Source organism: Prionailurus viverrinus, chromosome A2 (assembly GCF_022837055.1).
Source record: "Prionailurus viverrinus isolate Anna chromosome A2, UM_Priviv_1.0, whole genome shotgun sequence".
Taxonomy (NCBI): Eukaryota; Metazoa; Chordata; class Mammalia; order Carnivora; family Felidae; genus Prionailurus; species Prionailurus viverrinus.
The window spans coordinates 84,738,774-84,882,952 of NC_062562.1; the positions used below are offsets into that span (position 1 = coordinate 84,738,774).

Here is a 144,179-nt window from a genome sequence, read left to right on the forward strand (position 1 = left end):
TCATAGGTCCTCAGGATTATTGGGACCTTGCAGATGATCTAATTCAACAAACTCACTTTTATAGATAGGGATACTGCAGTTTACAAAGCTTAAGGGACTGTCAAATGTGCGAAAACAGAGCTCTGAACTGCTCTAAAGTTATCTGCTCACCTGCCTACAGCTTCTTCTACCATACCACTATTGTCAATTCTTTTCTTTACACTTGTCCCTGGGGATTTTTTCTGATGTATTTGAAATCACATTTTACCCTTTTTTCCTGAACCTCTTCCTCCTTCACTTATGTCCAATTATATTCCTCAATGTCCCTTGGCCTCATCAAAAATGACTTCAAGACTTACCTGCTTCAGCAGGAAATTAAGCCTCCTAAAAATGTTCCCCAAATATTTCGCTCTGCTCCTCCCCCACTCACACTGTCTCTCTCTTTCTCAAAAATAAATAAACATTAAAAAAATTGGGGTCACCTGGGTGGCTCAGTTAGTTGGGTGTCTGACTTTGGTTCAGGTCATGATCTCACAGTTCATGGGTTCGAGCCCCACGTTGGGCTCTGTGCTGACAGCTCAGAGTCTGGAGCCTGCTTTGGATTCTGTGTCTCCCTCTAACCCTGGTCCTCCCCCACTCATGCTCTGTCTCTCTCTCAAAAATAAATAAACATAAAAAAAATTTAGAAATGGTTTTGGTTTGGGCCTTTATATCTCTGGCTAAAGAGGGCTACAGATGCCATGCTAGCCCTTCTGTTTTTCTAAGTTTTTTTAGACTCTCCCCAAACCAAACTCTTTCCTTCTCACATAGAAGGCAAAAATCTCAATGTAGGCAATGGAAAAGTGTCTATGTGTCATGTCTGTTCTCAGTGAGCCAAAGATACACACAGCCCTTCTGATCTCCTTCTCTCTCCCTTTGTGTGTGTGTGTGTGTGTGTGTGTGTGTGTACACATGTCAGGTTGTCCTGACTCTTCTTTGGTTCCTCCTTACCCCTACACTAATCCATCAATGTACCAAGCAAACACATCTCAGATACACTCCCTTTCCCTACTTCTACACATTTCTCATATAGCAGGATAAGTAGGGAAAAGGTTGGAGGCCAGAAGGAATTTCTGAATTTTAATCTCATTTCTGACACTAATCCCATCTGACTTCTGAATAATATAAAATCTCAAAGTTGGAAGGGATCCTAAGAGTTTATCTATTTCTAGATCTTTCCCAATATGCAGTCATCCAGTCTAGATGTTTCTATCTTCATCAAGAATGAATATGTTTCAGGGAACCTGGATGGCTCAGTCCATTCTCAGTCCAACTCTTGATTTGGCTCAGGTCAGGACCCCAGGATGGTAGCATTGAGCCCTGGGATGGACTCTGTGCTGAGCATCAAACCTGGTTGGGATTCTCTCTCTCTCTCTCTCTCTCTCTCTCTCTCTCTCCCTCTCAAAAAAAGTGAATGAATGAATATGTTTCTAAGGTTGCCTATTCTCTTTGTGGGGGATTGTGCACCATTTTCCTCACATCAAATTCTTCCAATACTTTCTTCCAATACTTCTAAATGTACCACCTTATAGCCAGACAGTTTTGAGTTATAACACAGTTTTCAGACACTTTAAGACCTAAGTACTCTCAGCTGAATGTGTCCCAGTTGGTCTTAATATGTCTCTTTTTAAATTTAATTTTTAAAAACAATTTTTTTAACGCTTATTTATTTTTGAGACAGAGAGAGACAGAGCATAAATGGGGGAGGGGCAGAGAGAGAGGGAGACACAGAATCGGAAGCAGGCTCCAGGCTCTGAGCCATCAGCCCAGAGCCTGACGCAGGGCTCGAACTCACGGACCGCGAGATCGTGACCTGAGCCGAAGTCGGAGGCTCAACCGACTGAGCCACCCAGGCGCCCCTAAATTTAATTCTAATATAGGTAACATACAATGTTATATTAGTTTCAGGTGTATAATTAACTCTCTTAACATATGATGCTTATTAGTACTCAGCAGTAAACAGAAATGTAGTCCTGATACATGCTACAACATGGATGAACCTTGAAAACCTTATGCTAAATGAAAAGAAGCCAGTTGCAAGAGACCATATACTATATAGTTTCTTTTATATAAAATGTCCAGAATGGGCAACTCTATAGAGAAAGAAAGTATATTAGTGGCTGCCTAGGACTTGGGGTCAGGGATAGAAAAATTGGGGATAATGGCTATGGTTTATGGGATTTATTTGGGGGGTAATTAAAATATAATTGATTGCCATAATGGTTGTGCAACTCTGTTTATATGCTAAAAGCCCTTCGATTGTATACTTTAAATGGATAAATTATATGTACATGAATTATATCTCAATATAGTTGTTTAAAAATATCATGTCCAGAAGGGAAAACAGTATTCTGAAGTAGATTGCTTTAACCTTTGTATTTCAATTTCATTCTATAAAATAGATGAGTTAATAATATCTGCTCCACCTCCTTGACAAGGTTATTGAATCACACTTTGCAACCTCATAATTATGTAAGTTATTAGTCTGAGTGACTCTCACCACTTCATATCTGGATTACTAACACTATCCACTTACTGGAAACTCGTGTGTTTTGTAGGGTAAGAGATTATTTTTCTTTTAAACACGTGTTACCCAACTCAGGAGAATGTAAGGAACATTTAGTACCCATTGCATAAAGTCTAACACTTCACCTTAATATTTAAAGGTTTCTTCCAACTTTGTCCCACACTTCCTATCATTCTTCACAGCCAAACTACATTTCAATTATAAAACAATTGGCCTTCTCCAACATGTATTTTACCTATTAACCCTTTTAGCTGGTTATTCATGGCAAACAAAATACATTGTTTTACAGATTGTCTTCTCTTCCCCCTTTCCTCCAAATTCATTTGTTGAAGCCCTGACTCCAATATGATGGTATTTGGAGGTGGGCCTTTGGGAGGTGATTAGATTTGGAAGAGGTAATAAGGGTAAGACCTTATGGGATTAGGGTCCTTATAAGAAGAGAAAGGAGAGACTACAGCTCTACATGGAGGGCACCCATGTGGAAGAAGGTGACCACCTGCAAGCCAGGAAGAGAGTCCTCTTGGGAGACCTAAATTGTCTGGTGCTTTGATCTTAGACTTCTCAGCCTCCATAATGGTGAGAAATAAAGTCCTGTTATTTAAGCCACTCATTTGTCCTATTCTGTTATGGCAGCCTGAGCTGACCAATACTTACCCCTTGAACCCTTCACTAATTCCAGAAATGGCCTCCATTTTTTTTTTTTTTTTGCAGCTTTGTTTTCTTGGACTTTCCCTCCTTACTGATCACTCCACTACTCTGAATCCTCTAGGAAGTATAGCTTCATATAAAGCTAATTTTCAATTCTTATTCGCCTGTGTATTTTAACTCATCATCTACTTGACAAGATTGTCAAATGAGAGAAGGAATGTATATAATTCTGTTGCACCCTCTATTCTCTAAAATATGAGATTTATAGTCATTATCCCCACCATGGTTTCTTCCTCTTTTCCTGCAGTTGTTGGCCCTTCACTTGATATGGCCTGAAGCTTATAGAAAAGACCTAATAACCAATAATCTAAGATGGCTAATACACAAATACTATGTTGAAAGTTCATTCTGTCAAGTGTAGTTCCAGAGTTTCTGATGAACATCACCATTTAAAGTGGCAAGAAAGGGGCACCTGGGTGGCTGAGTTAGTTAAGGGTCCAACTGTTGGTTTCATGCTCAGGCATGATCTCACAGTTTGTGGGTTCAAGCCCCGCTTCTGGCTCTGCGCGGACAGTGCAAAGACTGCTTGGGATTCTGTCTCCCTCCCTTTCTCTCAAAATAAATAAGACTTAAAAAAATAAATTACCGAGAAAAACAAAGGGCATACAAGGTGATTAAGTACAATTTAAAGCTTGCTCCCTTTTGTTATGTTGCGAAACATCATAGGAAAAGTTGAGGCAGTTCTTGAAATTGCATCTCTTGAGCAGAGCAAGTTTGATAGTTGTAGAACAGGAGAGGATATGTCCAATAAGAAGGAGACTGATGATCTCTGCCAGCCAACAAGCCTGGCTTCAGTGACCCACTCTACAGCTGTTCTGCCTACAGCATCCGCTCAGCCTTACCTTCATGGAAAACTAAAGCCAGTTTGTTTGTTTGTTTGTTTGTTTAATTTATTTTTTACAAATACTTTTTAGAAAGGAAGACTTCCAGATGGAAAACAAAGAGCAATTTTCTAATTTTTACTACATCAAAGAAGATATTTTACTTTTTGCTCCCAGCCCATCTTCTAATCAATCAACATTTCCGGCGATGTCTGTAAGGGAAAAGTGTAGTGTAACTGACATAAGCCCAGACCTTAAACCTGTGCTCACTCACTCGTGGATGAAATAAATCCCCCGGAGAACCCGAGAGTAGTTAGCACTAGAAGGATGGAGTCATAATATGGATCAATTTAAACTCATTTTGGGGGCAAGTAAGGCCTTTAAAAAAGGAATGATATGCTTAGTGGCTTAATACTTACTAAATTGGTCAAAATTTGGCGTGGAAGCTTACATGCTGCCCCAGAGGAGGTAAGTTATGGTGCAGAGCAGATGTATCTGTGTAGGTGTGTTTTATTGCTCTTGTCATTTTAAAATATACTCTGAATATTGTCTCACATTTCCTCAATCCATTAAAATGTTCTGTGAAAAGAAACGAAAGAATGGATGGGAGGGAAGAGAAGGAAGGAAAGAAAAACCGGAAGGAAGAAAGTTAATCTCTTCACCCCCTCCCAGGCTTGTTCCCCCACTGTCTCCATCTCTGCTTTCGCTGTGGCTCCGTTCCCTTCCCAGCTCCCTCTATTTCCCACAACCCTGAAGGCCAGCCGACAGGGGTTTACATTTTGAACACCCGTGCGTGGCTGCCGGAGCTGGGCATGCTCAAACGCCCAGGACTGGCTTTTTTCAGCTTCCAACTTTGGCAGCTCTCCCACCCGCACCCCGAAGGGGCAGGTCCGCACAGATCCCTTGGTGTGAGTAAGCGGGAAGAAATTATCCCACTCTCGCGGAGGAAGCGAGGTAGGGGAGCCAGCTGGGCAGTTCAACGTTCCGGGGGCGCTTCCAAGGGCCGCGCGCGAGGGCGCCGGGCCCTGGGGGCTGCGCAGAGCCGGGGTCCGCGGATGCGCGGGCGCGCGCGCCCGTCCGAGGGGGCGCTGTCCGAGGGCACGTGCGCGGGAGCGCGCCCGGGGAGTGGTCGCGGAGTGGCTGGCTGGCTGGCTGGCTGGCTGGCGGGCGGGGCGGGTAGGGGCGGGGCCGCGGCGGCGCGCGGACGCCGAGCTCCGCCGGGCTTCTTGAGGCTGCGGCGCGGCCACCAGCTGGAGGGCGGTGGACGTTGTATCCAGAGCCCGAAAACCTGGGACTTGGGGGGCGCTGAGGGACGCAGGAGTGGAACCTGGCCGCGAGGAAGATCCGCGCGGTGCAGCTCGTTGCTTAGCAGACGGCGCTTTCCTCGCTCCATTTAGGAAGCGGGTGGGGGTGGTTCGTGGCCAGCGTCGGGAGGTATTCGAACGCCCGCGTCCGGAAAGAAAGAATTCACCTGTGTTTGAAGGCAGCGCGCCGGACGTGGAGGGAGCGGAGGCGAGCTCTCGCTTCTGGCACAATGGGCTGTACGCTGAGCGCCGAGGACAAGGCGGCGGTGGAGCGGAGTAAGATGATCGACCGGAACCTCCGCGAGGATGGCGAGAAGGCGGCGCGCGAGGTCAAGCTGCTGCTGCTCGGTGAGGGCGGCCGGGCGCGTCCCGGGGGGCCCTAGGGTCGGGCGGGTTGCTGGGCGCGGCGCCCCGTGGTGGCCGCTGCGGGCCCTTTGCGTTTGGAAACCCAGAGGGGACGTGTCTGAGCGGCCAAGAGCGCGACTTGGAGCGGTGGGGATGGTTTCCGGGCGAGAGCGGGGCTGGTGCGGTGCAGAGCCGAGGCGGGTGCTCCTTTCCCTGGTCTCCTGCTGCCCTCCTCCCTCCTCCCTGTCCAGTGAGAACCCGCCGGCCCTGGGCTGGCGCTTTACCTCACTCACAGGCGTTGGTGTGGACCCCGCAAGGAGCCGAGGAACGGGTCGCGAGTAAATGCTGTTTCTTTTAAGTTAGCTCAGCCTTCTGAAGATGAAGGGGCATTCGCGGCACACACACACACACCATCACCTCCACCCCTCCCCCCCCCCGAAAACCCTTCCTATGGGATGTCGTATCGCGGTTGTGGTTTTCCCGTGTCAAGCGTGCCACGTTTTGTGATATTAGTGCATCTTTTGTGGGGTTCCGTGGGATTGAAATGTGTCTTTCCTGTTAACTTCCTGTGGCGACACAGTAAGTGTTAAAGGAGCACAGATTATATTTACCTTGCCTAAGGAAGTAGGCTATGCTGGATGCTTGATTTTTTTTTATTACTGTGGAGACATGGAAACCATCAAAGTTGGGTAACGTTTGCTCTGGTAGTAGGTAAGACAGATACTCGAGCGGAGAAAACCTATGTGAAAGGTGCGAGAGGGTCACGCGGAAAACAGTTCTCTCCCAGCTGCCACGGTTTCTGATGAATGAGCTTTGCCAGGTACACGCCAGGCTTTTATTTGTTCTTAGTATTGTTCTCATGGTGAAACGCTATGTGGAGGTCTTTTCCAGGTTTTTGAAAGGAGAGACCAAAAAAGGAGTAAGCCAGGGTTTTGACTGAAGGATACCTTAGGAAAATATTAACAGCATAAGACTTGCACATCTATGAGTTAAGATTTTCTTTTGTTTGCTGCCCCCCCCCCCCGCGTCCACCACACATACACACACTATAGCTATTTATTAAAGATTTCTTAGAATCTTCATCTGCAATTCCAACGATTGCTTTTGTTTTATAACAGTTATAATAAAAGAGAAATATTGCACAGACCTGTTTTCAGTAAGCTTCTGTTTCATTGGTTTAATGACTGCAGGAAAAATGGTGGTTTTTTTTTCTCCATTACTAGTAGGCTTAGAAGCAGCAAACTTGGCATGACTAAAAGTAATAATGATCTGAGTCATTTTGCTAACAAACTGTGAAATAACTTTGCATTTTAAAGACCTGGGTGGCTTTCTTCACCCTTGCCACCAACACAAATCTTTCTCAGTTAATACTCTCCCTAAGTTTTTACGTTAATAAGAAATAATGTATTTTGCCTAGGTCAGTGTATTTTTAGCGTATTGAGCATAGAAGAGACGCACCTTGATGTGGAAACGTAGATATTCCTCTTAGGAAGTGGATGTGTTTGAGACAAACATGAGACAAAAGGAAGATTACAAAGTTCTTGGAGTTTCTGCACTCTTGCTCTTATGTATTCTTTTAGTGTATTTCGGTGTGACTCTAGTTTGAGCCAGCCATCCACCATGTTTAAAGCAACTGAAAAAAATGAGTCCTGTGGTGGTGTTTTAGGCTTTAATTAGATGTCTATTAGAGAGCGATGGACTAGGATAAAAGGTCAGAGGAGTTGGTTTTTGCTTATTTTGAGAAGAGATCAGTGTTTCTTAACTTTAGCACCATTGGCATTTGAGGCAGGATAATTCTTTGTTGTGCAGGCTGTCTTGTTCATCGTAGGATGTTTAGCATTGTAGGGTGTTCTTTGGCCTTTACCCATTAGATGCCAGGAACAGCCCCCTCAGCCTTTGATCCTTGAAAAATGTCTCCAGATAGTCCCCAAAGTCCCCAACCTCCAATGAGAGCCTAGATTAACAGGGTTGAATGTATAAATATAGAAGTCAAAGTTGTATCTCTACAACCAGCTATAGTGAGAGTTATGAGAAAAGTGTAGCAGAGTCATGATTTTTGGAAGAAACTGAGATTTTTGTTTTTCTATACCAGTAACATTAGAACGATTTCAAAATGATTTTTTAAAAATCTTTAGGTAACTGAGTTCCTTCAGCTGTCTTTTCTAGATTTGGTGTTTTGCTTTTCCCTACATCTCTCTCTGTAGAAATCCTTTAGCACCCCTGCCTTATTGGCCCAGCTGTCCCTCCCCTTCCTCCTTAGGTCTTACTCCTACTCTACCCTTTTGCCGCAGGGTCCCGGCACTCTAGGTCCTATAAACAAAATGCTGGCTTATTTCATAAATGTTATTCTTGGAATGTTTCAAAACATTTTTCTTTCCCAATTTGTCTTTAGCAGTGAAGTTCTGACCTTTGGTTCGTTTTTGAATGTTTAAAGTCATATGTGTAAGCAGCTCGATGAAATAATTCCATATAAAACAACTGAATCAACTAGAAATATAAAATGATTTCTAGGTAATCTATAACCACTGTCACTCCATTTATAAAAGGTCATCGTCTTCAATTATTTTGTTTTCTTTTTTTTCATCAAATGAATTTTTTCCATTTAAGACAAAAAGCCTCCAAAGATAAATAGTTCATTATATTGCATTTTTTCTTAAGGCATTTATGCATTGTCTTTTAGACATCTGGGTTGAGAGATTCAGGTATGAGATGAACATCATTAGTAAAAAAAAATTGGTACTGTGTTACAATTAAAACAATTTTTTTTTTTAAATCAGACATATTTCACTGTCCTTATTAGGAGCAGTGAATCAGGCTTTAAAAAGAGAGGACCTAATCTAATCATTGACCTAAAGAAAATTAGGACAGGGTTTGGGTGATTCAGGTCTTTAGGTTAGTTTTCAGGCATTGGTATTAGAATAATAATACTAAATAGTGGAACTTGTTTTTATAATCACAGTTTTCTTTCCATCATAGATGGCTCATTGTCTCAGGGGAAACATTTTTTTGTTGTCATACCTTTGAGGAGGTTGCAATTTATCATTTTTTAAATGGCAGGATGATTACGCTTTGCTGTTTTTTCAGTGAGACTATATTGTACATATGAGCACTTACTGAATATTATTTTATTATAATTTTCAAAGATGTAGAGGGTTAGATTATATGAAAGTAAAATTTTCATTTACGTAAGTTAGTCTAAAGGTGAGTTTTAATTCTTTACTCTGCCTCATTATTCTCTCCACTCATCCTCACAGACAAAAATCCACACCCTCTTTCTTTTGCTTGTTTTAAATATTATAGGTTGAGTGAAAATGAGGCGAGGGAATAAGATCTCTACTACTTAGTGAGTTTTTTCCATTGCTACCAGCAAGCAGCTATTTGAGAAGCTACATCATTAATCTTTTTTGTTCCCTGTGAACTTGCTGTGTGACTTCCTTAGTTGAGAAATTCTGGCGTTGCAGGATTTTGGATTTTGCATTGCTTTCGCTATTTCTTTAGCATTGGCTCAGGATCCTAAGTGTCAGAAAACCCATTTCCTTGAATAAATGGACCTGATATTTCAACATGGGTTATGTGCTTCTCTCTCCCTCACCTGCCTTAAGAACAGTTACTTTGATAGACACTGCAGGTGACATTAACGAGTGTTTTGAAAAGGCTGATTTTTCTGTATCTTACGTTTTTCATTCTTAAAATTTATAGTTCAAGTTCTCTGATGCCTCTGGCAGCTTAATTCCAGAAGGCTTCTGGTCTTTTGCTTCTAGGCTGTTCTTCTATCATGCAAATTCCTGGCTCTGAAACTTTGTTGATTTCTCCATTGCCTGCACAATAAAAACTTTCTCTATCCTTGTGCTCTTTTCCTCAGGGCACCCTCCTCCTCCAGACAGGAACAGTAGGCATATGGCGAAGCATATTGCACTCTGGTTTCTAGTGTTGTTTAGGCTTGTGCCCTGTTTTGCTACTAGTGTGAGCACTTCAGGGGCAGAATCATTGTAAGTTGTACTTGTATCCATCCCTAACAACCTTTAACTTTTTCATGTGCTTAATTAGTTCCTAATTATGTTAATATCTTGTGTAGAATTAGGACTTCCCTAGAATACAAGCCACATACTTTGCCATTCTCAGTGTTAATGGGAATAAATGACTACCTAGCCAAACAGAGTAGACAAAAAAGGAATAATAACAGTATATGATGACCAAAATAAGCACATGGTATCTAAAAGCAGATTGTTTGGTTTAAGAATACTTTTCCACTTTTGTGAGAACTTTTCACAGTCCTTATATTATTTGGTAAAATAGAGAAAATGACAGCAAATATTCATTGGAGGAAGGTCTGCTGTGTTGCAGTTGTAGTGTTCTTTCTTAATTTTTTTTTCTTTTTTCAAGATCTCATTTTCTAATATTACTGGCCTATTTTAACCATAAATAAAGACCATGAGTCTTGTTAAATTTGTCAGTGATAAGAAATACAATGCCTGTGTTAGAGAATTTAATAGAAGATATTAGGAAATATAATGCCTATCTTAAAGAGTTAGTGGGAGATGTTATTGAAACCTGAGAAAGATTCCTATAATTTTTTAAACAAAAAGTGAACATCCAACCATAATCTTAATGTTTTTGTTATGCATGTGTTGGCCTTGGAAAGTTCAAGCTACCACAAATTCCCATGGGAGGACCTGAATGTATTTGTTGCACTTCTAGGTCACATATTTCTTGGTCACATGTTTTGGCATGCAGTTACCCAATGTGTGACTTCCCGTAGTGTGACATTGGTGAAGCTCAGATCCCAGATGGCATTTGAGCTGTATGAACTAAGGTCAACAGCACCTAATCTTGTAGTGCTGAGGCTGCCTCTGTCATGACTTGTTAAATACTAATTAAAAGCGTTAGCAGAAATAGCGCAAAATAATTTTAAAGTGAACGTTCATTGCCATAAACTTAGTGGTTTAAAACAATGTAAAATTATTAACTTTACATTCCTGGGGGTCAGAAATTCAGAATGGGTTTCACCAGGCTAGAATCAGGAGGTCAGCAGGGCTAATTTTCCTTTAGAGGTGCCAGTGGAGAATCCATTTATTTGTCTTTTCCAGCTTCCATCTAGAGGCTACCTGCTTTCATTGGCTCATGGGACCTTTTTTCATCTTCACAACCCCAGTGGCTGGTAGTCTTTCCATGTAGCATTGCTCTTGGAAGCCTCCTTTCACTTAAAGGACCCTGTGATTACATTGGCCCCACCTGGATAATTCAGGGAACAGTCTCATCTCAAGATCCTTGTTTTAACCACATCTACACAGTTTCTTTTGCCATGTAGGATGGCGTGTTCACAGGTGCCAGGGATTGGGATGTGGGCATCTTTGGGAGTTATTACTCCGCCTCCCATAGTCTTCCCTTTGGCTGCTGAAGATGCATGTGCATCTTGCCTGCAAAATGCATTTACCAAATTCCACCATCTGCCAAAGTCTCAACCCATTGCCCTATCAACACAATGTCCCAAAATCTCATCCAAATCTCATAATCTAACTCAGGTATGGGTGAGATTCTCAGTGTAATTCATCCTGGGACAAAATTCCTCTCTACCTGTGATCCTGTACAGCTTGGAAACATGTCATGTGCTCCTATAATACAGCAGTGGAGCAAGCAACAGGGTATCAGTTATAGACAAACCTGTTAGAAAAGAAAGTGGAATGAAAAAAGGAGTCCTCGGTCCCTTGAGCTTCTCAAACTACATTAGGTTTCAGAGCCTGGGAATAATCCTCTGTGATCCTGTTCCACCTTCTGGGAGCTGGACTCCGCCCTTCCTTTTTAATGAAAGGTAACACAGGTCTGCCGCTGAGTCATTTTATCAGCCCGTTTCTTGCCTGTGGAATTATTGTGACCTGACAGCATTCTTCCATTTCGGACTCCCTTAATTTATCTTTCTTCTTTCCCATTTTACTGTAACCACAAGAAAGAAAACAGCTTGCACCTTGAACAAAACCAGTTTACTTAGAAATCTCCTTATCTAAATATTCAAGTTTATAGCTTGTAAGTTCTGTTTTCCACATAACCACAGGACATAATTCGCTTAAGCTTTCTGCTGTGAGGTGACAGGGATCCCCTTTCTGCTCGTTTATAATAACATGTTCCTCCTTTCCATCCAAGTCCTCGCCAGCAGCACATTTAATGTCCATATGTCTATTAGCAGACTGTTCATGACAGTGAAAATATTTTCTGGGATCACGTATGTTTCCTCCAACATATACTTATGTAGGTGTTAAAATTTGTATTTCTACTGTGTCAGGCAATTTAGGCTTTTTCTGTCTTATTCCTCAGAATTTTAGCCTCTGCCCGTTGCCTGATTCCAAAGCCATTTCTACAGTTTTAGTATTTTTTTGCAGCAGCACCCCACTTCTAGATATCCTTAACATCTCATGTATAACTTTGGGGCATACAGAATGATTGTAATTTTATTTTCTCAGTCCTTTGCAATTTATGTGACTATTATCATAACAGCAAAATCACCAGTTTCTAGTACTCCATATGAACCCATGGTTAGTATTTCACTGCAGTAAGTTAAAGAATAAGACTTTTTTTTTTTTTTTTGGTATGCCTCCTCATCAGTGAAGTTTTTCTTGACCATCTAGTCTAAATTTATCTTCCTTCTCCTCCCTGCCTAATTACACCATTTTGAAATCATCTTGTGCATTTACTTTTTTTTATTGTCTGTTGCGCCTCTCTGTGGGATTGGTTTCCTCTGAGCATGAATCCCGTCTGACTTGTTTATCACCTAATAGTGCAGAGTAGTCCTTCCATAAATGTTGATTAAATGAATGAGTGGTTACATTATTGAACATTAATTTTTGACTAGTAATCTTTTAAAGTGAAAAAGTTGATATATTTTCTTGTGCATTGGGCAATTTAAAAAAATTTTTTTTTTTTATATTTTATTTTTGAGAGAGAGAGTGCAAGTGGGGGAAGGGCAGAGAGTGAGGGAGAGAAAGAATCTGAAGCAGGCTCTAGGCTCCTGGCTGTCAGCACAGAGCTTGATGCGGGGCTGGAACTCACAGACTGCGAGATTATGACCTGAGCTGAAGTCAGACGCTTAACCAACTGAACCACCCAGGTGCCCCTGCATTGGGCAGTTTTCGTGAGTTTGGGCCCAATGTATGCTCTTTTATTTTTTTAATATCTTGCTGGTTAGAGTAACTAAAACCTACTGCATTATTACTCACTTCTAAAACCTGGAATTAATTTGAGGTACCTAATTCTTGTTGCAGGATCAGGAAAATATTATAACTCTTGGTAAATTAGGTGTAGAGTGAAATGTGATTTTTATATTTGTGTATTCTGGACAGTATTTTCAGCAGGATTGTTGCATTGCTGTTTCACATGTTATTTGAATACTTTCTTAAAATGCATGCAGTCATTCAACAAGGCATTAAATGTGTTCCCTGAGTCCTATCTACCACTGCAGGACAATGTGATTGTAACTTTGGCTTTCTGGAGCCAGCAGGGTGCTCAGAAATGGACCACAGTCTGTTCTTCATGTCTTGCCTGTCCTCATGTGGCAAGAATCATCATTGGTGACATTTTGCAAAGTGCATTCTATATTTTGGGTGTTGAGTTATGCCTTGGGTTTACCAAATCCTTAAGAAAATTTACAGTCTAATTCTTCAGAATGGCAAATAGGGAAGAAAGAAATGGTATAATAATAGATACTGGGGGAGGTGAGCTTTAATGGGGTCTTCATTGTTGATGTTGTGGGATGTGGGGTGGAGGTCACATATCTGTCAGAAATTACTGTGGTTATAAATCTGTTCATTTCTATGCATTTCTGAGGTTATTTTTTTAAATCATGATTGGCTGTAAGTGGTTTATTGTATAGAAACCTGCATTCTGAAAAGCCTTTGCTATCTATAAGTTTTCTTACATTCCCCCACATAGAAGGACTTCTGGTCTTCTGAGGTTTATTTAGCTCTGTCCAGAGACTTTCTACATGGGGAAAGGCAGTTGACCTAGGACTCTGGCAGTAAAATGTTCTCCTTGAGATCTTGGACATGTTATCCCAATTCTTTAAGGTTTAGTTTTCTTTTCCATAAATTCCAGATGATAAATGTACCTACCTCATAGGGGTTGAGGGCACAATAAACTAAAGCATCCAGAGTTCTCAGACTTGTACATGGTGCAGAAGTTCTCAATAAATATAAGCTGTTATGATAAATACTTTAGAGCCTCTTTGGGGTCAACCCTCCCTCTCTGCCTCCTTGCAGTTTGATCCACTTATGGTCATAGACATTAAATCCTTTTGTTGGCTCCTCTTAGCAAGGGGTATGTATATAGGGAAGACATAAGGAAGTATAAAATGAATCTTTTTTAAAAAGTTTATTTATTTTGAGAGCGCACACACTCAACAGGGGGAGCAGAGAGAGAGAATCCCAAGCAGGCTTCACGCTGTCAGCCCAGAGCTCAGGGGCTCCACCCCACAAACATGATCATGACCTGAGCCAGAATGAAGAGTTGGACACCCAATCCGCTAAGCCACCCAGCTGCCCCTAAAATCAATTTTGGTATCTAGTTTTTGATCCTACTATGGCTCCCTTGTGGGGCTTGGCTTTATGTTAATAGTTCCCCATTGGGAATAGACCAGGTAAATACATGTGTTATGTTAGGAATTCTAGAGAGTGGATTTTAACTAATGGGAAAACTTTATAAATGATTTAAAAGTAATTTTGTTCTCCTTTTTATTACCCATTTTTAGAACAAATGGAGTAATTTCCTGCAAACTTTCCTTTTATCTTTCTTGAAAATAAAACAAGGCTGTTAGTATAAGTTATGAAACATTATTTGAGTTGACTCAAATGAATGTGCCATTTCTCAGGGGAATTTACGATTACTTCCCACAAATTTAAAAACCGTTTGAAACTTTCTGCACTGATGACTCAAATTCCTAATAAAACTCCAAAATTATCATGAATTTACTTTTAAGAAAAGCATCTCTTGAAAAGTGGTAGTAACCCTGATAAACAATGAAGCATTGAATCTGTGGTAGTATTTATCTCTTTTAATAATATTTCAAAGGAGTCTTCTTAAGACTTAGCATTGAATTAACTTGGTGACATTTGCCTTTCTGTTTACTTTGCCTTTCGAAGGCACAGTCTAAAATCTTTTCTAGTAATTTATTTACCTAATCTTTATTGTATTTTTGTTTGCTTGGGCACATGTCTTTTATTTGACAGCCTTTCATGATACTTAAGAAGCATGGGACCGTGAGTAAACTGCATTTAAGATCAGTGTAATAGGAATTAGAAGATAACTAATTCTTATTGGTAGTTCTGAAGTTAACCTAATTTCATGAGTTACATTTATTTCTAGTGCAATTAAAAATTTATCTACTGAGTTTTCACAAACTGAACAGTGTTATCAGCAACAAGATGAAGAATTATATGCAAGAGGTGTTCTGTGACTGTAATAAGTCATCAGTCTGGTCAGTTAAGTTGCTGGAACCGATGAGATGATTCTCCTTGGAACCAGTGCTGTGCACCTGCTTCCACTCGTTCGTCCTCTCTTGCTTCCCAGAACCTTCTTCCGTCCACCCTGGTTCTCTCTGCTATCTTCACATTTCTCCAAAGACTCCTGCGTCCTCATCCATAAACACTGTCAGATCATGCCCAGCATTAAAAGTAATGAAATCTAAGCAGAAGTATCTACACTCTCCTTAAATCATTTTTAATTCCTCATTTTTCACCTAAACATTTTAAAATGTTAGGCTGCATTCCCATTTTTACTTTTTCATTTTCCTTTTGCTATTTAAATTGCTTTTTATTTTAAAATTGTGGACTCTTTCAATTATATAGAAGTATTGAGAAATAAAACGGGCACTCACATAACTCACACAAATATATATTTTTTACAGAGAGCTTATGGTTGATCTCTGTCTTCTGGATTTTCTTCTATAATTAGGTCAGGCTTCTCATTGTAACTTCCTATCTCTTACTTTGTCTCCATTTTTTTTCTTTTCTTTATCTCCTTATCTTTTTATGTTACTTATATATCATTTTACTTCACTTTTATCCATTTAGCCATAACCTCATCTGACTTTTAACATATTGAATTTTTTTTTTCAACGTTTATTTTATTTTTGGGACAGAGAGAGAGAGAGAGAGAGAGAGAGAGAGAGCATGAATGGGGGAGGGGCAGAGAGAGAGGGAGACACAGAATCGGAAACAGGCTCCAGGCTCTGAGCCATCAGCCCAGAGCCTGACGCGGGGCTCGAACTCACGGACCGCGAGATCGTGACCTGGCTGAAGTCGGACGCTTAACCGACTGCACCACCCAGGCGCCCCTAACATATTGAATTTTTAATTTTATTAGTAATATTTGTATTTCTAGAAACCATTTTTAATCTTTTGGAAATAGTTTATTCTTATATTTTCCACCTTTTTTAAAAAGCCACTTTCATCATTCTGTACTTTTATAGTCTCTTTGTGAAAAATTTATTATTTAAAATTCTTAAGGTTCAGATACTTGTAGTGTCTTGACTATTTTATAGTAGGTAGATTGTATCCTCTAGTAATTTTTTATTGTGAGCGTATATTAATGAGCACATTGTCTGCATGAATCCTGTGCACCCTGGTATCGTGGCTTGAGAGTAGAGGGCAGGTTTACTTCAAATATACCTTATTAACACAATATTCCAAAGCTGAAGGTGTCATCTCTCACCCACTTAATCACTTTCTTCTTCTCCCTGTTTCCTTTATTTTAGTTGGTGGCAAGAAATCAAGAGATCCTTGATTCCTTATTTGCTTTTACACCCAGGTAGTCCAAAGCTCCATTGAGTTTGTTTTCTAAATATTCCACTTATTTTCCTGTCTTGGTTTTTATCATCCAGCAACAGTGAAGTTATGGTTTCGCTTCATTCCTGTGCAGTTTTGTTTGTGTGTTTGTTTTTGCCTCCCTCTACCCTTTACTCGTGTGGTCTCTGCTTAGGATGAGAGGTATGTGATTATGTGATTGTGTGTGCATGTATGGTGGGTTGCGTCTCCCAGTACTGTTGTGGAGATCCTCATTAACTCCCATTGTGTCCCTGTCCCTGGCAGTCAGATTTTTTTCTTGCCTGCTAGCATCCACTGCTTATTGGTTTATTATGTCTCATTTTGTTCACAGCCAGGGTCATCTCCCCTTCTGTCTTGGCCCTCCTTTGTGTCTCATGGGTATGATTTTTCCTGGGCAACCCTTTGCTGCAGAGCCAATACTGGTAGCCAGACTCTTGGCTACCTTGAGTGCTCTGCCTTCTCTGGTCACACCCAGCACATGGAAAATCATGTCCTATCAGTGTTGCCGATATGCTGCAGAGAGATGAGCTCAGGTGTTCCCTCTACTCAGCTGCACTTCTCCACTAGGCTGCTTGGATGTGTTCCTGCCTAGGTGACTTTCTTCTCTTAGGATCCCAAATAGGCCTCTCTGCCGTTAGCAGTCTCTTCATCTTCTCTGACATACTGTTCACCTCTGAAACTATGGCTCCAAGAGGGATATCAAGATACAAGTGACTCTCTGCCTTTCTTATCTGTAGTTGCCTTCAGCAATTGCCACTGTGCCACTGATTGCCCTGTGGCTGCCAGGCTTACAGTCTCTGCCATGTGATGCCTGCAAAGTAAGCCACTTGTACTCCTCCGTTTTCATCTGATGGCTTTAATACAACCTGTCTGCCTCCTCTCCCATTATTCACGTAAATGCAGAGGAGAAAAAAGGAAACACATTTTCAAAATATTTCTCACATTACTTTCTCCATTGTTCTTTACATTCATGCTCTGAAGTTAGGTTTTTATCACACTTGTCTTTATTGTATGCTCTTGCTGGACCACATATGTTCACCTTATTTTCATAAAGCAACTCTTCTTAGATTTAAACTTTAATATGCATAAAAAAATAAGTTGGAATCTTTTAAAATGTGGATTTTCATTCTAGGTGTGGGATGGGGCCTGAGATTCTACATTTCTCACAGGCCCTTGGGGGCTGCCTTTGCCAATCCCCAGTCCAGTCCATGCCTCGGGAAGCAGAGTCCTAGAGTGGGTGATTCTCCTGGATGATTCCGTTTATCCATTGCGTAAGCATTTTTCACAATTCATCCCATCTTTGCCACCTTCATGAAATCTCCCTTAACCTCATCTGTAAAGTTTCTAAAACAGTGTTTTGCACAAAGTAAGTGCTCACTGTAATTTATACACTTGCATGTCTGTACATGTGCGTATGTGAAGCCTATCACACTTAGTAGTTACGCTTTTATGTTACTCTGGAATGGTTTTTTAATAGAGCATTTTGAGAAAAACTATTTGATATTATCTTGCATGGAAACATGCACTTCCTGGAGAGTGATCATAAAGTATAATTAGTCATAATGAATCTTCTGAGTATTTAGCCATATTTTTTAAAGTGAATTTCTTTTTTTAATGATAGGATTTTTCAGGTCAGGTTGAATGTGACCTTACAAATATGTTTTTATGAACACTCTCATCTGGTAATGTCCATGATGAAATTCCTTTCTCAGAAGTAAATAAAGGGTGATTGTAAACTCTGGGAAAGTTTATAGTCCTTGGTCTTGAAATAATCATACTATTTTTACATAACCTCAACTAATCTAATCTAAACCTAATCTAGCCGCATATACAACATGATGTCCATTCCCTTTAAAAGGCAATTCTGATCTTAGACACTATTCTTTACATTAATATTTACTGGCAAGTATTACAAAATATGTAACATTTTATGATTAAATATAGCATAAATGATTTACACTTTTTTCATTTGCTGGTTAGGCTCCGCTGTTAGGTAAGTTATGACACCTGGTTCTTATGAAACATGTAAATTCATTCAACAGATGTTTATAGAATGCCAACTCTGTGGCCTGCATTGTCTAAGTATCTGGAAATGGAACAATGCTTGGGAAGCCGATATTAACTCAAGTAGAGAAAACATTCTTTAAGTGTTTTAACCATAAGATGAAAGCAATACGCTTACTTTGACTTGTTTACTTACAATTTTAAGTATTTAAAACATGGGTTCTGGGTTTCTTTTCTCTCTCATTTATCATACTGTGCCTTTTCAGTAGATCATTTTAACTTTGTTTTGGATGATTGCATTTATACACAGGTTGAATTTTACTGCTTTTTGCCAAAAGCTATTCAAAAACTTACAGAGCAAAGAATAAGTAAGAAACTCCAAAGTAATTTACATTGTAAACCTGGTGATGATGCTTAGAATTTTAGAACTAACTTCTTAAAAAGTTATCAACCAACAGTGTGGCCCATGGTACACATCTGAGATAACTTAAACTCTAGTATCAAATGTAAGCAGTATAAAAAGTTCTGAAAAATAGAACACTCTTAACAGACTCTTAACAGTGGCTATCTTTGGAGAACCAGTCAACAGAACCTTTGCTTTATAATTCATAGACTGTGTAGATTTTTGAATTGTATTTGGGTGCATGTGGATGTTTTTGTTCATCAGTAAGAAAATGTTATTTTTTAAAAAAAGGTAGAAACTATAAGCATCAGACTGAGTCTTTCAGATGAAAGACTCATTTTTATATTTTTCTGAATAAAAGTAGAAAATGCTTTATAGTTTTTGTAGAATGAATCCATATACATGGGGGACTCAGTTGAGATCTCAACTTTAATATTTTCAGAATTGCATGATATTCTAGAAATCATTTGGCATAATGGTTTGTGTGGATTTTTGAAAGTTAAGATTAGTTATTTAGATTTATGATAGTTTTAACCATTAAATATTATGTGGATAAGTTTGCAACAGGGTATTCAGTGCATTTGATAGAACATTTTGAGTAAGCATATAGAGATGTCACTTCCTTGTCATGTTATTTCCTATGTATGTAGTCCGTGATTTAAGAAAGGTTGGTTTTTAATAATGTATCATTTCCATTTGGGGCATTTTCCAAGTTTAATTTACTGTTATTAAGATTCTAAAGCTTGATATGTGAGTGCCTTAAATTGAAGTATTCAACCAGAGCATTTCTGTTGTTATAGTAATATTCTGAATGTGTTTCTTCTACTAATAATGGATTATGTGGTATAGATCCAAGATTGTTTCATATTTTAATGCAATAGTAGTGTGATAACCTCAGTGTAGAGCCTTCATGAAAGATGCATTCTGCAACTTTCTTGGGCATAAAATATTCATAAAGTGTTTTTCTTCCTAATTATCTTTGTTTCTCTTATTTTATATTTAATATTCATATATTATTCTCTTATAAAAATGGCATCTGTGCTGGTAGATAAAGTAAACATTGGCATGGTGAGTGTGTGAAGAGTACTTCTGTTTATAGGCAAGGCTTTTTATGTGCTAGGAAGAGGTACTCCTCAGGCTAGCTCCAGCAAAGAACATATTATGACACAGACAGCTCAGAGGATACCCAAGGCTGAAACTTTAAAGCTGGTGGGTTGGGAACCAAGACTGTGCCTTTGGCTTTGGAGCTGCGTGGCATTGCAGTGGTGTCCTTCCAGCCTTCTGGTTTCCACACTCTGTAAGCTTTATGCTCAGTTTATACCACTCACTGCCTCAAACTCTCATTTAGTTTTCCAAAATCAGGCAGCTTTGATCTGCCCATCTCACCTTTTATCCCCAGCTATGGAGCCCCTGGACTACCTTTTGGTCAAATACTCAATCCTCTCTGGTCCAGGGACCTGTGGTAGGGGAACAGTTCAGAATCATGGAGCCTGCTCCTCAGAAAGCCAAGGAAAGGACTGTTAGGTTCTGTTTAAACAAACAAACAAACAAACAAACAAGTTTGGTGTTCCTTCCTTTGTACATCTAGTATCAAAAAATAGTTTATTTATTACCTTCTAAACAACAAAGAAGTGGCTTTTTCACCAGACTGTTCATCACCAATGGCACATATGTTCACTGTCTCACATGTTTTGTGTTGTTTAGTCTTGAGACTTACATGAGATGTTAGTCATATCTCTAAGTTGAAAATCTGCAGTTATATACAACATTATTTTATTATAGGAAGAAAATACAGGCATTGTTCTCTTGTGTTCTCGTTTCTAATTATTTTTGAAGGCTAAGTATTGCATGTGTTTTTTGAACATTTGGGAAAATAAACATTTGAGTAAGCTTCTTTTCTGTATGCATTTTGACATGATAGTGTATATGTATATAGCTGTATATTTTTTTGGCTCGTATAGTTACCTATCATTAAATAGCGCCTGTGTATTCTCATGTTTAGTGTCTACATAGTAATCCGTCTTATAGATGTGCCATAATTTATTGAGTCACACTAATGTTGAAAATTGAGGTCTTCCAGCTTTATAATCAGATATGCCGTGATGACCATATTTTGTGCATATATCTTTGCCTATATTCCTGATTATTTCCTAAGATTAGTGGCTTAGAATGTTTGAACTGTTTTTAGACTTACGATATGTACAGCTAGATTGCTTTCCCCACATGTTCCATTTTCCACCCCTGCAGGTGGCATGTGAGGCTGCTGTTTCGTCTTACCCTCATTAGCATTGAGGGTTCTTGTAATTATCTGTACTAAACTGGTGAGTAAAAATGCTTCACATTGTTACTTTAATCTGCAATCTGGAATTTGCTGAGGGGTGGTGGAAGGACTGTCTGTTCTAAAGAAGTGAGTCTGGTCCATTTTAAGATTCATCAGAACCTGTCCTGTGATACTTTGCATATTTGTTGCATATTATTTCCCCAGTTGTGTGCTTCTTGATTTTGTAACTTTTGGACATACATTCCTTGTTTTACTTCAAGTTCAGTAAGAAGATTTAGAATTGCTTGAATTGTTGGCTCTGTATCTGTGCCTTGAGTGATTTTGACAAACGACATTTTTGTGTTTGCTATATATGCCTTTTGAATATAAAACCTGCGAACTTTTCTCATCAGTAGTAGAGAAGACCTTCTTAAACAAGAAGGGAAAAATGCAAACTGTAGTAGACAAAATTGATTCATCCATGGCAACTTTGATGAAATAGGTACCATAAACAAAATGGAGCAAAAGCATACTATGTACCACCTATTATGATGGAAATGCAAATTAAAATGACATGCATTTTACACCTGTCAGAATCAGACAACACCAAATGCCGACTGGGATAACTTTAATACACTATTGGGTGGGAACAGCGGTTGCTAGAACCATTTTGGGTAAAGATACATATCCCTTGGATGTAATAATCCCACTCACAGGTATAGACTCCAGAGAATGTGTTGTATTTTACCAAGAAAAATGTTTCCTGCAATATTGCTAGTAGTAGCAAAATTTTGAAATACCTAAATTATTTACCATGAGGTGTGATTAAATGAGAATGAATAAATACATGTTGAACATTAAATACTATATACAATTACGCAAATTAAATATTAGAGAAAATGAATGTGTGATAAATCTCATTGACATTGTTAAATACGCAGTTTGCAAGAATAGTATGTTCTGTGACACATTCACATAAAGTTAAAAAATCTTCAAAACTGTTTCATGGTTATGTTTGTAGGTAGAGCAAATATAGCAAAAGTATAAGGAAATGCCTGGCGAGGCTACACATCAAATTGAGTGAGAGTGTTGGTTATTTTGAAGAAGGGAAAAAGGGAGGTAGAAGAGGGAGAGGTATCCAGGGTGTTGTAATGTTTTAATTCTTAATTTTTTTTAATGTTTGTTTATTTTTGAGACCGACAGAAAAAGAGTGCCAGTGGGGAGGGGCAGAAAGAGAGGGAGAGACAGAATTAAGAGTAGGCTCCAGGCTCTGGACTGATAGCACAGAGCCCACGTGGGGCTTGAACCCACGAACTGTGTTATCATGGCCTGAGCCGAAGTTGGACACTTAACCAACTAAGCCACCCAGGAGCCCCCTGTAATGTTTTAATTCTTAAGCAGGGTGCTGAATGCACACGTTTGTTCTCTTATTTTCTGGATACTTTTGTATGACTGAAGTATTTCATAAGTAAACAGAAGTTTTGTTATTGTAGGCTAAATCATGTCAATTTTGGCATCTTCTTTTTCTGTGCTCCCACATCTGGTTATTTCCCAACCCTGTTTACTCTCATTTCCATTGCCTTGTTCATCCCCTGCCTTCCATTTTCACAGAAATTAATCTGCTATAATACCCTCCTACCTGGTCATCCTACCTCCACACTTTCCGCCCTTCATTCTAAATTAGTCCTCCTGAATGAAGGCTTTGATCTTATCAGTAATTTCTCAGAAGTCTTTAGTAGTTGTGATTATTTACAGAGCATCACCTTGTTTATTAGTATGGTATTCAAGAGCTTCTTTGTTTCGGCTTCCACCCTGCCTTTCCATATTTCCTGTGACTGCCCCTTGGCAATTTCTGAGTATGTCTCATGCTTTCCCATCTCGATACCCTTGCTCCTGCTGTTCTTTCTAGGAATACCTTTCCATCCTTACCAGTTTCCAGTCCTGCCCACTTATGAGCAGAGTTTGGGACAGCGTTTATCAAAGTTGAATAATATCTGGGTCTTTAATAAAGAGGAAGCACTTCTTACAGATTCCTAATATTGATTTACGTTTATTGCAGTATCACTTAAATAGATACAATTATGCAATGCAATTATGCAATATGTATAAAAATCATACATATCTAAGTTCTAAGCACTCACAAAGCCAAAAATATTACAAACAAAAGTACAAACTATACAGTTCTTATGAACTTTACTTTTTCTGTGCTGATTGTGATATGAATGAAGTATTGACTGCTTTTGCATTTGGCATGCCTATACTACCAAATCCCACACGATGTCTCAATTCTCTCCTCCACTTTCTGTAATTGAGCTGTTGCAAAACCCTCATTCCTGTGGTGCTCCCACCTTCCTTGGAATAAATGCCTCATTGAAAAATCATCTGTGAGTATCATGAATCATAAGGCTCAGTAGTGTTCCTACCATGTAGCCTGATTTTATACATGAGGAAAATATCTCTGGACCTTAATGCAGTTATCATTCAGTAAATATTACTATGGGCTATGTCAGGTGTGTGGATCCAAACATGACTCAAACGTGGGTCCTGTCCTCAAGGAGTTTAGTGGCAAAATAAAACAAAAGGAAGCATTATTCGTGGGAGGAATAAATTCTGGGGGTGGGCTTTGAACTTATAAGGGGAGGCATAGTTTCAAGGTCAGAGCTGTTAACTATTCAGCCCTTCAGCTATTCAAGGGTACAAATAAGAATATTAAGTTGAAATGTTTGTATTGAGTTGATTACTTTTATATTTATGTTCTTCATTCTCCTTTCATTGCTCTCCTCATTTCTTTTTTCATGGACTCTGTTTCTTCGGTTTTTTAGAAGGAGGTAGGGAATATTAATGTCATATTGCAAGGTAGGAAATTGTGGCTTAGATAGACAGTAATTTGCCCAAGGTTATGTGACTGGTAAGTGGCCAGGCTAGGTCTTGTCTGTCTCATCTCCTCATCAAATTCCAGATTCTTAACTCTCTTGGTATTTGTCAAGTACTTTCTTAGGCTTACATCTAAAGTAAGCTCCCATCCTTATGTTATTAAGTGGGCTTTTGCATCTGTGAAAGTAAATGGATTTTTTTAAGGGAAGAATAACTCCTACCTATACATTAAAATAGTGTCAGTGTTTCATTTTTTAAAAATGAGAGAAACCAATTTCAGGGTACAATCTGGGCTTAGTATAGATTCGATCTTCTCTCTTACATCTTCTTTATGTAGGGTGGAAGTATTTCAAGTGAAAAATGAAATATGTATATTTTAAAAATACATGTACAATGAAATATCCTGAATCTTTGAAGAAAGAGTTAATTGTACTTACCAACTATATTCACCAAAGAATAAATGTGGATCATTATATTTTAGAAAGACCTTTTTTGTGTCAATTACTTGTCCATTAACCAAAGTAGCTAAAATATTATATGCTGCAATGTGAAAATAACCCTGTCATTGACAAGCTGGCCCCACCCAGCATGATGATGACAGAGACTCTACGTGGGAAGATTACATTAGACATGACAAGCTTGATTAATTTATCTGTTCATTTTAATTTTGCATCCTTTTTTCTTTGATATAGGCATAATATACAGTTTTACATCCCTGGTTTAAGTTTTTTATTTTTTAATTTTATTTTTACAGTTTATTTATTTTGATAGAGAGTGCATGTGCACACACGAGCAGGGGAGGAGCAGAAAGAAAATCCCAGGCAGGCTCCACACTGTCAGTGTGGAGCCTGATGAGGGGCTTAAACCCACAAACCTTGAGATGATGGCCTGAGCCGAAATCAAGAGTTGGCCGTCTAACCAACTGAGCCACCCAGGTGTCCCGCTGGTTTAAGGTTTTGATTATAATATCTGTATCTTAAAAATTGGGAAGCTGTAGTTAATGCTTGTATAGTATTTTTCTAATAACTTTGGAAGTATATTTGAATACTGATATGTCTAATTATCAAATTGAAGTTAAGACGATTTCCCTTTCTACAGGTTAACCAGGAATATGTTGGGAGTAGTTTTGCTCTGATATAATTGAAGAAAAAGAGTGAGATGGTTAATAACTCAGAGATGCCTGGGATAGATTGTTCCACCCAAACTGCTAAAATATAATAAACGTACAAAGGAGTGCTTCTGGTCAGCTTATTTTGAGGGTTCATATTAGTTAATGGTCTTATCCTGAAACAGAACCCTGGGTACTTTACTTAGAAACTACAAAAACAAAAACAAAAACAAAAAACAAAAGAAAAAGAGTTTTTGTGCCATGGGCAAAAAGGAGAAGAAAGAAAAATTAGTGAAATGAAAATAATACTTACTTTCCTTGCATTTAGAAAATTATTTAGTTTTATTAATCTTTTGTGATATCTGTTCTGTTTCCTGTACTATAATTCCTAGGAAGATTTCATGCAGCCAAACTACATAATTTTTTATGGAAATCTGGTTTATATACTCATTAAACTGATTTTTTTTAGGAAAGCAATAAAGAGGTATACCTTTATTTGATATTTTTATTATTATAATGTCTTGTGTTTGAGTTCAGGATTGTAAATGTTTTGTTAAGGGTGTGTTTTTAAGCACCTGTAAAAATATGGCAAATTTTATATTTGGTACAGTTATGGTAAACTAGGATTGAACTCAGTGCATAGGGACTTCAGAAATAAAGCTTTAATCTTTCCCAAACTCTCAGGAGTTTGTCCTGGAAATAATGGCAGAGCTGGGGTAATAGAGCCTGATTCTGTTAACTCTAATGTATGTTATTTTCCAGAATGATATTATCTGGGGCATTCATTTTCATTTATTTAGGTTTTTTTTTAACGTTTGTGTGTGTGTGTGTGTGTGTGTGTGTGTGTGTGAGAGAGAGAGAGAGAGAGAGAGAGAGAGAGAGAGCGCGCGAGAGAGAGCGAGCGAGCGAGAGCGAGCGAGCAGGGGAGAGGCAGAGTGGGAGACACAGAATCGAAGCAGGCTCTAGACTCTGAGCTGTTAGCATACAGAGCTCAAACTCATGAGCCATGAGATCATGACCTGAGCTGAAGTCTGATGCTTAACCAAATGAGCCACCCAGGTGCCCCTAGGGCATTAATTTTTTATTTGGATAAATACGCTTCTATCATAGTTTATATTCTTTACTAGAGTAGCTTTATTTAGGTTTATAGTTCAATTGCTACATAATTGTTTAGGATTGTTTTCTTTATGGTAAAGCAAATGATGGGTATGTTTTACAGTTGAGAGAAGACTATTAAAACCTCTTGAAAATGGTATTTTCTCTGAGTTGGAAGAACTTAGAAAGATTTCAGTTATTGAAACTAGAGCTTTGACCTCAGCATTAGCTTTCTGGGCTGTGCTCCAGAATTATATGTAGGGTCTAATTATGAAAGACTTGGATTTATAGTTTATTAGGCCACAGATACAGTATTTTTAAAAATAAGTTATCTTTATAAAATATAGTTTTATCTTTAGTGAGAAATATTACTGCAGCAAAAATATGTGTCACATATAAAAAATGAAGTCATAGATCAGTTATTCTTTATAACGTAACATGCTTTTGAAAATTTATTTTTATATGGATTATCTATAATGTATTTCTACCCAAAGTGCAGAGATTTTTCAAAATTATTGACTCAATAAGTAGGATTATGAAACTTTTCAGTTATTAAGATTTCTTTGGTAAAAAGAAAATTTAATGCTTTGAGTTTCCTTGCATGAATAAGAACAAACCATTCAGGGTTTCTATTAATCAAACAAATTGTTTTGATTTTTTGGGTATTTAAGTCGTAACTGAATTGTTTTTTCTTACATAGAAATGGAAACAAAGTTTCCTTTGATAGTGTTGCCAATTTAAGTTTCGAATTCTGTATTTCTACCAGACAATACATGTATAAAGTGTAAAAATGAATTTTGGGCGGGGTGTGTGTGTGCCAAGTCTATGATAAAGGTTTTCATTGATTTCAGAATTTGGTTGTTGGAAGTACTGTTTTTGTTTTGAAATCACATGATTTCATCAAGGTTAGACAAAAACTACATGCTTATCTTCTTTGAATATATTTTATGTAGTCTAGTTTTCAAGACTTTGCACTCTTAGTCATTAAGGTGTCAAAGGCAGTGAGTAGGCTGGTGTCTTTATTACTAAAGATCAGTGATTATAATTGAGGTTTTGAAATTTTAAGTAGCAATGGCATTCCAGAAGGAATGATAACAGAGCTATGTAGTTAGATGTTTAAGACAAAAAATTTCACCGTGTCACTGAGTAGACTATTAGAAAGCTAATGTATTTATGAGCAGGCAATTCTGTTGGAGCTTATCCTTAGCCATCTTTTAACAAATACTGTTGGAGCAAGCCTTAGTTGTTGAGAATGCCATGTTGATTTGCATAATTCTCCCAAACACTTTTCCCCTGTCTTAAATACATATGTTATATTCTGTAAGCACATATTGCATGCTTATCACATGCCATGTATCCTGTTGGAAGAAGTGAAAGCAAGGAAAGAGAAAGTTCTTGTACCCTGGATCTAGTGGTGAGTGAGGGATTTAAGATATCCTCTGTAAGGTGAAATAAATACCCAAGTATATATTATAAGTACACTTATTCCATATCAACATAATAAAGGCCGTTTACACAGCTAAGACCGTACTTAGTGGTGAAAAGCTGAAATGAAAGCTTTTTTTCCTAAGATCATAAATAAGACAAGGGTGCCCACTCTTCCTACTTTTATTCAACATTGTGTTGAAGTCCTAGCCAGAGCAATGAGGCAGGAAAAAGAAATAAAAGGCATCAGATTAGAAAGGAAGAAATAAAACTCACTATTGTAGATGACCTGATATTGTATATAGAAAACTCCATTAAATAAGTATTACAACTAATAAGAAAATTCAGTAAAGTTTCAGGATAAAAAATCAACTTAAAAAATAATCTTTTACATTTCTCTATACTAATTATGAACTGTCAAGAGAGATAATTTAATAAAACAATCCCTTTTACAATTGCATCAAAAAGGATAAAATACCTAGGAATAACTTTAACCAAGGAAATGAAAGACCTATATATTGAAAAGTATTGGACGTTAATGAAAGAAATTGAAAGGATACAAATAGATAGGTATTCTGTCCTCATGGAATTGTAAGACTTAATATTGATAAAGTATCCATATGACCCAAGGCAATCTACAAATTCAGTTCAATTCCTATCAAATTTCCAATGGCATTTTTCACAGAACTAGAACAAATAATCTTAAAATTTGTATGGAAGTGCAAAAGACCCCAAATAGCCAGTGATGCTGAGAAAGGAGGACAAAGCTAGAGATACCATGTTGCCTGATTTCCAACTATTTGCAAAGCCATAGTCATCAAAACAATATGGTATCGGCATAAAAACAGACACGTAAATCAGTTGGAACAGGATAGAGAGCCCAGAAATAAACCCACACATAATGATTTATGATAAAAGGAACTGAAAACATACAATGAAAAAAGGCCAGTCTCTTCAATAAATGGTGCTGGGAATATTGGGCAGTCACATACAAAACAAACTGGAGCACTGTCTTATATATAAAAATTAATTCAAAATGGATAACGACTTGAACCTAACACATAAAACCATAAAACCCCCAGAAGAAAATTTAGGTGAAAGGTCTTGGTGATAATTACAAGTTTATTTTTGAGAGAGACACAGACAGCATGAACAGGGGAGTGGCAGAGAGGGAGAGAGAGAATCCCAGGCAGGCTCTGCGCATCAGGCTTGAATTCATGAAATTTTGAGATCATAACCTGAACCGAGCCAAAACCAAGAGTCGGACATTCAACCGACTGAGCCACCCATGAGCCTTGGTGATAATTTTTTGAATCTGACACCAAAAGCAAAAGTAAACAAATAAGACTACATCAAACTAAAAAGCCTCTGCACAGCAAAGGAAACCATCAACGAAATGAAAAGGCAGATTAATGAATGGGAGAAAATATATGCAAACCAAATATCTAATAAGGTGCTGATATGCAAAATCCATAAAGAACTCCTACAACTCAGTAGCAGAAAACAAACAAGCTGATTAAGAAATGGGCAAAGGATCTGAATGTTTTTCCAAAGAAGACATACAGATCTTTAACAGGTAGTTGAAAAGACACTGTGCATCCCTAGTCATTAGGAGAATACAAATTACAACCACAACATGTCACCTCACACGAGTCAGAATGGCTAGTATCAAAAAGATTAGAAATAACAACTGTTGGCAAGTATGTGGAGGAAAAGGGCCCTTTGTGTATTTTTGGTAGGAATGTAAATTGATGTAGCCTCTACAGAAAATAGTATGGGGGTTCCTCAAAAAATAAAAATAGAACTACCATATGATGCAGCAATTCTACTTTTGAGTATTTTTGCCAGTAAAATGAAAATACTCAGATATATGCATACCCCCATATTCATTGCAGCATTATTTACAGTAGCCAAAATATGGAAACAATTTAAATGTCCATCAGTGGATGAAGAAAGAAACTATGATATACACACAAACACACACTGAATATTATTAATGCATAAAAAAAGAATGAAATTTTGCCATTTGGGCAACATGGATGGACTTTGAGGGTATTATGCTAAGAGGTAAATCAGAGAAAGACAAATGCCATATGATTTCTCTTATTTGTAGAATCTAAAAATCAGCCAACCAATCAACTTACCAACCAACTAAACTCTTAGATACAGATGACAGATTGGTGGTTGTCAATGTGGGGAGGGGAGAGATGGGTAAACCGTTTTTGTTTTTTTTTTAATTTAAATAAATTGAATTAAAAACACAAGAGAATGGGTAAATTTTTTTTTAAAAAGCTGAGGAAGGGTAAAAAGACAATAATCAAGTTACGTAAATTAAACATTGTGTTATATGCTGTTAGATTATGTGGAGAAAAATGAAGCAGGAATGGTAGATAAGTTATTGGGGCCAGGGGTTGAAGTATTAAATATATTGTTGAGTGAGAAGGTAACATTGGAACAAATACCTTAAAAGAGATGATGGAGTAAATTACACAAGCCACTGGGATAAAAGTTCCAAGGATTAGAAACCACGAGTGTCAAAGCCCTAATGTGGAATATGCCAGGTGTATTTAGGAATAGTGAGGAGACCGTTATGGTTTGAATGGATCCAACCAGGGGGAAATAGGGCATTGGATGTAAGTGAAAGCCTACATTAGAAGAAAAAGGTTTCTTTTTAAAGATTAAAACTCTTCACCTGAATTACCTGTGAAGCCCTGAAAAGCTTTAAAATTCTAAGTTTCCTTATATTACATAATCACTAAACCTTCGCTCATTGCTATTGATTTCTCCCCCACCCAAATATTTTTATTTTTAAAAAAAATTCTTGGCTAATTAATACTCAGGGATTAGATGTTTAGAAACTCAACTCTCTTACTTACTTTAGGTGGAAATAGATTGGATAATCTAAGTATAGTATTGAATTAATTTGGCTTTCTGGAAGTCCATTAAATCCATGGTGGTTTGTTTTAGAAAATCAAATATACATTGTTTTCATATTTCCATAGCCCTGTATGTATGTATGTGCTGTATGTCCACCTCAAATTCCTTTATGAAATTATCATAGATTATAAAGGCTAGTAGATAAAGGACAGAGAAAATAAAGATAACTCTGGAGAACTTCTTGAGAATCAAGTTGAAATTTCTTTTAAGGTATCAAACATTTGAATAACCACCACCCACTGGAGAACTTTCTCCTTACTCAGAACCGAAAGAGTTATTTATTTCAGTTGAAAACCTATAGAGTTCCCTGAAGAGAAACTCAAGTTGTAGGGTAAACCTAGACTGTTAAACTTTTTGAGTAACTTTTATGCACCGACTAAAATCACTAAAAAAACCCAAAAACTGCTTAACTCTGAAGGAGAGCATTGAGTACTGATATTAAATAATTTCTGTCTAATTTGAAACTCTTAATGATGGGTTTACATGCTTATCAGTCTGCTAATATTTAACAGTGTTTCTAAATACTAAATTTTTCTTTGCCAGAGAATGACCTTTAAATAACATGTCACATTGCCAGTGGTGAAATCTATTTTGTCAATATGCACCAAGCTAATCTTGCCAGCCTCAGAAATCCATCCCTTTCAGATTCTTCCCAATCCATCCTGGAGACTCTTCTGGCCTTGCCTTGGCTCTTGGCTTCCTCACTGACTCTGTCATTTTCTTCCCCTCTTGCTGTGACTCCCCTTAGGGAGGTCTTAGCAAGCCATTGAGATCGGAGGTGGCCTGGCTTCTTCCACTCTATACTACCCACCTCAGACACGCTGGGACTGTTGGTGCCCAGGCTTGAGTTTGCCCTGTCTATCTTGTGACCTCACCATGTCTCTTGTGGGTCAAGTTGAGAGTACTGTCCTGGGCCACAGCTGCTGGTGCCTTGTGCTGTCACAGTCCCATAGACACGTTTATGAAAACCCTTTTAGGTTTTACTTGCTCATTTATTGCAGTGCCCTTGTGCTCTTTTCTGGCTCAGATCCAGATGGCTTGGGTTAGTGACACCATAGCTCTGAGTCTGGTCTCCTTTGTGTTTAAGCCAGACTGTGTGACTTGATTTCTCCTCACTTCTCTGTGGTTTTGAAATAGTGTCATGTAGTGTCTAGAAAAGTCGAAATCTTAGAGGACAGCAGCTTAAGTTCAATTAATACATTGGGTAGTTTGTTGCAGACACCTGAGACATTTCTATTTGTTGTTTTCATTTCCGGCAAACTGTTGGTATTTTGAAATGTGTTTGTTTCCTTCTTGGATGGCCAAGAATCTTTAGTTGTGGTTGTATCCAGGTAGGTTTTCTCCATTTTAGTTTTCTATACTAAAATATCCCAGTCTTCAAACAGGCAGAATTCAGTTTGAATCTTGACTTAAACACTTTAACTTGGTGGGGGGGGGGGGGGGGTGATGACCATGGCACCTTTCTAAATTTCTGAGGAACTCAATCTCCTCATCTGTGAAATTGGCAGAAAACATCTGTCTCATAGGAATTGTTATGAGGATTAGATATGTGTCAAGTGCTGGGCACACGCTAGATACTCATTACTTGCTAGTTAATGTTGACCTCCCTGAGTTGGTTGGCTCACTCATTAACCATCAGTAAAGAAGTAAATCCCTCCTGTTACTTTGCCTCATAGATCTGTGCTTAGAGACATCCCTGTTGCATCTCTGTTCCCTGCAAGCCTCTCTGGAAGATGGCAGTTTCTCAAATGATCCTACCATTATTCCACAAGTGACTTTTGTATATTATAGGTAGCCTCTCTTTTAGGTTAGCTCACTGGAGACAATTTTCCTTGAAAATGTGGGGAATGATATTAGAACTGTTTGCACGTGATGTGAGAGCTTGTGATAGCGGAGTGTAGATTAAAACACGAATTCAGAGAGCCCAGTTTCTCTGTAGCTCTCTGGACCTCAATTTAGTTACACGAAAAATGGGAGGAATGAACCAGGTGATTTTTTTAAGAACTTTTATTTGTTGAAAAAAATATGTTGTTTTATAAGATCTACTGTGCTCAACTTCGTATTTTAGGAAGGTGGTTTGCATTTAAGGAGGATGTATTCCGGTATTCTCATCATGGGATAATTAAGTGTCCAGGAGCAACTCCAGTAGAAGTCAGAGTTTGGAAATTGATCAGACAGCTTCAAACCTCTTTTGGTTGTTGCCTTCAAAGTTTTTTATTTTAAAATGTATACTTGTGATATTCATTTGCAAATCAAAGGCTTCGTTTCAAGTTATTTGTCAATGTGTTATATGGAGTGATTTTACCAGTTAATACTTTTAAGATGAAGAATATTACCTTGAATTGTTATAACACATTATATTCTTGAGAGCATTGTGAAAATCTATTAAAGAGGATATTGGTAAAACAACTTCATGTTTCCTAAGAAAGGCAAGGAGTACATTTTTAATATTCTTTACATTTAGTAATATTTTTTCAGAAAAAATATTTTGATAGCTAATAATTGATGTTGTATTGTGTGGTATCTTCCAGTTTTCTCCAGAACACTGAATTTCCATAAATTAAGTAAACTGGCTTATCATGTTTAAACAGTACTGAGTTAAAGTTAACAGACTTTTGGAGCACCTGGGTGGCTCAGTGTGTTAAGTGTCCAGCTCTTGGTTTCAGCTCAGGTCATAATCTCAGTTTGTGAGTTCGAGCCCTGCATTGGTCTCTACGCTGACAGTGCAGAACCTGCTAGGGATTCTCTGTTCTTCTCTCTCTGCCTGTGTGTGTGTGTGTGTGTGTGTGTGTCTCAAAATAAACTTAAAAAATAAGAATATGTTTTTAAAAAGGTTAACAGATTTTTAAATGTAGGACATTTTTGAATGTTCACTATGCTAATGTGCATTGTGAATTCTCAAAAAGAAAGTATAGTGCACACTTTATTGTAATATGTAGCCTGGTATTCACAGAACACCTCTGGCTATTCTTCATAGTATTAGTACTCCAAGGATGCAGTTTGTGAGAAGCTCATTCATATATAGTATTTGGCAGTTTGTAAAGTACTGTTACATTATTACCTCATTTGATTCTCTCAAACCTGTTAGGTATTGTTTTTACTGGTGCAGGTAAATGAGCGTTGGAGAAACTGGCTACATTGTGAAGGCACATATTTATGTATTTGGAGATTGTTTTATGCTGAGAAGGAAACTAGATCTCAAAATAACATGCTATTGCTGATTTAAGAAGTATTTGAGAAGTTAATTGAGTATAGCTTTGGTGATTAAAGAGAAATCTGTTAGAAGACGTTGATTTAGAGAATGAGAGCTTGAGAATGGCAACTATTTATCATTGGCATGGTAGTGAAATTTTCCACTCCTTAATCATGTTTGTGTCAATAAGAAAGAATTTTTAGGGGCGCCTGGGTGGCTCAGTCGGTTAAGCGTCTTGATTTTGACTCAGGTCATGATCTCACGGTTCATTAGTTCAAGCCCCATGTCAGGCTCTGTGCTGACAACTAGGAGCCTGGAGCCTGCTTTTGATTCTGTGTCTCCCTCTCTCTCTGTCTCTCTGCCCCTCCCCTGCTCTCTCGCTCTCTCTCTCGCTCACTCTCTCTCTCTCTCTCTCTCTCTCTCTCTCTGTGTCTCTGAAAAATAAGTAAATATAAAAAAAAACAAAAATAAGAAAATTTCTTTAAATGTCACATGTTTTTAGAAATTCATTAAATGACTCTACAATATAGCCTCTCTGGGTTCTTAGTAAATTAGATTTAAAAATGTAACTTAGTCTGTAATGTTTGTTAAGGCAGGCTGTGTTTGTTTATAAAATGTGAGCTGCACTATCCCAAATACACTGAATCATAGCCTGATAGGAATTTTAGTCCAGAGAGATTTTTGTTGTGTCTTAGTCTGTCCTCTTTTCCAGAGAACTGAAATTGTCCCTGCAACATTCCTTGTGGATTGTGGGATTGTATAGCATGAGCACTGGAAAGGTGCTCAGTTGTTTTATTTATTAACAGGTCCTTACACAGTGCTTCCCATTTTACCGTCGCCTATGGGATCTGTAAAAATATCAGTGTATTTCATTAACAGTCATTGAATGTCTGCTGATGTGCCAGATAGTTTGCCTGGATCTTTAAGATATTTTATTAAATTCTACAGCAACTTGCTGAGGAAGCGTGTAGTAGTATACTCATTTTATAGATCAGGAAACCGATACTGTTCTCATGGTGAGATAGGTCAGGAAATACATTCTTCTCATACTGAGGGTACACACCTGCATGCTAAGATTAATCTAAACAGCAGGAAGAGAACTATGCTACATCTTCCAGAATTGGCTTTGTTGATGCACAAGCAAACTCAGAATTCTCTTCAGTTTCATGTTTTCCAAGAGATTTTGCTCTTGGAACTACCATTTCAGTAGCAATGGGAAATCTGTCCACCTAGGAGGAAACTTCTTGGATTGAATGAATACTTTGAAAAGCTCCCTAAGGTAGGTGGAGAGGGGTTTTAAAAAGAAATAGTAAGTGGTCATTATTCAGCCACTGACTAGGATTTGGTGTGGCTGAGCGTTGTGGATGGTTTTTGAGACACTGTGTGAGAAGAAATCGAAGAGAGCTGGAGCGACTTTCAGTGAATAAAAGCAGGGGAAGGAAGAATGGATATCTGTGGGTAATACTGTTAGGTTTCTGGTATGCATGGTGTGATACAAATCTTATTCCTTATCTTTCCACAAAAATCTTTGTTAAGCTTAAGAAAATTGTGAAGCTGGGCTTCTTTTAATTTTTTAAAAATATTCTATTTATTTTTGAGAGAGAGAGAGAGAGAACAGGAGAGGGGCAGTGAGAGAGGGAGACACAGAATCCGATGGAGGCTCCAGACTGTGAGCTGTCAGCACAGAGCCCTCCGTGGGGCTTGAACTCACAAACTGTGAGATCATGACCTTAGCCAAAGTCGGATGTTTAACCGACTGAGCCACCCAGGCGCCCCAAGCTGTACTTCTTTTCGAGAATGTGGCCAAGTACTGGCTACAGCTTCAAGGCAGGCTCAGGGCTGACTTGAGACTACCCAGGGGAGGCTTACACATCTAAGTGTCCTTGTCTCTGTGGTCCTTGTATTCACTTCCCTCTGGCATCTGAAAGGGTTTTAGATGAAGTACAAAATGGTCTCTACCCTAGAACCCATCAATTTTTTATTTAACATAAGAAATTTTAGCTCAGTAATTATCTTTATACATTACCCCCAGATACCTTAATGTCCTAGTAGCCCTTCTGTGGGTGGGCCCATACCGTTTGTAAACCCAGGTATACTTGAATGATAGTAGGTACTTAGATCTTGCTTGATCTCCAGATGTCCTCTAGTAGATTCTTCATCATTCTGCTTTGTGTTTAGTAAACTCTTCACCACTGGCACTTTAATACCACTGAAATTCATGATGTAACTTTTTCTCAAACCAGTAACACATTTGAGAAACGAGACATTTTGCATCTAACTTCTATATCTTACATCCATTTTAACATGTGAAAATATTTCTGAATTTTAAGATATTTAGAGATAGAAGTTTTCCTTCTGTTTTTTTGCCCACCTGATGATTAAAGTATGGGTTTTGTAGCACATGATTAACACACTGATAGTAATTAATTAACATTTTTTAAACAGATTCTAGATTCAAACCCACCTAAATGAACTAGAGTCTAACTCTGTATTCTTGCTTGTATTGAGCACAAGTATATTATGAGATATATTGTTAAAGCTTTGCTGAAATTAAGTTATTTTAGCTTTCAGGTTTGGTCATGCCTTTTTCTCTAGTAATCTTAACAAAACAGGACTGGCTTTTTTTTAGTGAACCTATGCCACTTACTCATGCCAGTGACTTTTCTGAGTGCTCACAATTTACCTTTTAATAATTTATTTTTATTTTTTATTTATTTTGAGAGAGGGAGAGAGGTTGAGCGGGGGAAGGGCAGAGAGAGGGGGACAGAGGATCTGAAGCAGGCTGTGTGCTGACAGCAGAGAGCTGGACACAGGGCTCGAACCATGAACCTTGAGGTCATGACCTGACCCAAAGTCAGACGCTTAACTGAGCCACCCAGGTGCCCTCAGTGTTTACCTTTTAATGAGTTGCCTTCAGAGTTGTTGGAAATTGATTCCAGACTTGTTTTCCCACCCCTCCTTGCCCATCTCTTCTCTTAACATTCTCCATAGTGTCTCAGCTTTTATCTTATGATCTTACAAAGATACCAGCAATTAGAGAAGCAAGAATGATGGAGTAGTAATAGCTGATTGACATTTCAGAGCATGAGAGTACCACCTGCTTGTTCATTTGGCCTCTTAAGAGTAATGGAAAAGCATCAGAGAAAAGGATTTGTAAGAGGTTAGAAAATAAAGCCTATGAGAAAAAGCTAAAGATGGCATATTTGTCCCCCGAAAAGAGAAAGCCGAAGACTTTATACGTGAAGATGTATTCTAACAGCCAACTGCTGTGCACTTTCCACAAAGACTGTACAAAAGGTGATGGGTTTAAGCTGGACTCTTCAGGGATTTATATTGAGTATAAGTAGGAATTTTATGATTCTAAATATTGTTGATCTCTGGGGTGACTTTTTAGGGGGAAGTTGGATTTCTGTCTCTGTAGTCTCCAAAAATGGCAGCTTTTTCATTTCTCAGTAATGGTGTAGTCTTATTGTGCTCCCAAAGGCTCACAGAGATGCTGGATGACCTTTCCCAGTCTTTTCTTGCTCAGTGATTTTTGTCTTTTCATAATCTCACTTCACATCTAGAGATCTGTTGTGTTAGAGGCACTTTTATTCTTTTCTTTCTGTCATTTAAAGTGCTGTTAACATTCCATCATGCATCTGCTAATGGAGAAGTGACTGTGCAGTTCAGCATGCTATTCTCAGTATAAAAAGCAAACTATGTTTATATAAAAGAAATACCTCATGTAATTCACTAGTTTAAATGGTACAAGATACTTATTTTTAGTGACAGTTTTTATTTTCAGTTTATCTTTAGAGACTTGGCACAGTATTTTGTGTTTGTGTGTGTTATGAAATTGAATATGCCGTGCATTTATTTTCTCCTTCAAATATTTCATTACTAGTTTGCTTTTTTAGCTAAATTGTTCTATAACTGGAGGTATTTCTTACTATAGTACTTTTTGGAAACTGGATTAGTCTTAGGCATGTCATATTATGTATCCCAAAAGAACAGATGCTATTTGGGAATAGCCTCCCAGGTTTTTGTTTGTTTGTTTGTTTTTGATTTAGAAATAACACAAGGCATGGATATAATCAAAATATTAAAGTAAATGTGGAAAATATTCTCATAACAGTTACTGTACCATTAAGACAGTGTCACCTGACTTAACCTTTATTATATTTTATCTCATTGAGAATTAAAGACAGAGAAGGTAAATTAATAAGAAATCTCTGGCTTCTGATTTCTGCTTACAAGTGATATAACCTTGGGCAATTTGATTTTTATTAAGCCTCAGTTTTACCATTTATGATAGACATGGTAATGTCACAGTACTTTTTAAGATTGGTGATAAAAATGAATGCAAAATGCTTAGCATAGTGCCTGTCACACAGTAAGAACTATAAAGATAGCCATTTTTATGCATTGGCATAAACCGATATGGTTTGCTTACCACTAGGCATTATACTGGACACTGAGTATGTAAGAATGAGAAAAATCCATTCTTCCTCTGGGGGAGCTCTCATTCTTAGATGGGAAACATAGGAAGAAACTTGTAATTGTGATAGGAGAGTGATCACAGAAATGGAGTCTTTCAGAACGTGTAGTTGGATAAATGTGTTAACTGGCTTATTGGGAATAGCAGAGGTTCCAAATTGTTTAAAAAAAAAAAAGGGGGGGGGCTGCTATTTAAATTGTTTTCCTTTGTGCTAAGTAGATTGATAAATTGTTCTTGTAAATGTAAATAATCATAAGGTTAGTAAGAAAGATACATTTTGCATTTGCTTGACTGTACATGATTATGTGCAGAACACTATTGGAAATGAGGCATCTCACAGGTAATAACATTGTGAATATTTGCATATTGATAATTTTAGTATTCTAGGTTGACTTTATGATTACTTCTATTCAGTTTTCATTCTAATTTTGTTTCTCTGACTCTACATATTATGATTTAACTTTAGTGCTTTCAAACTATATGAGAGTTTGGCAATCATATATATTTATAAAGTTATTTCAATTTCATTTTCCCCCATTGTTACTAATGTCATTGGTTGGTGATGGGTATGGATCCTCTTTTACATGTAATGCTCTATGAAAATGTATACCTGTGATTCTTAAGTGATTTGCTACAGTTGCCCAAACAGGCTTCAAATGTTCCTTTTAGTTGACATGCTCTATAGAGGTTTCATGACAAGTCTGTCATCATTGGTGTTTATCACCTGGGGCATCGTGTTGCATGTGAGAACTGATGAGGTAGATGGCATCATTGTAAACAGTAATCATTGGGAATGAGTGGGTTAATGGATGTGAGTGGGTTAATGGATTGCTTTTTTTCTGGTAGTGTTCTTTAATCTAAAATCACCTGAGAACCATTGATAGTTTCATAGACCTTTTGGAGTTGATCCTTGTCCAGCCTTACATTGAATGTAAGAATGACTTCTAAAAAAACAAAACAAAAAAAAAATGTTTTTTTGAGAGAGACAGAGAGAGACAGAGAGAGAGACACAGAGAGAGAGAGAGAAATGTGAGTGAGGGAGGGGCAGAGAGAGAGAGGGAGACACAGAATCCGAAGCAAGCTCCAGGCTTTGAGCAGTCAGCACAGAGACTGATGCAGGGCTCGAACCCACGAACCGCCTGAGTGGCTCAGTCAGCTAAGTACTTGATTCGGCTCAGGTCATGGTCTCCTTGTTCGTGGGTTTCAGCCCCACATCAGGCTCTGTGCTAACAACTCAGAGCCTGAAGCCTGCTTTGGATTCTCTCTCTCTCCCTCTCCCGCTCCCGCTCCCGCTCCCGCTCCCGCTCCCGCTCCCTCTCCCTCGCTCCCTCTCCCTCTCTCCCTCGCTCCCTCCCTCTGCTCACATTCTCTGTCTTTCTCAAAAATAAACATTAAAAAAATCTTTTCAAATGACCTTTGTCATTCTACATCTTATCTTGACTCTGGGCACTGCCTACAGGTTAGATGAAAGGAAGAGAAGAAAGTTCTAACTTGCATTGCTTCACATTCTGTGGACAACAGACATTTACAATATCTGTAACATACATCCATTTTGTAGCAAATAGTTCTAATGTCACCCATAATATCCTGAAATAAAATGTATAGATACTAGTAACCTATCTTTATATACTTATTAAAAACAATCAATATAATACCTACTATAATGTATAGAGAAATAATTTGTTATAGGGTATGCCATATGTGGTTGCTCAGCACCACATTATAAAACTCAAATACATTTTTTTAATATGTAGAATCATTTGTAATTTGCTACACATGGAAACTGCAATAGCTGTGCTTCTGAGAATGTCATTGTCAGAAATGGGGCTCCACTTCTGTGAAATTTCTGAGTGATAAGGATACAGTCTTCAGTATATATTTAAGCCATGCCAAAAAAAAAAAGTCTTCGTGTTTGTATGGAAAGTGGGTATTTAGACTCAGATTATGAACCTTTTTTTTTTTTAAACCAACAGGGAGGTCCCTAGGGTCATTTGGAAATTGTGCAGAGGAGAGGACAATGTTTCATTGATAGGTTTTGTTTGTATGTTGCATACAGCCACTCTAACAACAAAAATGTTCTCATAAATTGCATTACACTGGCCACTGAGGTACTGTCCTTTTTGAGAATCACTGCCCTACGCTGACTACAGTAGGACATCACATAGCAACTTGAAGCCCTAGGAGCTACATTCAGTCAGAAAACGTAACATGAATCTATACATGTGAAAGGTGCTCTAGAAATTTCTAATTATCTATTTAACTCCTTTCCACCAATTTACTAGATTTTAAGATTACTGTGAAATTTATTAGAAATAAGCCCTCATGCATACAAAGGCCATGCATACCTACAGCACTAGATACACTCGAAAATTTTTTTCTATTAAGATAAAATGTACAAACATAAAATTCACGATTTTAACCATCTTTAAATGTACAGTTCGGTGGCATTAAGAATAGTCACACTGTTGTTCAACTATAACCACTGTCCATCTTTAGAACTTTTACATCATCCCAGACTGAAACTCTGTACCTATTGAAATTAACTCTCCCCATTTCCTCCTCCTCCCAGTCCTTGGCAACTACCATTCTACTTTCTATTTGTATGAATTTGTTCTGTATATCTCATAGAAGTGGAATCAAACGGTAATTGACCTTTTGTGTCTGACTTATTTTGCTTAGCACAATGTCTTCAGAGTTCGTCCATGTGGCATGGATGTGTCAGAATTTCCTTCCTTTTTTAAAACATTTTATTTATTTTGAGAGAGAGAGAGAGAGAGAGAGCATGCATGCACAGGCATGAGCGAGGGAGGAGCAGAGAGAGAGGAAGAGAGAGAATCCCAAGCAGGCTCCACACTGCCAGCACTGAGCTCAGTGCGGAGCTCGGTCTAAGGAAGCATGAGATCGTGACCTGAGCCGAAATTAAGAGTCAGACGCTTAACTGACTGAGCTACCCAGGCATCCCTGAACTTCCTTCCTTTTTAAGGCTAATATTCCATTGTATGTGTTTATCATATTTTATATGATATTTATATGATATGTAAGTATATAAATATTTAATATTTATACATGATACATATATATCAGTATAAACACATACAATGGAATATTATCCACTAATATATTATCTATTTGGCCATTGATACACATTTTAATTCTTTCCACCTTTTGGCTTTTGTGATTAATGCTGCGGTAAACGTAGGTATACAGTTATCTCTTTAAGACTCTGTTTTCAATTCTTGTGGGTATGTATCCAGAAATGGAGTTGCTAGATCACACAGTAGTTTTATTTTTTATTTTTATTGTTTAGAATAAAAAATTCTATTTTTTTAAATTTTAAACTGCCAGATTGTTTTCTGTAGTGGCTGTACTATTTCACATTCCCACCAACAGAACACAAGGGTCCTCCTTTCCCCACATCCTTCCCAACATTTGTTATTTTTTCCATTTTTATGATAGCAGCTATCCTAATGAGTGTGAAGTGGATCTCAGGATAGTTTTGACTTGTATTTTCTAGTAATTAGCGATATAGAGCATCTTTTCATGTGCTGATGGGCCATTTGTATATCTTCTTTGCAGAAGATCCTTAATCAAGTTCTTTATCCATTTTTTAGTTGGGTTATTTGTCTTTTTGTGTTGAGATGTAGGTTAATATATGTGTGTGTGCCTATTTTATATATATATAGTCTGAATATTAATCCCTTACCAGGTATATAATTTGAAAACATTTTCTCCATTTGGTGGGCAGCCTTCTCATTTTCCTTTTCGTATTTTTTGATGCACAAGTTTTTAATTTTATGAAATCCTATTTAATTCATTTTATCTTTTGTTATCCTTTTGGTGACATATCCAAGAAATCATTGCCAAATACAAAAGTCAAGAAGCTTCCCCCTCTGTTTTCTTCTAAGAGTTTTTTATCCCCTACATTTAGACCTTTGATTCATTTTGAGTTAATTTTAGTATGTGGTGTAAGGTAATGGTCCAGCTTCATTGTTTTGCATGTGGTTATCCAACTTACTAGGTTTTTAACTTTTAATTTTCAAAATTTTTGTTTATACTCTTACCATTTTAATCTCTTAATATCTTTTCACATGTAACTTTTTTCTACTTAATTTTTAAAATATTCTAATTTTTCTTATTTATTATGAGGTTACTTTTATTCATAAAGATGTGCACATTTTTGTGTGTTTATGAAATTATTTTAGCTTTGTCTCTTTTTCTACCTTTCTCTTTAGCCATCATATTTATTTATTTTTTAATTTATTTTGAGAGAGAGAGAATCCCAAGCATGCTTTGCATTGTCAGCATGGAGCCTGACATGGGCTCGAAGTCTAACTGTGAGATCATGGATGAGCCAAAGTCAAGAGTCCAACACTTAAACAGTAGAGCCACCCAGGCACTCTTAACCATCATATTTCTTCTCTCTTATCTTTTTGTCTTGCCACTAGATTCTTATTTACTTCATTTCAGTATGTTCCATTGTAAGATTATTACTATTATCAATATTATTTTAACGTTTATTTATTATTCAGAGACAGAGACAGAGCACGAGCAGGGGAGGGAGGGGCAGAGAGAGGAGGAGACACAGAATCTGAAGCAGTCTCCGGGCTCTGAGCTGTCAGCACAGAGCCTGATGCAGGGCTTGAACTCACGAACTGCGAAATCATGACCTGAGCCAAAGTCAGACACTTAACCAACTGAGCCATCCAGGCGCTCCGAAGATTATTATTTTTATTACAAGATGATATTTGATTATTATCAAGATAATTTACAATAAGAAATATTAATCAGAAAATTAAAAGCACTTATAATCTTAGCCTCAGAAGGTAACAAGTTAGTGTATATCTTTTCAGATATGGATTGTATATGTACATATCCATATATATTTGATCTATTCATATACTTTTGTAGCCTGCTTTTACCCCCGCATAATGTATTCTGTACATTTTTCTGTGTTGATCCATGTTTTAAAAACATCACATTAAAATTTAATTTTTTAATTAATTTTTTTTTTGAAAGAGTGGTCAGGTGAGTGAGGGGCAGAGTGAGAGATAATCCCATGAAGGGCACAGAGGGAAAGAGAGAGGGAGGGAGGGAAAGAGAGAGAAGCGGGGTTCACCCGGGCTTGTGTTTTTACCCAAAGTGGGGCTTATCCTCACCTGATGTGGGACTAAAACTCACCAACTGTGAGATCATGACTTGAGCCGAAGTCAGATGCTTAACAACTGAGCCACCCAGGTGCCCCCAAAACATCACATTTCTAATGCTTATATAAAAATATATTCATATGGCTCTATCATCTTATTTAATAAAATCCCTATTCCTGGACATTTAGGTTGACAGTATTCTTCTTTGTATTGTTAAAATGCATTGTTGTATTTAGGGCAAATATCTAGAAAGGAGCATAATGTTTAGATTTAGGCTATGTTTAAAAGTTTTAAAAAATACATTGTTTATTGCCTTCTGAAAGCTTGTAACAGTTCTAGTCTCAGTAATAGTATGTGAACTTACTCAAACTCCCACACCATTTCCTAAAATTTACTATACTGGTTTGGCTAAAAATATTTTATCACTGTTTTGGATGATCATTGAGATTATTTTTTTATGTTTACAGAGTTTGTATATTTCCTTTTGCCAGTTCTTCTTTGTTTTTTGTTTCTTCACTGTTACTTGTTCTATCCTTATTCTATGCTTATTGGTTTCATCTTATCTGTTTTAAATAATAATTTTCTCATTATCCTTTTTCTGTGCTGCTTTCCCTGATTATTTTTATTTTCATTACTTATTTGTCAGAATTTTAAAAAGTATATTCTTTTTTCTTGGATTTAAACTAGGGAGCAAGAATTGTGAGTTGAGAAATGACGATTTTAGGAAGATTCTGTGTCCTACGTTTGGCAGTTGGGTGACTTTTTCTAGTCACTTCCTTCTTTGTGAGCCCTTCTGGTTCTTTTTATTAAAAGCTTTATAAAGCTTTAAAATTACTATGTGTAAAATGATTGTCTTAAAAGCTTTTAACTTTTTCAAGTCCACAGGCTCAAATTTCCTCCTACGTGAATGTTTTGCTAGTACTAGAATAATACTAAAGTATAGAACTACATCATTCTCTCATATCAAACACCACCTATCTGCTTCGGTATAAAATCTTTGTACTTAACGCTTTAGATAAAATCACTAGTCTTCCAGCAAACTGTGCTGTCAGAAATGCTACACCATAGCAGAGGAAGGGGTGTAGAATGAAGGTTCCCTTTAGAAAAGTTTTAATCATACTGAGCAAGGAACCAAGTGTTCTTGAAGGTTTGGGGAAGATTTTGTGGAAAAGGAGGTAAAGGGTATATGTATAATCAGGTTTTTTAAATATTATTCTTAAATTATTTGTTGATTGTTTTACAAAGTTTATTAATTTTTTTTAAGTTTAGTTATTTATTTTGAGAGAGAGAGAGAGAGTAGGAGCCAACCCAAGTAGGGGAGATACAGAGAGAGAGGGAGAGAAAGAATCCCAGGGAGGCTCTGTGCTTGATGTCACAGTTCATGAGATTATAACCTGAGCTTGAAGTCAACAGTAGGGCACTTAAACAGCTGAACACCGAGACACCCCTTATTAACTTTTAAAACATCTTCATTGAGGTATAATTCACCAAACACAAAATTTGCCAATTTAAAGTATATGAGTCAGCGATTTTTAGTATATTCACAATGTAGTGCAGCCATTACCGTAGTCAGTTTTAGAACATTTTTATTGGGGTGTCTGGGTGGCTCAGTCAGTTGAGCATCCAGCTGTGGCTCCAGATCATGTTCTTGTCGTTCATGGGTCTGAGCCCAGTGTCAGGCTCTGTGTGGACAGCTCAAGAGCCTGGAGCCTATTTCAGATTCTGTGTCTCCCTCTCTGTCCTCTCCTGCTTGTGCTCAGTCTCTCTCAAAAATAAACGTTTAAAAAAAGTAAAAAATAAACATTTTTTATTACCTCAAAAGAAACCTCATATCCTTTGTCAATAACCTTCCATTTCCCCTGAACCCCGCCTTACCCCCAGGTTTTAAGCAACCACTAATCTTTTTGTCTCCAGATTTGACATCTTTGAACATTTCATGTAAATGGAATCCTATAATATGTGGTCTCTGTGTTTGACCTCTTTCACCTCTTTCACTCAGAATAATGTTTATAAAGTTCATCCATGTTACAACATCTATCGGTACTTTATTTCTTTTTATGGTGGAGTGATATCCATTGTTTGCATATATGGATTTGCCACATTTTGTTTATTCATCAATTGATGGTAATGCTAAGAATAATGGTGCTAGGGGGCACCTGGGTGGCTTAGTCATTTAAGGGTCTAACTCTTGATTTAGGCTCAGGTTAGATTCAGGCTTCAGGCTTACTCACTGTTAGGAGATTGGGCCCCATGTTGGGCTCTGCTCTGGGTGTAGAACCTGCTTAAAATTCTCTCTCTCTAGCTCTATCCTGGCCTCTCTCTCTCAAAAAAAAAAAAAAAAAAAAAAAGCTGCTATGAACATTCAGGTATGATTTTTCCTAGTTTTATGTTTCATTTCTCTTGGGTATATATTTAGTAATAGAAATATTGGATCCAATGACAACTCTTTGTTTAACATTTTGAAGAAATGTCAGAATATTTTCCAAAGTGGCTGTCCCATTTTTACATTCCCACTAGTGTATGACGAGGGTTCCAATTTCTCCACATCCTCCCCAATACTTGTTATGATCTTACTCTTTGATTCTAGCCATTCTAGCAAGTGAGATGGCATCTTAGTGTGATTTTGATTTGCATTTCCCAGATGACTGTTGATGTTGAGTAGTTTTTCATGTTTATTAACTCTTCATGCTTAAGTATACTAAGTCCCTAGTGGAAGCCCTAACCTGGTATTTAGATCCACTAGTGAGGATGAAACAGGGGACAATCATATCTCTCCTTCATTCGAAGATACACATTTTTCTCTAACATCATGGTATCAGTGCATCTTATGCCAAGTGTTAATATGGTTTTAGTGAAAACAGCTTGAAAAAAAGTCCAGTTTTCATTTAAGAGGTTTACTAATCATGATTCTGTAGCCCTAGAGCAACTAGTTCAGCTGGACACTAAAGTAGTCTCAAGTTGGGATCATATAAATTTTTCTCCTACACTTCATCAGACAACACTTAAATAACTCATGATGTGAAGCCTTTGTGTTTTTATAAACCTTTCTGATTAGTGTGCCACTGCTTGCGAACTTATTTTGTCATGTCAAAGGCAGTGATTGGGTGCATTATTTATCCTCATTTTTTGAATAAAAAATAGTTCCCTGTTTCCTGGTAAAAAAATTAATCTTGGGAAGGGGATATTTATGCGAGAATTTTTGCCTTTTTCTTCTTTATAAGATTGAGGTCTCTGTGTGTCAACGTGCATGAAGAAGTGCAGGGATTTAGTTAGAGCTGCCCCATCATTTATCATGGCTAGACTTGCTCTTGTTTGGTATAGACAGCTGATGAGAAACAACAGTAGTGGGGCGCCTGGGGGCTCAGTCGGTTAAGCGTCCGACTTCGGCTCAGGTCACGATCTCACGGTATGTGAGTTCGAGCCCCGCGTCGGGCTCTGTGCTGACTGCTCAGAGCCTGGAGCCTGTTTCGGATTCTGTGTCTCCCTCTCTCTCTGACCCTCCCTTGTTCATGCTCTGTCTCAAAAATAAATAAACGTTAAAAAAAATTAAAAAAAAAAAAGAAAGAAAAAACAGTAGAGCCTTGTCTTGTATTAATCTCCATGGAACTTTGACCCTGTACAGAAACTGGGAATGGCCAGAATGTATGAACTCAACCAAGTCTTTTATTAATGTTGTTTATATGAAGCCTACATTTTAACACAACTGCATGAGTCAGGATGGTACAAATAATTTTAATGATTTCCAGCAATGTAATACAGGGTTCTGTTGTGCCCCATTTCCTTCCTTCCTCCCTTCCTCCCTCCACCCCCTCCTTTAATTGTGATAAGAACACCTAACATGAGATTGACCCTCTTAACAAAATATTTAATGTACAATACAGTATTGTTAAGTATGTGGGAAATGTGGGGTTGGCCCATTTCTTCTTAATTTATATCTGCTGTAAAATGACATCTAGCAAAGCCGTGTATATGCCTTCTGTGATAGAGAACTGGGAGAATAACAATCCTATTGACAGATGATATTGTTTTATAGATTCTGACGTCACATTAATAGATTATTACTTTTACTGAGCCAGATTTGCTTCTGTGTGATTTCTGTTATTGATCTTAATTCAGCCTTCTCTTCAGCCTTCTCTTTCTGCGTGAGGGCTCCTCAGCTGTTTATCAGACATCTTCTTTTCCCTGATGTTTTTCTTCTTTTAACTTTTGCCTTTCTTGGAATGAAGCAGTTCATAGCCCTGTATGCCACCTCTCTGGACATCGTCGCATTTATCAATGTCCTTTCTAGAAGAGTGGTTAAAAAGAGTATTTCAGATGTTAATGGAGCAATGGGAAAGTAGAATAGGTTATATAGTTCTTATATTTTGGAATTATATGTACTTGTATATATCTTGTTTGTATTAACTTTTCTGTAACTTTCTACTGTCTTTTTATTAATTTAGTTCTTCTAGTGAATTACTAGATATATTCATTTGTTAAGATACCTTTGTAGCAGGTGTTGATAAGTGAACACCTTATAAGGTTTTAAGTGGACTGTGTGTATTAATCATTTCCTACTAAGTAGCCTTTCCTTATCACACAATCTGCAGTGTTTCTGCCACCTGTTTCTCCCCCTCATGAAACCAGGGACCACAACTCTTATTTCCACTCACTCTGTCCTGAGTGTCTAGCATCAAGCCTTCTGTATAGAGGGTACTTCATATATGAAAGAAAAAAAATACTGTGATTGTTCATTTCCTTGACTGTCTACTTACATTCTGGATACAACTTCCTAGAATCAGAACCTTTGTCTTACTTAACTGACTTGATTGCCTAACAGTGTTGTTGACATCAAGATGCAAGAATTCTGGTGGTGTGGATTAGATAGATTATTTTGAAGATTTACAAGGCTAGAAAATGGTTGCAGGCATGTACAGAGGTAAGACTAAAAGGCATTTGGGTTCAAATCCTTTGCCAAGAATGCCGCACTGAAAAATTTGCATCGGGAGATTGAGGTAATTAAGTTTTGAATATGTTGATATGCAGGGGGAAATTTCCTCTGCACTGATGGGATTAGAATTTATCTGTCAAAAACTACCTGTCTTAAGAGGAGATCCTTAAAAAAACTGCAAACATACCTTGAGCATTTACTTTTAGTTAAAAATATGTAAGTATACTTTTATACCACAATCTTTTGATGTGGGATTGTATGAAAAACCCACAGCTAACATCATAGTGGTGAAAAATTGAGGGATTATGGCCTTTTTTGAGTGTGATTACGGTTCAGAGTTGTCTCTTTTGCATATCCAAAATGGACCCCTTATTTTCAATTTCTTTTTCTTTCATGTGAGAATTTAAAGATAACTGCAAAGGAATCTAAATGAAAAATTCTACTAGATTTAAAAAATTTTTTCCTCTATTTGTGTCTCACACTGTTATGGTAGAACAATAAAGTAAAAGGCACTTGGATCCCTAACATTATCACGCTGATCCTGAGCTCTGAACTGCTTACACTTGGACTGCTGTGTGAAGGAGAGGTGGTATTCTTTCTTGTTTAAATCATTTCTTTTGCCTAAACCAAAATTTTTTGAAAACTTTAAATGTTTATATGCCAAAAGTATGGTGTCACATCGAAATGATTTACTTATTTACTTTATTTTTTCGTAATGGTAAGTGTAGTCTTCAGTTCCCATCTCCTATATCCCCATCTCCCCACCCACCTTCCTCTGGTAACTATCATTTTGTTCTCTATAATTAAGAGTGAGTGTGTGTGTGTGTGTGTGTGTGTGTGTCTTTTTCTTTGCTCATTTCTTTTGTTTTTTAAATTCTGCATATGAATGAAATAATCCTATGGTATTTGTCTTTCTCTCACAGATTTATTTATTTCACTTAGTATTATACTCTCTAGCTCCATCAGTGATGTTGCAAATAGCAAGATTTCATTCTTTTCTATGGCTGAATAATACTCCATTCTATGCTATTCCATTCCAGTGTACCACTTCTTTATCCATTCATCTATTCTTGGACACTTGGGCTGCTGCATAGTTTGGCTATTTTACACAATGCTGCATAAACATAGGGGTGCATGTATCCCTTTGAATTAGTGTTTTTGTGTGTTTTGTGTAAATACTTAGTAGTGTGTTTCATGGATAATAGGGTAGTTCTGTTCTTATTTTTTGAGGGAACCTCCATACTGTTTTCTACAATGGCTGTACCAGTTTACATTCCTACCAACAGTGTACTCAGGTTCCTTGTTATCCATATCCATGCCAACACTTGTTGTTTTTTGTGTTTTTTATTTTGGCCATTCTGACAGATGTGAGGTGGTATCTCATTGTAGTTTCAATTTGCATTTCCATGATGGTGATTGATGTTGAGCATCTTTTCACGTGTTTGGCCATCTGGATGTCAGCTTTGGAGAAATATCTATTCATGTCTTCTGCCCCTTTTTTAAATTGGATTATTTGTTTTTGGGGTATTGAGCTGTATAAGTTCTTTATATATTTTGCATACTAACCTTTTTTCAAATATGTCATTTGCAAATATCTTCTCTTATTCAGTAGATTGCCTTTTAGTTTAGTTGCTGTTTTTCTTTGCTGTGTAGAAATTTTATCTTGGTGTAGTCCCAGTAGTTTATTTTCACTTTTATTTCCTTTGCTTTATGAGACCTATGTAGAAAGATGTTGCTATGGCCTATGTCAGAGATTAATGCCTGTGTTGTCTTCGAGGATTTTTATGTTTCCAGGTCTCACACTTAGGTCTTCAGTCCATTTTGGGTTTATTTTTGTGTGTGGTGAAAGAAAGTGGTCTAGTTTCATTCTTTGGCGTATGGTTGTCCAATTTCCCCAGTATCATTTGATGAAGAGATCGTCTTTTTCCCATTGTGTATTCATTCATTTCTCCTTTGTCGGAGATTAAATGACCATATAATTGTGGGTGTATTTCTGGGTTTTTCTGTTCTATTCCATACTACCAAAAGCATGGTGTCACAGAAATGATTTCATTTGAGTTGGTGAAAATACAAAAGTAGAATGGTAGTATATGCATCGGATTACTTTCTAGAGGAAAACTTTTAAAGTGGTGAGAGAATGATGTTAGCTCACATCACGTGTATAACAACACATGCTCCTCTGTGTCCCTTTTGATAATTTCTCAGAGCAGCCTGTGGTGATGTTTGGGATGCCATTTTTATTTTAGTTTAGCCTAAAATCAACCTACCTCCTGCTAAACCCCTACCTGCTAATTATAATTAGTAGAGAAAGTTACAAAATGTTCAATGCTGCTTAAGCCTTAGTCCAATATGATTAAACAGCCCATTTATTTTTTTATTGAAGTATTATTAACATGCAGTGTTGTATTAGCTTGAGATGTACAACATTGATTTCACAATTCTGTACATTACTCAATGCTCATCACAAAAGTGTGGTCACCATCTGTCATCATACAGTGTGATTACAATATTATTGACTATATCCCTTATGCTGTACTTTTTATTTCCATGACTTACTAATTTAGTAACTGGAAGATTATACTGCTTAATCTCCTTCACCTGTTTTGTGCATCATTCCCCACCCTCCATACAAATACACACACCTCTCCTCTGGAAACCATCACTTTGTCCTCTGTATTTATGAGTCTATTTGTTTTTATTGTTGTTTGTTTTTTGTTTTTTAGGTTTCACATATAAGTGAAATCATATGGTATTTGATTAGCATAATACTCTCTAGATCCATCCATGTTGCATATAGCAAGATTTCATTCTTTTTAATGGCTGAGTAAACAGTCTGTATGGTTTTCAGATGAAGGTGTTTTATCACTTGCCATCCTCCCTTCCTGGCTGTTATCCATAATTGGTGTGAGGGTCAGCGTGTGAGTGGGAAGAAAGGGCAGAGTGACTTACTACAACTCATTGTAACGGCGGGGACAAAGTAGTCCCTTAGATGTATTGTGCTCTGTCTCTTCTAGTCATGAACATGATAGCTCTTACCTAGGTGGCTCTGGTATCACAATCAAAGTGTCTGGTGCAATCAATGATGGTTGCATAGAGCCTTCCTGCTTGAGCTGCCTCTAACTGCGGGCCTCATAATCTCTCACCTAAGTCTGTGTAGGGTTGTGGTCATCCCACCTGCTATAATGGGCCATGTAGTAAACCCAGTGTCTGTCAACTTAGTTTCCACATTTCCTGAAAATAGGATGTGCCTTGGTTGGTAAGGAACAACCCCAGATGCTCCCCCACCTAAACATAGTGTGGTCCTTTTTAGTGTCCATGTTGATAAAGGGCTCCATTTAGGATAAAGTAGGGGGCGGTAGGGATGATCATGAAAGTTTGGGTAGTAAAAGTAATTTGCTGTGATTAGAATGTGAGATTTATATACATGAGTGATGATATGGGGATATGGGTTGAAGCAAATGAGATTTTAAAAGATAATTTTATTCATATTCAATCGAGAGATATGACCCACGTTTTTCTAAATAAAGTGCATAATTTTGAGTCAGTATTATTATGTACAATGTAAAAATTTAGAAATTACAGAAATATTTGCAGAATAAAATTGTCTTACTCAGATATAAGCATTTTTTGATGTATTTCTTTTAATGTAATTTTTTGCATGAATATATATTTACAGCTTAATACCGTATCTGTTTCTTTTTATCTACAAATTATTCTTTTTCTTGGTCAGTTAATGTTAATTCATTATGCACTAAGTCTATACTCATTAATTACTGATTTCTTTGCCTTTCACTTTATTTATGGCGATGTTTTTAAAAAAATGTTCTTAGGTTTTGGGGCTTCTTTATCTATATGGTTATATATTTGCTTATATATTTAAACCAGACAGCTCTTAAAAAAATTGTCAGCATAGTGGTACCTAGGTAGCTCAGTTGGTTGAGTATCCAACTCTTGATTTTAGCTCAGATAATGATCCCAGGGTCATGGGATTGAACCCTGTGCCATGCACTGTGCTGAGTGAGCGTGAAGTCTGGTTGAGATTCTCTCTCCCCCTCTGCCCTCTCCCCAGCTCATGTGCTCTCTCTCTAAAATTAACTAACTAAATAAATAAGTAAACTCATCAGTCTAAAGGGGGGGACCCAAGTTTCTGTCTTCTCATTGCCCCAGCATCCCCTGAGCATTGTCTTAATATACATGCTTAGAAGAAGACCATAGGCACACCTAATTTCTGGCTCATACAAAGGATGAGGAGAGAGAATCCAAGTTTACATTTTTCTTTTACACAAATCATTTGCTTTGATGAGAAATGTGTTGATGTGGTTTACAGCTAGCAGCAAGTGAGGATGGAAAATATAGTCTTTAGTTGCCATGTTCCCAGCCACTACGCCCGTTACAATAGGTGAGAACCTGTTTCAATGGGCAATCACAAGCTTCCACCACACTTTTCCTTTATTTTTTCCGGTTTTTAACAGAATTCTCCCTTTCCACAGTTCATGGAAATATTGTTACATTTTCTAATACTTTCTTCATGGTGTATTTCCTGCCTGCCTGGGAGCCAGCGAATATGTTTACTTCACTCCTGCCGTGTGCTAAGTGTAGGAGAAAACTTGGAGGATATCATGGTGAAAAACATCAGGGCTCCCTTCCTTCATAGCTTATAGTCCAGGGCGTGAGAAAGACATTAAACCAGCAATTCTAGGAGTGACCCATGGGCCTAGGGGTCTCTGGACCATTTTCATAATTGTACTAAGATGGTATTTGCCTTTTTAATTGGTGGTTATTTGTTGTGATAGAACCAAAATAATAATAGGTCAAAATACTGAATCATGTCAATAGCACTAAATTGTACTAATAGTCATTGTATTCTTCACTACTGTGCACTTGTGATAAAAAATGCTCAAGTTGTAAAAATCATTGTTAAATCTTGACCATTAGGTACATACGTCTTCAATATGCTGTGTAACCAAATGTGAAATATACCAAAGTATGCTGCCATATTCCAAACCATGTTTGTTATCTTGAGGAAAGATGGTTGTATGATTAAGTTGTGAATTGAACTAGTTGCTTTTTTTCCTGGAATACCATTTATACTTGAAAGAAATTGTGGTATAGTCCTACTTAGGGATTTGGCAGAGTTAGTCTGTCATTGCAAGGAAAATAGCTAACAGTGTTTGTTGCCAATAATAAAATTAAAGGTTTTAAGCAAAAAAAATTTTTTTTTGAAAATTTAAAAAACTTATCCATAGCACCGAGAGCTTGATATCTTCCCAAGACTTAAAGCCTTTTCTGATGATTATGGGTAATATTAAAAAGATGATTATATACATATAATATAGATAATATATATTGTTATTATTTGGTATTAAAAATACATCAACATTCAATTCTGCACAGCTCAGTGAACTAATTTTCAAATCAAACATGGGTAAAATATCCATCCAAGTACAAGATAGACCAATGAGCTGTAATGTATCAAAGTACGAAAAGTTTATACAAATGCATTATGACCAGTCTTTAAACTACCCTTTTTTATTTATTTTTTAAATCTTTTTAAAAAATGTTTTATTTATTTATTTTTGAAAGAGAAAGAACACAAACAGGGGAGGGGCAGAGAGAGAGGGAGACACAGAATCTGAAGCAGGCTTCAGGCTCCAAGCTTTCAGTTCAGAGCCTGATGCAGGGCTTGAACCCATGAACTGTGTGTGAGATCATGACCTGAGTCAAAGACCGTTAACCGACTGAGCCACCGAGGTACCCCAAAGCTACCCTTTTTAAAATTTTGGTATAGAATCAAAGAAGGCTATCTACAGTTATCTGTAAGTGCTGTTAAATTGCTGTTCCCTTTTCTAATAATTACATAATTATGTGAAAATAGTTTTTTTTTTATGTACCTCAACCAAAGTAAAAAGTAATTGCACTATATTAAATGCAGAGAATTGAGAACCCAGCTGCCTTTTAATAACCTATTTGCAGAAATGTAAAGCAATATTACTTATCTCACTTTTTGGAATAGGGGAGACCTAGTCAACAACTAAATGATTACAGTTACTCTGAAAACTAATCCAGAAAAAAAAGGAGGTGACCTTTCTTCTACCTCTTTCGTCTACCTGGTTCTTTGTCTTTACCTTCCATCAGAATCACTCGGCGGGTTTGTGAAAATACAGATTGTTGGGCCCCCTCCCAGAGTGTCTGATTCAGTAAGTTCTGGGTGGGTTCTAGGAATGTATATTTCTTAAGTGTTGGTGATAGTGTTAGTCTTGAAATCATACTTTGAGAACCATTGTTCTGTTCCTTTGGATTTACTGAACAAATGTGTATGAGCTACCATCTGTGGGAAGAAAAAAAATTAAGTTTATTTTAAGAGTGTGTGTGCAAGTGGGGGAGGAACAGAGATAGAGGGAGAGAGAGAATCCCAAGCAGGCTCCACACTCAGCATGGAGCCTGATGCAGGGCTCAGTCTCATGACCTTGAGATCATGACCTAAGCCGAAATCAAGAGTCAGATACTCAACCAACTGAGCCACCTAGGTAACCCAAAAAGATCAGAGCTTTTAAAAGGTAAGTAGTACAGATATAGAAACAATGACTGGAAGTGTTTGTAGTTGCTAGACTTCGGGAGTTAATTAAAAATTAAACAATAGCATGTCAAGAACTATTCAATATTTGAGGCTTTACCTTACTTACAAGCTAACACATTAGCTTACTGCAGTTTTATGCTAACTTCTGTCTTCAGAAGACAGGAGTTTCCTGGTTCAGAGATAAAAAGGACTTTATTACAACAATTGTAGTTGCCAGAAGATCTGTATTTATGGCCATTTACCAAACCCCAGTACCTTAAGAGCAACATGAAGAGAGCCACCTGATGACTGCACAAGCATTGGGATATGTTGGGGTAGAGGAAACCTGAACTGACATGGTCTGCCAGGAAAAAGCTTCCTGTGCTGCTCACACTTGTCTCCTTTTGTCCTACCTTTCTAGAGTAGTCTTGAATGTGCAGTCATTCTTGCTTAGTGTAGTAGTATGGGACCTATTTCAGGCATGAATGGCTTAGGGATTAGTTTTATGGAGAGTTAACATTGAGAAAGTCCAGGGACACCTGGCTCATTTGGTTAAACATCTGACTTCAGCTCAGGTCATGATTTCCTGGTTCACAAGTTTGAGCCCTGTGTCGGGCTCTCTGCTGACAGCTCAGAGCCTGGAGCCTGCTTCAGATTCTGTGTCTCCCTCTTTCTCTGCCCCTCACCTGCTGGTGCTGTCTCTGTCTCTCTGTCTGTCTCTCTTAAAAAAAATTGAGAGGGGCGCCTGGGTGGCACAGTCGGTTAAGCGTCCAACTTCAGCCAGGTCACGATCTCGCGGTCCGTGAGTTCGAGCCCCGCGTCGGGCTCTGGGCTGATGGCTCAGAGCCTGGAGCCTGTTTCCGATTCTGTGTCTCCCTCTCTCTCTGCCCCTCGCCCATTCATGCTCTGTCTCTCTCTGTCCCAAAAATAAATAAACGTTGAAAAAAAAATTAAAAAAAAAATTGAGAAAGTTGGTCATTTGGGCAATCTAGATTCTGGTGCTTATAGTCATTATCAAATTATTGTTATATCTTAGAATGCCAGATATATTCCATAAATATGTATATATTTATTTAAATAGTTCATAGCTTCTTATAGCCAACTTAGAAAGATTTTTAGGTTATGATTCCTGTTGAGGAATAATAATTAGAAACAAAATCTTCTACCAACCCAGACATCCTCCTTACAAAGGTAGCAGAGAAAGAAAACATTTTTATCAATTTTTGAATAAGCATTGAACCAGAGTTTGGTGTATGTTAGAGGCAGCCAACTAAGAGATTGCAAAGATGGAAAGGAATCTCATTCCATATATAGCCAAGTGAATACAGTTTAACTACATACATGTTTTCAAGTTAGATTTAACTAGTTCTTAAGTAAGAGGCTTGACAGCCTTATACACATACTTCATCTTAACTTTGTTAGTTGGGTAGACCATTTGTGTTAGCTGATTGGCCTTACCCAAAGGAGAAACACATGTCATATCTTTATGACAGGAGGTAGCTTTGCATCTTGGAGCAAGGTACCCACCGAAGTTAGGCTCCTACCCTTCCACAGAAAATGGAAGGTAGGGTTGCTATCTCTCTTGATGTTTACATTTCAAAGAAATGGCTGCCGGTCTCTTGAGAAAGACATTCTGGGTCATAAAGCTGACCAAAACAAGGCCTATTTGTTTTTCTTTTCTTTTTTTTAAAATTTTTTAATGTTTATTTGTTTTTGAGAGAGAGAGACACACACACACACAGAGCATGAATGGGGGAGAGTCAAAGAAAGATGGAGACACAGAATCCGAAGCAGACTCCAGGCTCCAAGCTGTCAGCACAGAGCCTGATGCGAGGCTCGAACCCTGAGCCAAAGTCGGACACTTAACCGACTGAGGCACCCAGGCTCCCTGGCCTGTTATTTTTCTGAAGTGTGTGTGTATGTGTGTATGTGTGTGTATATCACACATACAAATTTGAAAGAGGAAAAAAAGTACGTACAATTCTAATTTTTCTGAAGTAAATGTTCTAAGGATAAGGAGGGGACCATTATCTCTCCCCGTACTTTCAGAGGGTTTAATAAAGCCTCATATCTTTATTTTATTTTTGTTTTTATTTGATTTATTATCATTTTTTATTTTAGAACACGTGAGTGGAAGAGAGGGGCAGAGGGAGAGATGTTCAACCGACTGGGTCACCCTTGTGTAGCACCGTGATAAACAGAAGTGACTTTAAATGCAACTTGTAATTTGGTTTTATTCTCATTTAAACCAAACTGTAATGTAGTTTTATTCAGTGTAAAATTTTGAAATTGTTAAATTCTACATAAAATTTGCATTTCTTAAAAGTGGAATGTCAGGAATTCAGAATAAAATAACTAAATCACCATTTTAATAGCTGAATCGCTTGTGATACTGGGCAGCTTGAATCCTGAACCAAGAAATAAATGTTATAAATGAGACCCTAAGCAGAGAATTGGACAAAGAATATTCTTGGGGGCAGGGAGGAATAATGAGTGTTTGGAAGAGGTTAGAGGTTCTTTGTCTTTAAATTACTTGCAGTTAAAACTTCAGATTTACTATACTGCCCTTTAACAAAATCAGGGGCAGATACTATTTGATTGTTATTTTATAATGGTAAATTATATAATCCTAGTGAAAGAATTAGAATCTAGCCAAGGGTTACTTTACTTAGATCTTGATTTGGTTTTTGGTTCCATCCTCCTGCTTGTCCTAAGTGAATGTGTTTCCCTTTCCCAAATCTCATTGTTAATAGGTGGCTATGCACATATGACCCCAGACTGCGATGAATTTCCTTCCTCTCAGTGTTACTGTGGTGGTGCTCTTTGCTACCATCTGAATGGTGCGTTATCATCAGATGCTGAGCTCCACTTCATACACCTGCTGAGCTTATTACTGTTTGCTCTCAGAGATGCAATTTTCTTTCTTATTTTTTTTAAGTTTATTTATTTTGAGATAGAGCAAAAGCAAGGGAGGGGTAGAGAAAGAGGCAGAGAGAAAACCCCAAGCAGGCTCCATACCACAAGTGCAGAACCTGACATGGGGCTTGAACTCATGAACTGTGAGATCATGACCTAAGCCGAAACCAAGAGTTGGATGCTTAACCAACTGAGCCACCCAGGTGCCCCAGAGATGCAATTTTCTATTAGCCACTTCCTCCTTAAAGAGAGGCCCAAGGGACCCTCTCAGTGATCCCAACTTTGACTTTATAACTATTGGCTTACTGGCCTACCATGATCATATTGCACACCTCCGTGGCCCTTTGCGAGTTAAAATCTCCCTTCCTAGAACTCTGAAGTCTCTCATTTCACAGTCACCAGCTTGTTCACAGTTACTTCATAAAGTCTCTTAGTCACCTTGACCGGCCTGACCTTGTGACCACAGTGGTCACACACTTTGATCTTTCCATACATACATAGTGTATATTCCTTGTTTCTCCTTGAAAGAAGGGTGTTCCCAACTCTTTTTAATCTGCATCTGGATTTAAAGGGAAAAGCAATAGCTGCCTAGTTAAGTATTGCTAGGAAAATTGATCCTTTCCTCCTTTCCCCTGCCCTTCCACTACTTTGGAGATTTTTTTTTTCAGTATCGCTTCTTGTCAGTCTCTCAAACACTATTGTGCTAAGAGTTGTAAAGAACAGCCTTTAACTCTTTCCTGTGTGCTGTGTGGGAAGAATACCAGTATTTAGAATGTTGGAACCCTAAGCAGGCAGCATTTGTAATTTTCCTATTAGGAGAATGTCTGCATGAAAATGAGAACTGAAAACTAATTACATAAATTGCTAAACTTTGAAGGACTCTTTTCAGCATTTTTGCCTCTAGGATATCTATTCCTCAAAGAGCACCTTGTGACTAACGAAGAAATTAGGTAGATATCCAATTAATAACACTCCCATCCTCAATCTTTAATGTTAAACAGATTTCAGGATATTTTGAACCACAAGCCATTGACCAAGATGCTCCTTGCAAAGTAATCTAAGTGTCCCATGTTATTATTTTTAAAAGATATGAAATGGATCAGAACTTAATATTAGGAAAAATTTTTTTCTTGTTAAGATTATAAAATTCTCACGTTAACTCATAATTTTTTTTTCTATTTCTGATTTTACCCCACTTGGCTCTCAGACCTCACTGGCTTACATAATGTGAACCTTTCTCTGGGCCTTTCAGTTGTTGAGTTTGACTAAAAATGGTCTGTGGTTCATCAAAGCTCACTATGCCAGTGGAATCACCACTTCTGTAGGTGGTTATGGGGATCTGGAAGGTCTCATCTTCACAGCATGGCTGCTACTGACTAGCTTGGCAGTGCTCTAGAAACCCAGAGGGCCGTCTTGAAGATAGCCCTGCCGGGAACTGCCTAGGGTATGTTAGGTGGGTGGATCTCTCTTGAATGAGAGAAATGTGTGAGCCATAATGCCTACAATGGTGCTTTTCACAGAGCCAAGTACACTGTTGTTGATTAATAAATAATGGATTGTTTATCTTGGAATTGTTTTTATTGGCAGATGCCCTGAAAGAATCAAAGGCTGTCTATAAATGAAGAATGCCCTCATTGTTTATTCAGCTCCCGCTTTTCTACTTAATGTGCTGGTGTCTTGAGAAAATTTCTTAAATATTAAATCACAAGTAAAGTTTAAGCAGCTTTTTCCCCCCAGATTTTCAAATATGCCGTTTAACTATGACCTGTTCTCAGATGTCTCTGATTGTGTGTGTGTGTGTGTGTGTGTGTGTGTGTGTGTGTGTGTGTGTAGCTGGAGAGGGATGGGAGCAAAAGGAACAGCGCCCAGAAGTTTGACATCTAATTATAATAGGCACAAATAGCTTAAATAAATGCAAATACATTTTGGGATTGATTGTGTGTCTAGCACAAGGTAGGGGCTGAGACTTCAAGAAATATTCACGGAAACGTTCAGAGTGAGGGGCAGCAGGGATCACAGGGGTAGTGGGTCAGGAAAGGTTGATAAAGGAGGTGAATTTATGGTTGGTGGAGGATAACCAGGGTGGTAATAAGAAGCAGAGTAAATTAAATTTCGGCAGGGGAAACAGTATGTTTGAAGACTTGTGGTGTGGTCACAGTAGGTGTTCTCAGAACTGTAAGTTGTTCAGTAATGCTGGATCAGAAAACACTGTAGGAATGGCTGTAGGAAAATGGGGCCCAGATAATAAAAATCCTAGCTGTGTCTCTCAAACCGTGATAAATAGCTCTATGATATGTAGCCCTGGCCAAAGACAACATGAAGGGAAATGATAGACTTGTCTTCTCTTCTTTGGTGTCCTTTGCTCAGATGTTCTCTGTATCTAGCAATCAGAAGGATCCTGACAAATAGTTGATATGATGTGATGTAAAGGTATCAGCTACTGTTAAGTGTGAAGGATAAAAGGGCTCTACTTTTATGAAGGGCTGTTTCCTTAGTAATATTTTTATGTTATGATGGCATAATGCTAGGAACCCTGATTATGAAGAGACCTTGCGTATATGTAGAAAGTGAAGGAACATTTTGAAAATGGATTTATTACTTGGGTGACAGGAAAGCTGGAAGAACATGGGGGAGAGACATTTCTGTCCTCCATACCATTGGATCACCATGCTAGCACATTATGTTGGCCTTGTGTCAGATGTTTAATAATGGTGGTTGAACACGCATTGCACAGACATAACTTTTAATAATATTTTTAAATTATTTGTTGTATGTTTTGGGCACCAGTGCCATCTACTTCATATCTGTGATGAAGCAAAGGTTAAAATTAGAATAACTGACCAAACAGAACATCTTCCAAGAAGGAGCAAAATTTTAAATAAAACTAATTTATAGTGCTTAAGTTTAAGTTATAGAAGACTGAATTTTTTTATTGCTTTAGTGAATACACACAGACAGCAATAGAAATATTTTTTAGTTGAGTTTATTGAAGTATTATGAAGTAATAAACAAAAGGGACTTATTCTTGATAATTTTTCTATATGTTTGGAAACCATTAAAGATTGTTTTGATATCGAATAAAATTCAGCTGTTAAGAGACAGAGAGAGAAGGTGTGTATGTGTGCCTGTGTTGGATTGGATATAGCACAAGGATGAAGTTAGAAATCCTTTATTTTACCTTTTTTAGGTGCTGGTGAATCTGGGAAAAGCACAATTGTGAAGCAAATGAAGTAAGTAGACTTAAAATATTAAATTGGTTTTTTTATGTTTAAGTGTACCCTTCCATCAAAGGAAGTAAGTTGTTTTGTGTTTTTCTTTTTGTCTCATTAGAATTATCCATGAAGCTGGTTATTCGGAGGAGGAATGTAAACAGTACAAAGCGGTGGTCTACAGCAACACCATCCAATCAATTATTGCTATCATTAGGGCCATGGGGAGGTTGAAGATAGACTTCGGTGACTCAGCTCGGGCGGTGAGTTGTTAAATTCATTAGAACAGGCCTGTTGGAGTACAAAGAATAACTTACATGATAATACCATACTACATAACGTAGATTTATCCATGGTCTCAGGACCCTTTTATAAAAGGACAGTAGTGAATGAAGTGAGTCAGAAGCTTTAGAAGTGAGGACCTAAGAATACACAAGATTGTGTAATCTTTTTATAACTAGAATTTTTTCCTTATCCATCAGGTGATTTTGACAACTCCATAACCATGCAATATTTTCTGTATAACATGTGATACTGGGTACTCATGTATTTCCATGATGATTTTTAGTAGTTACTATGGAGTTTAGTAAACTTCCTGTGCTGATTCTCTTCAGAATTTTTTTTTCATAATTTGGAATGCTGATATAATCTAATTATTTTATTTATGCCCAGCCTAAAAAGCAGTCTAACCTCATATAGTGGAAATGGTATAAAATCTTGCCTGTCTTTGAATAGGAAAATATTGGCTGTTAGAAAACATGCATCAGAATTTCAGAGCTAAAGGGATTGAGGACCTTAGGAGACCTGCAAGTTCCACCCCTTTATTTTATCGGTAAAGAAACTGGAAGCCAAGACTTGACAAGATAGGAAGACTGGTAACCAAGGTGAAGATGGTAACCAAGGCACTGGGCCCACACTGACTTCTTTGGCCTGATAACACATTTTGCATTTGATGGCACTTTATTTTTCATTTCACTGCACCCGTTTGCTTGCTTAATCTGTTTATTTAGAGTTTTATTATTTGTGTGTTTAAAACTGATTTGTTTTTAATAACTGATAATAAAACTTGACCTTCCCATAAAACTTTAACTGAAACTCTAGCTTAAATTTTAACTTTTTTTTTTTTGTGCAGAGTAGGTGTACTATTACTACTACGGCTGCTTTTTATAGTGCTGTGTGTGTGTGTGTGTGTGTGTGTGTGTGTGTGTGCGCGTGTGTGTGTGTGCGCGTGTGCATGCCATCTACCTATACTAATACCGTGAGGATTTTTTATATTGAGACTTTTTCTTTTCGTCTTCTTAGTGTCTGGTCAATTTTTTTTTTAACATTGAGGCTTTGTTCATGCTTATAGAAAAAAATGAAAGAAAACAATATTAGAAAATATATATTGAGGAAATCTAAAATAAACCTGGTTTATTATTTATAAATTATACTAACATATCTTTGTAAGTTTTTGGTCCTTATTAATTTACTAACCATTTCCTTTTAAACAAGAATTTAAAAACTTAGTGTTAATGAACTAAAATGTTCAAGTAGATTTCAAGATTATTTTTAGTAGTAATTCATTACATTTTCCTGAATCCTTTTTTTATGGAACAAGATTTGATCATATCCAGACATTTATGCCTTATCTACTATTCATTTAATCATTTTTATCTTTATTCATTTGTCATTGATTCATTCAACAAATGCTTTTGTTTGTCTTTAACAGTGGGGAACCTTCCTTAAAGGAGAAAGAATTGATGTAGATTGTAGTTTTTACATCAGTTCCACTGATAGTGATTTAAATCGTTTATCGTATCACATATAGGGTATTCTGCATTTAGATGTTATATGTGATAATTTAGAAAGATTTTGTAGCCTCCATTTTAGGAGGTGATTGAAGAGTCAGTGCAAGCAGTTTTTTATGAAGTCTTTTTATTTCATATTTTTCTCTCAAGGACTTAGTGACAGGTCTGACTTGAAGTAACTGCTCTGTCACTACAAACTTTTTTTTTTTTAAGTTGCCTTGCCTGCCTCTCCCCCCTCACTCCGACCCTCCCTTCCTCCCTTCCTCCCTTCCTCCCTTCCTTCCTTCCTTCCTTCTTCCCTTCCTTCCTTCCTTCCTTCCTTCCTTCCTTCCTTTGAGTTCTGATGCTTTGAAAATCTACGTGTGGGACTTTTTTTCTCCTCTTTGTTTCACTTAGTGCTAGTTTGAGTCACTCTTCTTAGACTGTCTAGCTGTAGCCTAGTAACTGTTTCCCTCCTACCTTCAGACTATTCCTTCTGTTTGCTTTAGCCATTATTACTAACTCCTTCACACATATGTCTTCATGTTCTCAGGCTGGTTTTGATTGGTTTTGTGTTCTACTTAAGCTTTAAAATATTTGGAGGCTTTTGGAATTGTGCTACAAAATACAAAGGTGAACTAAACATGTACATAAGGGACATTGGAACTTGAAATTGAAACGTGTAAGAGTTTTCTAGACAAAAGCCAGGAAAAAGCATTCTGTGAATAAGAGTATATTCAAAGGCTGAATATATTTCTATTTCTCAAATACCAGTTCTTGGACATATTATCCCTGAGTCGAAGGATAACCAGATACTTAGTTTTGATAGGAACAACAGATGAGCTCTCAGAAAGAAAGTGATGTGAATAATGTTTTGTAACAACTGTGTATCAGTGTTTACCAGAGTCTTGCAAACTTAGATATTATCAACATTTTGATTTTTAATGTCTCATGCCTGAAAAATATTGTCTTCCTTTTTTTTTATTTTTTACTTTTTATTTTCCTGTTAGTGAGGTGGGAAGTCTTTGTCTTTTAGTATTTCTTCCGTGAATTCCTCTGAGTATTCGTCATTCAGTTCTGTTAAGTTACTTGTTCTTTTCACATTGATTCTCTTTAAATATAAGGTATATTAACCTTTCTTTAAGTTTTCCAGATAATTTTGCTCAATATGTTTCTTTCAATTTTTTTAAATAGCAGTAACTTTGTTTTAGAACTCTTAAATTTTTTTGCATTAATTCTGACTTTGCTGTATCTTATTAGAGAGATCTTTCTCAAACTTACAATTACTTAAATACTCTTATTTTTCTAGGATGTTTATAGTTTTATTTTTTAGACTTATCACTTCACCCACCTGGAAAAGTTATTTGTGTCTCTTGGTGGGTGGGATCTAAATATATTTTATAATCTGATCATCCTTTGCCCCTAGCCATTCCTTAGTGACTTGAAAATTCCTCCTGTAGCAGCAAAATGGATGTTTTTCTGAACCCCATTTTTTTCCATTGATGTATTCTTTCTTTTTTTTTCCAGATCAGTCACTTGTTAAATTACTTAGCCCTTATAAGTGTCTTTTATTACAGTAAGATGGAAATAATAACATCTACCTGGGAGGGTTGTGAGAGATAATGACATAATGAACATCAAGCTTTTACCATGTCTTGTTCATAATAGATGCTCACTAAATGTTTATTGCTCCTATTGTTGCCACTTATAATTATTATATTACTGTCATCCTTCTCAGAATCAATGTATTTTAGTTCCTCTTGCCTCATAGGGTTAATTGGTATTTGGTAGGGTAAGAGCACTCATTCCGTTGTTTTTTTTGTTGTTGTTGTTACCAAAATATGAAGTTGGTTTTGCGTTTCTCTCCAGGTGAACTTGAGAATCAACTTAATGCCCCACATCCCTGTTGAAACAAAACAAAAACAGTCTGTTGGTATCTTGATTGGAATTACATCATAATATGTAGGTTAATTTGATGAGAATTGACTAAAAAGATGTAAAACTTACAGAATGGTACTAATTTGCTGTGGTATGCTTCATATTTGGCAGTTACCAGATTTGCAAAGCAGATTACACATTAGTTATTTAAAATCAGAGGAAACAAAATTGTTTTCAAGGATTGCATAGAGCAATCAGATTTTGTGCTGACTATCCTTTCAAAACTCTCTCAGAATGAGTTACTCAATCTGTGGATGATAAATTATTGTTTTTAATAATGGGGAGTTAGGGAAGCATTATGTAGGAGCCTATTAACATGTCTCAGGCATTGCATCATTTAAAATAGTGCTCTCTTCAAAGTGTGGTTCATGAATCTGTGTCTGTCCACAAGCATGCACGTGAGTACAGGAATTAAGGAAAAGAATTTACATTCAATGCAATTGGCAGAGTAATTTATATGGTAACTTTGATAGTTTAAGAAAATAGGTTTATATTTTGTGTGATTTAAATTTTATTTTGAAACAGATTGGAAATAAAAGAGAACAAAACATAGGACTGGTCCTTTGTCATGGATAGTTGAAGAAGCACTTACTTGGTATAATTTAGGAAACTGATTTGAATTGACTGAAAAGACCTCCCTTTCTCCCTCCAGCCTCAGCATGCACCTGCATAATGGCTACTTTTCAGTTTTTCTAATTTTGTAGTGTATTTCATTAGTTTCTGTCTGTCTGCCTAAATTGCCAGATTGTGTCTGAGAAAGGTTGTAACAATTTACCTTCCTGTCCCGTTTCCTAGAGTGCCTTTTCTTAGCACTCTGGGTAGCCAAAATTTAGAAATCTTAACATTTTTAAAATACTGGCTAATTTATTAGTACCTGTTATCTCATTTTAATGTGCATTTTTAATTTTTAGTGTAATTGCAGTTTTCCATATCTCTACTAACTATATTTTTCTTTCTCTTTGTCAGTGACCTGTTTTATGCCTAGTCATTTACCACTTGGATTCTTGGTGTGTTGATTATGTATGAAACCTTTGTCCACTAATGTTCTTTCACATGTCGCTTATTGCCTTTAAATCTTAGGGTTTTTGTTTTCTTACATCTTCCTCTGTTATTTCTTCCATTATGTTTAAATTTAGAAAATCTCTCCAAGATTTACTAAGTATTCATACTATTTTAAATGTTTTTTTTAGGGAAGTGAATTTTAACATTATTTCATGTGTTCTTTAATTACTCTAAAATTTACTCTGTGGTATGCGTGAAGTTGAGATCTACATTATTTTTTTCCTCTTCAGGCGGCTATCTAATTATCAAGTAGAGTTGTGTTTTTTTCCTTAATCATATCCTATCCTACTAATTTACCTAGCCACCTTTATCATGTAATAAGTTCAGATTTGATCTTTTTTTATTGATCTGCGTTAATACAAGAGTGTTCTACATATTGTAAGCTTTTAATATCTGATAATTTTAGCCCTCCTTCCCCAGTATTCTTGGTCAAAATGTTCCTAGTCATTTCTACTTGTTATTTCTCCAGGTGAATGTTTGAATTGGTTTTATATTCTGGCTTATGTTTGAGAACTAAGAGGTTGTTATAGGATTATATTATTTTTGATTCTGAGGAAAATTGATTTTTGTATGTGGCTAAGTGGTATTAATCTTCCTTTGAAATGTAATATGTGCCTCGAGCACCGTTTTTCTTTTTTCCTCACTTCACATATCAGTTAGCACATATTTTTATAGCTCTTGACAACAAGTTTTATTGTCCATCCAGAAAACATTTAAGTATTTTTTTTATTTTATGAACTTGAAAATAAAAAATACACGTATTTATAAGCTTCATAAGTATATGTATAAAGGCTAATTTTATGTAGCATATTTATTGTAATCTCTTATCTTGATGTAGAGAAGCTCATGTTCACTGAAATTTAGTGAGAAATTTTGCTCTCTGCAATTTATTTAAAATTAACTTAGATTTTATTTTTAGCATTCCCCCATCGTGTTAAGCAGTACTATCGGAAAAAAGAAAAATGACTTCCTATTTCCTTGCCTCAGTCATTTTTACTTTGATTATATGTGTGTTTTGAGAGAAAAAAAAAATTAACGTCTATGTATTCTTAAAGCAATTCTTGAAATGTCTGGGATTGGCACCATGGGCCATGGAGTGGTGACTTCCCTATTCTCAGGATTTCTTTAAAGGTATACTAACTTTGATAAAAGCAGTATAGTGGACTTAAATTTATAGGCGTGATTATATCCTGTAGAAATTTGGCAGATTAAATATATGAGTAGTTCTCATATGTGGTATTCACTAATGTTATTAATGAAATAACTGAGTTAAGCCATTGGAAAAAAAGATTTCCATACTTGTATCAATCATGACATCAACATATTATCATTGTGGCCAAAAATTTAGAGTTGTCACTATATTTAAGACTACTTTATCATATTATTTAATCTCTATTATAGAAGGGCTTTCTGATTTTTTCTGTTTAAACTCAATCTATGATTCTGTCTGCTATATTAAAATAATCATCTTCAGGCTCTGGGCTGATGGCTCAGAGCCTGGAGCCTGTTTCCGATTCTGTGTCTCCCTCTCTCTCTGCCCCTCCCCCGTTCATGCTCTGTCTCTCTCTGTCCCAAAAATAAATAAACGTTGAAAAAAAAAATTTTTTAAAATAATCATCTAGCCTTTGCTTAAAAACTTAGTCTCTCATTTCCCCTCCTTTTTTTTTTTTGGCATGGCTTTGATTGTTAAAAAGTGTTCTTTGTATGGAATTGAAATCTGATATCTTTTGCCCTAAGAATTCTCTTTTTTATGCTTTATATCTAAATATGAAGTCTACTCTTACCTTTAATAATCCTTACTTCAAATGTCAGAAGACAGCTGTCCTGGTGCCTCAGAGTCTTCTCTTCCCCATCCCAAAAGGACTCTTCTGAATTCCCATAAAATAGGTGACAGCCTCAGATGAAATGTGCTGTCACTAAATAAATACAGCATGCCAAGTTCCCTGACCCTCAGCGGGAAAAGCGACCCTATTCCATGTCCCTTCACACGAAAGCCTTGTGTAACTTCTTCCTGAGTTCCCAGAGCACACAGTTGTATAAAGAGGCACTTACATTCTCTCCGCCATCTTATTTTCATTTAAGTCTTAGTAGCTTGAAAACATATTAAACGTGGCTACATCCAAGGATTTTTCCTTGCTACTCACAAATAATTGCCTGGCAAATAACGTTTCTTTCAACACACACAGAAGAGTGCCTGTGCTGCTTTACTCACCTGTATCCTTTCTGACTAAACTTCACTCTTTAGCAATCCCAATCTTTTTTCGACCCTATGTCACACGGTTTTGGTACACCCATGTTTAGCGTTCTAAATGTTCTTAGGTAACATAATGTTACATACATTTTGAAAAGACTTCATTCCATGGCCAGGTAGGATTGTTGTTATCATTCTGTAGTTTTAACATTTGTCTTGTCTTGGACAATGGCTGTTGACTGATATGCGTGATTGGGTGACCGGTTAGCTGTGAAACATCAAATGAGTTGCTTAACCACTCTGTGTTCAGAGTCTTTTTATACAAAACAAAAGTTTAGGTAGAATGATTTCTAAAGTACTTTTATTTATTTATTTTTTTTATTTTTGGGACAGAGACAGAGCATGAACGGGGGAGGGGCAGAGAGAGGGAGACACAGAATCCGAAACAGGCTCCAGGCTCTGAGCCATCAGCCCAGAGCCCGACGCAGGGCTCGAACTCCCGGACCGCGAGATCATGACCTGGCTGAAGTCGGACGCTTAACCAACTGCGCCACCCAGGCGCCCCTAAAGTACTTTTAGAATAAGTTTAAGAATAAGAATAAATTTTTTTTTAATTTTTTTTTCAACGTTTATTTATTTTTGGGACAGAGAGAGACAGAGCATGAACAGGGGAGGGGCAGAGAGAGAGGGAGACACAGAATCGGAAACAGGCTCCAGGCTCTGAGCCATCAGCCCAGAGCCCGACGCAGGGCTCGAACTCACGGACCGCGAGATCGTGACCTGGCTGAAGTCGGACGCTTAACCGACTGCGCCACCCAGGCACCCCAAGAATAAATTTAAATAAGTTTAAATTTATTACCAGAAGGTCTAATTGATAGACCTCTGAATGTCCTCCTAATGACATGGTAGTGAATATTCTAATTAGTTTTTCAAGGAAAAGAGGCTATTTTACATTTTGTGAAGAAGAGACATTTTTGAATGTAACAGTACAGTTTATAAGTACACTTCCAAAGTTTCTCATGTCTTTTTCTTCAGGCTTCTTCCTAGACAGTTTGAAGAGAATGTGATCTTAAGACCCATACCAGAAGGCATTAGTGTTTTCTGTCAAGAAATTTTAATGAAATTGAATAAATATATCATAATGAAAGCTCATTAAAAACTACTTAAGTGAAAAGTGCTTTTCTGAAATGGATGGAGAAAATTCTGTGTGATGTTGTTTAATAACAATGACCAAATTTAGAAATTTCTCATATATAGACAGTTATTTGGAAAACTGAATGTTTACTGTAATTAGGTAAATGGTGCTAAGAATGAACTTGAAACCATGTTATATTGGGTTTTATTAAGGTTATTGTACATGTGTTACTTGCTTGCCTGCATTTCTCTTGTGATTTACTAAAAAGGGAAACATATGCTTGAATAATATGTTCCCATGCTGAGATACTTAATTATTTTTCAGTATGGGTTCTATCTGGAAAAAAAAAAAAGGTTCACAAATTGGCAGCAGAATGAATTTTACTGTCAGCTAATACGTTTGCTGTCCTGTGTCACCAAATGGCTTCTCTACTGTATACCTTATAATGTGTGTCATCACTTCATAAACATTTACTGCTGTACTTTGGGGAAATGCCCCTTGTTTAGAAAAACTAGGGATTGTCCACTGACTTAATGTAAAGCTGTAAGTCTTAGGCTACAGAGAATCTCTATGAAGATAGCAATTTCTTATCTCCCCTATTTTTAGATTAACTATGTTCTTACCTGAAAACTATAGTTAATCCAGTTTTATACTCTTTTGCTGTTATCCAGCAGTGTAGCCCCCACCTACATACGGTTATTGAGTATTAGAAATGTCTCATCTGAATTGAGATATGCTGTCTGTAAAAATAAATGTCAGATTCTGAACAATAATATGTATAAAAATGTGAAATATCCCAATAATTTTATTTTGATTTCATGTAGAAATGTTATCTTAGGTAGAGGTTAAACAAAACATCTTATTATATTAATTTCACCTTTCTTTTGCTTTTACAAATATGGCTATTAGAAAATTTAGAAGTACATCAGTGTCTCATGTTGTATTTCCTTTGGACAGCACTAAACTAGTGTGGTTGATTACCTGTGGATCATAATACTAAATATTTGTAGCCTCAAAACATAAGGAAAATTTAATTAACTTTATACACAGCATTCCTTCACTTAAAATATTTTGCATGCTGTCTTCAGTATGCATTGTATTTCTACTTCATAGCTGTGTTTATTTTGTGTTTTTCTATGCCTGCGTGAGCAAACACCTGCCCCCCACCCCTCGCCCATTGATTTAATATATATATATAAGGTCTCCTGAAAGTCTGAGAAAATAGTTCTATGTGAAACTGCCTATTCCACATTGATTTCTCCCTTCTCTGAATTAAATCTGTTCCTTGTATAAAGAAGATCAGAAAGCTAATATTTAATTAGATTCTATCTTAAAATAATCTTTAATGGTGTTAGTGTGTTTCTTAGAAACATTTTGGGAGGGAGGGGTGACACATATATTATTTCTCTGTTTTCAAAACTGATCATTATCAGTGCACAAAAAACTGTGAGAGATCGTGAATAGTCACTTAATGGATCCCCTCTTGAGTTGTAAGTGTAGTCTGTCATTCTTCCAGTTTTCCTAGTGCCTTGATAGCTGTTACTGATATTATAAAACATAGACTCATGATTGAAGATTACACTCTTTTAGTTAAGCCAGTTTTTTAAGTGGTGCTATAGAGAATTAAGTTCTGACCCCAGTGAAAAACAAAGGAAGTTCACTGTTGCACTTTTCTTATAATCTGCAATGCCTCCCTTTGTACTTTTAACCTGTAATGTGTCTCTCTTTACTTAAAAAAAAAAAAATGGCCTTTGAATGTTCAGGATGATGCCCGCCAACTGTTTGTGCTTGCTGGAGCCGCTGAAGAAGGCTTTATGACTGCAGAACTTGCCGGAGTTATAAAGAGATTGTGGAAAGATAGTGGTGTACAGGCCTGTTTCAACAGATCCCGAGAGTACCAGCTTAATGATTCCGCAGCATAGTAAGTAATCGTAACTTCAGAACTAAACTATCATGAATAATTACTTGGAAGTCAAATATACCTCCAAGTCAATGCTATTGCAGAATTGGCTGACACATTCTTGTAAAACTCAGGATATTCAGGATGACAGTATTTGAAAACTTTATTTTTTGTGTGTAGATAGCATTGCAGTTATTTTCTCTGCCTTCAGAAGTGTCTCAAGAGACTCATGCTTATGTAACTCTAATTGAAACATGCAGAATGGACTTTTTCCAGTGAATTTCCAAGAAAGTAATTGGAACTTCACAAAGTTCACTCTGAATTTGGGTGTATCTCTAGCTTTCCTGGGACTAGCCCAAGGGGAGGGTAATTTATTGTGTTCTTTTTATTATTTTTAAATTTTATTTATTTATTTTTAGAGAGACAAAGACGGCATGAGTGGGGGAGGGGCAGAGAGAAAGGGAGACAGAGAATCCCACGTAGGCTCCTCATTGTCAGTGTGGAGCCAGACACGGGGCTCAAACTCAACGAAATTGTGAGATGATGACCTGAGCTGAAACCAAGAGTCAGAAAGTTAAATGACTGAGTCACCCAGGCAACCCTGATTGTCTTCTTTTCATTATACTAATAATGCCTGAGAAGAGTTACTCATCCAGTGACAGGCACTTTGTGTGTATGGTGAAGGAGTATATGGTGATCCCAAGATATCTTCTGTAGCTCTACACGTGAAAATTATCAACTGTATGTTCCCTGTTGCACTAGACATCAGTATTTTGTAAGAAAAATCTTCCCTGATTTTTTTGGATGGTGGCCACAGACAGTTCATAAAGCAAGTTGTGATAAAACCTGGTCAGGGAGCTTTCTGCTTGGTGATCTAGATAACAAAAAAATAAAGTATTTGTTTCCATTATTTGACACACATACTCAGCAGAAATGTAAGGTATGAATGGCCTTGATTAGTCTTCAGACATGTGCTCTGCACTCATTTTGCTTCCCAAAGTTGTTCCATTTTCTTGAAAGAGCTATTGGCTTTTAGGGACACAAGTGAGAATAAGAATATGATGGGTATTAGTAAGATCTAAGTAAATACACATACTTCACAGTGAAAAACAAACTGGGTATGGCTCTTCCTGATTACCACGTCGCATGTCATTGGTTACACATCAGAGTACTCAGTATGTGTCACATGAGTAGTTTAGTGCAGATGAGTAAAGAATCGACATTTTTGTGGAACCCATGCCCATTTTTGTCATGCTCTATTTTCTGGTCTGTGTTTTTAGTGCTTTGCCACTCTATACACCATACATGTTAATATGTACGTATTTTATACACGTATAAGTCACATGTTACTGAATATGTAGTTCCACTGGTGTTATCTTTGTTCTCAGTGAGTTTGACTCACTGATTAGGTCTTTGCCTCCCTGTTTTATATACTTACAGTACCAAATTTTTTTTTTCAGAACGCTCACAGATTTACATTTACTTTGAAGTAATTTGATTTGTATTTTTGTTGAAATTATTTACTTCCTGCCTCTGCCACTACACTGTAAATTCAGTAAGGTCTGCTTTTACCGTATGTTCTTTCTTCATTGCCTGACACATAATTGTCATTCACTGTGCCTTTGTTTAGTAATGAATGAACTAACAAACCATACTTTACAGAAGGTAGAAGAGAAATTAGAAAAAAAATTATTTACAGAACATAACTCTTACACCATATTATTTGCTTTAGCACCACGAGCACCTGCAGAAAGATCTAAATGGGAATCCCTGCCATGTTGAGAAGAGTGCTCTGAGCCGAGCCCACCAAGGGGAGCTTTTTCAGTAGTAAAGGGGTGCTTCTCGGGGACAATCGACTGAAGTGTGTTTCCGCATATGGTGGTACTTCCTGGACCCCTGCAGTCTAATGGCCACGGCTTGTCTCCTGTGTACAGTGCACTGAGAAGAATAAGCCATTTTGTCTCCCCAGTAGTTCATTACTAGTCGTTCTGACCTTAAGATGGCAATAATGGAGCCATTTTCCAAGAATGAAGGAAGTCACAGAAATTTTCTCCTCCACAGTGGTTACAGTGCATCTTGATTTCTGAGTTTTTGATGGGGGCGGGAGGGTCTGCCAAGTTGCCCATTACGACTGTCCAAGCACCAGTTTACTTTAAATTTGTGATCATTTAAAACAATTGGAGTTTTTAATTGTGCCGGTTTTTCTTATTTGTCACGTTGAAATATAAATGTGCGTTATCTTTAGAGGCAATTCTGAAGCAGTTTTAAGCAAAGAAATGGATCTGAGTAATCAAAGCCCATTTTAAGTGAGAGTAACACTACTTAAAAGGGACAGTGAGTAAAATCTTGCCATGGCCTGTTTATTAAGTTAGATTTTCTTACAATAATACATAACGTTATATATGTGGAATTAAAAACACAGATAAGTACTGGGGGATTATTACCAGTGCAGTAAGATAATAAGATTCTTTTAAGTTCAGCAAATAATACAGATAACTCAAGGTGTCCTCTCTCGTTGTATTCTAGTATCACATACATATACTTAACTGTCTTTAAAACATTTTTGATTACTCAGTGTTTGGATAGCTTTTGACCTCCATGTCTACAAATCAAATATTTATTAAGCTCCTTTTGTTCGCAAGACCTGTTGTAAATGGCTAAGGAACAGTTTCAGAGGATAACCTCAATTAACATTGCAGTAGTTAGTGCCTCTCTGTAATAAACATAGATGTATCTTCTAAATCGTCATTGACTGATTACTCTCAGCTATTAGAAGACACTGTAGGGATGGTCCCCACGATCAGCTGACCTTAAGTCCAGACTTCTCTTGAATTTCTGCATCACCCTTCCTAGGGGCCTTGCTTTCTGAGAAACGAGATGTGACTGTTCCTGTCTCCATACCGTTTTACTGATTCTCCTCATGTGGATGGCATTCTCTTTTTTTTCTGTCTCATCATTCAGATTTCTGTTTAAACCCCTCACCACCCATGAATGCTTCCTTAACCACCGAGGTTCACATTAATCTCTCTCTATTTGGACATTCTACAACATTATTTACTATATAAAATGGCATGAGATGATTTACACAGAAGAATTTCGTGGTATGACACCGCCACATTTGAATAGCACAACGTATTTGGCATCATTGGCAGAGAGTTTTGAACGGGTGGGTGACTAAAATCAGTGAGAAGTAAAATACGAATATTGATTTAGAGAGCCAGTAAAACGCAGAGTAAAAGAGCATGTGTGCTGTTTTCCTATGTGTAACTTAAGGCTGGTTGAAAAGGAACAGTATTGAATTCAGCCTTCGACTAGAGGTTACTCATTAGTTTCTTAAAAGTGTAAGATTCTCAGAATCCTCAAGAGTAATGTCTAGAAAATAAACACAGTGCTATATAAAAAATGTGTAGTAAAGAATTTTAAGAAACAAACTTGTAGTGTACAGTTGGTTTTGTGTGGTTTTTAAGAAGTTGTTACTCTGTTTTGTTTCCAACAAGGAGAATGACTAGTGTCCTTAGGAAACAAAGAACACAACACTTGAAAAGTGTTAAAAGAGCTTTGTGGCTGGAGACTTATATAAACGTTTTCATTTCAGTGGGAGTTAATAGAACATATAAACTTCAATTGTTTTATTACCGAGAAATGTAACGATTTCCAGTAATTTGAATATTGCATGCATCAAAATGTTTTACTCCTTGATTGAGGAGATCTTTAATGGCTGTATTAATGATTAGCTTATTGTCTTGTTTATTTTTTCAGCTATTTGAATGACTTGGACAGAATAGCACAACCAAACTACATTCCAACTCAACAAGATGTTCTCAGAACTAGAGTGAAAACTACAGGAATTGTTGAAACCCATTTTACTTTCAAAGATCTTCATTTTAAGTGAGTAGCTGCAAAGCATATAATTTACAAATTTAGATATAAAACACGTTGTTTAGTAAAAAAGTGGTAAAAGTATTTAAAAACTGAGCTAAAAATTACAAAAGAAAACTTTTCTTAGGTTATTGGACAAAGCATTTTTGGGTAAAAGAGGGTAACAAACATTCTTAGAAGGAATATTTGTATTTTTATTTGAGAAAAAATGGCCATGAAATCTCTTTTGCCTAGATTTTTCAAAGTGATTTAAATAGTTTTTGACTTTTATTTCTGAATAGAAAATATTGCTCTGATATTATAAAGTGTTGTCCTACATTCTTCACAAAAAATTACTGATTGAATAAATGCTTATTTATGGAAATACTAAAAGTGAAGGGTACCTTTTTAAAAGTTTTCATGAAAATTCTTATTCATGCAAACGTGTGTACTTTTTTAGGTTGAAAAATGTTCGTTTAATGTAGAATGTAATGAATATTGACTTACTGAGGTTTGAGTAGAGAAGCACAGACTTGGAGCCATTGGAAATGCTCACTTTGTCCAGTCCACTCGGGTCGTGACAGACCAGACCCAGGGACTCTCAGTGAAACATTACATTCAGATTTACAGACCTGTGTTCCTCTTTTTTAAAGCATGAAAAAACCACTTGGACTTTGCTTCAGTTAACTCTAGTGCTCTGAAATAGTAATAATAAAGCAGGATTTCTGAGAGCATCTAAAAAAGATTTGTAGTCAAAGATAAAAAAACAAATATATTGGTGAGCTTCCTTATAAATAAGTTGTGGAAAGTAGTTACCTATATGCAACTGTACTTCTGACTCCTTCCCTGAATATCTTAAATACATTTTTTTTATTACCGCTTGTCACTGATTTATTCTACATTCAGTGGTTCATATAATTGAGTTTTCCAGCAAACTAAAATTGAATTTTAATTTTCCATGGCAGCTTCCCTCCAAAAAGAAAAAACCCAAATCCAAACATCGCCCTGCCTTTTTTAAAGAGAATTACAGATCATAATTAGTCTATCTGACCATGTAACTTTGTACTTTAATACTTGGTAAAGTTCTGTTGAAGTGGTCACTGGACTTTTTTCCTTGCTGGCAATAGCTCTTATCAAAATCATTTACTTTCTTTTCATCTGTTTACTACTTTTAGGATATTAAATGACCAAAGTCAGGAATAGTAAAACATGAATATTTAAATAGTCTGATATGTCTGATCTGAGAACTATTGTCATATTTATCTTAAAGTTATAAAATAAGGAAGCTCAGTGTCAGAATGAGGCTCCAAAGGTTTGTTGTTTTGTTTTTCTTTTTTTTTTTTACCTTAGATTCAGATTTTTTTTTTGTTTACTTTGTTTTAAAGACCATATTTTAAAAGCAAACTTAAATCATTATGTTCAGATAATGGCTTTGTTCTAACAAATGTAGTTTGAGGAGAAAATGCATGGAGTTGGGGGTTAGCAAGTAAGAATACTTGAATTAAGTTTCCCTATTAGGTAAAGAGGACAATTGGTTAATAGTCTTACCAGAAGGTATTACACTCTGGCCCACTGTTGGAGGTATAAACATAAATGGGGTGATTGCCTCTCAGGGGAACGTTGTAGAGGGAAGAGCTCTGTCAGTGGGAAGGCACAGTGCTAAATGTGCAGTCTGTCATGTGGCACTTGATGGAATCTGTACAAAATTCACTTTCAGTGTTGGTTAGATTAATCGTAAACATTCGCTTTCCTGACCATGCTCTTCATTCTACCCTCAATTTCTCGAAGTTGTCATTTCATCCTCAAGCAAGTGCTGAGATTCTGTAAATTCTCTCTCACCATGATACCCCCAGGAAGTCCCTTTATCTTTAGTCTCCTTGGGTGAGGTAGAATTTCACAGGATGTGTTTCATTACTGTTTTCACTTGCTGCCTTAAACATAGGTTTGTCAGGAACTTCAGATAAACTTTGTCTTATTTTGGATTTGGGTTCTGTTAAATTACTATCATTGTAAACATATGGTTCCAACTTTGCTTTTTATATGTTGAGTCTCAGAAGAATGAGGGCAGAAATATACTTAGAATAATTCTACAGGAAACTCTTGAATTTTGTGTGCTTTGTATTATAATTCATTGTCTCATTTTAATGAATGGCTGATGTAAAATTTCAGTTTCATTTAATTTTGGTATGATTGGAATTAAATTCAAAATGAGGCAATAAAGCACAATAATTTTAGAATATATTTATCACCTCTGTGAGCGTTTGTGGAAAGTGTCTCTGTGGACTACTATATTGCTTTTAAGGAATCAGCAATTTTACTGTAATATTTTTGCCAAATACAGAATTAAAGCATCCCTTCTATTATAAAATTATAAGACAAATTTATGTTACTTTCATATAGTACTATAAATGTAAAGTGGGTTTTGGAGTGTATTTACAGGGTTGACGTGCACATACGGTCAGCACTTTGTTGATCACTGTGCTATCAGATGACAGTCTGAGAATGCCAGAACATCTCAGGATCTTCTTGGGGGTACCTGGGTAGCTCAGTTGATGAAGTGTCCAACTCTTCATTTCTGCTCAGGTCATGGTCTCAGGATTATGGGATTGAGCCCTGCTTTGGGCTCTGTGCTGGGAGTGGAACTTGCTTAAGATTTTCCCTTTCCCTCTGCCCCTCTCCCTGGCTTGCACTCTTTCTTAAAAAAAAAAAGTGGGGGGGATGCGTGGGTGGCTCAGTCGGTTAAGCATCTGACTTCAGCTCAGATCATGATCTCATGGTTTGTGAGTTTGAGCCCCACATCGGGCTCTGTGCTGACAGCTCAGAGCCTGAATGCTGCCTAGGATTCTGTGTCTCCCTCTCTTTCTGCCCTTCCCCGCTCACATTCTGTCTGTCTCTCCTTCAAAAATAAACAAACATTAAAAAAAATTAAAAAAAACATATCATGATCTTCAATATCCCCTTGTACTTTCCCCTCTCTCCCTAAAAGAAACCTGAGAAAAATCAAATCCACTTCCTATTTGATGCTAGAAAAAAGTTTCATCTGTTCATATGAAGGAGAACATATTTTTGTTTTTGATGACTTTTTAAAAACTTCAGAATTTGAAGATAATTCTAAAGTATGTGTGAAAAAGGAATAATGCCTTATGTACAGTCATTTGTTACATTAGATTTTAGTCATTTTTGTTCCTTGGCTAATGAATTAGACTAGTGATTCTCAAAGTATGGTCCCCGGACCAGCAGAATCAACTTTATGCACCTGGTGAGTCTGATTTATACTGAAGTTTGAGAAGTATCAGTTTATTCATTTCTAAACTGAATAAATTTAGGAGATTTCTTCTGTAAATTAATTGATTATAAGTTAAAAAGCCTTTTTATATGTAACATTCCCATAGCATAACTGGAAGACCTAGATCTTTCTTTTTTTTTTAATGTTTGTTTATTTTTGAGAGAAACAGAGATAGAGACAGATCATGAGTTGGGGAGGGGCAGAGAGAGAGAGAGGGAGACACAGAATCCAAAGCAGGCTCCAGGCTCTGAGCTGTCAGCACAGAGCCCGACATGGAGTTTGAATCCATGAACCATGCAATCATGACTTGAGCCGAAGTCAGAAGCGTAGCTGACTGAACCACCTAGGTGCCTCGCAAGACGTGGATCTTTAACGTAGTAAAGCTAGTCTATTATTGCTTGAAGGTGTTTTAAAATATTCTGTAGACATAGTTCATGCATTCATTCAACAAATATTTGTGAAGTATGACAAAGTCTTTGTCTTTACATTGTTGGGGGAAGGGAGATAAATGTTCAGATGTTCAGGAGGTGATAATCACTATAACGAAGAATAAAACAAGGTAGGGGGGATATATTACTTTCCTATGGCTGCTATAACAAATTACCACAAGCTCGGTGGCATAAAACAACAGAAATATATTCTTTCATAATTCTGGGGGCTAGAAGTTTAAAATCAACATGTCTGCACAACTGTGCTTCTGAAGGCTCTTGGGAAGAATCCTCTCTTGCCTCCTCCTGCTTCTTGTAGTGGTTGGAAATCCTTGGTGTTCCTTGGCCTTTGACGCATGGGCTTCTTCCCTGGTTCCTGCCTCAGTTTCTCTTTCCTTTTATATTTTACTATAGCCACAAGGTGAACCAAAGCCATACCCTGCACATTTTGCTTGGAAATTTCCTCAGCCAACATTCAAGTTAATTTCTTAACAGCCAGCCCTAGTTTTTGCGACTTTACAACAAGAATTGCCTTTGCTCCAGTGTCCAGTAACACATTTCTCATTTCCTTCTGGAACCTCATCAAAAAATCTAACATCATGTTCATGAATGATATATGTATATCCTCTAAGATCGAAGCTTTTCTGCCATCCTTTCACTCCCGAGCATCTCCAGAATTATTACCTTAGATGTCTGTTTCGAACCAGCCATCTTTTCAAAACAATCTGGGCTTTTATTGTGTAGTAACTCAAGGTTGTTGCAGTCTCTACATAGTATCCAATTCCATAACCACTTCCCCCATTTTAGGTGTTGGTTACAGCAGCACCCCACTCTGAGCACTAACGTCAGGGTTGTCCATTTCAAGGAATTGACTTACGTGACCACGGGGCCTGGCAAGTGTCAAGTTTGTAGGGCAGGACAGCAGGCTCGGACAGGAACTGATGTTTCAGTCTTGAGGTAGAATTTCTTTTCCTTGGGGGAAACCTCAGTTTTTGTTCTTAAGGCCCTCCAACTGATAGGATAAGGTCTCTCCCCTTACCAGGGATACTCTTTGCTGAGAGACGACTGATTTTAGATGTTAAGCACAGCAGTAAAATACCTTCACAGAAGCACCTAGGTTAGTGTTTGACTAAATAACTGCGTATGATGGCCTAGCCAAATTGACACACAAAACCAACCATCACAGAAGGAAAATGTCTGATGGGATGGAAAGGGTTTGCTTGTTATTTTATATTGAGTGGTCAAGATACATGTAACATTGGATCAGAGAAGTTACCTAAAGTAAATAAAGCCTTTTTGGTAAGGTTATTTTCAAATTCTTTGTTAACAAATGGGTAATCATTTTAATTTCTTTTATTTTGTTCTTATTTAATCTTTATTACCAGCTCTCCTTTTTGTGTGTTAAACCCATTTTAATTTACTGTGTGGTAGAATCATTTTGTTATATATCATACTTAAGGAACAAATCACTAGCTAACCCAATAGAATGAACGGCATTGAAATAATGAAAAAAGTAACAGTATTAGTTGATGTACTCCGATTTGCTTTATAGGCCAATACTATTCTGCAGGGAAATTCTTTTTGCCTGAGAATTAAATAGGGACTATTTTAATTAGTGCACCATCTAGATGAATGGAGCCTTTTAAAATGCACCAGTTTGCATAGTGTTTCCATTATATAAGTGGTTATTTCTAGGTTGCATAACAATCTATGTGCATTCAACTTTGGCTTAACTTCATACATTCTTATAAGAAAAAAATGAACAGATCATTTTCTGTATGCTGCTTGTGTTACTACCTTGTACACCAGGCTACAATAGTCTGCAGTTAAACATTGTATAAAAATTGGGTTTTTTCCTCTTTTAAGACTATTCAGTAAGGAAACCCATTTGTCTCCTATTTCTTATTTTTGTTCCTATACCTTGGCTTTGCTTTTTAATTTAGGCCACCTGTTGGCCCCAGCTAAGTGTCACTTGCTCACTCAGCATTTTCTTACCTGGAAATGAGGTTTCCCCTTTATGTCGGAGTCCTACTTTTAGCCTCTGAAAGAAACAAAACATTTTGTGGTGGGAAGAAGGGACCATGTCCTCTGCCTGTAATGTTCTGTGACTCTGGCAAATTGAATTTACTCTAATCTCTGCGTTCCCTAGTTGCTTCCTGTGACTTCTCAGTGTTTACTCATAGTGCAGTCCACTCATTTGTATCTGCTTTCATGTTCTGATCTAAGTGTTCTCATATGCTAATGAATGTGTTGTTTTTTGAGGGTATTTTGAGCTTTGTTTTCAATCAAAAATTTTAAAAACCAGACTTTTTTTTCCCTTTGCAAAAACCAATTTGTGACATCATTTTCCTCCCGTGTAATGTCCTTTTCTTCCCTCCCATCCCACATTCCCCCTGCAATTTGGAGCTTTTTTGATGATATTCTAGAACCCCTTTCTAACATTTAAGGTGATGTCCAACTCCTTTTTTCTCTTATAGAATGTTTGATGTGGGAGGACAGAGATCTGAGCGGAAGAAGTGGATTCATTGCTTCGAAGGAGTGACCGCCATCATCTTCTGTGTGGCACTGAGTGACTATGACCTGGTTCTAGCCGAAGATGAGGAAATGGCAAGTAGAACCACTGTGAGAGATGAAGGGCTGGAGATACTGCCAAGGATTTTTCTGAGAATAATTCTTGAGTAATTCTCGCTAATGGCATGAGTTATTTGAAAGTTCAGGCTCTTTCCTCTGGCTCTTCTTTGTATATACTGAAAGGGAAGTACGCTAAAGAAGCACAGAGGGACCCCAAGAATAAGAAAAGACTGAGAGTTAATCTCCCTTCAATCCGATATGTTTAATTATGCATTTCCTGTATCTGCTATCTAGGAAGTGACTAAAGGTAAAGTTAACTGCTGTAATAGTCCAAGGCTCATTTTTCTTCACTTGTTACTTCTGCTAGCTCTGTAATCTTTAATCCATGTTATACTTTGCTATTGTCGTGTAATTTTCAGAGGTGTTGCAATGTACCATTAATCTAGGGAAAATATTTTTATATAGAAATTTAAAGTCCTGTCATTTTATTTTTTATCCTTAACATGTTTGTTTATTATTTTTGAGGGAGAGGGGGCAAGAGAGAATCCCAAGCAAGCTCTGCGGGGCCTGAACTCAAACTCATGACCCGCAAGATCAAGACCTGAGCCAAAATCAAGATTCACATGCTCAACTGACTGAGCCACTCAGGCGCTCCTAAAGTGTTGTCATTTAAAAAAAATTTTTTTAAGTCTTTATTTTTGAGAGAGAGAGAGGGAGACACAGAATCCGAAGCAGGCTCCAGGCCCTGAACTATTATCCCAGAGCCCGACGCAGGGCTTGAACCCACACACTGCGAGATCATGACCTGAGCTGAAGTCAGACACTTGACCAGCTGAGTCACCCAGGCGCCTCAGAACACTGTCATTCTAAGTTAACTTTAGTACAGACTGGGGAAAAAGAGATCAAAATGTCACTTTTGTATTTTTAAAATCAGGCACGTGCAATTATAGTGCAGTTCACCATCACATATTCCTTTCTGTCAGTGTCCTTTTGATACCACATATACTAGAAGAACAGGAAACCCTAACACACCATTATATTTAGAGGGTTGGGCTAATTGCTCAATTTATTAATTTTTAAAAACCTTTACTTATCTTTTAATGGAGAAGCTTCCATTAACTTTGTAACAGTGAGATCTCTTTTTGAATGTTCACACTTGGTGTCTCTAGATTGCAGGGTCCTGCAGCAGGGTGTTCCCAGGTACAGTGACACATAGTGGGCACTGTGCGAGTACGTGTTGAATGCAAAAAGTGATGAGTAGTGTACACATTCATCTCCCCTGCAATCAATACTTGTTCTTAAATGGCGGGAATGTATTTCTGTGCTACATTATTTTTCAGCTGACCGAGCTCTCTCTTCTGATAACACTATTTTTTAAAAGTAATACTTCCAAAACCCTTCGTGTTGTGACAAACTGTATTCTTTCCTCTTACAGAATCGAATGCATGAAAGCATGAAGTTGTTTGACAGCATATGTAACAACAAATGGTTTACAGATACGTCTATTATACTTTTTCTAAACAAGAAGGATCTCTTTGAAGAAAAAATCAAAAAGAGCCCTCTCACTATATGCTATCCAGAATACGCAGGTATTTTACTTTCTGTAGATAACTTGTCACGTCATATATTTCTAACTAAAGTTCCCCTAAGGCAAGATTTCAGTTGTAGATCACCTTTAATTAAAATTATTAAACTGCTTTCAAGTACAAGTAGTTCCTTGAGGTGTAGCTAAGATTATTGGAAATAACATATTCAAATGGAAAAGCTGTTAGGTAATTTTTTATGATGATCTTCTGTCAGGTATGTGTGATGCACAGTAAATAAGACCAGTCTGTGTTCACGGTCTAATCTCAAAGACGGATGTACTCTTACACACAAAAAAAGCTGCATGTTACTATTAAAGAACATGAACTGTAGTTGTAAGGGTTATAAATGAAGAAGGAATCCGCAAACCACTTATTTTTCAGGGGAGTCACACAGTTTGACAAGTAATCCCAACACTGGTAAGGAGACTGTTAATGGTCTTGTAATTCGCCTGCTGTGGAAAATGGCCTGAACTTCGAAAAGGAGACCTGAGATGCGGTCCTGGCATTTCCATAACTAGCTCTTTGATCTTGAACAAGGCAGTTAATTTATCTGGGTCTCAGTACCCCATTTGTAAAATCAGAAGTTGAGCTAAAACTTGGTTTTAGTTTAGCTCCTTAGAGCACCTCCTGGGCTGCTACTGAAAAGTAGGTACAGGGACTAAAGATACTTCCCTCCCTCCCCTATCCATGCACACAGCATCTCTCTTATTAAAGCAGGGTGACTTTGTTTCTCTGTTTTACATATTAGGTTTCTGAGTAAGATTTTATTGTAATGAGGAAGAAAGATTCTGTGCCTCAAAGAGAGTTTGACTACCACTGGTTTATATGGTATCTAAACCCAAATATTCTGAAGAGTCTGGTTAATTTAGCTAATTGAAAACAAGTTGCCCTGACCACATCCTTTATTTTTTTTTAAATCTCAAGAATCTGTTTCATTATAAACACAAAGGTAGTCTTGTATTGAGTATATTAATAGTACACTGAGTATTTACTGCCTTTTCACAGGCCTAAGATAAAACGGCCCTATGATTTCAGTGCTCTTACATCCCACTCATGCAGGTGAGAACACTGGGGCTCAAGGACAGTCTAAATCCAAACCCAAGTCTATGGGCACGCCTGCACCCAGCCCGTTAACAACCAGACTGCCAGAGTTAAACTCTCATTAGAACCGAAGGGGAAGATTCTTGGATAAATATAATCACACTACTCATTATTACAGGTCATTTTGTGTACTCCCATACGTTGATTCAAAAAAATTTCACACAGTTGCTTATTTTTAAACTTCCGTGTTCTTTTTGAAAGTCCTTGTATCCTGTCACCTTGTTCAGAAACATTTTAGTGCTTATTAGGAATAAAACTATGTGTAGTCCTGTCTGAGTTTGAAGTTATCCAGAGTCAAGGTGGCTCAGTTTTGCCTTCACTTTCATCTGTCTTTCAGTTTATTTTTGTCATTTTCTATTATGAAGTAGCCATTTTTTCTAATATTACCAGAGTTGCCCAAATGAATCCATAAATATCACATACCTACAGGGATTTCAGATCAGCCAAGAAAGGATATTTCTTATGTTGTCAAGATACTAAGAATCCGTGATCTCACAATCTTTGAACACAGAGAGTATTGCATAATTTTTTCACAATGCCAATATCAGGATTAGAATGTAAAGTCCTCACTACATGCTCTAAGTCATGATTCCATTGCTTCTTGCTGCAACCTCCACTTTTAATTCCTGCCTGTGTAGCCTCTAAACTAGGCGCAGGCAGAGGTGGGTTTATCTCCACCTCTGCCTGCTCCTATTGCACCTCTTCTGTTAAAATATCAATATGTTGGCATTTCACCACATTCCATCTGCAACCTGTAATCTTTTAGCGCTCCCTGCTTTCATGGTCATGTTTTTCGTCACCATGTTGAATTCCATTGTCAACTCTAATTTCTCCCTAGAGCCTCAGGCTTGCGTTTCCAGCTGCTTATTGAACATATACGTGTTTTTTAACACCCGAAACTCCTGTTACTGTTTTCTCAAATCTCCTCCATCTCCCTTTCAGTTATATTACCAATCCTTCCCAGTTCTTCATTCTTGAACCAGATCATACTTGCCTTTATACATGACGGTTCTATCACATCTAGAAAATACCTATTACCTTCTCACCACATCCTTGCCATTCTTAAGAATTAAAATCAGACTGAGAAATACACTCATGAGTTTATTCATGTATCTTAGTTCTCGGCATTTTGCAGTCTAGCTACCCATAATATATACAGCAAGTTAAGCTCTGCACTCTGTTCAAGAAGCTTTTTTCTCAAAACATATTTTTAACTGACAGGTTGCATTAACATCTGTCAATAAGACACAGTTTATTGCTTTAGAATTTCAGAGTACCAATAAACTCAATTTTGATTTGTAAAGTATATGGTTGTCTGCTAGCCACCTGAAAGAGTTAAAATATAAACTTATTTTGTCAGCCTAGAAAAAGTAGAAAAATTCCTAGAAACTTAGAACCTACTAAGACTGAATCATGAAGAAACAGAAAATCTAAACAGACCAATTACCCCATGATCAAAACCTCTCAATAAATATGTCCATGACCAGATGGCTTTACTGATGAATTCTACCCGCATTTACAGAATAATTAATACCAGTCCTTCTAAAGCTCTTGGAAAAGAAAAATAGAGAAAGGAACACTTCCAAAATCATTTTATGAGGACAGCATTTTACCCTAATACCAAAACTAGACAAGGATGGCATAAGAAAATTACAAGCCAGTACCCCTGGTGAACTTAAATTCAGAAATCCTCAACAAAATGTTACCAAACCAAATTCAACAATATTTTAAAAGAATTATACACAGTGATATAGTGGGATTTATTCCAGGGAGACAAGGGTAGTTCAATTTTGTTAAAGTGGTATATATCATATTGATTTGCAAATGTTAAAGATAAAAATCTTGATCCTCTCAAATGATACAGAAAAACCACTTGACAAAACTCAACATTCATTTATGCTAAAAACTCAAAATGATGTACCTCAAAACAGAAAGGCCATTAGGTCACAGTTAACATCATACTTCAACAAAACAAGGAAACCCATCAGAAATAAAACAAGGAATCCCTTTCTTGCCACTTTTATTCAACATAGTATTATTTGATTGTAGTATTATATATACATATTATTCAACATCTCTATATATGTATACATATATAAAGACTCCACTAAACTACTGTTAAACTAATCAATGCATTTAGTAGATTGGCAGGATACGGTATATATGCAAAAATATTTTGCATTTCCATACACTAGTGATGAACGATCAGAAAGAAATTAAGAAAACGATACCATTTACAACTGCATCAAAAAGAAAAAAAATAACTAGGAATAAATGTAATAAGGGGAGAAAAAATATCTCTACACTGAAAATTCCAAGACATTGGTGAAATAGAAGAAGAAAAAGTAAGGGTAAGATATTTCATGTTCACGGATTAGAAAAATATTGTTAAAATAACCATACTACCCCAGAGCAACCTACAGATACAGTGCAATCCCTCTCAAAATGCTAGTGGCATTCTTTTTCACAGAAATAGCATAAACAATCCTAAAATTTGTTTGGAACCACAAAAGAACCTGAATAGCCAAAGCAATCTTGAGAAAGAACAGAGCTGGGTACAGCAGGGTCCCTGATTTTCAGCTGTGTTGCAAAGCTATAGTAATCAAAACATTATGGCACTGACACAAAAATAGACACACAGATGTGAGAAATAGCCCAGAAAATAAACCTAGACATATGTGATCAAAAAATTACAACATATGAGCAAAGAACATGCAATGAAGAAAAGATAGTCTCTTCAATAAATTGTTCTGGGAAAACTGGACCACTATATTAAACCATACAAACAATTAACTTAAAATGGATCAAAGACCTCAAACCATAAAACTGCTGAAAGAATATAAGCAGTAGCTCCTTCATGTTAGTCTTGGTGATGATTTTTTGGATCGGACATCAAAAGTGAAGACAACAAAAGCAAAAATAAACAAGTAGTACCACATCCAACTATAAAGTTTTTTGCACAGCCAAGAAAACCAACAACATGAAAATGCAACTTATGGAATGGAAGATGATACTTGCAAATTATGTATCTGATAAGGGGTTAGTATTGAAAATATATAAAGAAGTCCTACTACTCAATAGCAAAAACACAATCCACTAAAAAATGGGCTGAGGATCTGAAGAACCATTTTTCCAAAAGAAGACCTACAATGGCCAGCAGGTCCATGAAGAGGTGCTCAGAATCTCTATAATCATCAGGGAAATGCACACCAAAACCACAGTGAACTACCACCTCACCGATTAGAATAGGTACTGGCAAAAAAACAAGTGTGGTGAGGTTATAGAGAAAAGGGAACCCTCTTGCCCTGTTGGTGAAAATGTAATTTGGTGTGCAGCCCCTGTGAGAACTGTAAGGAGATTCCAAAAAAATTAGAAATATCCAGCAATTCTATTCAGGAAATTTCTCCAAAGAAAATGAAAACACTGACTTAAAAAAGATAGGTGCTACCTGCGTGTTTATTGCAGCATCATTTGCAGTAGCTGGTGAAGCAGCTGGTAGAGTTCTGTGAGCAGGGTCCCAGGTGGGAGTTGGTTATATAACATAGAGTTCTGCTGACACAGAGTAAGCTACAGGTGTGGACCACAGGATCTCAGAATAGCTTTACGAAGCAGGCTGGGTAACAGAGGACCTTGAAAGCCCAGCAAATAATTTTGTGTTACTACTGCAAGAGAGAGATCTAATAATTTTTTTTAAATGGAACAGTTTTTGAAGTATCATGTATGTACACATATAAAATATATACATACGTGCACATGTAGGATAAATGTGAAGCTCACTGAAATTTTAAAAAGGGAAAACACAGATATATGCACTCAGATCAAGAGACAGCATTATTTCCAGGTTCCCAGAAACTCCATCATGCCTCCCAGTCTAACCAAATGCCCCCACCCTCGACACACCGAGTTATTATGACTTAGTCTTCTTGAATAATTTGTATTGTTTTCCAACTTCTTTTTCCCAACATCAGTTGAGTCCTACAGTATATACTCTCCTTGTGTCTGGCTTCATTTGTTCAACAGTATATTTATGGAACACATTCATGTTGTATGTGGCAATAGTCCTTTTATTCTCCTTTCTTATTCCTGTATGGCAGCTCATTGTATAGATATACCAAAACTTTTGGGTTGTTTCCTAACAAGTTAGTTCTGTTATTAACAGTCTTTATATGTCTAATGATGAACATAGGTAGGTAGGTCTGTCAAGGGCTTGCCTAGAAACTATTGCTGCATGTGCATGTGATTATCATTAGCTATGGACCATTTCTGGAGTGTTTACTCAGAAGTTTTTAACCTCATGGCCGTAAACCACATTGTAGACCCGTCTACAATTTTTGAATAAAGAAAAGTGACAAATGCTAATTAATGTGTATAGAGGAAAGGGAATAAAAAATACCGATTACCATTCAACCAGGTAATCTCTCGATCATCCACTAGGCTGGAAATGAAATAGCATACCACCGTCAGGGAAGGGAGTTGGTTTGGTGTTGGGATGTCGAGTATAAAAGGGAAGAAAAAGGAAGATCTGGCATTTGGATTGGGCAGGAACAAAGACCCTGGGGAGCCAAGAAGACCATGCTTTTGGTGTGTTGTGGGTTTTTTTTTTTTTTTAAGGGTAACTTAGTCATTGAAAGGTAATTAACATTGGGTATTTTTCATTTAGAGGAATGCCTTCCTCTTGTTCTAAAAGGAAAAATACAGTGACATAATCCACATATTTTATATGTATGGAATTGATTTCAATATTTTCAGGTCCTTTTTGCTTAGATGTGTACTCATTTTAACTTTTCGCCTTATGTTTCTTGCCTTCTCCCATCTCAGGCTCAAACACATATGAAGAGGCAGCTGCGTATATTCAGTGTCAGTTTGAAGACCTCAATAAAAGAAAGGACACAAAGGAAATATACACCCACTTCACATGTGCCACAGATACGAAGAATGTGCAGTTTGTTTTTGATGCTGTAACAGATGTCATCATAAAAAATAATCTAAAAGATTGTGGTCTCTTCTAAATTTTGCAGCTAATGGTAAAATGCATTTTCAAACCAAATGAGTACTTCTGTGTGGATCTCTCTAAATTAGAGTCTTGCAGCAACACAATGTAGTATACAGCAGATGTATCTGGGACCTGACCAAAGTTGTTCTGTTGTGTTTTTTTAACTGAAAGTAGAAGAAGGACCTTTCTTAAATGTGAGAGGTGGTCCTGCAGTGGGAAACTAAGGGCAGTGTTAATGCTCGACTCTAGTGTATTGATGATTTCTGCCTATGTGTAAATATGCAAATGTATGTATACATGTATTTATAACTTTTGTTTTCCACGTTACTTTTAGGCTTTAAGAGTGGCAACTTATTCTAGCGTGATGGCTTTGGTAATAAACAGAAATACTAAGTACTTTGTACTGAATGACAGACTATTACCGTGTTTGCCAGTTTTAAACAGCTTTATTTATGTTCATGTCTTGTAAATTTTTAAGTACAGTAATTAATATTAGGAAACATTGCAGCCCTTATCTTGATTATATGTATACTTGTAATCTTAACAAAGTTATTTGTACAAACATTGCACAGACTATTTTAATAACATGATTTGTTCTTTAAATTTAATGTGTTTTATTGAAATGTTCTTAAGAGGATGAATATACCTGCCTTTGGATCAGTTATATAAACATTGTATGCATTTTAATTTTTCTTCTAAAAGTGCATGCTGATCTAATTCTACATTAGATTTGGTTTGAAAAACTGAAATTTCAGATTTTTGAGGCTATACTCTCAGACTTACTATAAACACTTAATTTTTATTCAGTTGGTTTGTTTTCACTTTGAATTTTAATATTTGGATGGTATTCATGCATTTCCTTAAAGGTGATGCCAGATTAATTTTTATACACTTTAAATAACTACATTCTTATTTATAACTAAGTTTAGGTGGATTGAGAGCATTTTGTGGGTAAAAATATGTCAGCATAATGAATTTTGAGACATTCATTTGTGTATTTCCTTTGGGAAATCCCTTGTACCTAGCATACATGATAGTTCCTTATTTGGAAGATAACAAGAAAGATCTTTGAATATTCAGCTGCTGATCTAATGCAAGCTTTAGATTCCTATATGTAACTACTTTCAAATTTAACTATCACACTATATATTAAAATTACTTTTTCTCTTACTCAAATTTCCACCACTTGCTTGAGTTAATATTTCTTTTTAAATTGTGCTATTATTTCTGACAATTAAATGGGCAATTACACTTAGAAAATGAGTAATAGTATTTAATAAAGTCAGTGATTTTATGTATGCTCAAATAAGTGTTACATATCAGCTAGATATTGGACTTTGATAGTCATTTCTTTTCATGATTCATGATGTGTCTCTGTGACTTCATTTCAACAAAATGAACAGCATTCCCTACCCTACTTCTGTTGTTTTACTCATCTTGAAAAAGGTCCTTCAATAAGCTTTGTGGATAAGTAGTTTCTTAGTTACGTGCTGTCATTTTGTTGAAGTATATTTCTTGAAGTGTGTGTGGGTGTGGGTAACCACAGACTACATTTTCATCTGTTATATTTTGGGGATTTGTTTTTCTTCTTTGTGATGTAAAGAAATTCAAAGTTATCACAGTTTCTTAAATGTGTTAGTTTAGATTCTTTACGTGCCTTTCATGAAAGATGTTTTCATTAATTTTACTGATGGAAGACCTGTAACATCCTTATTGTGAAGCTATGTATGAAATTCACCTATACTATGAATAAATATGAATCCTGAGAAATACTGTTTAAAAAGCCACAAAGAAGCACATCTTGGTGACCATAATTGGTGAATTCCTGAACTTTATTCTGTGTAATTGTGTTACTAATAAATCCTAATAAATTTAAATTTTTAAAATTTTACAAACCTGTTGACTAAACACATGTTTTACATTAGGATTTACTAAGTATCAGTCTATGGAATGCCCATTTATTCTTTATCTTTTTGCAATTTCATCTCCACAAACTTGAGTTTTTCCTGCCTCAAGTTTCTTCAGGAGATATGGTGCCACATTTAGAACTGCCTGGTTGATATCCCCTTCTGAGAATTTACTGCCTGCCCTTAAGTCCATATGTCCCAAACCACGTTCATCATCATTCTCCCAGTTCTTACAAGTTCATTAAACCTGTTCTTACCCCCTAATTTTGCCAGTGTAACCACTCAGCACCATCATTCTTCAGTGCATCAACAGGCAACTTTTTAGCCACTTATAACTCTCTTTAGCCCTCATCTCCATCTCTGATGAGCCACCATTTTGCTCACAACTCTAGTCTTCCAATGCCTTGCCAGTTTTTATTTTTCCTTTCCATTCCTACTACCACCTACCAAATGCAGGTTTTTGCTTCACTTCTGTGTGAAATGGCTTGTTAATTAAATTCTCCACTTCCCATTTTTCCTTTCTCTCATACAGGCTAGTTATCCTGATTGTGTTATCTTGTGTTATCAGGGCATTGGCTCTGACTTTTCAATAAAGCCAAGTTTAACTTTGCCTCCTATTCAGAGCTCATCCACTATCTGATCCCACTTCATTATGTCTCCACTCCTCTTCTACACTACATCCTAAAAGTACTTTGTGCATAGCCTGGGCCTTCCTCCAAGTATTTGTCTACATACTGTGTGAGATATGCTTAAAACAATCCATGGAACATGGGAAGTGTTCATTTATATCTTCTAATGTTACTTTTATTAGGACTTTTGTTTGTGTTACCTTTTTTAGATTCACCTGTCACATCTCTTTAGTCTGCTTTTTGGGGAACTACATGGTTCCAGTAGGGCTGCCAATCCTCCCTGGCATAGGATCAAACCTGACCAGTCCTGGTCTCTCATCACTAGGCATGTGACCCAAAATGAACCAGTCATAGTCCCAGTTATCACCCCTAAATTTATGAAAGCTGTTCTGGTTTCTAAAATTCCCTTCATTTCAGTATCCGTTTAAAGGACTCTATATGCTTCATTAAATTCATTCAGATTCAATCACTTATTGAAAAAGTCTCAAAATGCGTATGTTCTTACTGAATGTCAAAGGATCTGTAAGATCAGAAAAGGCTCAGAGAGGTTAATTAACTTGACCAAGACCAAATCAAGGTGTCAAACCTATCACTTCAACTTCATGTGTGTTGAACTCTTGAGAATGCTACCTTATTTCTAGAAAATGTGTAAGTTGTTTATCCCCACTCTTAACCATCTGAGTTTATCTAAACACTTTTAGATTATAAATACATAAGACAGAGCAAAGCTGGAGGCATCATGATGCCTGATTCCAAACTATATGACAAAGAGTAATTAAAATAGTATGGTATTGACATAAAAATAGATACATGCATCTGAGTAACAGACTAGAGAGCTCAGAAACATACACATTTATGGTCCACTGGTTTACAACAAAGGTACCAAGAATATACAATGAGGAAAGGACATTCCATGATAAATGGTGTTGGGAGAACTAGACTGCCATATGTGGTCTAGAATGAAATGACCACTATTATAAAACATCCACAAAAAATAGGTGGATTAAAGACTTGAATACAAGACATGAAACCCTATAAGTCCTAGAAGAAACCATAGCTCCTTAACATGGGGCTTGGCAATAGATTTTGGATGTGATACCAAAATTAAAGGCAATAAAAACATACAACTAGAACTACAAACTTTTAAAAAGCTACTTACTACAAAGGAAACCATCAACAAAATGAAAAGGCAGCCTATGGAATGAGAGAATACATTCACAAATCATCTGATGAGGGGTTTATATTGAAAATATATAAAGAAGTCCTAAAACTCCATAGCATAAATCACACAATCTGATTTTTAAAAAGGGCAGAGTATCTAAACAGACATTTTTCCAAAGAAGACCTACAGATGGCCAAGTCCATGAATGTGTTCAAAATCACTAATCAGAAAAAAATGCAAATTGAAACCACAATGAGCTATTGCCTCACACCTGTTAGAATAGCTATCATAAAGGCAAGAAATAATGAGTTGGTGAGAATGTGGAGGAAAAAATGATTGTGTGCAGATGGTAAGAATGTAAATTGGTACAAGCCACTTGAAAACAGTATCAAAGTTCCTCAAAAAATTACAGAGCTATAATATGATCCAGCAATTTCACCTCTGGGTATTTATCTGAAGAAAACAGTAATTCAAAAAGATAATATGCATCCCATGTTCAATGCAGCATTATTTACGGTAGCTAAGATATGGAAACAATCTGTGTCTGAACAGATGAATGGATAAAGAAAATATGCTGTATATACATGCAATTGAATATTTTTCAGCCATAAAAAAAGAAATCTTGCCATTTGCAGCAGCATGGATGGACCTTGAGGCCACTGTGCTAAGTAAAATAAGACAGAAAGATAAATACTTCATGCTCTCACTTATATGTGGATTTTTTTTAAAAAAGGAAGAAAGCAGCTCATATATACAGAGAACGGATTGGTGATTGCCAGTAGAAAGGTGGTAGGCTAAATGGGTGAAAGAAGTTGTTAACAGGTACAAACTTCCAGTTATAAAATAAGTCATGGGAGGGACAGGTGGGTGGCTCAGTCTGTTAAGTGTGCAACTTCGACTCAGGTCATGATCTCACAGTTCGTGAGTTCGAGCCCCGCATTGGACTCTGTGCTGAGAGCTTAGAGCCCGGAGCCTCCTTTGGATTCTGTGTCTCTCTCTGCCCCTCCCTGCTCATTCTCTCTCTCTCAAAATAATTTTAAAAAATGAAAAAATAAAACAAGTCATGGGAATATAATGTACAGCATGGTGATAATAGTTAATACTGTATTGCATACTTGAAAGTCTGAGTAAATCCTAAAAGTTCTCATCACAAGAAAAAAAAATTGTAATTATGTAAGGTGGTAGATGTCAACTAAACTTAGTGTGGAGATCATTTTGCAATATATACAAATATCTAATTATGTTGTACACCCAAAACTAATATAATGTTTTATGTTACATATCTCAATAAAAATGAACTAAAAACTTAAAAAGTATGATACCTATTATATCTTATACCAAAGCTATTTATGCTATCTTAACATCCATTTGATTTGAAGCTACTTAAAACAATTTTAATGATTATTTACTTTTGAGAGAGAGAGACAGATCATGAGTGGAGGAGGGGCAGAGAGAGACACACACACATACACAGAAACCGAAGCAGGCTCCAGGCTCTTAGCTGTCATCACAGAGACTGACCAGGGGCTTGAACGCACAAACCATGAGATCATGGCCTGAGCCAAAGTTAAGATGCTTAGCCAACTAAGCCACCCAGGCACCCCAAAGCTACTTAAGAGTATGAACAGTTTTAGATATTTTAACCCTAATCCTAACTCTAACCCCTAACCCCTAACCCTGTCTGTAGAACCAACCGTGGTACCTTGTGTAAATGAATTTCATTAATAATGTAATGAATGTTACAGATGTTACTATTTTCACTGCCTAGTCTTCTATTGTAGAGACAAGTAGAGAGTGGTGGTGATGGCCTGGACCCTCGCATCCAGTGTGGATTCAAATCTGGGCTCTATTTCTTATTCATTGGGTAACCCTGGGACGTTTATTTAACCTTTCTTTGCTTCCTTTTCATCAACCTGAAAACATAAGGATTAACTAACCAAACCACTAATTTGGTTGTCATCATTTAATAAGTTCATCGTGCATGTTAAGCACTTAGAAGTGAGCCTAGCACGTGGTAAATAAATTTACTGTTGATTACAGACTATTTAATTTGGGGGCAACTTTGGGGTGCCTGGGTGGCTCAGTCAGTTAAGCAGCCTACTTTGGCTCAGGTCATGATCTCACGGTCCGTGAGTTCGAGCCCTGCGTTGGGCTCTGTGCTGACAGCTCAGAGCCTGGATCCTGTTTCAGATTCTGTGTCTCCCTCTCTCTGACCCTCCCCCGTTCATGCTCTGTCTCTCTCTGTCTCAAAAATAAATAAACGTTAAAAAAATTTAATTTGGGGGCAACTTTAAAATCCTAATCAGTGCTTGACCAATGGTTGTTCCTATGAGCCTTTGATGAAATGCCTCAAAAACAAAATAAACATCATGCTTCATCTTTATAGTTAAAACTTCTGAGTATCTCACGTCGCTATTGATATAATGGAAAATGTGACGGAGGAGAAAAATTAATCTTTTTATTTTATATTCTTTATGTTATTCAACTTCAGGATACTTCTCTTGTTTTCATGTAACCAAAGATATGGGATATTTCTGTTATTTTAAAGTTAACTTGGAAAGTTGTTTTTTTCTGTACTTGCTTTTTGAAACTGTACCATGATAGTTAAAATGCCTTTCTATGAAAGTTTTTTCTTTTTTTTTTTTTTAGTTTACTTTTTTTGAGAGCGAGAGAGAGTACAGCAGGGGAGGGGCAAAGAGGTCAGAATCCCAAGCAGGGTCCATCCTGTCAGCACAGAGCCTGATGCAGGGCTTGAACTCATGAGCCTTGAGATCATGACCTGAGCTGAGATCAAGAATCAGTCACTTGACCAAGTGAGCCACCCAGGCGCCCCAACTATTGTGAGTTTTCTATGTCACAAACTCCATTGACCTGTTTCCCAGGCATTTTTCCTCTAACCAATAACTATTGCTTTGGTGTCTGTTGTGATTTCTATTATTTACTTGGATTTTTTAGCTACTTTAAAAGTTGTGAGACACATTTCATCAAGTCCAGGAACACCCAAATGTGCATTGGCAGGAATCTGCTGCAGTCATGCAGAACAGGGCCCTGGGACAGTCCTACTGTGTGAATAAGCTTCTCAAGAACCATATAGAAAGGCAAATATTTCCAGCTTCCTTGACTTACCGGCCATCCTCCTGAGCTCCCATACCAACAAAGTGGGTGGAAACACTGTCATTGCCAAGAGACAGTGTTGGCTCTGGCAGCAGTGTTGAGGAAAGCATGTATAGAAGATCAAGGTAGGGGCGCCTGGGTGGCTCAGTCAGTTAAGCAGCCGACTTCCGCTCAGGTCAAGATCTCGCGGTCTGTGAGTTCGAGCCCCGTGTCGGGCTCTGTGCTGATAGCTCAGAGCCTGGAGCCTGTTTCAGATTCTGTGTCTCCCTCTCCTCGACCCTCCCCTGTTCATGCTCTGTCTCTCCCTGTCTCAAAAATAAATAAAAAAATGTTAAAAAAATTTAAAAAAAAAGAAGTTCAAGGTAGATTTTAACTACTACTTTAGCAGGTGATAGAGTGTCGCTTTTAATAGAAGGATGAGCACTGAGTGTTATATCTAAGTGATGAATCACTAGATTCTACTCCTGAAACCAGTATTACAACATATGTTAACTAACTTGGATTTAAATGAAACTTAATAATAACAATAGTAATAATAATCACAAAGGAGGTGTTGTTTTCTCCTGAATTGCACAGGGCCTCACCTGAAAGACAGTAAGATAGAGAGTAGGAATGATGATAAGCTAAGAATCAAATCCAAAGAAGTTACTTCTCCAAGTGCAGTATCTATGAAAAGATTCTTAAAATTAATTTTATTCCTGCCCAAACTACGCATGTATTTCCTATCTTACCAGGATTTTCTTTTATTATTATTATTATTAATTTAGATCTGAAATTTTGGAGACCATTTATACTAAATTGAGAGATGTTTATACAAATTCAGTGTAAAGCCAGTCTTGAAAATAAGTCATTGTGAAATAAGTCCTTTTATATTAGGTGCTCTTTAATTTTAATTATTTTCTGTGCAACTTCACAGTACAGCTTCAATCTTTCCCTTGGAAATCAAAAAGGAATGAAGTCAAAGCTATTCCCAGACAACTCTGTCCTTCATTTTTATTAAGTAGTAGTGGGTTCTGGTTCAAGATGGCAAATTAGGAAGATCCCGAACTCCTCTCCTTTTACAGAGCTACAAAAGAAATAATTTCTTCTGAAAAAAATACAAAAACAAAACAAACTAAACAAAAAGCCCCAAACCAGCTGAGCAACTCCTAAACATTGGGTGACTGAGGGTTAAAAACCCAAACTGCAGTACCTAGGAGAGATGAAGTCACAATCTCACCATAAAACCCACTCCCAGCATGGTTCCCCACAACTGGGAAAAATATCAAACCCCTCAAACCTCTGTTTGAACCTGGCATTGGGCACCACAACTTTTAACCCCTGCATCTGAGAGATGAGCCCCCTAAACATCGAGCTCTGAAAGCCAAAGGGCCTTGCATCCATGAAACCCACAAGACTACAGTGAACTGAGAAAACACTTCTTAAAGGGCTCAAGTGGACAAACTCCTTCACCCCAGTGCCCAGTGCAGAGGCAGCTGACTGAAAAAGTGCCCAGACTTTTATAAAAGAAGCTTATTTGCTTATCTTCAAGGTTCAGCCTAAGGGCAGGTATTTAATTCACACACACCTGGCCTACTGAAATACTCTGTGGGATGGAGGTCAGCGGGCACCATCTTAGCACTCTCCCTCTGGCTCACTCCAGCTTGCTGTTATCTCCTCCCAAGGAGTCCGTGCCCTCATCTGGCGCCCTGACTTTTATGGCTGTGCCCAGGAAACACCTCCAGAACTCTTGGCTGTGGTGGCCAGCAGGGCTTATGCTCACACAGTCACAGGACTGTACCAGAGACAGTGTTCTTAACTGCTACTGCCCCCAGGGCACAGCACGAGGCAACAGACTGAGGCTCCCAGTACTTCAGGGAAAGAAGTTTTTCATCCCTAAAGATCTTCGTACCTGCAGCTTGAGCATCAGGCTAATTAAACACCCATCTAAGGGCGAAATGTAATCTTCTCCAGAGACCTAAGAAGGTTGGCTCGGTCTTTGTGCTATCCTGCTGTGCTCTTGAGTGGCAGTCTTCCAGATGGGAGCTTGCACATGTGTCTGGTGGCCCAGTTTCTGTGACTGTCACCCAGGGATGCCCCTTGATTACTTGTCTCTGGTAGCTCAGCAGAGGTTGCTTTCATGGGTTCCATGGGATTGGAACAAATGAGGAAACAGTTCTTGGCTCGTTTCCACCCTCAGGGCACAGCACCTACAACAGACTGAGACCTACCCCAAGTCTTTCTTTGAAAGTGGCCTCTTTGCTTGTTGTGGAGCTTCAACCTAAGGGACAGGATTCCCATGTGGCACGCATCTAAGGGTCTACTGAACGTTCTGTAGGGAGAGAGGCCAGTGGACCATCTTTGCCTTCTACTGCCTCACTGCAGGTCATCAGTATCTCCTGGAAAGGAGCCACTACACTCATCTGGCACCCTAATTTTTGCCACTGCCACCCAGAGGACACCTCCGGGATACCTGGATGTGGTGGCCAATGAGATTTAGGCTTGAAGTATATATCTTCATATTTTAAAATCTGCTCCCTGTTAGAACTAACAAATTCTGTTAGGTAGCAGGATATAAACCCCATGTTTACAGAAATCTATTTCTATACACTAACAATAAACTATGAGAAAGAAATTAAGCAAACAACCCCATTTACAATTGCATCAAAAAGGATAAAGTACCTAAGGAATAAACCAAATAATACCAAAGGAATACCAAAGGAATAACCAAAGAGGGAAAAGACTGTACTCTGAACACCAGGATACTGATGAGAGATATTGAAGAAGACACAAACAAAAGACAATACTACCCAAAGTAGAAATTGAAGAAGACACAAATAAATGGAAAGACTACCCAATGCAATCTCTAACAAAATGCCAAAAGCATTTTTCAGAGAAATATAATGAACAATCCTAAAATTTGTGTGGAACCAAAAAGACTCCAAATAGCCAAAGCAATCTTAAGAAAGAACAAAGATGGAGGCATCATGTGCCCTAATTTCTAACTATATTATAAAGCTATATACAAAACAGTATGGTGTTGACATGAAAATAGACACAAAGATCTGAGGAACAGAATAGGGAGCCCAGAAATAAACCCAGGCATATATGGCCAATTAACAACAAAAGAGGCAATAATATACAATGGAGAAACGACAGTCTTTTTTAATAGATGATGTTGGGAAAACTGGATAGCTACATGCAAAAAGAATAAAACTGAACAACCATCTTACCCTATATACACACACACACATACATACACACACATACAAAACAAACAAAAAAACCCTCAAGATGAATTAAAGACTTGAATGTAAGATTGAAATTATACAACTCCTAGAAGAAAACATAGCCAGTAAGTAACTTGACTTTGGCCTTGATGACTTTTTAGATTTGGCATCAAAAGTAAAGGCAATAAAAGCAAATGTGGACAAGGACTACATTAAACTAAAAAGCTCTGCACAGCAAAGGAAACCATCAATAAAATGAAAAGGCAATCTATAGAATGGAAAAAAATTGTAAGCCATATATTTGATGAGTTAGTATCCAAAATATAAAGAACTCCTAGAACTCAAGAGCAAAAAAAAAAAAAAAAAAAAAAGCCACACAATTCAATTAAACAATGGGCAGAGGATCTGAATAGACACTTTTCAAAAGAAGACATACAAATGGACAACAGGTCCATGAAAAGGTGTTCAAAGTCATTAATCATCAGGGAAATGCAAATCAAATGGCTATTTTCAAAAAGATAAGAAATAACAAGTGTTGGCAGAAGCAACCTAAGCTTCTACCATGGATGAATGGATAAAAGAAATCAGAATGGTCAGTTCTTAAGCCTGTGGAATGTGAACCATCCTGGCCGGAAACTCATTCATCTGATTTGTGCTGGAATCTTTTTGCAGCACTCTACTAGAGAATCACATATGTTTCCTTCTGTTGTTGTTTTAACAAAATTAAGTACCTGTCAATATAAGTGATCATTTCTCAAGCAATTATTTTACAAACCAGTTAACCTCTAATTGAACAGAACACTTTTGCAGGCTTGGACATACATTTTACTCCATTCTTAAACTCTCTATTACAGTAGAGTACCGATTAATGTTAGCTGTTTATCTTTTCTTCAAAAGGAAGCTCATCTAAGTCTAGTAATTAATGACTGAAGGTGGGAGGGAAAACTTGGAGCCAGTATAAAGTACCCTTTCTACTCTCTAAAATGACCACCTATAATCTCCTAAGGCTTCTTGGTGCAGACTCAAAACAACATAGTTCCAAATGGAGTCCCTTGAAAAATTTTACTAGTGTGATAAGGCTCACTGAAAATAATAAACCTGTACATAGTTTCAAATATATTACAGATAATCTGCCTCCCCTAACATCATAAATATATTTAAAAATGCATACATGAGGTATCTCCTCAGTGCCTGTAGTACCAGACCCTTCAGGTGCACCACCAATGTTCTCATTTAGTCATTAGAATAGTCCCGCAAAGTTACTGATGAAAGTTCCATTTTTCAGATAAGGAGACAGAAAGGTTAAGTATCTGGTGTAATGCTGTCTACCTAGTAAAGTGGCAGAAGCAGGCTAAAATCCAGGGCTATAGGTCATTTGTTAGACATGTTTTCAATATCCAGGAGCATAAGGATGTTTTTCCTAAGACTGCCACAAGGTATAGAGTAGCATATCCCAAAAGCTGTTGCCTAAGCAAATGTTAATAAGTGTGCATGGTGCTGCACACCAGCATGCTGATGGCTATGAGAAGTCCTGCAGGAAAGAAGCCTGGTGTGTTATCCACTGTTTCACAAACAGAGTGGTGCTAACACAGCAACTACAACCCATATGTGACTATAGAGCATTTGAAATACAGATAGTCCAAACTGAGATGGGCAGCCAGGGCAACATGCACACAGGAATTCAGAGATGTGAACAAAAAAGAATGTACATGTTACACTGATATTGTGGATATAGTGGGTTAAATTAAATGTATCATTAAAATGCCACCTTCTTTCTTCTTACATCGTTAATGTGACTACTGGAATATATAAAATATTCAAGCATCTAGGATTATATTTCTACTTGAAAAGTAAAACACTTTTTTTCTTCCACAACTCAACTTGCATTCCATGGAACAGTTCCCAAATTTCTAGAGAAGCAGATACCATAGATGAAAAGCTAAGATGTGAAGACTATTCCAGTTCTGAAATGCTACAGTTTGATGTAATATAGCCTTTTACTGTGGGCGTAAGGGGGACTATCTCATTCTCACTTCAAATATGTCAGCTGTAATAAAAAAGAGTAATACACATTTTAAGATCCATACTCTCAAACTGAATTTTTAAATTAGCTTCTGTCTTTATTTTTAGTTCCAATACATGGAGTGGATATAGACCCATCAGGGTACCAGAAAATTACTAAGCCCTGGTTTACAAACCCATCTCTTCAGTGTTCTTTAGCCAAATCACAAGATTAGCTGTTGTTGTTTTTTTTTAATGTTGTTATTGTATTGTGTTTTGTTTTTTAATATGTTTCAATTCCCTTAGCCAAATTCCTTTCTTCCTCCACACCTCCCACAGGACTGGGCTTAGCATAGTCATGCATTAAAAAAGCTTCTGAACTTTTTTCGGAAAGAGTAGCTCCCTGGAGCTGTGGAGGAGGACAGGAATTTCATATTCTGCAGGACTTAAATCATGATAGCATATCAAATATTCCAATGCCTTAGATGTGTATTTTGCTCTATGATAAAGACAGAAGACAGCAATAAAATCACATCTGTTCTTAAAGTTTCAATAAGATCACATCTGTTTATCTATATAATTGAAGTTTTCTAGATTCTCAAACTTCCCTCGGGATGTGAGCTCATTCGTTTAATAGTATTAATCTGAGAAAGATTGTTATATATATGTGCATTGTTTAGTTATACTCCTTTTAAAAATACACATATATAAATCACTCCATGAGAAATATCACAATGTTCTATCTGGCACAAAATGCACAAAAAAAGTTAATTATATTGGAATATGTGAAGAATTTCATTTGCAATTAGTTGAAATTATCAAGACACTAGACATTTTAGGAATGTGTACGTGTGTGTGTGTGTGTGTGTGTGTGTGTATATATATTTTTTTAAGTTTGTAAGAGCTTACATGATTAAAGCTTATTTAAGTTGCTCTGGTAGTTATGAAGAAGAAAAAAAAAGTTTTATATCAACTTAATTATAATTTGATTAAATGATTATGTAATCTAATAAAGGCATTAAGATTAAAGTAAATTTATATCCGCATTTTTATATCAAGCAATATAATGTTTGAAAGAATAAATTTATTTATTTACTTAAGAATACTTTTTTTTTAATATATGAAGTTTATTGTCAAATTGGTTTTCATACAACACCCAGTGGTCATCCCAAAAGATGCCCTCCTCAATAACCATCACCCACCCTCCCCCCCTCCCACCCCTCATCAACCCTCAGTTTGTTCTCAGTTTTTAAGAGTCTCTTATGCTTTGGCTCTCTCCCACTCTAACCTCTTTTTTTTTTCCTTCCCCTCCCCCATAGGTTTCTGTTAAGTTTCTCAGAATCCACATAAGAATGAAAACATATGGTATCTGTCTTTCTCTGTATGGCTTATTTCACTTAGCACAACACTCTCCAGTTCCATCCATGTTGCTACAAAGGGTCATATTTCATTCTTTCTCAATGCCACGTAGTACTCCACTGTGTATATAAACCACAATTTCTTTCTCCATTCATCAGTTGATGGACATTTAGGCTCTTTCCATAATTTGGCTATTGTTGACAGTGCTGCTATAAACATTGGGGTACAAGTGTCCCTATGCATCAGTACTCCTGTATCTCTTGGGTAAATTCCTAGCAGTGCTATTGCTGGGTCATAGGGTAGGTCGATTTTTAATTTTTTGAGGAAACTCAACACTGTTTTCCAGAGCGGCTGCACCAGTTTGCATTCCCACCAACAGTGCAAGAGGGTTCCCATTTCTCCACATCCTCTCCAGCATCTATAGTCTCCTGATTTGTTCATTTTAGCCACTCTGACTGGCGTGAGGTGACATCTCAGTGTGGTTTTGATTTGTATTTCCCTGATGAGGAGCAATGTTGAGCATCTTTTCATGTGCCTGTTGTCCATCTGGATGTCTTCTTTAGAGAAGTGTCTATACATGTTTTCTGCCCATTTCTTCACTGGGTTATTTGTTTTTTGGGTGTGGAGTTTGGTGAGCTCTTTATAGATTTTGGATACTAGTCCTTTGTCTGATATGTCATTTGCAAATATCTTTTCCCATTCCGTTGGTTGCCTTTTATTTTTGTTGGTTGTGTCCTTTGCTGTGCAGAAGCTTTTTATCTTCATGATGTCCCAGTAGTTCATTTTTGCTTTTAATTCCCTTGCCTTTGGGGATGTGTCAAGTAAGAGATTGCTACAGCTGAGGTCAGAGAGGTCTTTTCCTGCTTTCTCCTCTAAGGTTTTGATGGTTTCCTGTCTCACATTTAGGTCCTTTATCCATTTTGAGTTTATTTTTGTGAATGGTGTGAGAAAGTGGTCTAGTTTCAATCTTCTGCATGTTGCTGTCCAGTTCTCCCAGCACCATTTGTTAAAGAGACTGTCTTTTTTTCCATTGGACATTCTTCCCTGCTTTGTGAAAGATTAGTTGGCCATACGTTTGTGGGTCTAGTTCTGGGGTTTCTATTCTATTCCATTGTTCTATGTGTTTGTTTCTGTGCCAATACCATGCTGTCTTGATGATGACAGCTTTGTAGTAGAGGCTAAAGTCAGGGATTGTGATGCCTCCCGCTTTGGTCTTTTTCTTCAAAATTCCTTTGGCTATTCGGGGCCTTTTGTGGTTCCATATGAATTTTAGGATTGCTTGTTCTAGTTTCGAGAAGAATGCTGGTGCAATTTTGATTGGGATTGCATTGAATGTGTAGATAGCTTTGGGTGGTATTGACATTTTGACAATATTTATTCTTCCAATCCATGAGCATGGAATGTTTTTCCATTTCTTTATATCTTCTTCCATTTCCTTCATAAGCTTTCTATAGTTTTCAGCATACAGATCTTTTACATCTTTGGTTAGATTTATTCCTAGGTATTTTATGCTTCTTGGTGCAATTGTGAATGGGATCAGTTTCTTTATTTGTCTTTCTGTTGCTTCATTATTAGTGTATAAGAATGCAACTGATTTCTGTACATTAATTTTGTATACTGCAACTTTGCTAAATTCATGTAGCAGTTCTAGCAGACTTCTGGTGGAGTCTACTGGATTTTCCATGTATAATATCATGTCATCTGCAAAAAGTGAAAGCTTAACTTCATCTTTGCAATTTTGATGCCTTTGATTTCCTTTTGTTGTCTGATTGCCGATGCTAGCACTTCCAACACTATGTTAAACAACACCGGTGAGAGTGGGCATCCCTGTCGTGTTCCTGATCTCAGGAAAAAGCTCTCAGTTCTTCCCCATTGAGGATGATGTTAGCTGTGGGCTTTTCATAAATGGTTTTTATGATATTTAAGTATGTTCCTTTTATCCCGACTTTCTCGAGGGTTTTTATTAAGATTGCTGAATTTTGTCAAAGGCCTTTTCTGCATCGATTGACAGGATTGTATGGTTCTTATCTTTTCTTTTATCAATGTGATGTACCACATTGATTGATTTGCGAATGCTGAACCAGCCCTGCATCCCAGGAATGAATCCCACTTGATCATGGTGAATAATTCTTTTTGTATGCTGTTGAATTCAATTTGCTAGTATCTTATTGAGAATTGTTGCATCCATATTCATCAGGGATATTGGCCTGTAGTTCTCTTTTTTTACTGGGTCTCTGGTTTAGGAATCAAAGTAACGCTGGCTTCATAGAATGAGTCTGGAAGTTTTCCTTCCCTTTCTATTTCTTGGAATAGCTTGAGAAGGATAGGTATTATCTCTGCTTTAAACGTCTGGTAGAACTCCCCTGGGAAGCCATCTGGTCCTGGACTCTTATTTGTTGGGAGATTTTTGATAACTGATTCAATTTCTTCACTGGTTATGGGTCTGTTCAAGCTTTCTATTTCCTCCTGATTGAGTTTGGGAAGGGTTTGGGTGTTTAGGAATTTGTCCATTTCTTCCAGGTTGTCCAGTGTGTTGGCATATAATTTTTCATAGTATTCCCTGATAATTGCTTGTATTTCTGTGGGATTGGTTGTAATAATTCCATTTTCATTCATGATTTTAACTATTTGGTTCATCTCCCTTTTCTTTTTTGAGAAGCCTGGCTAGAGGTTTATCAATTTGGTTTATTTTTTCAAAAAACCAACTCTTGGTTTCGTTGATCTGCTCTACAGTTTTTTTAGATTCTATATTGTTTACTTCTGCTCTGATCTTTATTATTTCTCTTCTTCTGCTGGATTTAGGCTCTCTTTGCTGTTCTGCTTCTATTTCCTTTAGGTGTTCTATTAGATTTTGTATTTTGGATTTTTCTTGTTTCTTGAGATAGGCCTGGATTAAAATGTATTTTCCTCTCAGGACTGCCTTTGCTGCATCCCAAAGCGTTTGGATTGTTGTATTTTCATTTTCATTTGTTTCCATATATTTTTTAATTTCTTCTCTAATTGCCTGGTTGACCCATTCATTCTTTAGTAGGGTGTTCTTTAACCTCCATGCTTTTGGAGGTTTTCCAGACTTTTTCCTGTGGTTGATTTCAAGCTTTATAGCATTGTGATCTGAAAGTATGCATGGTATGATTTCAATTCTTGTATACTTATGAAGGGCTGTTTTGTGACCCAGTATGTGATCTATCTTGGAGAATGTTCCATGTGCAATCGAGAAGAAAGTATATTCTGTTGCTTTGGGATGCAGAGTTCTAAATATATCTGTCAAGTCCATCTGACCCAATGTATCATTCAGGGCCCTTGTTTCTTTATTGACTGTGTGTCTAGATGATCTATCCATTTCTATAAGTGGAGTGTTAAAGTCCCCTGCAATCACCACATTCTTATCAATAAGGTTGCTTATGTTTGTGAGTAATTGTTTTATGTATTTGGGGGCTCCTGTATTCGGCACATAGACATTTATAATTGTTAGCTCTTCCTGAGGGATAGACCCTATGATTATTATATAAATGCCCTTCTTCATCTCTTGTTACAGCCTTTAATTTAAAGTCTAGTTTGTCTAAGTATGGCTACTACAGCTTTCTTTTAACTTCCAGTAGCATGATAAATAGTTCTCCATCCCCTCACTCTCAATCTGAAGGTGTCCTCAGGTCTAAAATGAGTCTCTTGTAGACAGCAAATAGATGGGTCTTGTTTTTTTATCCATTCTGATACCCTGTATCTTTTGGTTGGCGCATTTAGTCTATTTACATTCAGTGTTATTATCAAAAGATATGGGTTTAGAGTCATTGTGATGTCCGTAGGTTTCATGCTTGTAGCGATGTCTCTGGTACTTTGTCTCACAGGATCCCCCTTAGGATCTCTTGTAGGGCTGCTTTAGTGGTGACAAATTCCTTCAGTTTTTGTTTGTTTGGGAAGACCTTTATCTCTCCTTCTATTCTAAATAACAGACTGGCTGGATAAAGGATTCTCGGCTGCATATTTTTTCTGTTCATCACATTGAAGATCTCCTGCCATTCCTTTCTGGCCTGCCAAGTTTCAGTAGAGAGATCGGTCATGAGTCTTATAGGTCTCCCTTTATATGTTAGAGCACGTTTATCTCTAGCTTCTTTCAGAATTTTCTCTTTATCCTTGTATTTTGCCAGTTTCACTATGATATGTCGTGCAGAAGACCAATTCAAGTTACATCTGAAGGGAGTTCTCTGTGCCTCTTGGATTTCAATGCCTTTTTCCTTCCCCAGATCTGGGAAGTTCTCAGCTATTATTTCTTCAAGTACACCTTCAGCACCTTTCCCTCTCTCTTCCTCTTCTGGAATACCAATTATGCATATATTATTTCTCTTTAGTGCACCACTTAGTTCTCTAATTTTCCCCTCATATTCCTGAATTTTTTTATCTTTTTCTCAGCTTCCTCTTTTTCCATAATTTTATCTTCTAGTTCACCTAGTCTCTCCTCTGCCTCTTCAATCCAAGCTGTAGTTGTCTCCATTTTATTTTGCAACTTGTTGATAGCATTTTTTAGCTCCTCCTGGCTGTTCCTTAGTCCCTTGATCTCTGTAGCAAGAGATTCTCTGCTGTCCTTTATACTGTTTTCAAGCCCAGCGATTAATTTTATGACTATTATTCTAAATTCACTTTCTGTTATATTGTTTAAATCATTTTTGATCAGTTCGTTAGCTGTTGTTATTTCCTGGACGTTTATTCTGAGGGGAATTCTTCCGTTTCCTCATTTTGGATAGTCCCTAGAGTGGTGCAGGACTGCGGGGCCCTTCCCCTGTGCTGTCTTGAATAACTTGCGTTGGTGGGCAGGGCCGCAGTCAGACCTGATGTCTGCCCCCAGCCCACCGCTGGGGCCACAGTCAGACTGGTGTGTGCCTTCTCTTCCCCTCTCCTAGGGGCGGGATTCACTGTGGGGTGGCGTGGCCCATCTGGGCTACTTGCACAATGCCAGGCTTGTGGTGCTGGGGATCTGGCATATTAGCTGGGGTGGATCCGCAAGGTGCATGGGGCGGGAGGGCCAGGCTCAGCTCGCTTCTCCTTTGGTGATCTGCTCCGGGAGGGGCCCTGCAACACCGGGAGGGAGTCAGACCCGCCAGAGGGATGCATCCACAGAAGCACAGCTTTGGGTGTTTGAGCGGTGCAAGCAAGTTCCCTGGCAGGAACCGGTTCCCTTTGGGATTTTGGCTGGGGGATGGGCGAGGGAGATGGTGCTGGCGAGTGCCTTTGTTTCCCTCCAAGCTGAGCTCTGTCGTCCGGGGCTCAACAACTCTCCCTCCCGTTGTCCTCCAGCCTTCTGCTCTCCGAGTAGAGCTGTTAGCTTATAACCTTCCAGATGTCAAGTCCCGCTTGCTGTTGGAACACAGTACATTTGGCCCCTCCGCTTTTGCCAGCCAGACTCGGGGGCTTTGCTTGGCCAGCGGGCCGCCCCTCTGCCCGGCTCCCTCCCACCAGTCCATGGAGCCCGCACCCGCCTCTCTGCCCTTCCTACCCTCCCTACCCTCTTCCGTGGACCTCTCGTCTGTGCTTGGCTCCGGAGACTCCGTTCTGCTAGTCTTCTGGCGGTTTTCTGGGTTATTTAGGCAGGTGTAGATGGAATCTAAGTGATCAGCAGGACTCGCGGTGAGCCCAGCATCCTCCCACACTGCCATCTTCCCAGGATCCCCAAGAATACATTTTTCAGGGGCGCCTGGGTGGCTCAGTTGGTTGAGTGTCCGACTTCGGCTCAGGTCATGATCTCATGGTCTGTGAGTTTGAGTGCCTCGTTGGGCTCTGTGCTGACAGCTTGGAGCCTGGAGCCTGTTTCAGATTCTGTGTCTCCCTCTCTCTCTGCTCCTCCCTTGCTCATACACTCTCTCTCTCTCTCTCTCTCTCTCAAAGAATAAATAAACATTTACAAAATTAAAAAAAAAAGAATACATTTGAAAAAAATCAAATCACTATGCTCATCTGCATTCTGGTAATTCCAAGTGTTTCTACCCTTTGTATCGCTAAAGCAATAAGATGAGCTCACCTTTACTTAAACACACCAGGTTTCACATTGGAAGCAATACTTTTCCATAGAGAAGAGCTATCAGTCCTGCAATGTGATTTCTCAGAATCGAACTTCATCTTTTAGGCCTTTCTGTTGTTGTTGTTGTTGTTGTTGTTATTACTGGTCCCTTTTTTTTGAATAAGTATGTGGATAATCAATATCATGGTTATTCTGTTTACTAAGCAGCAGAAGACTTCACACACTTGGCTGGTAGTCTCAGCCCAGGACTCTTTCTCAACATGATTTTTTTTTTTTTTTTTAAATTTATTTTTTCAACGTTTATTTTTATTTTTGGGACAGAGAGAGACAGAGCATGAACGGGGGAGGGGCAGAGAGAGAGGGAGACACAGAATCGGAAACAGGCTCCAGGCTCCGAGCCATCAGCCCAGAGCCTGACGCGGGGCTCGAACTCCCGGACCGCGAGATCGTGACCTGGCTGAAGTCGGACGCTTAACCGACTGCGCCACCCAGGCGCCCCACAACATAATTTTTTCAAATGTGGCAAGAGTTTATCTAATAAGCCATATAAATGTTCCATATTTTCTAAATAAATGCTATCCTTCTTTTTCCTGAGGCTTTGGCAAAAAGGCCTTTTGTTTAGTTATTGTTAAGGGCAATTGGAAAGCATTTTACCTGTTAAGGAAAATATAGCTGCCAGTTCCACTTACAGATACTGTGGTTAATCTCTAATCAAAAAGCAACTTAAAAATACAGAAGTGATGTCACCAAAATGACAACATGGGTCATTACTCTCTTTCCTCCTCCTCACAAGAAGGACAAATATCTATTCATGTACAAGACAACGTTGAGAGAATCCTAGAACACAGGGCTGAGACTAAAGCACCCACTCTACAACAGAGACCAATAGAGACCAACAGAGACCAATAGAGACCATGCACAGAGGTCACCCCTGAGCCTATCATCCTTCCAGTGGCGAAAGAGAACCCAGGGTAGACATCCAGCTCCCCCAGCCTTGGGGGTCATTTCTTGAGAACTCCCACTCCAGTCTCATCCCACAGAGACTGTGATGGGATCTTTGGGGTTTGACCACTGGGAATCTGGTTGGGATGGAGAAGGGAGGGAGGAGCTTGCAATAACCAGCATTTAGATCTTGAATGACTGAGTTTATACTTGCGGGACCCAAGTTGCAGTCCCAACCAGCAGCTGTACTAATCTGCACAGCCAAAACTGTGGTGCAATCTGATCAGGGAGAGGTCTGCCTGATTTGGGTCTTCAAATAAAGACCTTGATGGCCCTAGCACTGAGTCATAGCCCAGCCCTATGCTAAGTGTAGCTCCTGAAACTGTTTTACCAGAATGCCTGGCCAAAAACATCTGGAAGGTTGTATAGCCCAGCAATCATTGAGCAGAGTCCAGCAGGCAGACCCAATTATCCACAGAACAAATGCATTGGCCCTGTTCAACCAGAGAATTTAGGGTGTGGGTCAACTTGAGTCAAGACCACAAAGTGCCCTTCTGGCCTTCGAGCCAGTTTTCCCACCCTGCCCAGGCAGGAAAATTAACTTGTAGCCCCACCCATAGCCAAATACAGCCTCATCCCACTTAACCACTGAATGTCAATATTGCACACAGAAGCTGCATAGTTCATCCAATATCCATGCTTACACTGGTACTGGAACAAAAAGCATAGACTGGGGCTTTTTCTCCATGTGCAGAACAAAACTGATGGCCCCAATACCAAGGAATTCAGTGATAGTCTTACCTGACTCAGGTTGCCAAACAATGAACCATTCAGACCCTGGGGTCTTTTCGGCTGCCCCACCAGGGCAGGAAAGCTAATTCATATTCCTACTTATTATGCAGTATAGTTCCTAATCCTGACCATCTAGTAGGCTCAGCTACAGAACCCAGGAAATTGTAGACCCCACCCTACAGCCTCTGCTTGGGCAGCAAACAAAGCCAGGACTTTTATCCAACTATTCTCAGCCAGCAATACCATCCCCACTTCTCAGAGCTTGGGCAGTGGCCTCACTCATAAATAGACCCTGATAAAGCAAGCTCCATCTCACAAAGCACATTATAAGTGGACACATCCAGAAGCCCAAACTGAGCTAACTGGTAAAGAACTGTTTCTGCCATAGTGAATCTTTAAAGTCTGGAAGAGGAGATGGCTTACTCAAATGCACTGATACCAACAGAAGGAATCAAGGATCATGAAAAATCACTTAAACATAAAAACACAAAAGAAACTAATAAAGCTTTAATTGCTCCAACCCTAAAGTAATAGAGATCTATGAGCTGTCAGATAAGGAATTCAAAATAATCTTAAAGAAGTTTAGTGAACTATAAGAACACAGAGACAACTAAATGAAATTACGAAAATCGTGTATGACAAGTTCAACAAAATAGAAACTATCAAAAGAGATAAAAGAAGCCAAACAGAAATCCTAGAGCTAAAAAAAAATATAATGACTTGACTGAAGAACAGAATAGAGAACTTCAAAAGGAGACTTGATTGTGAAGAAGAATCAGTGACCTCAAAAGCAGAACATTTGAAAATCTCCAGTTAGAAGGGCAAAAAGGAAACAGAATGAAACAAAGCAAAGAGAGCCTACAGGACTTACAATACACAGTCAAAAGAAACATTATCTGCATTATGGGAATTCCAGAAAAAAGATCAAGAGAAAGAGACAGAAAGTATATTTAAAGTAACCTGGGAAAGAACCTGGGAAAGAAATGGACATCCAGATTCATGAGGCCCTAAGAACCCCTAATAGGTTGAACCTTAATATGGCTACACCAAGACACAGCATAACTCAATTGTCAAAAGTCAAAGACAAAGAATGAATTTTGAAAACAGCAAGAAGAGAAAAGTTACATATAAGGGAACTCCCATAAATGTACTGATGGCTTTCTCAACAGAAACTGTTAGGTCAGGAGAGAATGAGATGATATATTTAAAATATTGAAGGGAAAGAAACTGTCAGCCAAGAATTCTATCCCTGGCAAAGCTGTTCTTCAGAAATGGAGAGATAAAGACTCGCCAGAATAAACAAAAGCTAAAGGAATTCATCACCATTCTTGCCTTACAAGAAATGCTAAAGGGAGTTGAGTGGAAGTAAAACCATACTAATTAACATCATAAAAATATAAGAAGGGAAAGTAAATTCATTGCCATTAATAAGTATATAGAGTTTGATTCTGCAATATGGTAAATGGTGGTGTATAGTTTACTTACAACTGTTTTTTAAAAGTTTAAAAACAAATGGAAAAATAATCACAGCTACAATAATCTGTTATTAGATTCACAATATCAAATATGAATGCAGTAATATCAATAAATTAAAATATAAGGGAGAGGAGAAATAAACTATAAACTTTAAGAATTCTACCAAATTAAATTATCCGTTTAAAATAGAGTATTTTAATTTTAAGGTATTTTATATAAGGCTCATGAAAACCACAAGGCAAAAACCTATAATAAATACACAAAAGAATATGATAAAGTAGTTAAAGCATATTGAAACCCAAGAGACATGAAAACACACACAAAAAAAGGCAGGACAAGAAATAAGAAAAAACAAACTCTACAACAGATCTAGAAAAGCTGGAAAACTATTAATAAAATGGCAACAGCAAGTCCTTAACCATCAACATTTACTTAATACCTGAATGGATTAAATTCTCTAATCAAAAGACACAGAATGACTGATCTAAGACAAAAGATCCAATGATATGCTGTCTACAAGAGACCACTTTAGCTTTAAAAGACATAGGGACTTAGAGTGAAGGATAGAAAAAGACATTTCAAGCAAATGGTAAACCAAAAGAAAAGTGGTTATATTTCTATCACACAAAATAGACTTTAAACTAAAAATGGTAAAAATAAACAAAGAAGGTCATTATATAATGATAAAGGAGTCAAAACATCTAGAAGATATAACAATTATAATATTTATGTGCCCAACATTGAAGTACCCATGGATATAAAGCAAAAACTAACAGAGGTATAAAGGAAAAATAAACAACAATATGACAGTTGGAAACATTAAAACCCGATTCTTAACAATGGGCAGAGAATCAACAAGAAAACAGTGAATATTAACAACACCGTAGGCCAAACGGACCTTCCAGACATATACAGAACATTCTACCTGGGAATAGGAGAAAATATTCTTTTGAAGAGCAGAAGAAATGTTTTCTATGACAGACCATTTTTTAGGTCACACAACAAGTCTTAGTAAATTCAAGAAGACAAAAAATTATACCAAGTATCTTCTCTTGCTCTAATGGTATGAAACTAGAAATCAATAACAGGAGGAAAACAGAAAAACTCAAGAACACACGGGAATTAAACAACACTCTCCTAAATGACCAATTGATAAAAGAAGAGATTAAAGGGAAAATAAGAAACCTTATTGATAACAATGAAAATAGAAAAACATCATACCAAAACTTATGGAATGCAGTGAATATAATTCTAAGAGGGAAGTTCATAACAATAAATGGCTACATTAAGAAATAAGAAAGATTTCAAATTGACACCCTAATCTATGCCTCAAGGAACTAGTAAAGGTAGAACAAATGGAGCATAAAAGTTAGCAGAATGAAGGAAATAAAGATTGTAAGAAAAATAAATATAATAGAAAGGAAGAAAACCAAAGAAAATATTAACACTCGGAGTTATTTCTTTTAAAAAGATAAAATTGGCAAACTTTAGTTAAACTAACCAAAGAGAAAAGAGAAAAGGCTCAAATCAACAAAATATAAAAGATGATGAGGACACTCTAATGATATCATAAGAATACAAAGAGTCATAAGAGGCTTTGATGAACAACGTTATGTCAACAAACTGGACAACCTAGAAAAAAATGGAAAAATTCCTAGAAGCATACCATGTACCAAGACTGAACCAGAAAGAAATAGAAAATCTCTACAGACCAATTACTAGTAAGAATATTGAATCACCAATAAAAGATCTGCCAACTAAGAAGAACCAAGGAGCAGATGGCTTCCTTAGTGAATTTCACCAAACATTTAAGGAAGAATCAACAATAATCTTTCTCAAACTCTTCCAGAAAATCAAAGAGAAGGGAATATTCTCAAATGCATTTTATGATGCTAGCCCTATCCTGATACTAATGACAGAAAATGACACCACTAGGAAGAAAAAAATACACTACAGTCCAGTATCCCTGATGAATACAGATAAAAAAGTTATCAGTGAAATACTAGCAAATCTTATTCAGTAGTACATTTAAAGAATTATTCACCATGATCAGGTGAAATTTATCCTTGGGATGTAAGGATTGTTCAAAATACACACATCAGTCAATGTGGTACATCCCATTAATAGAATAAAAGAATCATGTGATCATTTCAGATGCAGAAAAGGCTTATGATAAAATTCAACATCCATTCATGATAAAAACTTTTAACAAATTAGGTGTAAAAGAAATGTGCCTCAATATAATAAAAACCACACATGACAAGCCCACAGCTAACATAATGGTGAAAGGCTGAAAGCTTTTCTCTAAGATTAGGAATAAGGCAAGAATACCCACTCTCCACACCCATGTAACACAGTACTGAAAATCCTAGCCAGGGCAACTAGGCAAGAAAAATAAATAAGAGGCATCAGAAATGGAAAGGTAGAAGTAAAATTGTCTTTATTTGCACATGACATGATTTTATATGTAGGAAATCCTAGAAGACAGCACCAAAAAGCTGTTAGATTTAATCAACAAGTTCTATAAACTTTTAGGATACAAAATTAACAAGCAAAACAAGCATTTTTATATGCTAACAAATTATTTGAAAATTAAATAATCATCCCATTTATGTTAGCATGAGAAACAATAAAATGCCTAGGAATAAATTTAACTGCAGGGAAAAAAGTTCACTATATTGAAAACTACAAGGCATTGATGAAAGAAATCAAAGAAGACACAAATAAATGGAAAGGATCCTTTGTTCATGGATCAAAAGAATTAATATTGTTAAAATGTCCATATTGCCCAAAGCCATCTATAGATTTAAATCAATCTGTCTTAAGATTCCAATGGCATTTGTTACAGAAGTAGAAAAAGCAACCCTAAAATTTTTCTGGAATCACAAGGACCCCAAATAGCCAAAGCAATCCTGGTAAGAAGAAGGAGGAGGCATCACACTTCCTGATTTCAAGCTATATTATAAAGCTACAGTAATCAAAATTATATGTACTGGCATAAAAACAGACATACGGATCTGAGGTACAGAATGGGGAGCCTAGAAATAAACACATTCATAGAAAGACAACTAATATTTGAAAGGGAGCCAGGAATACTCCATAAAGAAAAGACAGTCCTGTCAATAAATGGTGCTAGGAATATTAGTATTCATGTGTAAAAGAGTGAAACTAGACAGCCCATCTTACAATACTCACAAAAATTAACTAAAATGGATTGAAGATTTAAATATAAGACCTGAAACCATAAAACTTTTAGAAAAAATCATAGGCAGTAAGCTCCTTGACATCAGCGTTAGCAATGATTTTTTTAATAGGACACCTAAAACACAAATAACAAAATAAAAAAAAAATAACAAGTGGGACTACAAACTAAAAAGTTGATGGAAAGCAAAAAAATGCATCAACAAAATGAAAGTACACACTACATAATGGGAAACATATTTGCAAGCCATGTAACTTATAAAGGCATGATATCCAAAATATATCAAGAACTCAGACAACTCAATAACAACAACAAAAAACCCCCAAATAACCCAATTAATGGGCAAAGGACCTGAAGAGACATTTTTCCAGAGAAGATATGAATGACCCACATGAACATGGAAAAGTGTTCAACATTACTAATCACAAAGGAAAGGCAAATTAAAACCACGATGAGAAATCTGTCATCAAGAAGAAGAGATAAGTGTTGGCAAGGATGTTGCAGAAAGGTAACCTTTGTGCACTGCTGGTGGAACTGTACATTTTTACAAACACTATGGAAAAGAGTATGGGGTTTCCTCAACAATTAAATATTGAACATATGATCCCACAATTCCATTTCTGGAAATTTATATAAAGGAAAGTAAAACACTGTGTGAAAGAAATGTCTGTGCCCCATGTTACTAGCAGTATTATTTACAATAATCAAGACATGGAAGCAAGCTTAACCACTGATGGATGAATGGACAAAGACAATGTGGTGCACGTGTGCAGACACACACACTCTCACACACACACACACACACACACACACACACACACACACACACGATGGCCTATTATTCACCCCTAAAAAAGAAATCCTGCCTTTTGTGATATAACCTTCAGGTTATGATTAGTGATACAGGTTAGAGAAAGGCAAATACTACATGATCTCACTTAGATGGAGAATCTAAAAAAAAAAAAAAAAGAAGAGAGAAATAAAAACAACCAACCAAACTTTTTGAAAAAGAGATCAGACTTGTGGTTACTAGACATGAGTGGTGTGGGGAAGGGGAATTGGATGTAAGTGGTCAAAGGGTATAAACTTCCGGTTATAAATAAATACCAGGGATATGATGTGCAACATAATGAACATAGTTAACACTGCTGTCTGGTATATTTGACAGTTGTTAATGGAGTGGATTCTACTCATCACAAGACTTCTCACACAAAGAAAACAACTTTTTAATTAAGGAAACATGAAATGATGGATGTTAACTAAACTTACTGTGTTAATCAATTCACAATATATTTAAGTCGAATCATTATGCTGTACACTTACACAGTGCTGTATGTCATATGTAGATCTTAACGAAACTGGAAAATAAAATAAAGATGCATCTGATCCTCCCAGTAACTCTTATTTCCCCAAGTTAATTCTAATAATTTTAATTTACTTCTTAAAACATCAGGGACAGCATTTTGTGTGGATAGATGTTTTGCTTCAAATAATTTTTTTAAATGTTTATTTATTGATTTTAAGAGACACAGAGACAGCGCAAGCAGGGGAGGGAGAGAGAGAATCCTAAGCAGGCTCTGCAATGTCAGCACAGAGCAAGACGTGGTGCCTGGTTCCATAAACTGTGAGATCATGACCCGAGCTGAAACCAAGAGACAGGCACTGAACCAACTGAACCGCCCAGGTGCCCCACCACACAAAGTATTACATTGAAATTTTTTGTTTCCTAAATGCCTTTTTCCATTAACATGTACAATTAGGGCTGTACATGTGCAGCCTTTACTTTTCAAATGACCACACACACTGTGTCAGTGAAAAGTTCTACTTGGGAAGGCAATAGTGATTAAGAAGCCAGACTCTCTGAAATGGAATCCTGGTTCTACCACCTTCCATTGTGTGATCTTGAGCATATAACTTAGCCTCGATAACCTCTCTATCAACTGAGGATAACATTAATGCCATCCTCTACAGTTGTTGTAAGGATTGAGTTATTACACGAGATGTGGACAATCTGCCCGACACATAGTAAGTATGATGGGAGTTTTAGTGATTATAAGGATCATGATACTGATGGTAGTGATGATGCTAATGGCAATGATGATGCTAAATATATTACGGAGAATAGAGATGAAGAGGAAGTCTTCCCTTATCTTTGGCAGAAGGAGAAAGGAGATGGGAGGGACAGACAAGTAAGTGTTTAATTGTAATTCAAAGAAAACTGATGAGCACTGTGGTGGAAATGTAAGTAGGGTGACCATCTGTCCCAGGAAAGTTCTAGTTTATCCCTGTTTTCCCAGCAGGGCTATTAATGTCACTTACTGCACCTTCATAACTGTCCTATGGCCTCTGCAAATAAAAGCACACGGATATAAGAGGCCAGGGGATGGATGTAAGACCTCATGGAGGAAAGACATTTGAACTGATCCATAAAAGGAACAGTTAGAAAAGAAAAACCATTTCTTTGTTCCTTGCCAAGCTCCTCCTAAAAGGGACCTGAATAGGGGAAAGCTAAGTTTTCTTTGCATTTTCAGCAGAGCAGAAAACAGAAAAAATTGAAACAAGACTGTATTGGTTTCCTCTTGCTGCAGCAAATTACCACCAAATTAGTGGCTTAAAGCAATAAAAACATTCTACAATTTTGGAGTCAGAAGTCTAAAATGGGTCCATGGGACTGCATGTCACCTGGACGCTCTAGGGGGGAATCTATCTCCTTGCTTTTTCAAGCCTCTGGAGGTTGCCTGCATTTCTTGCCTCACAGGCCCCTTTCTTCCTACAGCCTAACCTCTCTTCTCTGACCTCAGCTTCCATCCTTATATTTTCCATAAATATTTCGACCCTCTTGCTTCCCTCTGATAGGGACTCTTGTGATTACATTGGGCCCACCTGGATAAGCCAGGCTATTCTCTCCCATGCTCAATTTCCCTATGCTATATAATGTATCCACTGGTTCCAGGGATTAGATCATAGACATCTTTGGGGAGCCATTATTCTGTCTACCACAGAGACTTATTGTATTCATTGCTTTGGTGTCAAGAACATAGTCCTTGGAGCTAAATACCATCCTATTAAAAATGAAAGGTTCAATATTTTAGCCACCTCAGACACATGGCTAAGTCAGCTAACTGCAATTTCCAAAAGTGGAATTAGGAAGTCATTTACTGAGGAAATAGGGCTCTATACTTTAGTGTGACTTTCAAGTGTATGTTTAAACTAGGAGAATACCCAGTGTAGGAAATCTTCCTTATATGAGAATAACTGACAATGGAAAAGCCTTTTAAAGTGAATCCTTTTAAAACAGAGAGAAAAGTGTATAATATATAATGATAAAGTTGCCTGGGTATTTTCCTGACAGATGAAATGTAAGATTCTGAAAAATACACATAACTTATATTAAATAGCATTTAGATTACATTTTAATTGTGCTCTAATTTGGTGAACACAGAGTAAAGCAATATATACTTTTGGTATAGTATTTTCCAAATAATAAATAAAAATAAATAAATAAATAAATAAATGTGATAGAGTATGACTGCCTTCACATTTTTTTTTTACAGAATGATCTTAGAGAGGTATTTTGAAGATACACTACAGGGCTTACCAAATTTTTCAAGCATCTCTCTTAATAATTCATCCCTGAGTAATTCATGTTGTTATCATTCTTATAAGTATTTTTCTTTATTTTTTTTATCATGACTTATTCTGCCAGGTCATTATTTCTATCTCAGATTTAATTACAGTATTTTTCCATCATTATTTTCATCAATTATGTTAAATCTTATATTCTCAATGGCATTGATAATTTGACTCAATTGATTTGACTTATATTTACATAAAACTTCAGGCAATAAAAGGCAAATACAATAATTAAAAGCCTAGAGGGATAAAGGTGTTTCTGTCCTGGGATGCAATGTACTGCTATTAACAGAAGAGGGATGTTTGAGCAGGAACTAAATCCAAAACTCTGAATAAATGTTTTTTTCATATGATGACTTTTTCTTCCCTGAGCAGTATTTTTTACTTTTATATTTTTTTAATTTTTTAAATGTTTATTTATTTTTGAGAGAGATTGACAGATTGTGAGCAGGGGAGGGGCAGAGAGAGAAAGGGAGACACAGAATCTGAAGCAGGCTCCAGGCTCTGAGCTGTCAGCACAGAGCTGTATGCAGGGCTTGAACTCACAAACCGCTAGATCATAACCTGAGTGGAAGTCAGATGCTTCACCAACTGAGCCACCCAGGCACCCCAATATTTTTTACTTTTAATTTTTTTCAAATAATGAAATCCAGTAACTAATTCAGGCTATTACTTGAATAGAGTTATAGTAAGTTGAAAAAATATTTGGGGCTAAAAATCACCTTAAATTGGCCTTAAAATTTTATTCCTTATTTTACTATTAGGTATACTTGATAGAGAGGGGATTAATTTCTAATAATTTATTTTTCTTACATATAAGCTCCATTAGAACACTAATTATGTCTATACTTTTCACTACTGTGTCCCTAGCACTAACATAGTACCTAATACAGGGCAGACACTCATTCAGTATTGGAGGAGAAAGCATGAGGTAATTTTTTTTTAAGGTGATTATGTCGAGAAAATATTCACTAAACTGCAGAATTTACCATAGAGAATTGGCTGCACACATATCAACAAAGAATCCATTGTAGAAAGTAGGAGAATTCAATTAAAATATTTTAGTACTAATATTTCGTGTAGAAAAGTGTAATAGATAACTTATTTTCCTTTTATTATGAAAATATTATTGGTCATAATTCAAACTCAGGATTTCCCATAATTTCTCCACAGAACATAGTATTATTAAAGAAAGATATGTGGAAAAGGACTTTTTTGAATTTGAAAATAAATAGTGTACTGGATCCTCCTCTTAGAGTTTTAAAGATTCTGGTAAGTCCTGATGCAAAACAAAACTTTTTTTTTACATTTGCTATACTTATTGAGTAAGGGAGGCTCTATCCCTCTCAAACACCTACGGGACACAATGAGTATATTTAGAACAGTATTTTTGAAGTATTTCCTTTTCTCTTTGTCTTTTTCTCACCCCATTTCTTCTCTATTACCATATGCCTTAAGAGGGAAAAGAAGCAAGAAGTGAACAAATGTTGAACAAATGTAGAGTAGATGGGTACACAGGTGGACACTCTTGAGCCATGGACACCTGAAAGGGAGAGACCTGGAGGTAAAACTTCTGGAAGAAGATGTGAGTGGTCATTGTCCACAGGAAGGCTTTTGTATAAGGAGGCTCTCCCAGTGTCTCATGGTCTGGTCACAAGTATCTGTGGTTGCTTGCAGAGAAGTGCTAGGGAGGAGTTGCTATTTTGGCCTTTCCACTCTCAGAAAGTCCCTGAGACTCTCATGCTAATGATTCTTCACCTCCATAGAGTTTTCCAAACCAGGGAGTCAAGACAGAGCCAAGAAGATTTTTGGACTGGACTTGTACTTAGAGAGCTGCAGAGCTCACTTAAATGATCAAGAATTGTTTATTTTAATTATGAAATCCTATATGTGTTTTTATGTAGATAGGTGTGTGCAAAACATATAGTGTAGCTGCATGGTTTAAAGAATAAAACAGACACTGTGTTGGGGCACCTGGGTGGCTCAGTTGGTTGAGCGTCTGACTTCGGCTCAGGTCATGATCTCACGGTCCATGAGTTCAAGTCCCACATCAGGCTCTGTGTTGACAGCTCAGAGCCTGGAGCCTGCTTCGGATTCTGTGTCTCCCTCTCTCTCTCGGACCCTCCCCTGTTCATGCTCTGTCTCTCTCTGTCTCAAAAATAAATAAACATTAAAAAAAATTAAAAAAAAAGAATAAAGCAGACATTGTGTTGTATTATATGAAGTTAATATCTTTGGAGCCCCCCACATGCCTAACCGTGAGCATAGCTCTCTCCATCCTCTCTGGAACTAATCTGGATCCTGACGTTTGTCTTTATGAATCCTTGTGTTACTTTATTGATTTATCACACATGTACATAGTTTTTAACCAAATATTGCTTAGTTTTTCATATTTTTTGAAATGATATATGATATACGGCCTCAAATTCCATGTGCTCTGTTACAAATTGCTTCTTTTGTTGTTGCTCAACATTGTGAGATTTATCCATGTTGACATGTGTAATTCTTGTTTATTGTCACTGAACTCTAATCCATTGTAAAACCATATCATAATTTATGTAGTCATTCTTCGTTGTTGAACATTTTGATGTCCCCTTCTTTCATCAATACTGCCATGAACATGCTCACCTTGAGCTTATATTTAGGAAGCAGAATTATGGAGCACAAGCATAGTCACAGCTTGAACTTTGCTAAATGTGAAATTGTTTTTCAAGATGAGTGTAGCAATTTGCACTCCTATCAGCATTGTGTAAAACTTGCACTTTATTCACAATCCCAAGAACACTTGGTATTGTTCAAGTTGTAGCCAATTTGCAGCAGGGCAGCAAAAATGTACTCCATGATCAGTGCTGGGAGGCAGAGCTTGTGGAATTTTGAGTTTACCCTCAAAGAACATTCCTCTGCTCTAGCATCCTTGTGAGGCAGCGTGAGTTGAGACCCAGCCCTTGCAGTATATGGTGTCCTGTTGTTGGAAATAACATCTGGGAAAATAAATATTTACCTAAGTTCTATACCCTCGAAGCTGAAAACTGGTCACCAGTCCATCCTGTGTAGGTATCTGGACCAGCAAGGGCATTTCTGAAGGACAGGAGCATCATCCAACTGTGGGAGATCCCTGTGACCCAACCGATGGTGGATGTGGGCCAGTCTGACCTTACAGTCATCTCTCCCTGTGTGGTGTTTGAAGCAGAACTAATCTCCTTTGCACTGAGTAAGCCCTTTAATTCTTTGACAATTCAGTGTGGGGTTGGGGTGGGAGTGCAGCAGGACATCTTAAAAAAGGAAATAAAGGAACTTCTAGAATGAAGCTTGAAAACTCAAACAATTAACTAGAACAGAAAAAGTGTGATTGTATTTATATTGCAAGCAAGTTAAACTGGTGTTGCTGAATTTATACCACTTGGTGATATAAGAACCCTTCTCTTATCCCCTATTTTATACTAAATGTGACTTAAACTTCTCTGACAAGCTGCACCATAACACATCCTTCTTATAATTAGCCAGCCTTATTTCTCACAACCTCCTCCAAATTTTTCACATTGTCTTGTCAGTCTGATGTTCTCATAGTCTTATGAATATGTCAAGATTTCACTGTCAGTATTTCCTTCTCTTTAGAATGACCTCTCCTAATTTCTTTCTCTATATAAGTAGTCTGAAATTATACTTAAAACTGTATCTTAAATCATAATTGCTACAAGCCTCCACCAATCTTGATTACAGAAATTCCAGTATTTGTAAGGACTTCCATTTTTTTAGGAATTTCTAACATTTGTTTGTGACGAATTATCAAATATTTGTCTCTGGACTTACCCTTCAGACTCCAAGGAAGCATTACTTCAGATCAGGTTCCTAGAGGTCAAACTTCATTTCCAAACCCCTTTCTTTCATTAGTTGAGCATGGCCCATGTGACATCACCAGTGACTGATGGCTGTCCTTCCTAATGGTGAAGCTGGACATAAAACATCACTGCTAACTTTGCTGGAAGTCCTAAGCAATTCTTCAAGTCTGTGGCTCACCTAAACATCAAATATCTCTTCCTGAATCCCTAAAGCTATGCTCCCCAAGATCCTGGTGAAAACTTCTGCCAGTGACCTCATCCATTTCCTGCCTCCTTCTTGTAAAAATGTCTATCCATTAGTAAAAGCCTCTTTCTAATAGGAACCAAAAGAAAATTCAAGATCCCTTAAATAAGCAAATAAGTAAATAAACATTGATTCATACACCTGGGAAGTGAAAGCATGAGGTAGACTTTGAGTGCACTTCAATCCAGGGTCTCTAACAAAGCTATCTGACTCAGTTTCTCTGTCTCTGGGCTCTGCCTCCCTCTACAAGACAAATTTATTCTTATTTAAGCTTTTCCACATGATAGGAAAGAATAGCTGTCAGCCTCAGGCCATTATCTCCATAGTTTATGAACTGATAGAGCCTCTCTGTTTCCCAATATTTATCTAATCTCACGAAGGACTCAGATATGTCCTGCTAGGATTACAAGTCTACCCCTTGGAGTATCAAAGTCATTGACTAGATAAGTTATCCTGATGAACTAGGCCAAACTTTGTGGTTAGGAGAGGGTGAGACTATGTGATTGACAGGCCCCCTCAGAACCACGATGAAAGGAAGAGGAACATTTCCTCAGTGGAAAGAGTAATGAATTATGAACACGTGTGCATGTACATGCACACACACGAGCACACACACACACACACGCACGCACAGAGTCCACTAGGCCCTCTAAAATAAGCCCAGTTACAGATACTACACTAAAGACTTCCATGTCTCCACATATAACAGAAACCTGAAATGGTTCTTATGGCATGAACCTTCAAATTATCAGTCTCTAAGTTTTCCTTCAGTGCCAGAATGGCCGCTCAGAAAAGTTACACAATTAATAGCACAAGGGGCCTGAAAAGACACTTTCCTCTGATCACTTAGACCTTGGCACACTGAAGCATTGCTCAATGGCCAAGCTTCCCTTACTGAGAGGAATTTCTTTCTGAGGAATTCAAGCCTGAGGAAAGCAAGACTCATTCAGCCAGTTCCACTCTAGACAGTCAGTTAGGGTTTCATGCTTTCAAATCCCAGTCATCAGGTGTCAGTACCTTTTCTCCTGGGAGGATTTTAAGTATAAATGTTGCACACAGGGTAGAGGTACCCACTAAAGCTACCCAGTGACACTCAAAGCCTAACTTTGGAAATGAATGGTGCCTTCCACTGTGTTCAATATAAATTGAACCCTGAGTTCCAAGACTCCCAAAAGGTGTCATACTATTTTCCCTCAGGGCCAATTACATCTTTATGTTTTCCTTGTCTATTTCACCTGACATATTGTTCCTTATCTTTCTCTGAACTGTTATATATTTATAGTCTTTACAATTCAGAACATCTATACACCACAGTGAACTGTATGTCCCACAAGAGTGTAGTTATAGAAAGATGATTATCTTATATGTATCATATTGTATACTGTATGCACTTAATGCACACTTTTAAATAGCCTTGATAATGTATAAATTTATATATGTAGGCTTTTTTTTAATCCCACAAAGTTTACATAGTTCAGAACATAACTCTGATGAATTCGTTTCCTGTGGGATGGAAGAAATCTCTCTGCAACACCCCTCTTTTTTCCCCCTCAACTTTCTTGTCATAAAAAATCTACTAATACTTTTAAACTAATATTTCTCAAGCTGTTTCAATATACTGACAATTAATATTGCAAGATGGCTCTCAAAAAAGATTTTTGGAGATTTACAAAGTAGGTTAGCATAATAGAAATTATGAATGTGTCTGCACTAAAGAAAATTGCTTAATTTAACCTAGTACATCCCAAACTTATTTGACCAGAGAACAGTTTTATATGACATGTTTATTAAAATTTTGTAAAGCTAAGTGCTTGAGGAACAAAGTATGCAGAATGCTGACAAATGAAAAGATACTAACTTCCTTTAAAAGACATTGGCATCTCTGACATGTTTTTCATGCAAGATGAAAAGAAAAGGATTAAAGTGTCAGGCTGGTGTAGGAAAAAGGCCATTTACCTGGGAGATCAGCCATCTGGGCCTGTTGTCTATTACAGTACAGTTAATGCACAACTTTAACTTCTGAATCTATATTACCTTTTTGGTTTTTTCTTTGGTAAATTTATTGCTTATTTTTATTTATTTTAAAGTTAATTAATTTATTTAGAGAGAGAGAAAGAACACAAGCAGTGGAGGAGCAGAGAAAGAGAAATAAAGACAGAATTCCAAGCAGGCTCTACACTGTGAGCACAAAGCCCGATGTGGGGCTTGAACTCATGAACCATGAGCTCATGACCTGAGCCAAAATCAAGAATCAGAGGCTTAGCTGACTGAGCCATCCAGGTGTCCCTCTGTTTATTTTTAATTTGCTATTTAGTTGTGTTACCTGTCTTTAGGTTGTTTTACATTCATTTTTTTCAAATACTTACTAAAATTTTACTGAAAACTTCATGTATAGGGTCTGTGCTAGACGTAGGAATAAAAATTTAATAGTAACTATATGAACAATACCTTCTTTAATTTTTCAGCCCACCGGGAATTTGAGATAAGTAAGCAAGCTATATAACAAAGTATCACATGGCAGATTCTAAGGAAACTCCAAGTGTTATCACAAGCTTTGATGATCAGTTAAAGTTTCTTGGAAGGAACCATATCAAAGATTTTGATGAATGAGTGATGCAGTGGCCACCTATCAGGGAGCAGCATTCCAAGTAGGGAGAATAGCATGTGATCTGTTGATAGGAGGAGAGAGAAAACGTGCTGGGTTCAAAGTAACATACTAAACATTTAGCATGGCTGAAGCATAGAAGGAGTTTGGGGAGTAGAATAGAGGGAGCAAGAACTTTGGCACCACCTTGCAAGCCATTTTTAAGAGTTTGGACATGATCTGCCTCTGGAGAGGAAGAAGAAATCTTGTTGAAATGTCTAGACTACCTAAAGCCATCTACACATTTAATGCAATCCCATCAAAATACCAACAGCATTTTTCATAGAACTTGAGCAAATAATTCTAAAATTAGTATGTAACAAAAACAGTCCCTGAATAGCCAAAGTAATCTTAAAGAAGAAAAACAAAACTGGAAGTATCACAATTCCAGACTTCAAGTTACATTACAAAGCTGTAGAAATCAAAACAATATGGCATAAAAAGAGAGACACAGGTCAAAAGAACAGAAAACCCAGAAATAAACCCACCCTTATATGGTCAATTAATCTTCAACTAAGGAGGAAAGAATATACAATGGGAAAAAGATTGTCTCTTCAGCAAATGGTGTCAGCAAATCTGGACAGACGCATGTAGAAGAATAAAACTGGAACGCTTCCTTATACCATACACAAAAAGAAACTCAAAATGGATTAAAGACCTAAATGTGAGACCTGAAATCATGAACATCTTAGAAGAGAGCACAGGCAGAAATTTCTCTGACATCAACCCCAGCAACATTTTTCTAGATAGGTCTGCAGAGGCAAGGGGGAACAAAAGCAAAAATAAACTATTGGGACTACCTCAAAATAAAAAGCTTCTGCACAGTGAAGTAAATAATCAACAAAACTAAAAGGCAACCTACAGAATGGGATAAAATATTTTCAGCTGACATATCTGATAAAGATCTAGTATTCAAAATATATAAAGAACAAATAATGTAATTAAAGCAAAACAAAAAACCCCAAAAACAAATAATCTAATTAAAAATAGGCCAAAGACATGAACAGATACTTCTCCAAATAAGACATAGATGGCCAACAGACACATAAGAAGAAGTTCAACACCACTCATAATCAGGGATATGCAGATCAAAACTATATTGAGATTATCACCTCACAACTATCAAAATGGCTAAAACCAAAAACATAAGAAACAAGTGTTGGCAAGGATGTGGAGAAAAAGGAACCCTCTTGCACTGCTGATGAGAATGCAAACTGCTGCAGCCATGGTGGGAAACAGTATAGTGGCTCCTCATAAAGTTAAAAATGTAAGTACCCTACAATTCAGGAATTGAGCTACTGGGTATTTACCCAAAAATACAAAAACAGTAATTCAAAGGGATACATGCACCTTTATGTTTTTAGCAGCATTATTTGCAATAGCCAAATTATGGAAGCAACCCAAGTGTCCACTGATAGATGAATGGATAAATGTTACTTACACACACACACACACACACACACACACACACACACACACTGGAATATTACTCAGCCATCAGAAAGAATGAAATCTTTCCATTTGCAACAACATGGATAGAGCTAGAGTGTATATTGCGAAGCAAAATAAGAATGATAAATACCATATTACTTCATTAATAAGTGGAATTTAAAAAACAAAACAAATAAACAAAGGGAAAAAAGAGACAGAGAGACAAACCAAGAAACGGACTCTTAACTGCAGAGAACAAACTGATGGTTACCAGAGGGGAGATGGGTGGGGAAATAGGTTTAATAAGTGATGGGGTTTAAAGAGGACACTTTTCATGATGAGCACTGAGTAATGTGTAGAATTGATGAATCACTGTACTGTATACCTGAAAGTAATATAATACTGTGTTAACTGTACTGGAATGAAAGTAAACAATAAAACAAGTTTGGTAATAATCGGATTTCTGTTTTAGAATGATAATGTTGACTATGCTGTGGAGAATGGATTGAAAACGGTTAAGACTAAAAGCAAGGGTAGCTGGCTAAATTTTAAGTTAAACATGAAAGTTCCCCAAATGACAGCAACTCCTATAAGCCACTCTGGCAACTGATTCCTGCTGTCTTCCGCTTTCGGTGGCTTCAGTTAATGTGGTCATGAGGAAAAGCCAGGAAGGAGGATCAGCAGAAAAGGGCAACAGGAATCACCCCACATTAGTCTGTGCAGCAGATGCAGCCAGTGGCTGGCGTATAGAATGCGTAGGCGTAACTCCTAACAGGGTCTCTTAGTCCTGCTGCTCTTTAGAACCACCAGAGAACTTTCTAAAATGCTGACACTAAGGCTGAGATTCTGATTCGTTTGATCTGGACTGGGGTCTTGAAAATATTCTAGAGTGGGATCAGTAGGTAGGACTGAGATTTAATGAGAACCAATGAGTCTACCCAGAAATTCAGACCTATCTATTTTAGTTTTGTTAACTTACATTCCATAGTCTAAGGCATCAGAATTACATGGGAGCTTGTCAAAACTCAGACAGATGAGTTCTGCTCTCAGAGTGTCTGATTCAGTGGGTGTGGGTGGGACCAGAGAATCCGCATTTATAGCAAGTACAAAGGTGCTGCTGCTGCTGGTCCAGACACCACTTTGAGAACCACTCATCTTAGGCAAGCATTTTGGAAATGAGATTTTTAAAAAACATTTTTTTTGCTGGAGGAACTAAGTTTTATTATTTTGTTCCTTTATTAATTTATGTATGTGGAGTCTTTTGTTTCAGAATAATGTCTTCCACATAGTGAAGAATTTTCATACTAATAGTTTATTAAAAAATACATGTTTTAAAATACCTTTGGCATGTTTTGTACAAACTGTATGTTTTATTGAATCAGTATTATTTTTGGCAGTAACAAAATGAAATCTACTCAAAGACCAAAAACATAATCATTAGAGACTTTTATTTCTAAAAATGTACTAACTTTAAACATCACAGGAACTATGCATATAAAAGTGAAGCCATCAAAATAAAATGAAATGATGCAATTTTGAAATTAGGAACTGACTGGCTTCGCAATTGGGAAAAATCTGGTGAAACAGATGGCTTCTGAACTGAGCCCTGAAGGAGGATAGACTTGGCTTTATTGGACCATGACCATTAGCCAGGGTTTTGCCCTTTCCTTGTCATTAGCTCCTAACACTTTACCACTATTAAGACTGGAATATTCCAGAACTAAGGTGACTATTAAATTAGCTTTGGGGAACATCATAACTACTGACAAGAAGGGCCAACAAAACAACACTTTTTATTTATTTATCATTTCAGATTAAGTCACCAACACCATGAGAATTTTTCATCAATTTTGGCTGGTTGCTCAATTTCACCTTTACTCAAATTTTTCTTCATTCACCTTTCTTCAATAAGAAGGTCCCTACACACACCAAATTTCCATTACAAAAGAAATAATGTGGTTTTTCCACGCTCACAATCATCACTTTCACACCCTTAGCAACTCTTAATTTATCCAGAGCATCTTCTGCATTTCAGGGCAATGGGAAATTTTTTGAAAAAATTTTTTAACGTTTACTCATTTTTGAGAGACAGAGAGACACAGAGTGCAAGCAGGGGAGGTGCAGAGAGAGATGGAGACACAGAATCCAAAGTGGGCTCCAGGCTGCCTACAACTCAGGGCTCGAACCCATGAACCACGAGATCATGACATGAGCTGAAATCAGATGCATAACTGATTGAGCCACCCAGGCGCCCTGGAAATTATTTTAAAATACATTAAGATTACAGGCAAAGAAAACCGAAGCCTCTGCAAGCCCACAGAAAGACTTACTTCCATTTTTTCAAATCATGCAAAAGATGTTGTCAAAAATCATTTGTGTCAGAAATAATTTGTGGGCATACCTACTCACAATTCCAGAAACATTTGCTAAGCACCAATGTAAGACATGGTGCTAGATGCTTCTCAACACAAGGTTGGTTTCAGTAGAAACATAAGAGTGTTTATTGTTACTTATTCACAGGGTGAAAAGACATGTTTTAACTCAATAATAAAAAGTCTACATGGTTAAACATTTACTCATATTAGTCATTAATAGAATATTAGGATAGATTATAGGGGTATTTTTTTGGTTTCATTTTGTTTTTTAATGTTTATTTTTGAGAGAGAGAGAGAGATTGAGAGAGAGAACTCGAGTGGGGAGGGTCAGAGAGAGAGGGAGACAGAATCCGAAGCAGGCTTCAGGCTCTGAGCTGTCAGCACAGAGCCCGACAATCCGCAAACCACAAGATCGTGACCTGAGCCAAAGTCGGATGCTCAACCAACTGAGCCACCCAGACGCCCCTAGATTATGTTTTTATAAAAATATTTACTACTAAAATTATGCATGGAAATATAATGCAATGTTTGGGAATTATTGGTTTTCTGATGTTTACGTAGATAATCTTTTCATTTGGAAGTATAATTTAATCCAATCATTTTGTAAGATTGTCCAATAATGTGATTAAATATTTTGAGAAAAAAGAAAAACAAATTTGTAAGAACTGGATCAAAGTATGAACAAATATTTAGAGCACTCCTCTCTTTCCCCTTTGTTTTGTGCCAAAAAGGGCAATAAAATTTAAATATTTGCTTCTATGCAATGCAATAAATGACGTGTTCAAGCAGGAGCCCCAAGGAAAACCATATAACATTATTTATGGTTCTTGGAAGTGGACATGTGTATAGGTTGATAATATACAATTTAATCATATCACCTTAGAAAAGGAGAAGAAATTAGAGATAATCTACTTCTATACCCTCATTTACCCATGAAGAAACTGAAACCCAGAGCTAATACCAGGACTCTTTCTAGATGTCTTTTTGTCATATTTGCCCTTGTAGTATAGATGGCACAGCTGGGGACACATTCTGGTGTGGTATATATCTACAGAAAAATTGGTTGGTGGCTCTCAAATTTTAGTGAGTAGGTGTATTTGTTAAACATGCCCCAGCTACAGACAAGCAGTGCACTGTGTCTGAATGGAGTCCAGGTATCTGCAATTTCAACAGTGATGGTGAGAAAATCACTACTGATTGTGATGTGGTACAGCTTTCCTTAATAATGAGAAATGCAGAACTGTAGAATGGAAAGTTTCACAAAAGGGCTTTATGTTCATTGAGCACATCTTTCCAAATAAGTGACAGCTTTTTCATCAAAACATAATGGCTGTTCCCTTTCTTTGCAACTGTAAGGTAAAAGGGAATGCTGGGGGTGCCTGGGTGGCTCAGTCAGTTAAGCGTCTGACTTCACCTCAGGTCATGATCTCACAGTTCGTGAGTTCGAGCCCCATGTTGGGCTCTGTGGCAATAGCTCAGTGCCTGAAGCCTGCTTGGGATTCTGTGTCTCCTTCTCTCTGCCCCTCCCCCACCTTTCTCTCAAAGGAAAAAAAACATTAAAAAAAGGGAATGCTGTTTAAGCAAGAAACTGTGAAGACCACAGAGCAATACTTGATCAACTGCTCACACCTGACAATCAGAATCACCTGGGGTTACCTGTAAACATACAGATTCATAGGCCCCTTTTCTGGAAAGTCTTATGTACGGGAAGGTATGTAGTGGTACTCAGGAATCTGTACTTTTCAGAATCACTTCTGATAATTCCGATAACCAACCCAGTTTGAAAACTAGGTCATGACTTATTGTATTAAAATCGACTTCAACAGTTCTCAACTTTGGTATGGGAAAGCTGAAATAAAATGGACTCCCTCATAGTAAGGGGTTTAAAAAATGAGCTGGGAGCCTATTAAGGAGCTGGGCCTCATGCATGCCATCACTTGGGGGGACCATGAACTTTTGAACTGGGCCAAACTGCAAATCCTCCAAGGACTCTGAACACCTGCAACTTTCTACAGGAAGGGACTTTGCCTAGCAATACCCTTAGCAACCAATTATGTTAAGCTAAGGTCAGTTTTCTTTTCTTTTCTTTTTTTCTTTTTCTTTTTTTCTTTCTTTTTTTTTTTTTTTGTGGCCAACACCAATCAAAATGCTTTGTAAACCTTGTATTCAAGCATTTCCTTTTTTTCTTTAAAAACCACTGACTTTTGCTCCCTAGTGGGACATAATTTGCATTGCTACCCAATCTGTGCTCCGTGAATTACAGTTCTAAGACCCCAAATAAATGCTTTTATTTTATTTCAGTTCTGCCTCTTTACCTAGTCAACAGACATATAAAATCAACTAAGGGACTCAGCAGAACACTTACCTCTAGAGCTTCTGAATGGATAGGACTGGAGGGTGGTCCATGAAGTTTCCTTCCACAAGTTCCCTGATGATGCTGATGATTCTTTGAAAACCAACTGGGCTAGATCATGCTGTGCAAGGTGAGAGAGAAAAATGCCCAGAGGCTGCTGCGGTATCGCTGGCGAAACCCATACCTCTGCTCTATTGTTGCCCGAAGAGCAATAAAATGGCCTCTGCTCCTTTTATGCCTCCAAATCTCAAGCAGGTGTTTCTTATTAGTGGAGCCTAAAGTGGAAGCTCCTGGTAAAGATTCTAGACAATGCAGTTCCCAGGCTTCTAGTGTTACAATGGGTGGGTGCAGCCATGGGTGGAATGGGGTGGACAGGGGAGGGATGGCAGGAAACTAGGAGAGGAGAAATTGTGTTCATCTGCTAGCATAAAATGTTGCAAAGATATGCAGATAAGTTTTAGCAGTAGTTTGTTCCAAACTATAAAAGTCAGTTTATCCTTGCTCACATTCAATATATGAAGGGGTTAATAGGATCTGAGGCTCTTAGAAAAGGAAAAAAATAAGTCCCCAAAAGAGAGAAAAAAAATTGACGTTAAGGTGATCAGGAGACCAGACTGCTCACTGTGACTAATAGTATACATGTGATCGACAGGCTTAGCAAAACCAAAAACTTATGTGATCAATGAAAGAAGTCATTGCTTTTTTGGCATGTACCCAAATGTAGAATCCCACTTGGACATCTAAAACTATCCTTATATGTGCAAGTAAGCTATTAATAGAAAGAGTAGACTTTGGAAGCAAAGACAAAGAGATCACAAGCAGGGCCACAAATCTGTGTTTGGAAAATAGAATTTTGCACAGAGTAAGGCATACTTTAAATGAAAATACAGGAGAGAAAGAGGTGTTTTAAATATACAGGAGTGGGTCTCACATTCCCTAGGCAAGTGAATGCACTAATACGCCATGTTAAAAATGAAAATAAGAAAGGAGCTTGAGGGACAAAGGCATTAATGAATGTTAAAGGTGCAGCCATACGGGGAAGCAGCAACCAAGGCAGTAAGCATTGCATTAGAAATAAGAGATCAGTGAATAGAAAGAAGTTATTAAGATTACAGTTAGCTTGAGTGACTTCCAGCAGATCTGTCCCCGTGCAGACGCCATTTTAAAATCAGGCATCGAAACAATATCCCTGGTGTAAAAGATCTGGTTTCACAAAACGACGCTAAACAGGGATATCCAAGCTGTCATTGATTTGGGGAGACCAAGGCCATCAGATCATCACATTAGCACAGAGCCAAACTTTCAAATGCTCTGCTTTCTTCAGTTTTCTCTCGAATCCTTATTTTTACATTAGTTATATTTTGGCGAGATGAAAAAGTAATATCCTCTGCTCTCAGTAAATGAAATGCCCCCCGTTGCTGCAATATCTAAACACATGTTAGATTCCATGTACACATTTAGAAATGCTTGGGTAGAAGAAATCAGAAAGGTAATAGATTAAATTCAACATCATCAACGTATTAAAATTTAAGACCTCTTTATGGGAAAAATGTGGAAAGAAACATTGGAGGGAAAGAGTATGATAGATTATTGAATGAACAAAGCAAAATGCAGCCACTATATGTATGCCCAGAGTCACAAGTGATAAAATTAAAAAAATAAATACATTAAGTGGAGAAATGGGCATATCTGATAGACATTGAACTAGGCAACAAAGTGAGACAGGAAAGGGAGAAAGAAGGACTTAGATTTTAGATTACAGACTGTAGTTCCACTCAAGTATTGTGAGCCTTTTATTTATAAACATAAAACATTTATCATTTAAATATCAAAAAACTGGATTTAGGGAAGTTGATCACTTGTCCATTCATGACTCCCCTGACTTTAGAAATCTTCTCAGCATTTTATACCAGAAATCAATGAAGTGATATTTGCTGAATTGTAAGGAAAAAAATTTGCTTCACAAAAATGTGATATTAATTTAAGTCATCAGAAAGACATTCTCCAATAAGCAAATGCCCAATAAATATATAATTCATGCTTAGTACATACATAAATTAATTAATCAGAAGTCATTGTGTAAAAGACCAGTTATGAATGTGGAATCCATTGAAACATAGAATTAATGCTGAAAAATATAGAATATGATTACAGAAAAGAACATAAAAGTTGGAATTCTTGAAATAAAAGCTGCATAACAAAAATAACAATTTTTCTCTAAAATACAAAAACAAAAAATCCGCAGTGTGCCCCTGAAATGGGAGACCAGAAATGGGAGAACACATACATGCAAAGATGTCTTCATCTTTCATGTACGGGGTGTAGCGAATGCTATGACATGCCGCCCAGATCCCCCTTCAGTACTGACACTTTCTCGCTGTCGGAAGGTTACCTGGAGTGCTGACTAGTTACCAGCCTGTTGGGGAAGGTCATCAAGAAGTGACTGCCAGCTCACCTGTGAGCTGAATATGGGTGATCAGAGCTCTGTACCCCCTCCTCTGTCCTTGGAACCTGGGTTCTGCTTGCCTTTCCCACTGCCAGAGGCTCTTCCAAGGACAAAACCTCAAGACAGTGATGTGGTGTTGAGAACACCTATGTAGTACCCATGAGTGATCCCAGTTAAACTTTATAAATTTTAAGATATGGCAGGCAGATGCAAGGATCCATTTGTCTTACTGTTACCCAGGACAAGCCTCCTATATATGTTCCCTTTGCTTGGTAAAACTACCATCTATGAACCTGGATGGCCTGACTCTTTCTTTGCTCTCTCCCTACCCTCCCTCTGAGTACAGGGACCAGCTTCACATCACATCTGTCAAGCTCCCGAGGAACCCACAAACCAACATAGCCCTCAGGTTCAGCTGTCTTCAGGAATTGTGCCATTTGATGTGAATCACCTGCTTAAGGCCATGCTCCCTTCAGGGACATCCACCATCGTGTGACTGGACGTGGAAGGTCCCCCAAACTCTGAAGATCAGATGAACTTTAGAGCTCTCTGTGGGTGGCTAAGGCCTTTACTGTGATTGCATAAGCACCTACGTTCTCAATGTGCCCAAATTTGTTTTCTCCCCCTGCTCACAGACGTTCATCCTTGAGCACTCCCCCTAATCTCCCCACACTCAAATCTCCACCTCTGAGGGAAGTATAGTAGATTCTAGCTAATAAAGTTGAAAAGAAATAAATAAGATATAAATTACTGAAAACAGAAAAATTACTTTCTGAAAAACCCCAAAGAAAATTATAAACTGAAAAAAACTCTTAAAATTGCCATGAAGGGATCAATAAAAGATCAGTACAATAACATCTACAGCCCTCCCATCTCAACAACAACACCAAAAAAAAATTGAATGTGTAATGGAAACTGTCTGAATAGCAAAAAAAAAAAAAAAGTATTGGAAATCAACCCAAAAAGTAAAGTAAAGCATAGGATATATAGGAAATAAATCTTGAAATTAAAAAAATAAGAGGGCAACAAAAAGGAAGGATTTTCCTATCACTTATCAAAATGTTATATAGAGTAATTTTATCAATTTAATTGGATGACAAAGAGGTTATGTAATAGAAGAGTCTAAAAATAGGCTCATGAATATATAAGCATTTAGTTTGTGGTAAAAGCAGCAATTTATCTAAGTGGGAAAAAATAGTGTTGAAGAGTGACTAACCATTTGCAAAACATTTGGTCAGATTTATAAATCAGACTGTACACTAAAATAAGGTTAAGGCTTACCTTTCCACTGACGCCTTTGATTCCATCCTTCCTTTTACCTCTATAACTTCATTCCATTCCTTTATCTCATATTTTTCTGCATGTTCCACCTCTCCTTCTCTGCTCCATCACCAAATAAGTATACCGAAGACTTTACTATCTTGAACAACCAATCAACCAATATAAACAAAAGAAAAACTCTCAACCCAACCTTCTTCTTCCAGCTACCACCATGTTTCTTTCTGTCTTGCAAGAGTTCTCTGCTGTTACTGTCTTTGCTTCCCCTCTACTTTTCTACTTACAGCAGGACCCCATGTCTTACACTGGGTCTGTGAAATATATTCTGTGACCAGAGAATTGTAGACAAAAGTGTTTTCAGGAGATGCTTGCAGAAGATGTACTAGGAAGGAAGTAAAGAAGGCAGAATTAAACAGATGGAGAAGGTGACCCACAGTGTAGTTCCTATTGAGTGCTCGGTTGATCGTGTGGGGGAGCACTAGAATTCTTCCAACAGAAACAAGGGGACTGACCTTTATATCCCCTCACAGACAGTCATTGGCCTGAACTTCCTTGTGCATGACTGTGCCCTGCAACCGAGGGCAACTGCCTATGGCAGATGGTGATTCTTGGCTGAAGAATGGAGTATTTGGCCCTTCAGAAGGGATTGGGTGGAGCATCACGGTATCCCTACATCTGTTCTTTGAGGAGCTCACAACCACTTGGTCTGTAAGTGATTTCTCCCCATCAGGGAAAAGCTTTGCCAGGATTCTGCTTAGTCTGGTTTCCTGGGGAGAAATTATGAGGAAAGGGTTGGTGACATGAACTACACTCATTGTTCCACCTGATCTCAAAACTGGCGCTCATCTTCTCCTTCCTCCACCACCCATTTTAGATCCCCCTTTCCCTCTGCTGACACCTCTGCGGGTCTAGGCAATTTGCCTGGTTAGGTGACTCACCACCCTTCCTGAGGGGTTTGGGCTCCTGGTTACTGTGCCATTCCCAGGCTGTGGCTGCTCTACTTTTCCATATATCATTAGAGCCAAACAAGGCAGTGCCTACAGACATCCCAGAGGACCACCTGAGGCTTAAATATATTCCTCCCTCCCCGCATTGAGTAACAGCTGTCCCGCCTCTTCCTGAAGAGGGAATCAATCACCCCTGCTGGGTTAGTGGCTCATTTTCTTCCCTGCTGGTCTCTTGGCATTAGGATCTTGGAAGACTGGGTGGCAATGGATGCCTAAAGCCCAATTATCCTGTTACTGGGAACCAGAATTTCTAGACCTATAGAATCTAAAACTAAATGGGTGGAAAACACTAAACCCTCCAAGTGGGTCATTGCCAATGATGGCAATCAAAGCTACCCTACTTTATCTCTTTGATTTCCAAGCCCTGAATTCTACTTCTGTGGAACACAGCTCAATCTAAATAGGCTCTGCATGACACTTGGGCAGGTGGTACCTTTTTTTACAGGGTATCCTCTCTAAGCTGGTACCTCAACTGTGCTTGGAGAGGCCAATCTATGTCTATGAGGCTGGTTCTGAGTTGTGTAGTAATGTGATAGGACCAGTGATTCCTTTGATCTTGTGCAGGACCAGGACCAGGTGAGGCAAGTGAGGACTTGACTTAGGGTGCAACTTTTAAGGGTCCTGCTCAACCTCAGGGGTGAGGCACTTATCTCAGGCCATGTCTCTTTCCTACAAAATGGCTGACCAGGTCTACCAAAGGAAGGTCTGGCCATCAGGAAGATTTTTTCTTACTGATTTCTTTTGAGGCCAGAACCTGTTACTTGCAGTTCAGAAACATCCATGTTTTGCCTGCCCTATCCACTAATCCTGCTTCTTTTTTTTCCTCTGTGGAAACCATAAAGGGCTTTCCATGAGGCAGTAGGAGCAATCTGAGCAGGAAGGGCAAGACAACAGTGGTAAATGTCTGGGCCTCATGTTCATGCAGTTTACTAGTGCTTTCTGGCTCTATTCATGTGCAGTTCCAGATTCCAGTTCCAGTTCCAGACTTCTATCTTACCACTGATTTCTGCTCGGAATTCCCCCACTTATTACTTGGTGATTACAGTTCATGAGGGAACTGACCACACAGTCACTTGATGCTCTAGGATCAGATGCTCTCTCCTACTGGGCTTGTAAGATCCACACAGTGTTCATTCTCACTACAGATAATGCTAGGACTAGCGTGTTTCAGGTTGGCAACCCAAGTGACAGGGATGCTTGCACCATACCCCGGCCTTGTTCTTTCTTGCAAAGCTCTTTTCTGTTCGTGTCTCCACTCAAAGATGGCAACTTTCCATGTCACCCAGTAAATGGCTGCAAGCAGTATTTGCAAGTACAGAACTCTAAAACATCTACCAAGTGTTGTGATTGTTTATATGTTGTGGGAGATGCAAGATGCAATAAGTTTATTTTGGAGAAGATGTCCTGACACACCCAAAATTACTGGATTCCTAAAAACCTGAGTGAGAAGAGACAAAAATTGAAGTGACTTCATTAGTTTCTCTTTTCTACAGCCTAGGAATTGATTGGGAGGAGACTAAGAGAAGCTCCCACCCTTAACAAAGTGAAAGATGCCTATGAGTGAATCAAAGCAGACCCATAATCAGGCACATATTTGTGGATTCTTCTCCAACATCCTCTGTCCACATTTATCACTTCCTCCTCCAAATTCCTGAATAAATTTTAGGAATAAATTTCTTGTCTTGTATTGCCCCAGTCCCTGCTTTCTTGTTAAACACACATTAAAAACTCTGTAAAATAAAGGTCTACTAAAAAGAGAGACAGTGAGGATGGAAGATGGAATGTGTGAAAGAGAAAGAAGAAAGGGGAAAAAGAGAAAATAAATCAATTCAGGCCAACATATGAGCTATTCTACTCACTATATAACTGTGAAGACCTGTTGGTTTTATTTTTCTAAGTAATGAAATCCTAATAGTTTATGGAGTTAAGGAAAAAAATTTATGTTCTGACAAAGGAGCTCAAGCAAATATTCAAGTTTAGATTTATTAAAGTAAAGAAAATTAGCTTCTTGGTATGGAAACATTAATTGTAGATCTCAGGTATCCTTCTAGCCTCTCTTTCCTCATGTGGAAGTTGCCCAAAATAAAACTGACATTTTTCTTCATAAATATTACTATCTTTGGGCTACTTCTCTATACAAGAACTAACTTTGTTCCCAGGTATTTTCAGCTCCAAATCCATATTCTTATTCCTGGTTTTATGATCTACTCTTTAATCTAACCTTGTGTTAACAATACTATCAACTTACCCCCAAAACTTACCTCTAGCCTCAACAATATTTACTTTTGTCAGAGAATCTTAGCTTTGCCCTTTATTCTGTTTATGGCTGCAGGCTTAGGATAAGGCTGCTTTATCTCCAGGATGCATTTTTCCTTCCCACCACTTAAATCTATTACCATTATAAAAATATCCCTTCTTAACAACTGCATGCCCTTGGGATAGTGGGGTAAACAAAGAGAAGGTGGAGATAGGTCTGACTTTCAGATATTCAATAATTTAATTGATTTCCTGATGACTGTCACCATCAAGAGATAGGGCAATGCAGTTGATGCTATAGGCCATCTATAGCTTAGAAACACTCTTATTAGGCATATAAGGTTAGTTTTTTCCATTGCTATCACAGGTAAGCCCTTTTTAATTGCCTCTATAGTGTCTCATCTATGACAAGTAGAGTCAGCAGTAGTCATTCAAAACAGTTATCCATAGACAGGTTCTATATGTTTACTTCATCTTCAAGACACTGGGTATTTGTTGGTGATCAAGATATACCCAACCCCTGTCCTTTTAGAGCTTATATATTAAGGGAGAGAGAATTAATACACAAATAAGGTCATTTCAAAGTGATAAATACTATCAAATAAACAGGATGATATGACAAATTGGACAAAGGTGAGACAACTGTGGATTGAGTCATTAGGGCAGGTTTTCTGATGTTGTGCAATGTGAACCAAGGTTTGATAAAAGACACAGCATTTCAAAGTCCTAGGAAAGGGCATTCCAGGTAGAAGAATCAACAAGAACAGAAACCCTATGGTTGAAAGGACATTAGTGTATCTGGGTAATTAGAGAGGATTCAGTGTAGTTGTGGCACAGTGAGGAAGGGAGAAAGTGGTACAAGTTGATGTAGGAAAAGAGGCAGGGACAAATCATCCAGGTCCTGTGGACCAAAGTACGGAATTTAGTTTTCACCATAAGTAAAATAGAGGCCACTGGAGGATTTTTAACAGGGGGTTGATACTTAGTTTTCTGTCAAAATTGCTATGTTTTCTCCATGGAGAAGGGGGTAGGACAAAGACAGCACACCAATTTCACTTTTGCTCCTACTTCAGAGATAGGATCCTGGAAAAACATGAATGTTGGAATAAGGTGATTTTTAGTGTCTATTAATGATCACTAAAAATTTTCTAGGTAGACCCTGTTTCTCTTGACATCTTAGCACTAAAGTTATTGCCTGCAGAGTATTCCACAGCCAACATCAGTAGATCAAATGACTACAAAACATTTGAAAGTTCTATATACAAGCATATAGGGCTGAAAAAAAATATTCTAAGATAACAGGAAGTTCCAATTACTATGGGCTAGACTAGCTGATTAGATAAGGAAGGGATAAGACTGAAATGATGCTTAATTACAAAGACCTTAACCAGGGCAATTTTGTGTTTAAGTGGTGAACACAGAATAGATCTTCCAATTCTGATTTACCCCCTTTCAACTAGAGAGACCCCCTTTGTTCTCCAGGTAAAAGTTAAGTCTACATGAAGGTTTATCTGTATTTATAAGCACTATCATACAGTATATTATTTTTTCATTGAGGTATTATTGATGTACAACAGTATATTAGTTTCAGGTATCCAAAGTAATGATTAGACACTTGTATATAATGAAAAATTATCACCACATGAACTCCAGTCCCTATCTACCACCTTAAAAGTTTTTGAAAAAAAAATATTTTTTCTTGTGTAAGTACATTTAAGATTCATTCTTCCAGCAGCTTTCAAATATGTAGTGCAGTGCCATGGACTACAGTCACCAAGCTGCACACTACATCCCCATAACCTATCCATTTCACAACTGGAAGTTTACCTCCCAACATCCTTTACCCATTTTGCCCCTCAAACCCCCAGCCTCTGGTAGCTACCACTTTGTTCTCCATACTCATGAGTTTTGTTTGTTTTGTTTTTAGATTCCAAACATAAGTGAGACTAAATGGTATTTGTCTTTCTCTGTCTGACTTACTTCCCTTACCACAATACCCTCAAGTTCCATCCATGATGTTGCAAATGTCAAGATTCCTTTTTTTTGGGGGGGGGGTAGTATTCCATTCTGTGTGTGTGTGTGTGTGTGTGTGTGTGTGTGCGCGCACCACATCTTCTTTATTCATCCATTGATTAGGTTGTTTTCATATCTTGGTTATTGCAACTAATGCTGCAATAAATAAAGGGGTGTGTATATTTTTTTGATTTAGTGTTTTTGTTTTCTTCTGATAAATACCCAGAAGTGAAATTGCTAGATATTATGGTAGTTCTAGTTTTAATTTTTTAAGGAATCTCCATATTGTTTTTGGTAGTAGCTGCACCAATTTACATTCTCACCAACAGTGCATGAGGGTTTCCTTTTCTCCATCTTGCTGACACTTGTTATTTCTTGTCTTTAATAATAGTCATTCTGATGCATGTAAGGTGATAGCTCTTTGAGGTTTTGATTTTCATTTCCCTGATGATTAGTAATGTTGAACATCTTTTCATATGTCTGTTGGCCATTTGTAGGTCTTCCTTGGAAAAATGTCTAGTCAGGTCCCTTGCCTATTTTTTAATCAGATTTTGTGTGTGTGTGTGTGTGTGTGTGTGTGTGTGGGTATGTGCGTTGCTGTTGAGTTATATGAGTTCTTTATATATCTTAGATATTAATCCCTTATTGGGTAAATGATTTGCAAATATATTCTCCCATTTAGTAGGTTGCCTTTTTGTTTTGTGGATAGTTTCCTTTGCTGTATAGAAGCTTTTTAGTTTAATGTGGTCCGACTTGTTTATTTTGGCTTTTCTTGCCTTTACTTCAGGAGTGAGATCCAAAAATATATCAGCAGGAGAATATCAAGAATCTGACAGCCTATGCTTTATTCTAGGAATTTTATGGTTTCAGGTCTTAATTTCAAGTTTTTAATTTGTTTTAATTAATTTTTGTGTATGGCATAAGACAGTGGTTCAGTTTCATTCTTCCATATGTGGCTGTCCAGTTTTCACAACAGCATTTGTTAAAGAGACTGTCCTTTTACCATTGTATATTTTTGCCTCCTTTTTAAAATTAATTGACCATAGATACATGGATTTATTTCTGGGCTCTCTATTCTGTTTCTTTAATATATGTGCCTGTTTAATGTGTCAATAATGATTGCTATAGCTTTGTAATATAGTTTGAAATCAAGAAGCATGATGTCTCCAGCTTTGCTCTTCTTCTTCAAGATTGCTTTGGCTTTTTGGGGTCCTTTGTGGTTCCATACAAATTTTAGGATTGTTTATTCCATTTCTGTTTTTAAAAATGCCATTGGAATTTTGATAGGGATTGTATTGAAACTTTAGCTTTCTTGGATAATGTGGACATTTAAAAAATATTAATTCTTCCAGTCTATGAGCATGGAATATCTTTCCACTTATTCATGTCTTCTTTAATGGTTTTCATCAATACCTAATAGTTTTCAGGGTACAGGTCTTTCACCTCTTTGGTTAAATTTATTCCTGGATATTTTATTCTTTTTGATGAAATTGTGAATGGGACTCTTAATTTCTCTTTCTGATAGTTTATTGTCAGTGTATAGAAATGCAACAAATTTTTGCATGTTGATTCTGTAAACTACCACTTTACTGAGTTTGTTTATGAGGTCTAATTGTTTTTTGGTGGAGTTTTTAGGGTTTCCTATATGTAAAATACGCCATTGGGGTGCCTGGGTGGCTTAGTCTCTTAAGCATCTGACTTTTTAGCTCAGGTTATGATCTCACAGTTCATGGGTTTGAGCCCCACATCAGGCTCTGTGCTGACAGCTCAGGCCTGGAGCCTGCTTCCTATTCTGTCTCCCTCTCTTTCTGCCCCTCCCTTACTCGTATTCTCTCTTTCTCTCTCAAAAATAAACATAAAAAAAACTTTTAAAGATAAAAATAATGTCATCTAGAAATAATGACAGTTTTACTTCTTCCATTCCAATTTGGATGACTTTTCTTTTCTTTTCTTCTTTTCTTTTTTTTTTTCCTTTTATTTCTTTGTTTTACCTAGTTGCTCTGGCTAGGGCTCCCAAAACTGTGTTGAATACAACTGCTGAAAGAGGGCATCCTTGTCTTGCTTGTGCTCTTGAAGGAAAGCTTTTTACCATTGAGTACGATATTAGCTGTGGTCTTGTTATATATGGACTATATTATGTTGAGGTATGTTCCCTCTATACCTGCTTTGTTAGATTTTTTTTTTTTTGATAAATGGTTGTTGAATTTTGTAAATGGTTTTTCTGCATCTATTGAGATGATAATATGATTTTTATCCTTTGTTTTGTTAATGTGGTATATCATGTTGATTGATTTGTGGATGTTGAACCATTCTTGCATCCCTAAAATAAATCCCACTTGATCATGGTATATGATCTTCTTAATGTGTGTGTGTGTGTGTGTGTGTGTGTGTGTATTTTTTTCTTTTCTTTTTTTTTTTTTCTGATGTCCTTGTCTGGTTTTGTTATCTAGGAAATGTTGGTCTCATAAGATGAGTTGTGTTTCCTCCTCTTCAATTTTTAAAGAGAGTTTAAAAAGAATATGTATTAAATCTTCAAATCTTTGGTGGTATTTATCTGTGAATCCATCTGGTACTGGAAAGTTTTAAATTACTGATTTAGTCTCCTTACTGGTAATCAGTCTATTCAGTTTTTGTATTGCTTCGTGATTCAGTCTTTGAGAAGTATACATTTCTTGGAATTTATCCATTTCTTCTAGATCGTCCGATTTGTGGGAATATAATTGTTCATAATAGTCTCTTATAATCCTTTTTATTACTGTGGTGTCCATTGTAACTTTCCTTTCATTCTTAATTTTATTTATTTGAACATTATCTCTTTTTTAATTAGTGAGTCTAACTAAAGGCTTGTCAACATTTTTCTTTTCAAAGAGTGAGCTTAGTTTCATTGATATGTTCTGCTGTCTTTCTAGTCTCTATTTCATTTATTTTTGCTCTGAGCTTTATTTCCTTCATTCTACTAATATGGAGTTAGTTCTTTTTCTATTTTGTATAGGTGTAAAGACAGATTGTTTATTTAAGACTTTTCTTGTTTCTTGAGGTAGGCCTGTATAACTATGAATTTCCCTTTTAGAAATTTTTGCTGCAACTCATATATTTTCGTACACTGTATTTCCATGTTCATATGTTTCAAGGTGTTTTTTTTAATTTCACCTTTTATTTTTTCTTTAACCAATTAGTTGTTAGTAGCATGTTGCTTAATCTCCACGTATGTGTGACTTTTCCAATGTTCTTCTTATAATTGATTTCTAGTTTCATAGCATTGTGATGGGAAAAGATAGTTGATGTGTTTTCAATCTTCTTCAATTTTTTTAAAGGTTATTTATTTATTTTGAGAGGGAGAGAGACTCCCAAGCAGGCTCTGCACTGACAATGTGGAGCCAATGCAGGGCTTGAACCCACTAACTGTGAAATCATGACCTGAGCCAAAATCAAGAGTCAGATGCTTAACTCACTGAGCCACCCAGGCATTCCGATCTTCTTTGATTTGTTGAGACTTATTTTTGTGGCCTAATGTGTGATCTACACTGGAAAATGTTCCACGTGCACTTGAAAAGAATGTATATTCTGCCGCTTTTGGATGGAATGTCCTTTAAATATCAAACTCTATTTGGTATAATGTGTCATTTAAGGTCAATATTTCCATATTGACTTTCTGTCTGTGTGATCTTTCCATTGGTGTAAGGAGGGGAATTAAAATTCCCTACTATTATTGTATTTTTGTCAATTTCCCCCTTTATGTCTGTTAATAGTTGTTTTATGTATTTAGGTGCTTCTATGTTGGCTCCATAAATATTTATAAATGTTATGTTCTGTTGTTGGATTGAACCCTTTATCATGATTTAATGCCCTTCATTATCTTTTGTAAGTCTTTGTTTTAAAGTCTATTTTGACTGATAGAAGTATTGCTACCCGTTTTCTTTTCATTTCCATTTTCATGGAATATCTTCTTCCATCCCTTCATTTTCAGTCTTTGT

The 144,179-nt window shown here is 37.3% G+C and overlaps 1 protein-coding gene and 1 long non-coding RNA gene across 3 annotated transcripts; one reads left to right on the forward strand and one right to left on the reverse strand.

The window, feature by feature from the left end:
• Positions 1-4,198: 4,198 nt before the first annotated feature.
• On the reverse strand, positions 4,199-4,941 carry LOC125160708 (uncharacterized). Its single transcript, XR_007150346.1, has 3 exons — positions 4,851-4,941; positions 4,494-4,653; positions 4,199-4,286 (listed from the first exon to the last, which is right to left on the reverse strand). It is a non-coding gene; the product is annotated as an uncharacterized LOC125160708 (long non-coding RNA).
• Positions 4,897-90,774, forward strand: GNAI1 (G protein subunit alpha i1). Of its 2 annotated transcripts, XM_047849923.1 has the most exons (9): positions 4,897-5,028; positions 5,558-5,726; positions 61,044-61,086; positions 61,187-61,328; positions 70,924-71,081; positions 74,820-74,948; positions 81,110-81,239; positions 82,639-82,792; positions 88,709-90,774. In XM_047849923.1, the coding sequence occupies exons 2-9, from the start codon at positions 5,609-5,611 to the stop codon at positions 88,897-88,899; spliced, it is 1,065 nt and encodes a 354-aa protein (XP_047705879.1). In that variant the 5' UTR covers positions 4,897-5,028; positions 5,558-5,608; the 3' UTR covers positions 88,900-90,774. The 2 variants fall into 2 exon arrangements, with proteins under 2 accessions (XP_047705879.1, XP_047705880.1); XM_047849924.1 differs by lacking the exons at positions 4,897-5,028; positions 5,558-5,726 and adding an exon at positions 21,238-21,259.
• Positions 90,775-144,179: the final 53,405 nt, after the last annotated feature.

Bases quoted from the DNA above. Each gene is read 5' to 3' on its own strand.
- GNAI1 (XM_047849923.1), top strand. From the start codon at position 5,609: ATGGGCTGTACGCTGAGCGCCGAGGACAAGGCGGCGGTGGAGCGGAGT. The intron at 61,329-70,923 runs GTGAGTTGTTAA...TTGAATGTTCAG, and splicing joins TCGGTGACTCAGCTCGGGCG to GATGATGCCCGCCAACTGTT. The intron at 81,240-82,638 runs GCAAGTAGAACC...TTCCTCTTACAG, and splicing joins TAGCCGAAGATGAGGAAATG to AATCGAATGCATGAAAGCAT.